General features: G+C 46.4%; 4 protein-coding genes and 1 long non-coding RNA gene across 10 annotated transcripts; 3 read left to right on the top strand and 2 right to left on the bottom strand.

Moving 5' to 3' along the window:
* Nucleotides 1-3,455: 3,455 nt before the first annotated feature.
* On the bottom strand, nucleotides 3,456-49,318 carry xirp2a (xin actin binding repeat containing 2a). Of its 2 annotated transcripts, XM_068590290.1 has the most exons (11): nucleotides 49,142-49,318; nucleotides 45,029-45,446; nucleotides 29,802-29,898; nucleotides 20,840-20,997; nucleotides 17,194-17,331; nucleotides 15,993-16,079; nucleotides 15,515-15,584; nucleotides 15,060-15,163; nucleotides 5,326-14,467; nucleotides 4,450-4,583; nucleotides 3,456-3,585 (listed from the first exon to the last, which is right to left on the bottom strand). In XM_068590290.1, exons 2-10 carry the CDS (start codon nucleotides 45,230-45,232, stop codon nucleotides 4,489-4,491), a joined length of 10,095 nt encoding a protein of 3,364 aa, XP_068446391.1. In that variant the 5' UTR covers nucleotides 45,233-45,446; nucleotides 49,142-49,318; the 3' UTR covers nucleotides 3,456-3,585; nucleotides 4,450-4,488. The 2 variants fall into 2 exon arrangements, with proteins under 2 accessions (XP_068446391.1, XP_068446392.1); XM_068590291.1 differs by lacking the exons at nucleotides 29,802-29,898; nucleotides 45,029-45,446; nucleotides 49,142-49,318 and adding an exon at nucleotides 24,611-24,692.
* A 7,441-nt stretch (nucleotides 49,319-56,759) lies between these two features.
* LOC137794329 (cysteine/serine-rich nuclear protein 3-like) lies at nucleotides 56,760-63,461 on the top strand. Of its 3 annotated transcripts, none has more exons than XM_068591087.1 (5): nucleotides 56,760-57,177; nucleotides 58,722-58,892; nucleotides 59,297-59,553; nucleotides 59,740-60,036; nucleotides 60,696-63,461. In XM_068591087.1, exons 2-5 carry the CDS (start codon nucleotides 58,745-58,747, stop codon nucleotides 61,713-61,715), a joined length of 1,722 nt encoding a protein of 573 aa, XP_068447188.1. In that variant the 5' UTR covers nucleotides 56,760-57,177; nucleotides 58,722-58,744; the 3' UTR covers nucleotides 61,716-63,461. The 3 variants fall into 3 exon arrangements, with proteins under 3 accessions (XP_068447188.1, XP_068447186.1, XP_068447187.1); XM_068591085.1 differs by having other exon boundaries at nucleotides 59,740-60,051; XM_068591086.1 differs by lacking the exon at nucleotides 56,760-57,177 and adding an exon at nucleotides 57,723-57,805 and having other exon boundaries at nucleotides 59,740-60,051.
* Nucleotides 63,462-65,164: 1,703 nt separating this feature from the next.
* Nucleotides 65,165-94,637, bottom strand: LOC137793886 (sodium channel protein type 2 subunit alpha-like). Of its 3 annotated transcripts, XM_068590297.1 has the most exons (28): nucleotides 94,562-94,637; nucleotides 93,832-94,118; nucleotides 89,323-89,642; nucleotides 88,780-88,897; nucleotides 88,427-88,517; nucleotides 87,821-87,949; nucleotides 86,313-86,404; nucleotides 84,522-84,824; nucleotides 83,829-83,892; nucleotides 83,095-83,236; nucleotides 82,769-82,975; nucleotides 81,113-81,394; nucleotides 79,855-80,196; nucleotides 79,635-79,767; nucleotides 79,285-79,523; nucleotides 79,028-79,201; nucleotides 78,518-78,874; nucleotides 77,869-78,399; nucleotides 74,053-74,188; nucleotides 73,434-73,588; nucleotides 73,106-73,279; nucleotides 72,524-72,646; nucleotides 71,413-71,688; nucleotides 70,298-70,351; nucleotides 70,064-70,201; nucleotides 68,539-68,643; nucleotides 68,188-68,458; nucleotides 65,165-68,097 (listed from the first exon to the last, which is right to left on the bottom strand). In XM_068590297.1, the coding sequence occupies exons 3-28, from the start codon at nucleotides 89,587-89,589 to the stop codon at nucleotides 66,929-66,931; spliced, it is 6,072 nt and encodes a 2,023-aa protein (XP_068446398.1). In that variant the 5' UTR covers nucleotides 89,590-89,642; nucleotides 93,832-94,118; nucleotides 94,562-94,637; the 3' UTR covers nucleotides 65,165-66,928. The 3 variants fall into 3 exon arrangements, with proteins under 3 accessions (XP_068446398.1, XP_068446399.1, XP_068446400.1); XM_068590298.1 differs by lacking the exons at nucleotides 93,832-94,118; nucleotides 94,562-94,637 and adding an exon at nucleotides 92,664-93,059; XM_068590299.1 differs by lacking the exons at nucleotides 86,313-86,404; nucleotides 88,427-88,517; nucleotides 88,780-88,897; ... (1 more) ...; nucleotides 93,832-94,118; nucleotides 94,562-94,637.
* LOC137793887 (uncharacterized) lies at nucleotides 92,129-94,524 on the top strand. Its single transcript, XR_011078262.1, has 3 exons — nucleotides 92,129-92,341; nucleotides 92,829-94,221; nucleotides 94,472-94,524. It is a non-coding gene; the product is annotated as an uncharacterized lncRNA (long non-coding RNA).
* Nucleotides 94,638-97,863: 3,226 nt separating the features above from the next.
* Nucleotides 97,864-104,391, top strand: LOC137794129 (cordon-bleu protein-like 1). Its single transcript, XM_068590760.1, has 10 exons — nucleotides 97,864-98,074; nucleotides 98,455-98,624; nucleotides 99,063-99,264; nucleotides 99,345-99,603; nucleotides 99,815-99,856; nucleotides 99,932-100,014; nucleotides 100,106-100,261; nucleotides 100,359-100,458; nucleotides 102,432-103,574; nucleotides 103,690-104,391. Exons 2-10 carry the CDS (start codon nucleotides 98,533-98,535, stop codon nucleotides 103,695-103,697), a joined length of 2,085 nt encoding a protein of 694 aa, XP_068446861.1. The 5' UTR covers nucleotides 97,864-98,074; nucleotides 98,455-98,532; the 3' UTR covers nucleotides 103,698-104,391.
* The last annotated feature ends 11,947 nt before the right edge of the window (nucleotides 104,392-116,338 follow it).

Raw genomic sequence — 116,338 nt, 5'->3', positions numbered from 1 at the left:
AAGGTTCGTATTTATTAATGTAACACTCACAATTAGTCGGTACATTGATGAGTTGATCAATCTCAGATTAATTGACACATTGATGAAGATTCATTTGCTTTTTTTTTTAGTTTTAAACTATGATGAAGTGACTTCCCTTCATGCATTTGATCATTCAGCCACAAGCAGCACTGAAAAGTGAACTGTGTGATGCAACTTTGTTGGATTTTGTAAAAGTCCAACGATGACTACAACATATATATATATATATATATATATATATATATGTATATATATATATGTATGTATATATATATATATATATATATATATATATATATATATATATATATATATATATATACATATATATGTATATATATATATACATATACATATATAATAGACCTTGTGATGCATTTACTATATATATATATACCTTGCATTATACCTTGTAAATGCATCACAAGGTCTGTGTTTTTCATGGCACGGTGCCCCTCAGCGCACTGCAAATTCATACACCTTTACCCGTTTGACAACATGCTGATGACTATTCAGCTCTTAAAGTTCTCTTTTTAAATTGTGTTTTTAGTTCGGTGCCTGAAACAGGGTCAGTAAACACAAGCTAAAGAGATTTATGCAATGTAAATTGCATCAGCAAAAAGGCTCATTAAGGGGGCTGAACCGCTTTGAAAGCCTTGTTGTGTGTCTGAAAGTCTCTTAAAAAGATTGTTTAAGTGGCTAAAGACACCACGGTGACCTGGAGCTTCATGGCGGTGAAGACAGTGTTGTAGTTTAACTGTCCGCAAGAATCCTAAATACATATTTTCTCTCTCTATTCATCAAGGTTGTTCTGCGAGAGTTGCTCAGCGTTTGAGGACACCTGCCATGGAGACGTCGGCCTTCTTCTCCAATGTGACGGGACCACATGTCACTCATCAAATAATAATAAAAGCGACAGCACCATGGTTACTCAGGTTAACCCACAAACTGTGTTATGAGAACAAGTTCAGGGGGAAGTGTCCCTTTAAGCACCAGGATGCCTCTGCTCCATAGCTCACTGCTTATGGATGCATCTGCAGTTTTCATTGCAAAATTGAGCATCGATTTGAGTGTCTTCACCAGCTGTACACGGGTACTTTTTATTATTGTTGCCTCTCCTATCTGAACGGGTGGGCAGTCGTCTGGGTTTCTAACTGTTTGGCACTTGGATAAAACAATTAAACGGCATCTACTTTTGGATCGTCGATGAAAACGTTCCGGAGAGGAGAATAGCCCAATTAAAATTTTTTAAAAAAAAAAGATGCCGAGCTGCATTTCGGGAGAGGATGCTGAATTCTTGAGGCAGCAACAGTGCTTCTCCAACTTAAAGACGCTGTCAGCACAATGCAGCACCGCGACCCACGCTGAACCCCGAAAGACATCACTTTTTCTGACACTGAAGTAGTTTTTGCCGGTGTAATTAACAGTGCAGTATATTCTCATTGCATCCAATTACCCCGTGTGTGCAAGCTGTAACCAAGAAGAGCGGGAGGAGGAGGAGGAGGAGGAGGGGGCCTGTCAAAGGTGACAAAAGCCACCTAATGGAAAAATCTGTAACTCCAACAGCAGCCCTGCTCTATCAGTGAAAATCAATACGCCTTTTTGCCAAAGAGATCACAGCTGGACAGTGTCTCCGAGGTAATATATATCAAGCCAGCCACACAAAGACACAGCTCACTATTGCAGTCCGTGATTAAAAACTCATATTGTCGCATTTATTTCAACTAGGACACATGACAGAAATGACAGAAATGACCCAAAAGGGAAAAACCTTTTTATTCAGACACAAAAAGAAAGCTGTCGGACGTTCATACAGAGAAAAACACCTGTGACGAACGCACTTATTTGAAAATATAGCTTTTGTTTGGATCAGTCGGCAAAAAAATATAGATATGCAGATAACATGAGAGGAGAACACACACTCTCTGCACACCAGGTGCATCAAACAAAGCTAGATATCGAACAAAAGAGCAGAAGTGTCGTCTTAAAACGCAGTACAAAAACACTCAATGGGAGCAGTTCATCTCTCCATGGACATGAGATGTGAAATAACTTGTGGTCAACGCTGTGTGATTAGTAGCTGAAATGAGCCGACGGCTTCAAGAGTCGTCGCCGTCGTCGTCGTCGTCGTCGTCGTCGTCGTCGTAGTATCTGTTCCTCTTGATCTGCTCCTCGACTGTCAGGGCCTCTTCATCCCCGCCGGCGCTGACGTCCAGGGCGAAGCCGTCGCTGCTCTCATCCTTCCGCCTCACATCTCCGGTGTCATCCGCTTCCTCCCTCGCCTCCGTCCCGAAATCCAAAAGGTCATCAAGCGCCGACGGCGGTGTCGTCGTCGTCGTCGTCTCTCCGGCGGATCCACCGAAGACATCGGATCTGAAATCAGAGCTCAGGCCGGCGAAGATGTCCTCGAGGAAGCTGGACGTGCTCGCCTTTGGCTCGCCGGCGAACGCTCCCTCGGCCGTGGATTCGGCACCCGCCGGCACGAAGGCGTCGTCCCTCTGCGTCCATCGGGATTCCTCGCCGCGATCGGATCGGAAGAAATCTGTCGCATCCGGCGGAAAGAGCGGCCGGGTTTCCTCTCCCCCGGCATCGCTCGACCATCGAAACAGGACGCCGTGATCCGGCGGCGTCTGGCCGTAACGATTGTTATTGTTGGAGTTTGCATTCGCCGCCGCCGCTGCCACCTCCTCATCTATTAAGGTGACCTTTACCGCCTCCCCGTTGTTCATGCCGTCAGTATTTCCTTTATCCCTCTCCCCCTGGCTCTCCCTCTCACCCGCTGCACTTTCCACCTGCCCATCATGTCCATTCACTATCACTTCCTCTACCCTTTCTGCGCCCTCCTCGCCACTCCCCCGCGGTACTTTCAGGCCTTTCACAGCTCCGCCGCCGCTCCCCGGGCTTTGTTCCTCCTCTTCCACTCCATGACGCACTTCAGCGTCCGTCTGGGAGCCGCTGTTTGACTCCGCAGTTTCCCGAGTGCGAGTAACACTCGCCGGGTTCTCGGCGGACGCTGCCGTGGCGGCCGGAGCCGTGGACTGAGCCGGCGTCTCTTCGGGCTTTCTCACGTTCTCTTGCACCTCGTCGTTTTCCTTGGGTCCATTTAGTACTTTCTCAGCGGGGCCGTCCGTCTCCTTTAATGACGGCTTAGTCAGGTGTTCGTTTTCCTGAGCCGAGCCCTCCTTCGGGGGCCATGACGGCTTAACCAACTTCAACTCCTCCTCGATGGCGAAGGATTTTTTGGGAGAATCTGCCTGAGGAGGCCACACCACAGACATCTTAGTGGTGAGCTTTTTGCTTTCGTCTTCTGGTGATCTCACGTCATCCTCCCGAGCTGCTGATGCGCTCTGAGCGGCGGGACTTTTTGAATCCATGACTTTCTTTTCAGGTGATGGCGATTTGACTTTGGTCTTTTCAGCGGGAGTTTCCTGGATCTTATTATTCCAGAGTTCTTTGTGTGGTTTCTGTCCGAATCCCTCGTCGTAATTTCCTTTGGATTTGAACAGTTGCTTGTAGTGTGGCTTGCAGTACATTCGTCCATGGAGAGAGGCGTAGTTACCAAGGCTGCAGAGGAGGAGGAAGAAAAGAAGAAGTTAAAGCAGCGCAAAGCAGAGGCGTCTGTAGGATTTTGACACATCCGGGGCTTAGCCTGGAAAATTATAGCTTATGCACGCGCCAAAATCTTTAGGCGTAGAAACACTCTTCACATACCCTACAGGTACCCGCTCTTCTGCACTGAATTGAGGCATTTCATGCAAAAGAAAATAAACAAGATGGTTGGCCGTTATATCCTCACATTAACTTCAGCGTCTTTCCCCTCGAGAAGAAGCCCAACTTCATTATTTTTAGGTACACAATTCTCACACACTACAATTGCATTTGCAGACAGATGCTAATATTAACAGAAAGTTTTTTCCCATGTAATACCAACTAGCAGCTACTTCCCTCTCGTAGTTCCAGCTGCAACACTCTACATTTAAAATAATTTCTATTCCCATTACCTCTTTAATTCCTGACCACCTTTGGGGGGAAAACATCTAAAAAATGTTTGTGACATCTTGTTGTGCTGCTAGCCAAAGACAGCAGCCTGCTGTTGTGCAGAGCGCCTGCTGCCTGACGCTGTTTTGGGTGAACGACGTCTCGTGTGACCTGAAGGTGTTAGTGCCAAAGCCAAAGTAGTGGCTTTTAAAATATATTTATATTTATAATTGTTACTCAAACCTGTCCAAAAACACCGTGGAAGCATCCACGTGAGATAACCGTAATTTAAGGATGTGATCTTTAAAAAATAAATATATATATATATATTTTAATGAATATTCGGGGCTAATTAAAAGACATCCGGGGCTTTAGCCCCGAATGTTTTAGCCGAGCGACGCCAGGTGCAAAGGGATGACAGAAGGATGCGCTCGCTCTGTGAAACATCACCTTAGCTTGCCGCTGCAGTGCTCACAGCGAAAGCAGCTCCTATGGAAGGTTTGTTTGTCCGCGAGCAGCGCCTCCATCGGGTACACCCTCTTCCGACAAACCCGACACAGTTCGGACTCTGGAACTCGAATTTTCTGCGAAGAAATAAAGTGAGAATGAAGAGACTGGCTCCGTATTCGTCATTATAAAAGCATTTCTTACACAACGATCAAATCACAGAGCTCTTTCCAGGAAGGTTAGTCACAAAAAACCTTTGTTAGAGCGGGTGACAGCCAACTAAATAAAACTGTCACTGAGTGTCTGGTACGCGCCGCTGTAAGCAGCATCGGCATTAGAATAGCTATTAATAGTCTAAAATGGTTTGTGTTTGAAGGACTTAGAGTGCTTTTCATAATTAATGCAAAAACTTTGAAAATGTAATTAATTCCATGTTTGAAAAAGTGAGTTTGTTTGAGAATTCATGGACTTCACGAACATGGAAATATGGAAAAAAAGGTGAATCTCCAACTGAAGAATAAAAATAAACAGATTGTTTTCTTCCTGCTTGAGACGTTTCGAGCACTTCTCTGCATCACACACGCGGGCATGAGAAACATCCGTTTAATATGTTGCCAGCTTCATGCATCAGAGGCAAAAATAAAGAGGACAAAGTGTAACCTGTGAAGATAAAAAAACCTGACGGCGGCAGCTTCGGTGTGAACAGTTCAAATCCAAGAAAAGCACATCAAAGGAAACCACGGCATGTAAATAACACGCGTCAAACCAATGTTAATGCTCCTGTTCTTCACACACGATGCAGTTCAACGTCTCACACACACACACACAAACACACACACCGCCACGCCGGTTTAGTGTCCTCATGCCCGCTCGGTTTACCCGTCACGACGGTTTCCTGCTGGCGCGTAACGATCTGCGAGGTCCTCTGCTCCGTGACACTGAAACCCAGGTTCTGGAAAACGCCCTGGCTCTCGGCCCACGACTGCTGGAAGTTCCTCAGCAGTTCCTCGGTGGAGGCCTCGGGGGGCACGGCCACCACCGGCACCGCGCCCCGCACCACGTCGGCGTAGGACGGAGGGTTGCCGCGGGCCAGCGAGCCCGCGGAGTCGTCGATGCTGCAGAATTGCTCGGTGACCACCGTCGTCTCCGAGCGACCCGCCGCCTCGCAGCGCGCCGCCTCGGGTTCCCTCCTCTCGATTTGTTCTCTGAGCTCTCGGGCGGCTCGGGAGCCGTGCTCGCCCGTCTCGAACACGTTCTTTATGGCTTTCACGTTGAACGAGGGGACGTCGTCGCCCCTCGGCGGCTCGGCCTCGGCGTCCTCCGTGTCGCTGCCCAGCCGCTCCGTGATGACGATGGGCTCTTTTCTGGCGTAGACTTTGGGTCGCGGCGACTCGAACCGGTCCACCAGCCTGGAGAGATCGACCTTCGGGAGGTCCTCCTTCAGGAGCTCCATCAGCGCGGCCTCGCCGCCGTCCTCGGCGTCGGGCCCCAAGCGCTCGGGGATGTCGATGGGGTCCTTCCGCGTGTACATCCTGCTCACCTCCGCCTTCTGCGCGTCCTCGAAGAAAGACTTCTTATCCCTCACCGTGGTCATCGAGTCCGCCATTTCGGCCACGCCCCCCAGCTCTCGCTGGTGCCCCTCCGTCAAAACCTCCCCGTCGCCGAACGGGGACGACCGCTCTCGTTCCTCTGCGAAACACTCCGGCAGCATGGCGTGCAGCGGCGGCGTCACGCCGCGGGACAGCTTGGAGGTGGCGTCCCTGAGCTTCATCAGCTTCTCGGAGCGGCTCAGGGTGGGCGACGGCGTGGCCCTGCCGAACGCAGACGTGGGCGTGTACGACCTGCGCGGGGGCGGCGGCGGCGTGCCGACCGACTTGTAGGGCGGCGGGGAAGGCGTGACCCTGAGCGGCGAGTCGATCCTCCTCGACTCGATGCTTATAAACGTCGGCGACGGCGTGCGGATGCTCGCCAAAGGCGAGGACACCCTCTGGTCGGCCGCCTCCCTCAGCTCCTGATGCGTTTTTATCTCTTGCAGGGACTTTTTCTCTTCCACCAGCTTCTTCTCACTTCTGGACGAGCCGATGGAGATCTTCGATATCTTCGTGGTCGCTGCAGTCAGAGCGCTCTTGTCTGGTTTCGGCGGCGGCGGCGGCGGCGCTTCTTTTTCTTTTTCGCGGCCCTGCTTTTCCGAGCTCTCTTTCACAAACGTGACAAACTTTGCTTGACAATTATTCCTCACATACAGCATCATCTCTTTCAGCTTTTTCTTACTCTGCTGTTGAGCAATTTCACTGAAATTCTTTCTCTCATCCGAACCCATCGCCCAGTCAGGGAGTTGGCTTATAATCATCCTGACAGCGTTGGAGTCTATTTTGCTCGGTGTGCCTTCAAGCTCTTTCATTTCAGCGAGCAGCTTCTGCATCACATCACATTTCTCCAAAACTGTGATTTCCTCTGAACGAGACTCGTCTTTGTGGGCTATTTTGCCCGTCGCTCGCGCAGACACGCCCTCGGGCTCACCTTTTGACTCACCCGTCTTTATCTGCATTGTGTGGGCCTCCGCTGCCTGTACCTTTGCTTGCTGTTGCAGGTGAACCCCCTCTTGTCGGTGACAGCGCTGCTGCACCGCGCTCTCCGTCACCACCACCTCCTCGCGATGCTGAACGTGCTCCGCCTTCATGCTCTGCTGACTGCGGGAGACCGATACATGGCCTCGTCCTTGATGAGTCGCTGCAGATGTTATCTTGGCCACCTTCGGCATTAAAACAGTAACTGATGGTGACAGCTTTATATCAGACTCATTCTTTTGCAGCTGCTCTCCCTTTTTAACGTGAACCTCCACTTCCACTTCCTTCACAGGTGCGGGCATGCTTTTCTTCTCCTTCACGTTGATTTCTCTCCTCATCTCCGTCCTTGTGGATGTCAGCTGGTCGCTCTTGTGACTCCCTTTTGTTTCGCCGCTCTGCGACGCATCGCTTTTCTCTTGCTGTGAATGCATCTCACTTTTCTCCTCTTTCCTCTCTGTCGGCATCTTGAAGGTTTTCACCTTGAAACTCGGAGTTACCTTTGGAATTTTAGTGGGCTGAGAGGGACTCATTTTCCCCTCCTGTGTCGGAGGAGCATTACTATTCTTCACATCTTCTGCTTTCAATGTGACCGCAGCCTGGCTTTGGAGATTTACATTTTCCTGGACGGCGCTCTGTGTGGCAGTGACGGACCTGGAGCTGGATTTCTTAATAAACTGCTGCTGCTGCGTGACTGAAGAAGTCACCACATTCGAGCATGATTGGTTTTCAATATTGGAGGCCTGAGATTCAGAGATAACAGTCTGCTGCTTGTGTGAAGGTGGACTCTTGTTAACAACCTCAGTGGAGGCCATTTTTCCTGAGTGCTCGCTGGCAACGTGTTTTTTATCCACTGATACGTTTGAAGATCCAGACGCTGATTTCTTATTTAAAACTGAGATCAAGGGTTTGCTCAAAGGGATTTGGGAAGGGCTTTTCTTGGCAGGCAATACTCCTTCATTGGAAACAATCTTGGCTTCTTTGCATTTTGCTTTTGTGGCCTCTTCCGTCTCTGTGCTTCCAGCCGCCCGGAGCTCAGGACTTGCAGCAAAAGAGGGGATCATAGTCGGTGGAGAAGTGGGAGTGGTGACGTTACTCCTCTCCATTTCTTCCTTCTCCATTTGCAGGCGGTACTTTTCCTCTGCGAGCATGAGAGGGGTTTTAAATTTGCGAGCGAAAGGCCGAGCCTTCGCAGCTGCAGCGGGTTCAGGAGGCGGAGGCAGTTTGATAGGAGGGACAAAGCTTTTTCTCGGTGGCTTCGGGCTCTCTTTTGGCGTTGGTTTCACATGTGGGACGCTCGGGATTTTTGTCGTGGACGCCGCTGCTAATTCGGACTGAATCTGCTTGCTGGTTTTAATCTGTTGGGTACTTTCCTTTTTCATCTCCTGAACTTCAACTCTTTCTTGGCGCTCCGTGGCTTGTTCGGGAGGGAGCTGTGGCGGTGGTGGTGGAGGAGGAGGAGGAGGAGGCGGAGGAGGAGTTGGCTGCTTTTTCTGCCATTTGGGTTTAACGTGCGCGGGCTGCTTCTGCGCTTCTGCTTGCTTGGGCACTTTGAATAAAGGCTTGCCGATCGGTTTGCCCGGCTTCGCAGGGGGAGGCGTCGCGTACAGCTCTCGCTGTGAGGGAGGCGACGGGAGGAAGTCTTGGCCCGCAGAGGGTGGAGGCGGAGGAGGCGGAGGAGGAGGGAAGAAGTCAGCCTCGCACTTGCATTCCATGGGAGGCGGAGGAGGTGGAGGCGGGAGGTCGCTGTCCTGCCTCATGATGGAAGAGGGGGACGCCGGGCCCTCCAGCACCGGCGGCGGCGGCGGAGGGAGGGAGAGCTCCGACTCCGAGGGCGGAGGAGGCGACGAGGGAGGCGGCGGGAAGTGGATCTCCGGCTTCGCCTTTTTCACCACGCCTTTCCCTCCTCTCACGTCCAGGTTTCGGTGATCGCTCTTCGTGTTTTTCACGCTTTTCTGTGCGAGCGCCTTCGTCTCCGTCTGCGTTTGAGACGCTTGCTCCGACGACGCGTGCTGCTGACGGACGACGGTCCTCTCCGTCACCGTGGTCTGCACCTGTTTGATCGACTTCGTTTCGCACACTTGCTTGCTTGAAACATTGGTCTGCGATACGTTTCGCACCTCTTTCATCACACTCGCTTCAGCCGCTTTGGTCCCCGTTTGATCATTATTAGTAATTTGTTTATTCTTTATCATAACGGGCTTAGGAGCTTGTATTTTCTGTGGAGGCGGCGCTTGCTGCTTCTGTTCCTTCATGCTCTTCTGTTGAGAGGCCCCAGTGGTATTATCTGTTTTGGCTGCTGTAACAGAGTGGGCCTCTTGGGTTATTACCTGTGTTTTCACTGATTTGCTTTCGTTGTGCCTCTGTGTGTGCTCCTGTGACTCACCGCTCTGAGAGAGCTTTTTCACAGCGGGGGCTGCATTGACTGCTTCGCTCTCACTCTTGGCGTCATGCGAGCGTTCACGCTCCGCTTGCTTCGCAGTTAATGGATTCTTCGCGGGCGCTTTCGCTTTCTTCGGGGGATGCGTGCGCTTCGGATTTGAATATTGTTTTCTTTGCATTAGATTCTTTATTGCTCCTTGAACGTCCCCTTTTACGACTTCCTCCTTTTCCACCTGCGTTGCCTCCTGTCCTTCATAGAGGCATTTTATTGATGTTTTCACGTCTCCTTCGATGCTCCCCCTGCGCTGCAGTCTGGAGGAAGCTGTCGGCTCCAGTAAGAGCTGAATGGTGCCTTTAACGTCCCCTTGTTCGCTTACTTGATGCTGGAAAGTCTTTTTCTCACTCGTCGCCTCGTGTAAGCTTTGCATGGCGGTGTGGATATCCCCTTTGAGGATCTCCTCCCTTTCAACCTCTTTCACAGCTTGCTTGGCCTCCTCCAGGGACCTCAGGGTCCCTTTGATATCACCCGGCACCAGATCTTCAACCGTCGCTTCCGCATTGGTGGTTGCAGATTTCTCCAGTGACTCGAGAGCACCTCTGATATCCCCCCTGACAATTTCAGGCTTTTCCATTTCTTTGGCTTGACGCTGGGCCTCCTCCAGAGACCTCAGCGTCGTGGGTATGTCACCCTTCACCACCTCCTCTTTCTCTATTAAAACTTTCTGATTGATGGCTTGAGTCAGTGAATCCAGGGCCGCGTTGAGGTCACCTTTGACAATATCTTTCTTCTCCAGGTTTCTGTAGGTGACGGCAGGCTCCGTCATGAAGACTTTCACATTGCTGTGAACGTCTCCGGGAACTATATCGTCTTCTGCAACCGTGCGACCGATCTGCTGCTGATTCTTCCGCAGCAAGAATTTTGTCTCCTGGATGTCGCCGCCGACGATATTCTCCTTTCTCACTTCCTCCTGAGCTTCTCCGGGTTCGCACTGGAGCTGCTTCAGATAATCCAAGGCGCCCGACTCAATGCACGTGGAGTAAAAGCTGACGTTGCCTCTCTCCGTGTCTCCGACCCGTATCTTTTTAGAGTCTTCTGCTCCCGAGTTGGAGAGAAGACGATGAAGGGTTCTGCTCACGTTCCCTTGAACGATGTCCTCCTTCTCCATGCTGGCCCTCTCCTCTTTGTTCAAGAGGGAGTAGATCGTCAACCTCACGTCTCCTTTCTCGTCCTCTTGAATCAGGATGCCTCGCTTGGAGGAGCCCTCGTTCCTGAGCAGATTGTTTACGGCCTCTTGAATGTCTCCGCGGACTATTTCCTCTTTCTCCACACTGTTTTCCCTTTCCTGGCTGTACAGCTGCTTCACCGTGGTGTTGATGTTGCCCCGCTCCTCCCTGTCGATCGTTATCCCCCTTTCAGTGATCTCCCTGCGGTTGAGGAGGTTCATCATTATGTTGCTCAGATCGCCTCTGATAATCTCTTCTCTTTGGATTTCTGGAGCCTCCTGGTTCATCAGTTTGTACTTTGCCATGCGGACGTCGCCAATCTCATCCGTCTCGATGAGAACACCTTGGGAATCCACAATTTTCTGAGAATACAGCTCCTCAAGTGTGTCTTTGATGCTCTTACCCATTATTTCTGTCTTCTTCATGCCGCTGTCGTTGAACTCGTGGAACGGAGTGGTTTCAAACAGCCATGTTGTCGTCTTCACATCGGCTTGTGGGATTTCCTCCTTTGTGACAACGAGCTCTGCGCCGTCGGTCTCTTTGATACTGTCGAGTGGCTGCTTCTCAAAGAGCCACACAGACTGCTTGACGTCCCCTTTCATGACTTCCTCCTTTGTCACCCTCTCCATGCCGTCGTACTCGGCGCCTTCGCCGCGAATCTCGTCAATCGTGCGCGTTTCAAACATCCACGTCGCGGATCTGACGTCGCCTTTTTGAAGTTCGCTCACGCTGACGGTCCTGATGTACCTTTGAGACATCTCGTCGGTCTCAAATCGCTGCTTATTCGTCTTCACGTCGCCGCCTTGGATATCCGCGACTGTTTTCGACCTGACTTTTATCTCCTCCGTAATTTCATCCAGAGGTTGCGTTTCAAACCTCCACCTCGCAGTGTTGACGTCTCCTTTGTTGATGCCTTCCTCAGTCACAGCTTTGATGACGTAGACCTCCTCTGAATCTCTAATTGAATCCAGGGGCTTTGTCTCGAACTGCCATCGAGCCCCCACTACGTCTCCTCTGATGATTTCCTCCTTGGTTACTGTAGTAACTTCATGATAATGGCCCTCTTTGTCACAGATTGCATACAGCGGCTGAGTTTCAAACATCATGGTGTAATTCTTCACATCCCCCCTCTCTCCTTCATCTCTGAAGATACTAGTGATTTTAGTCATATCAGTCTCAGTGGACTCCTCTTTAATTTGATCCAGAGAGTAAGTCTCGAAAATGAAGCGCCCCTTATCGACGTCGCCACCCTGGACGTCGATCACGGTGCGACTTTCCTTTCCCGCCGCTGAGTCATCGCGGATGGCATCAATTGGATGATGCTCAAACATCCAGGTGCAGTTGCCCACATCTCCCTTCTGGATTTCCTCGGCCTGCTGCGTCTTCAGCCTCTGCATCGTTTCCTCGGAGGTGGAGCTCATAATGTCGGAGGAGCGATTCTCAAAGATGTACTTCATCCTAGAAACGTCACCCGACTGGATGTCGATTTCCGTGACCCTCCGAAAAGAACCAACGTCCTCACCCGTGATGTTTTCCAGGTTCTCGGTTTCAAAGAGGAAGCGGGCCAGCCGCACGTCTTTCCCGTGGACGTCGTCTTGCTTCACATTGCAGGTTTTCAGAATGGTCTCAGACTCCGTATGGTCGCGTATGTTGTCGAGTGTCTGGGTCTCAAAAAGCCAAGTGCACGTTTTGACGTCGCCTTTTTGAACTTCCTCGACGTCCGCCTCGCTCTTTTCCACCTTTTCATACAGAGCATCCATCGGTTGAGTCTCAAAAAGCCACCTGCAAGTCTTGACGTCCCCTCTCTCGATTTCAATACCTTCCTTAGACGTATGTTCTTCTTCGTCGAAATGAGATTTGATGGAATCGAGCGCTTGAGTTTCAAACAACCACTTGGCTGTTTTGACGTCCCCTGACTCGACCTCCTGCTTGGAGATACCCTTTATGATCTGAAACTTATTGATGCTTTCATCAAACTCATCAATCGGACGGGTTTCAAACATCCATCTGCAACTGCGCACGTCTCCCTTCACAATCTCCTCGCGCCTCACGGTCCTCACCTCGTGGTAATTGCCCGAGCTGTCTTGCATCGCGTACATCGGCGTGGATTCAAAAAGAACTCTGTTGGATCGGACGGATCCACTCGTGACGCCTTCAATTTGGATTTTCTGCGTTCCTTCACACTTACTTAAATCCATACTTTCAAACCTTTCTTTGTAATTCGTCACGTCTATTTTGTCGAGAGTGTCGACGTTCACCGTTCTTGTAATCTCCTTCTTCTCCTCCCTTATATTCTCCAGCGGCTGGCTCTCAAAGACCCACCTCTGATGTCTCACGTCGCCCTTTTCTTCCTCCGATGCCACCATCTTCTGAAGTTTTCCCACTTCGAGCAGTTCTTTCAGATTTTCCATGGGGACGGTTTCAAACAGATGTTTGGCTGATTGAACATCTCCTCCTACGATCTCCTCTGAAGGTAAAGGTCTAGCATTGGCGTTGTCCTTCAGAGTATCCATCGACTGAGTCTCAAACACCAGACAGTGCTTCCTCACATCAGCACCAATCACGTCTTCCTTCTGCTTCCTGGAACTCTCCCATTCCTCATCCTTAATGGTGTCAAGGGTCTTTGTCTCAAAAAGCCACATACCTTTGTTCACACCACCTTGGACGTTCTCCTCCATGGATATGCCACATATCAGCTTCACCATCGCGGGGTCTTTGTTAATGATATCCAGCGGCTGGGTTTCAAACATCCAGCGTGACGTCTTGACGTCTCCTTTCTCAGTCTCCTCCCTGCGGATGGTGGTAATCTCCAGCATCTCTCCCGAATCCCCCCTGATGACACACATGGGCTGGGTTTCAAACATGCGAGTGGTTGTCTTCACATCCCCTTTGATTTCCTCCAGCTCTGACTTCAGGTTCAGGAAGTGGCTCTCTTCGATCGTTTCCGTTTTACCCAGGGAGTCCAGATGCTGCGTCTCGAAGAGATACCTGGCGGTCTTCACATCCCCGCCGGTGATGCTTTTGGCGACGGCGACGTCCGTCTCGTGCTCGTCTTCCTGGTAGATCTTATTCAGGTAATCCAGTGGCTGCGTCTCAAAAAGCCAGGTGGCGGTGCGGACGTCGCCTCTCGCGAGATCAGTCATTTTCTGCGACTGCTCGGTTGAATCGGTCGCCTCCGTCCCCAGAACGTCGATGGGCTGGGTCTCGAACATCCACGCCGTGTGTCGGACATCTTTGCCGGCAATGATTTCCTGCTGGGCGATATTCCCCACCTCGTCTTCGTCCGGGTTGTCGTCTTTGATTGTGTCCAGCGGCTTGTTTTCGAACATCCAGCGCATGGACTGCACTTCGCCTTTGAGGATCTCGTCCCATTCCTGGGACTCTCTGTCAGGGCTCGAGCATTGACTCGAGCCGTTGCCGTCGTGTTCAAACATATAGCACGCCTGCTGGACTTCTCCCACCATTTCCTCGCTTTCCAAGTCCTTTTTTTCGGCTTCGGTGAGCTCGCTCAAGAAGTCCTCTTCGAGGTTCTTGCGGACTTCTGGATTGATGTGCTTGTAGAGGCGCTTGAGTTCAGCTGTACTCTTGTGTTTGAAGTACTGCTCCTTATTAACGACGGGCTTGTGTTGGCCGGCCGGCTTTTGAGGCTGGGAAGAGACATCGTCAGGTTCCTGCAACAGGTTCGAGGGCGGAGGAGGAAAGTGATCCGTCGGCTCATAAGCCAATGACGAGGCAGACGCTGCTGATGAGGCAGTCTTGAAGGTGGAAGAGGCGTCATAGCTCGTCATGGTTGAAGCTTTAGAGGACTTATTCACTGGTGCCCATTGAAACTGGTTGAAATCCACATCAACCTACGGTTTGTTAGTGGTTTTGGTTAAGGAGAGAGCGAAAGTGAAGGTTGTGTTGAAGAAAGGAGTTTCTAAAAGTTGTTATGTCATAAATAGCACAGGAAAGGATAGCTTTGAAGTACAGAGTCATAGAGGAAATAAAGTTTCAAAATAAAATGATCATCCTTAAAAATGGTATTTCTATCATTTGTGCAGGTGAGTCGAACATATTTTCCATGTTGTGTTCATGTAGAAGCACCAAATAATGCACTTTATTTCAATGTCAATGAACAAATACAGACACAACCAGTCCGTTAAACCCAGACATATTCAGTTATATGTTCGTAATTACTGGCTTGAGCATCACTTTAACTGCAGACAGTATTGAGAGTTCTTGTTTGAGTTTTTCTCTTTTTACGCTGGAAAAAAAACAACATGGCTGTGTAATAACATTAGGCTGTTTAGCCAATCCAATTTATTCTCCATCAACTGATAGCATGAGCAATTTCTGATTGATTATTTCATGATGTGGCCTCATCCCCATACTGGTATACCATGACAAAATGCCAAACTATCTTCTATTTAGATAAAAAAAATAAAAAGACAGCATCATTACCTTAATTTCCTTGGCGGGTGCGGCTTCCTCAATGGTTTTTTCATACTGCTGCTTCAAAGACTGAGTGGAAACCTTTGGTAGGTCCTCTCCTCCAATGAGCATAACTGAATTAGACAGAAGAAGAAGGCTGTCTCATTAAGTCATTCGCACTGAGGGAGCTCAGGGGGATTGGAAAGAGAAATAAATCATTTCATTAAAAACCTGAGTAGTTTTCATTTTCTGAAACCATGCAGCTGTGATTGCCCAATTTCCACTATCCAATATTTTACCTTCCTGACTTCGCCCTGATTAGATTTGCTGCTATGCACTGAATAGAAAATCATCTGCACTCCAACTCATTTTCATAGCTCATCCCTTATTCAGCTGTAGTGGGAACAGTCATTAACACACAGGACACAAGCGGCGCTGTGAGAAAAACGTGCAAATTACAATTGGAAAGCCACGAGCGGAATAACCTGTTTCATTGTAATGGTTCCCGTAACTGGCGGCCACGTTGTTCTGGTGCACTCGTTCATCTCGGATCACCTGTGGGAAGATGAATCATTAGTGAAACACGCAACTGCCCCGCAAACCCCAACTGTTTTCAATCAGAGAGGAGTTAAAGGCTTCGCATGAGGCTAATGTCCTATATGGCGCGCGACAGAAAGTTCACTTTAGAAATAATCAAAGAGCTGTGTTTATTAGCAGCCTGTCAGCGGTGAGATGCCACATATAGCTGGTGACAAATGGTGATAACAGCAAGTCCCTCTTTACAATCATGCTTTTTATTACCAGTGAAGAAAATGACTACCTGAACCAGAACAAATAGAGTAACGTGTACATATAATAACAGGTATAATGTGTATTGACAAACAAAACAGAGAAACACAAGGGAGAAATATAAATGTTTGAAGTAATTCAGGTTAAGCTGAGACATCCTGATGTGTCTGATACCTCTTGTTGATCGTGAAAGACGGTTGTGGAGGGGACGACCTCTTTGCCACAGCTTCTCACCGTCACCTCTGAGGAGCTTGACGTCTCCTGTCAAACACAAAGAGGTGGAGAGTGTGAAATCCTCCCCCAGATACACAATCCGCGGCACGAATGGACAGACACACAAGCGCCAACGAGCTGCGAGAAGCAGCATGCAGCTAGTTGTCTTTATATCGGGGAATAAGCCGAACAATCTCCTCTGTGGACGGCAACAAATTGCTTCCCATCAAGGGAGAGAGAACCTCTTGGTATTAAACTCCACAAAAGGAGGATTTCAGTGCGACAAAAACAGGAAACTACATCTGGCATTTTCCTCCTGAGAGATTCATGCAATTTGAAGGAGGTGAAATCAAAATAAAACATGTGTGCTAGTGCAGGGTGGGTGTGCTCTGTACTTCTGAAACCACTTATGTCAGAATAATAACATCTCCCTCCGATGTGCGATCAGTTTTATAAAACCGGAGCTCTGATATTACACCTGTGAGGGAAACTTGAGGCGGAAAGTGGTTTGCCGTTGTGGCGCAGAGGCAATAACTCGATCAAACAGACGCTTCCCCTCACGAACCCCTCTGTCAAATTTAGCATTGGGCGATGTCCGCGATGAATCCGCTCTGCTTCAGCAGATGGAGGATGCACGGAGCCCCTCCCCCCTCCACCATCAGAGGCCGCTAACGCGTTCATGCATTTCCCTCACGCGCTCGATGACGGCCGCGCATATTTCGAGTAAAGTTCAAGGTGCCCTCTTTGATTTGACCTACGAGAAACGCCTCGCAGCCACAGCCAAAGTGTGTTTTTTTTCCTCCAATAAAGCGTTTCGCGCTAGAATGTAAATCATCCGATAGCATTTATACGTTTCTCCGGTGAACAGAAGCGACAGCGGCGCTCTGTCTTCCGAGTTGTGTGGACTTTAAATAAGGAGGGGGGATGAAGACGATGGCGCTTTCTCGTGTTGTCGTAGCTCATCTCTCATAGTTATCTACGGAGAGGTTTCATGTTCAGTACCTGACGTTATCGTCACTTCATGCTCATTGCAGGAGGTTTTTCTTTTTTAAAAAAGGTACCTTTCATCTTCCCTCCAGCAACCTCTAGCAGCCGGGTGTCGGCGTACCGATCACAAGCAGTAGGAATGCATAAAAAAAGCCGATCCTCTCGCCATTCTCACCTGGAAAGATCTTTGCTCGAAGTGAAACTGGGCGACGCTGGACTGAGAGGAGGACGAGGCGAACTCCTGGCTCTCGAACTGTTTCTTCACGCTGGCCAGGCCGCCGGGCAGCGAGCAGGCCTCCGACTCGCTCATCACCTATCAAGCAGAGGACAGACGGCAGAGAGAAACACACCCGGTGATCAATCTGCAACGTGTTATAGATTAAACACACTGTAAACCGCCATTATGTGAGATGCAGAAGATTGGAATTGACCCGAGGTGAACCGTTCTCTGCACTCATTGATTGTGAATATGCTATACGTTCGCTTATGCTAATGCACGGGCATTATGCTAATAGATGGAGAGGTGTTAGCGGCGTTGGTGTTCTTTTAAACGTGACATGAATGCTGCGATAGAAAATATGGTTTCTTTACAATCCGTATAAAAGGCAGAGGACAACGCACTGTGATGCGAAATACTCTGAGAGACAAAGAAGAACGCGACAGCAAGCAGGACAAAGGGAACTTAAAAGCAATAAAACCGTGTTTACTTTTGAAATTTCCAAAATGGCAAAGATGGCAGACACCCAAATTGATGTATTTTTTATACCTAACCTGCAGCAGAGAGTTGAACATGAGTGTTTTTCAGTCGCTCAGTTTAATATAGCAAAAAAAGGCTTTTCGATATTTTTATTGAGCGACAGTCTGAATCATTCCTTGAAAATGAAAAGTACAAAAGCTGGTTTCCTCTGCGAGGAGGAGACCTTCTGCTCCTCATCAGTATGGAGGACGAGGCCCTCACGCCACCAAATCCAGGCAAGGAGGCACACCGACTATTTGATGCAATAATCTCCTTTTCAAATTGTCAATTACGTTCTTAATAAAACATTTATACGTAGGCCTCTGCATACAGCCTCTGGGAAGCTACAATATATATGTGAAGCTCGCCACTCGATGTGTGTGTGTGTTGATGTTGAACACACACTCACACACACACACAGATAGCACCCTTCCTTTTCAATGCAAATGAGGAGTACAGTGCAATTTGCAAGTTATTGCAGAGGAGTTGAGGTCAGCAACATTTTATGGCAGGGCACCACGTTATCAATATTTGACTATACTTCTGGTACAATAGCAGTCGACGCAACCTAAAATCCACATTTCTCATTTAAAGACACCTCACAGGCTTGATGTCCACCGGGCATGCATTCTTCAGACGGGTTTCGGCGGGGAAGCGACCCAATATTTTCCGGTGCAAATAAGTATGGAGTGTTTTTGTGCAGATATTAGTGTGAGAGCAACACATTCTCACTCCCAAGCAGTCAAACACCACCTTTGGTCAGCAGCCTTCAAACTATGGCGCTCTTAACCCTGCAGTGTCTGAGACAGCGTGCTCCCGCTCCCTAAATGCTAAATAAACCTCTGTGTCCACAGGAAACATGCAGTTTGCTCTCACTGCATGCACATTTGTGCAGAAATAGTGTTTTTTTGCTGGGTGAAACTCCTGTTTTTGTTGGACCAATCCATCCAGCATGACCTCCTATTTAGCTCTATGTAACAGTTGCTCTGAGTGTCTTACAGTGAAGCGGCATGCTTCACATTGGAGTTAGCGTGAAGCCCGGCGCGTCCGTCACACACTAGAAGGCCGCATTGCATCAGACGCCAGGTTGCACTGACCAGGCGTCAGTGTTTGACGAGTCGGGGTGAGGAGACAGACTGAACGCCGGCCATCAGGAGGCCCGCTATCTTTAAACCACTTGTCACTTTTGTGTGGACGAGCAGACAACAGCTGCAAAGGTATCGGGGAAAACAAGACACACACACACACACACACACACACACTCAGCTGTCAGTAGGCGCAAGGTTGGGCGGTTGCCACACCATTAGCGTGTAATCTTCTTAGCTTTTGCTTTTAATAAACAAAAAGATATCGAGGGGTTATTGAGTTTTCTTGATGGTTGTTATTTAAAGCCTCATTACGAGCCATGAAAAGCAACAGGCCACTTGATGCGAGTGCAGCTAGAAAAGCGCTCTTTCTTTCTTCCTTTCTTCCTTTCTTTCTTCTGCTAACAGCTCTCATCTGTTCCCAAATAGCCGTGTAACTTGTCCTCGAGCGGCTTGTTACTATGCCGACCTGTGACCAGCTGACGGTTAATGCTCTCGTAAAATCTAATCACGCCGCAAAGGGACGACTTTCTTTTATTACGATTATTAGTCTCAATGAGTTTTTCAATGTTTAAATCCCTTATCTTAAGATGTTTTATTTCGCTTTAATTCCATTGGAGTCATTTTCCTTATCACGGCTGCTGGCTCCCGTCATGCTCAAAGTCCCCAGAAGGTGGCAGGTCGCCCTCTGCGAGCGCCGCAGCGTGGCCTCGTGGACATTGATTATTCATCGCCTGACGGACCAACAGGCTCCCGAGGTTTGGATCGCTGCATCTCACCTGCGCAACACCTCCATGGCTTTGTTTTAGACCCGAGCGGAGCTGCCGCTGCTGCAGCCGACTGACTGCTCACAGGTAAATCATCGGCTTCACAAAGTGCACGCGGGCTCAAAGCTGCTGAGTTGTGTTCAGTGACTCACACGGGCTTTTGTGTTTAATTTAAGAGCAAAGACCCGCTGAATCCTTCTCCTCTTTCTGCAGATGGTGATTGATGCTCGTGTGTGTGTGTAGCTCTCCTTGTATGCTTATACATACCTGCTAAGCCAGAGCATTGTCAACAGTTATGACACAAATAATCAGTTCATATTGAATCATATAGAAAAGAGATGTAACAGCGTCAGCTCCGCGTCAGAAAAGAGACTTAAAGCGGCTTTAGACAGAACGTGGGATCAGTGGAAAAACATGAAGTGTAGAAGCCAAAAAGAATCAATATCACATTAAGTGTGCTCTTTAAATAGACACATTGCCGTGCCGATCTTCTCCAGACTTCATGTATGTACTGTGTGTGTACGTGTGTGTGTATTATCATTCAGAAAAGGTCCCGTGTTTTAGAAATACTTGGGAAAATTTGACGTTAAAACATATGTAATGTCAATGTTTGTGTTTGAATACCTGAGGAACAACGTTGGGAAACCTTCAACACTAATGCATCTGTGCATATACATATATATATATATATATATATTATATTCCAACTGCTACACAAATTCACATTAATTTTCTGCTTTTGATGAAATATGAGATGATTCTACTCGAAGTGAGCCTGAACTCGGTTTACACTCGTACATGTAATTCTACTTTTAAAGGACATATTGGGAGAAATTGTTTTATATTGTTTGACTTTTAGTTGCGAGCTGAGAGATGTAGCCTGCTGAAGCAGCAGTCCTCTATGAAATGACTGTTGCAGGACTCGCCCTGGCTCCCATTTACACTCCAGAGGATTGTTGTTCCCGTCCAGCACTCAGCCACATGACACTTTGACAAATACTGCTTCCATCCCACCAGATGCCCCGTGGCCCCGATGTCCTTTTCAACTAAGTAGCCCACGAGGGAGCCGGCGCTCAGTGACAGCACATTTCTACTTCATGAAGAACCAAATGATCGTAAAACATCAGCGATGCCACATTTTCAACGTATTAATTGCATCCCGACATGTCTGCGTCCGGCGCCGTCTCCCCGGCTGACTCCTCTCCTTCCGCCCACGTGGAAGTGTCGTCTTACCGCGGCAGAGGAGGAACCGCCGCTTTCCTTCTTGGACACGGCGGCCTGATACATCGCCAGCCGCTCTTTCACCGACACCGGCTCGCCCTCCTGGTCCTCGGCGCTCGGGGTCCCGACCTCCGGACGTCCTGCTGTGGATCTACCGTCGCCGCCTGCAGCTGCGACAAAGAAAAAAGGACCTCGCCTTACACAAACATCACACTGACATCGACAGTCAGCACATTCATGCACTCAATCGAGGTGGAAAGAAGCTTTTACTGCAGATGTTTTAACCTAATGTGGTTAGAGGCGAAATCACAAAGCGCCGTACGATGCTTCATATTGCACATCCCTGCGGATCGCCAATTAGAGAAGTCCAGTGATTTTACATTTGACTTCTCTGTGCTACAAAGCATCATTAGGCAGCATGGAAAGCTCCATCAATGCGCAGCAGACGCCCACACCGGACCTTTTGGCTCTTGGTATGTTCTTTCATACAGCAGCGTCGCCGGGGGACGAGAGCAGACCCTAAATAGAAACGATTCTCTCTCCTCATATGCTCTCGCTGTAACCTTTTGACATTTTGAAGAGCCTCCTCCTTGTTGTGGTTTCCCACTACTTTATTACATCTTTCTCTCCACATGCTCAGAGTGGAGGTTCAGCGTGAGTTCCACTTCAAAAGGTTGGACGGCGGCTGCTTCTTAAATGCATATGGATCGAGTGAAGCCCTCTTGTTGCTGCGGCAGGAAAGAGATTAGCAGCAGATTCTGTGCTTAGCGGTGTTAGCGCATACTGTTCAAACGGTCTTAACGCTCCTCTTGGCCCACTTATGTGACGACGCCGGCTGGATATAGCTCTCTCCTGGTAGCCGGGTCATCGAAAAGAAGAAGTCAACCGCCCTTCTGCGACATCGACCAAAAAAAGATGTGCAACAGTCGGAGCTGTGGCTTTTCAAAATAATGTGACTCTCCTGGACTATGAACTCATCCTGTAGATTCATGTTGCGGCGACCAGTGTGAGAAATCACATCTTTTCCATCAGTCAGCCGTGTTAGATGGCTCAAAATACTACAATACCCATGAGCCCCAGCCGCCATTGATGAGGAGAAAAAGATAAGTCACAAGGAACCTGAGGCCAAATCCAAAAGTAGATTGCAAAATCGATTTTCTCAACAGCATAATCTTAAGCTTCCACCTGCTGTTACTGGAATAGGTTTTTAGCTCCGGATTGGATGCTGTTTTGCCAAAATGCATCTTGGGAGTCGTAGTTAATTAGTGTCCTGAGGGAGCAGAGAGAGAAAGAGGGCAAAGAGGAGGAACCGATCGCATCTTATTGATGAATCATCTGATTGTATTTAACCTGCAGGAGAGGAATGGATTACTGAGTGTTGCCAGACAGCAGTTCATGCTCCTGAAATGTCTTCTGGATGAACTGTGTGAGCTTCCTGTTCCATCAGCAACAAGCTAACGATCGTGTCAACCGTCAGTTAGCTACTTATTAGAGCTGTGGCGCCTCTTCAAGATCTCTCTAGTGAATGAAGTGTTGTCCAAAACCCCGAGAACCGAATGCCATCGTGAGTGACGAGCGTGAGAATGTTCCTGAGGGGACAAAGTGTTCGCGGTGAGCTCACCAACCAGACATACCTTCGAGGCAACTCAGAGGTTGGAATTTTCCCAGATGAAATTTCCAACTTCTGACCTCCAAGGTGTACGTGGAAGTGGGAAAAAACATGGCCGACAGTGACAGAGCGATGTTTCTTTGGCATGTGTACGCCGAAGCCGCTTCTCAGTAGGCCTGCCCTCCACATTTCTTTGTGAATTTTTTCTGGCTTACCGAAAAACCAGCTACCTGATAACATGGCGACCTATTTGGATGTCGTTGCATGCATGTATCATTTAAATGAATCGCACCATTGACAGGACACAGAGATGTCATGTGTTCAGATTGTAAAGCCCTCCGAGGAAAATGTGAAATTACAAAATAAACTTCATTGAATTGACAGTGTGCGCTTCCTAGTTGTGTATCGTCACACAGCTGCTTCACACTTTAAGTTTTTCATCAGTCAGAGCCACCGAGCTCCTATAAAGCATATTTTGGAACAAAGCGTGGATTAATTGTGACACTTTTTGACCTTAATTCAGACGCTGACGACTCTCCTCATCCCACCACTTTTAGCTTCGCGCTACGTCCGGCATGTTAGTGTAACCGAGAACCCGTCAGAAAATAGGCTGCGTCTGAAAATAAACAGGGGCGACGTCCTATAAATACGGGTCAGAAATCCAACACCGGAGGCTGACGTGGCCCCTAATTCCAGCCTGATGACAGAATCACAAGAATAATGCTCTCGTTTGTCACCCGGGACAAATGTCTGCGTCACGGTCTGCAGCCGTCAGAGACGAGAGGCTTCTGGTGACAACAGGATATCTCTGGCTTCTGGGAAAGGGATGCTGTATGCAGTTGAGGTAACCGGTGGGGGGTATAGGGGTATAAATACACCGGCCTTTTTATAAGCAGGCTCCGTCTGCAGCGTCATGTTCCCCCTGTGAGGTTTGTGAAGTGGAAGTATGCGCGAGGGAGACAAAGAAAACGTCAGGAAACAAAGTAAAGGCGAAATTGAAAAGAACTTCTAATGAGATTTTCCAACACTTGAAAGTCACCATCTCTCTACGCTTCCTCTAATTATTACTGGCACCAGCGGATGTTTTAATTAGCATTGGTAATAGCTTCCTCGTTGCTTAAGATGCCCCACTATAATGTCGCCTGTTTATTGATATCAGAGAAGAATTAATGAATTTCTGCTCTTCACGGACAAGCTGACAGGCACATTTACGTCCACGCTCACGATTATACTCGTGTGATGGCACCCGGATGAGGGTGGGGGGGTGTTATGGAGAGCGAGAGTGGCCGGGAAAAGTCAACAGGGGGGGGGAGGGTCATGCTGCTGCCGGCGAGCGCGACTCAGCGGCTATATCGAGCCGAGCCGGGGGAGATTGACCTCCCCCGGCTCGGCCCTTCTGGCCTGCAGGAGACCGATCAGAGGGGAGGCGGTGCGGCGCCGCCGGCTGGACGAGAGCGGGCGAAGGGAAAGGCAGCGTGGCTTCGCGGCTCAGCGCTGGATCAGGGTCCATAGATCTGTGTCACGCTGAGGCCGTCCCCTAACCACAGCGGTGTCAGCCTCCCCTCTGGCCTCCCCTCGCAACCAGAACCCTTAAACAACCCAATTTTACGTACAGTACTTACCGGCCGGAGCGTGCGGCTGGTGAGGTTTTTTCGCGAGGAGGGCCAAATCGAGCTACACTAATTGAAATGTCAGCCGCGGCGGGCGATTTCTTCTCCACCGACGGAAGCAAAACAGGCACAATAATTGAGCTGTCAAATCTATCAAAATAACTTCTTTACATGGAAGCCGGATCGCCCTCGGGCGCTTCCCCTATGCTAGGCTAAGCACTTTGTCTCCGATTTGCAACGCTTTAAGAATATTCAGGATCGGATCGCTGCCGGTTATGTCGAGTGGAAGGAAACAGGAAGGGCCCATGCATGTTTTATGATGTGGATAAAACCTCACGGAAACCTGGAAACGCACCTCTATATCATTCTGTAGAGGCACTGCAGCAACAAAAACAACCCCCTCCTCTTCATCTGACGTCAAACCCAATTCATTATCATCTGAAAGGCCATCGACCATTTTCAATTTGTCTCCTACCACTTGTGCGTTGGTGAAAAATCCTCTTTAAAAAGGGACTCGGCAGACAGTGGCCTTGAAATACTGATAGATGACCGTAAATAACTTACCTTCTTTAACCGTGTAGTCTGCTCTGTGGGTCAAAACAACAATAAAATCCAACAGATAACAGCCTGGATCTCTAGTTAGTCGGCGTTGACTCAACACGGAGAGCAAATCCCAGGCAGAGACGGACGGCGAGGCTTGGAGACCAGCTCCAGCAGAGTGCTCCTAGCTCAGTGACAGCTGATTTTATTTTAGAAGTCCCCTTTGTAAATAAATAGGAGTGACTAGGAGAGAGGAGGGGGGGGCTGGCCTTTTTTTAGACTTGAGTATCGAGGTACCCAGCATGCCCTGAGCCCTATGTCACAGTGGTCTTATGGACACGGACGTCCCACGTCTCGGTACATCCTTCATCTTCACAGCGTAGACCACAGAGACATTTGGCATTTGAAATCACTGCTCGTTAGCGTGCTAAATATCATGGCATTTGGTGATTCAGGACACACGGTGGAGATAGATGTCACACACGATGCTTTATAGGCAACATAGACACAGACACACACACACACACACACACACACACACGCAGGAAGGCGCTTCAAATACGTATTTTTTAAAGTTGGAGAGAGCTGTTTCCCCCTGCTCTTATGCTAAGCTAACCAGCTGCTAGCTTTGGCTTCCTATCGAGCAAACAGACGTGAGTAGTATCTGTGTTTTCATCTCGATCCAAGCAGGGGAAAAAATAAGTATCTTATAACTTTGAATCTCATAATAATGAATTTTCTTGAAATAGTGACTAAAAAGAAAAAGAAACTTTCTCAAAAGAAAGAAAAGAAATATTGACTTAGTATATCAAATATACGACTTAGCACCTTTAAATGACGGGGTTATTTTTAAATAATGAGAAACATTTTCTAAAAATGACTTTTGAATATGTATTTGATGATCTTTACAAGCAGAAAGCTTCTCATTATGCTGCATTACTAAATCATTATTTTTAGAGAGTGAATCATGACTTGATTAAAAAGTGTGCAATTGCAATAACTTCACAGCTTTTTTTCATCAAAAGCCTAAATTTAGTCTTATTTTTTTATTTGACTGGCAGAAATGGGTTTTGCCAGTAAATATGTTTGACATATAAAAGATAAAAATATTGACTTTTTTTCCAATATGGTGAATGATTTAAAACATTCTGCCAAGTGGAGTTGAGCGGACCTTTCTGGGTGAAGCATTCGCTCCCTCTCAAAACCCATCTGTGCACCATACGCCTTCCAACAAGACGCCTTTGAACCTTTTTTTGTTCAAAGACGGCTCCTCGGATGGACGGCGAGGCAACCGATGCAGAGCGAGGCACTTCAGTGCACCGCCTGTCGCGCTGTGGCCCGAGAGGATTGAGCAAGAAACCTTTAACTGGTGAAGCGCAGGTAGGTAATTAGCTTGAAGATGAGAGGGAGACCTTCCTCCTTGGACATATGTTGCCCTAAAGCAATGGCGAAGGTGTTCTTTTAAACTAGTGACTTCATGTTCACTCTTTTCCAACCGGGCAGTGAGACTCCAGCTCATGCAACCCCATGGGGATCATGTATTGCCTCCATATTATGTGCTGTGATTAGGGCTGTCGGCTGACCTTGTATATGAAACACAAGGTGTTGTCGGCGGCCCGCCCCCCTGGAGAACAGCGCGGTTATCGGGCTTGTGGGGAGGCTGCGCTCTGCTGATAATCCCACTGAAATTGCTCATGGATTTCCTGTTGTTAACGTGGAAAATAAACACACTCCTGTAGAATACCTAATGAACGGGCTTTAGAATATCCCCCTGAAGTGAAGTCCAGAGAGAGTGCACATTAAAGCGAGTATCAAACTAAAATATCTCTCAGAAAATAAAGTGCTGAACGCGAGCGGTATGTTTAATTTGCAAGTGTAAATTGCCAATACAGAGATTTAGCGTTCCATGGTTTAATCCAATGAGTCTAAACGGGATGTGTGTTGGATGGGGACGTGCTAATCAGTGCTAATGAGTCATGGCGTATTTCACCTGGTGTTTTTGTCTCTGGGAACACAACGCCAATATGTTAGCAATCCCCGGCAATTTCCTTTTTCGGTTCTTTGGGGTTAGAGAGCATTGCATTATGGGTGTCTGTAGCCGCAACAATGCTAAGCTAGCGAGTTGGAAGGCGCCAGACGAGACTGATTCAATTTGTTGTTGCTGTTCTTCTTCCTCATCTTAAACGCCACATTCAAAAGGAGTTCATTTTATAACATAGGTCGTGGTATATTCAGGCCAATACGGTGTTTCCGCTCCGGGTCTCTGTGGGAGTTGTGTCAAATCCAGTTTATCCGTTTGGCCTTTCAAGGATTCAGTCATTAAAGCATTCGCAAAGGCTAATTTATAAACCCTAACTAAATGACATGTGACCTTTAAAGGAGAACAAGGAAAGAAAAAATACAAACAATCATTCACAGACGGGGACTTCCCCTCCGACGGGTGGGTTAGCCCACCGGGTGTTACTGATTGTAGATTTCCTCCTGCCCATGTGCATGATTCACACCATGTTTTCTCCACAAGTAGCACGACAATGTGCCTTCATACTATGAGCGCAAAAGTCCTTTTGTGAGGAATGTTGTGTGTCTATAGCTTGCTAACTAAAACAATAGATTATCATAAACTACTACTCGTACTACACCAGTAAAACCTTTATTAAATAAGTTAAGCACAGGTTTTATTACTCATAAATTCAATGTTTTATTTGTGAGATGAAGACTGTTGACTGTTTTTTCCTTTTAAAAAGTTATTTAGTCTCAATTTAGTGTCAGTAACAGCCTTCAGAAATACATTTTAATGGCCAGTAAACAACTCATGACTGCAGCAATCCCGCTTGGTGCCTTTCACACACACACACACACACACACACACAATTATGTTCAGGCTCGGCTGCAGCACTCAAATCTTGCAAATTGTTTGTTCACATTTTAATTGCAATCATCTAATTTTGTTAAATTATATTGTTCGTGGCCATTTTGTTTGCATATTTGACACGTACACACACACACACACACCCACACATGCTTGTAACAGAGCCCTCAATCCAAAAGTCTAAATTTAACAAACAGTTGTTCAATGTTTTGATCAAAAAACAAAAGTCTCCACTTTAAATAGACCTATGTCTCATTATCATTAAAATATTCTAATCAAAAAGTTGGTTAATAATAGATCACAACAGATCCTGTCCGTCCAGATGACGCGTGATTGATGGTGGAATCATAAGCATTTACTGAATATAACAGCTTCTGCAGCGTAAAGTCATTTTAACAGCCTCACATTGATATATAATACAGTCAAATTTTAAATTTTCTAAACATCAATCATGTCTTTGTGCTAATTTGTGTCCCGTAATAGCCACTAAAGGGATCAAACCTGCCACTGACAGGAAGACATTCTTTGTTTTTCCTCAGGATAAAATTATAAAGACATCATCATTTGGCAGGCGACTCTAGGAGGAGATTAATTAAAACACAAAAAAGCCTCTTTTGGCAAATCCAGCTCCAATTGGCAGCATTTACACACTTTGAGGAATTCTCTTGGGCCGAGTGCATCTGACAAGTTGGATCTGCCACAGACTGATATGGATGTATATACACTTTTAAACGGTATTAAAAAAAAAGAGCATTCCTGTTTAACTCCTCGCTCTGGCGTGCGCCACAAAGCCAGCCGCAGTGACGCCGCTGTAACACGAGAGGAAACAAGTAAACAAGCATGAAGATTTAGAGGCGAGCTTTGCATCTGTTTAAAGCTCAGTTGTTTCATCGCTGAGGCTTTGCGGGGGAACGGCTCCTGTCGCTTGACCCCGGCAGATTGAGCGCCGCCGTCGCTGACAACTTGTCAGGACAACGGGATTGTCGAGAAGCTCCAATTTTAGACACGGCGAGGAGATTTAGGGACTTGCGGGGGCGACACGGAGGCCTGACAGATCTCAGGTAGAGATGGAGAGGCTCTGAGTCTGCAGATACATATCGAGTGTGAGCATGCACGGCTGACTTTACGAGTGTGTGTGTGTGTGTTAACACCTCGGTACCTCTTTGAGTGCTGTCATCTCCATCGCTTTAGACTCTCCGTCTCTCACCACCACTCTCGTTGTCTCTTTTAGATTTACATTTGCATTGTCATGACATAGCGTCTCTGCATAGCAAATCGTGGGTTGCTGATTTATAAAAGCTCTGAATATCTATCAATAAGATTTGATTTACCGACGAAGCAATCTTTGTTTTCTCCTTGCTCATCTCTCTTTACGTACTGAACAAAAAACTCATTTTATTCTAGAATGAGAATAACACAAAAAAACTGCACTTTTCACACACAGACACACACACACACATTATTCCAGCGGCACACAATCTGTACTTACATGCCAGAAGTGTCAAAGTCAGACGCTGTGCGAATGCGACCTCAGTCCCCAGCTGGAGGACTGTCGACTTTGATAAACTATTTTCATCATAAAAATAAGGAACATTTTTTAAAATGTGTGTATTAAACTGTAGAAACGTCGAAGAAACACTTTCCCAAAAGGCTGCAGTTAAAAATGGGCTATAAAACGCTCTCTTACACAAAGCGTGTCTCTCTCTATTTCTCCTATTTTAGCACCGCTAAAGCTAGCATTTAGCACCGCTAAAGCACGACCCCACAGAGCTAGCATTGCTGTGTACTAGTTTAATTCAGACATGTAGAGAGACATTACTGTGCTATACATGATATGCTGTATTTTTACCTCCTTTTTTAAATGTTTAGCGTAATTAAAGGGGGTTTTATGCATACTTTTTGAATAATCCACCAAAGTAACGCTGAACATGTGTTGGCGCTCGCTCCCTTTGGTTTGTTTGTGATCCTCACAGAGTTAAAATGGACTGTACCTTGCACTGTAAGCTCCATCTGTGTGTGCACTAGTGTGTCGGTGGAAAACAAGGTAGCCACCTCAGAGTCGCTATCACAGTAATGGAAGCTCGGTATCTCGCGAGCCCACGGCTTCCCATTAAAAAAGCTGCCAGGGAGGCTGCCTTATCTAACAATGAACAATCTAGTTCTCAAAAGCGGCTTTCTGCCAAATGTTTATCTCGTAGAACAAATGCGACACCGCGTTGCATTAACCATGCGGTTGTTTGCTTGACAGGCGAGAGGAGAAGTGATGCAATCAGAGCGCTGTGGGCCTCCTGTCATCCGCCATAACACAGAGCCTTCTGAAAGTTAAAATAACAAGGAGCTACTCACAAAGCGCGGCCATGGTCTGATCTGTAGATGGGTCAGCCGGTGTGAGACTGCCGGACGTCACTCGACTGGGCGAGGAGGCGTGGACGGCTGTCACTTCCTGGAGAGAGAGAGAGAGAGTGAGAGATTAAAGAAAACACCTGTGTTGTTCTCAGCAAGGCGATGGAGAGGTGATGACCAGCTGGGCTGTGACCATGAGGCACACACCAGGATCTACACACACAGGTGCACACGTGCTGCCACACAGACCTAAAGTATGAAAAACGACACAGCCAAAACATCGAATTGGGAACATTGAAGCTCTGGGTTCAAGTGAAACTTTGCGTCCGCCCCCCCCAAACACACACACAGAGTGTAAAGAGAGTCGACCTTGAACACATTGCGAGCGGCGGCCGTTGACTGGAAAGTTAGTGCAGCACTTGGTTACGTTTTAATAGAGCCACTCCAGCAGTAACTGGAGGTGCTTCCATTGATAAAAGGTGCATCAGTGGTAAATGCTGTGTCCTTGGTGCGTACAGGCTTGTTGTTCCCCAGGAAGCATTTTGTCAGCCCGAGCAACACGCCTATTCACTTGCAAATCATCCATGCGGGAGACAAACACACCTGTGTGTGTGTGTGTGTTTGTGTGTGTGTGTGCGCGGGTCTGTTTGTGCGGGTGCGTTTTCATTTGCAAATCAAATGTATTCCCTGTAGCGTTTTTCCGACAGCGGCTTGCCGGGGTGATCACCGTGGAGTGTCAACAAACACGCATTCACTCTGCATAACCACACACACACACACACACACAAACAGACACACACACACACAAACCTGTACCTGTCTAGTTTTGTCTCCCTCTCTCTAAAGGAAGGTGTCAACCATAATTTCAGAAATGCACCAAAGGACAAAACAATGTCCTCAAAAATCCCATTTAGCAGAATCCCCGACAGACATGCACAGCAATTTGCATACTTTCCTACAGTATTCCTATGGCGAAACAGGGAGGCGAGCATAATCTCTTCCGTTCTGTCACTGTCACTTTCTCTCTCTCTCGCTGAAGGAGCGTTCACATCTAATGAAGCTCAACTCGGTGAGCTGCGAGGAGCGAGCGCACGCCGTCCTGCTCACCACAGCTCCCCAGCATCCACTGTTTTAATGCTGATATTTAAATGCAGCATTTTGTCTCCACCCGGGTCCTTACTTTGCTCTGGGGATGATTAAGTGCACGTTGTGGGCAAGAGTGAGAGAAATGTACATGTGAGTTTGCGGTGGCTTGAGTTCATTACAGCTGGTTACAGACGTGAGCGCCGCTGAACGAAAGCCATTAAAAGGGATTGAAACATTTATCTCTCTTTGGTTGTCTGATGGGCTTGTTTACACCTCACTTAAAGCCAATGTCGGTCATAAATTATGCATCTAATACGTGAAGTGTGTGGGTGAGAGAACACAGTCGGAAAGATTTTCTCAGCGTTTAAAATGTGTGGACATTTTGGACAGATGTAGATGTAAACTACAACTTAACCGGTTGTACAACATCAAGGCGGTCATGCTAGTTTTCACTATTTGAATATGCTTAAAATGATGTGCTTGTCTGATGTTGGCAATCTGACAAACTCCCTCCCCTCACACAGTGACTAGTGGAAAAGTCTGCAGGGTTTGAACTTCCCCATCAAATGAAACACCAGCAATGCCCTTGACTTGATCTCAACCTGCTCCATGAACTATGGAGGCTATCCGATGCACCTTAGGTTTAAAGGAAGCATACAACAAAACAGAACGGGACCCAGGACGGCACCCTGGGGCACGCCACAAAAATAGTTTATGACCATAACTCCCTCAAACAGTCTCAACCCATCCAGAAAGTGTGCAAGTGTGACCAACTCAAGATTGTCACCTCTCAATAAAGATATTGCTGTATTTAATGCATAATGAGCTCACGAATATACCGAAATACATAATATCTGGCATCCGTCAACTACCTCAGAGCTGCACTTGGCACTGAAGCAAGACTGACATAAGAATTGAAGTTGCAATTTGAGCAAGCTTTACAAAGCTATATGAGGTTGGAAGCTATTCATGTTGCTGGCATAAAGATTGTGTTGTTGTTTTTTCCAGAAAGATGTCATCCAAAGGCAATGTTCAAAAGCCAGGAGATATGTGCTGACATCAAACAATGAACCTTGTTACAGCGCCGGTCAAGGGCACGGAGAGAGCTTTCGAGATCACAGTCCTCAATCTAAGGAAACATCAGCCATTGCACATTACGTTTATGAAACGCAGTAACCGGATGAACAGCACCGGTGTCACGGTCCAGCGTCTCATGCAACGGTCAGCAACTGCTACCGAGCTTTGAGTCCACGCCATATGTTCTCTTTGGCGCACAAAGGAATGAGGAAGGGAGGAAAGGAGGAAAGGAGGGGGTGGGGTGTCTCTGAGGATCTCCTACAGACTGACAGAGTTAATAAGAGACAGTGCTTTGTGAAATGTGTAAGAAAAAAAAAAATCCCCCCAAAAAAATCACTGCATCCTATTTAAAAAAAAAAAAGCTCAGCTAATGAAATCGATGCTCGCCATCTGGGACCGTTTCACACGTGACAGACGCCCACGAAGAGGCCAGTCGGACCGGTGATGGGGAAACCATGGGAACAGAAAATTGTACACCGCCAGCCTGGGGAGGTGACACCATGACACCGTCACAGCGGTGCCTATTAGGTGGAGACATCACCGGAGCATCGACCGATCCGGGGAAAAGTGCCGTCGCGCGTGCGGAGACTTTGCAATTTTTACGCTGATTGTTTCGTGTCAGCTGTTGACATTTTCGTCCTCTAACAAGCTGCGGCGAGTCTCGTCGTACTTTAATGACGTGGAGGCTCCCCCGAGGAGAGCCGTCCTCTCTCCCACCGCTCAAATGTCCTCTCTCCGCCCTCCGACTCGCCCCCACCCGTCAGCCCTGCTTAAAAAATGTCCATCCGAATAAGTCAATCGGTCCCGAACGGAGTCAAAATGTTAGATTTTTTTTCCAGAGCACCGAGTGAGATAATGTCAGGATGCAACAGTTACGTGGGGGTTTAACTCAGTTTGTAGAAAATACAATACGTGTAGGAGTCTTCATGCTAAGCTAAGCTAAGCGGCTACTTCCTTTAGCATAATATCCCTTAGATAGATACACGAGTGCCATCACTCTTCTTTTAAACTCTCTGCAAGAAAGTGAATCTGTTTAATACTGTTCTGCGTGACAACATTTATAATTTAGCACATAAAAAATAAGTTTATTCCACCTTTTCCTGAGCTGGAAAGGTTTTTAAGGCGCTGTTGCATTCCTTGCTAAAAGTATAAAATGCTGACATGGACTGTCGGTGTGGAACATGCAGTTAAAGTGAGACTGCTCTGAGTGAACAGTTTAAGGACTCCTCAGGGTTTCGGGTTTAACTGGTGTCTGTTGATCATGTGTAGTTCTCACTTTGCCGAAACTCAGAGCTGCTCCCCATCTCTGCCGGCGCCTGACTACTTTGGACTCAAATAGCTCAGAAAATGTCTTCCAGTGTTTTCGCTGGAGTCGGCGAAGCTGCAGCAGCGCAAATCGATAAGGTCCGCTGGTTCGATATCAGGTCTGACATTTTAGAGGAGAGAGTGCGCCCACCTCAACGTGATGTATTTTTGGATCGCTGTTTCTTTTCCCTTCCATCTCTTTTCTTGTATTTCTCAACCTAGTTTCCCGTGTCCTTCTCTATCTGTATTCTAAGTCTTTCCAGCTTCGTATCCAGATTGTCTTGCAGAGGAATGGCCGGCTTTCTTTTGCTGAACCTCCTCCTGCCAATTTCCTCAGAGGGCTTCGGGGATTAGCACACCGCATGTCCTCCGTCCACTTAATGCCCGGAGGAGCACTGCAGCTCTGGCTGCAGCTTGGAGAGACCTGCCAGGAAACGTGTGACTAACTGTTTGGCTACTTTGATTTAAATCAAAGGATCCCTTGTTGCGTACGCGAGTGAATCCGAGCATGTGGACACAGACGCTGCATTTACATATACAGTTCAGCCGCGCGTCAGCTCTTGGACGCAGCGGCCGCTTCTGGCCGGGAAACGCCGCCTTATGGGTTTGCTGGCACGCCGCACGAGTGGCCGCTCTCGAACACGACCCGCGAGGCTCCGCTACACCAAATAAATCGCTGGGCCGATGGAGGCCACCGGTCGCGTTGGACTCGTTCCTCTCGACACGCCTGACCCTCTCCAATCGCTCAGAGCGCTGAGCCAAAAGGCCTCGGCGGGGCGAGCGGCACAAAATGTGTTGTTTGTGTTGGTTGCTGGTTGCGTAACGGGTCCAAATCAGTCCGGCTGTCTCAAAGGAACAGCGTGGAGCATTTGGCAGGATCCATTGGCGGAAAGGGAATGAATATTAAGAGGTATGTTTGTGTTTAATCACCTGAAATAAATATATATATGTATATATATTTATATATACATATATATATGCACAAATTGTATTATTGCGTTCCTGCTGTACACTTGCTTTATCTGTATCAACACCGCTAACTGAAAATATAAAATGAAATAAAACACAGCCCGCATCGATTGAATACAAACTGAGCTACACGCGTCCTGAGGCACTTCTGCTTTGGCTTCACCACTCGGCTGTGCTGGTTGCAGCTCCTTCATGCTGAGTAAATGAATAGATGAGAGAATGAATGAGTGAATGTCAGAGAGAGGCGCTTTTGTTCATCATGTGAAGTGTCAGGTTGAAAGAGGCCGCTATTGTGGGAAAAGGGTTGGAAATGCACAAAAAGATAGAATCGGTTTTGTCGACAGTGTCTTCACTTTCCTTTAAACGTGGCTCACATTTACCTACATCATTTTAAATGAGCTCTTTAAAATGTGCGCTCACGTTGAGGTTAATATTGCAGCGTGAAGCCAAGGTTAAAGTCAGCTGTTGCAGCATCGCACCACGAAAGATGAATAAGACAATTCGTTAATTAAGGTAACAAGGAGTATTTCTGTGAATTAATTTCCTCCGCTAAATGTCAGGTTATTGATGGTGAGACATTCAAGCATAATTAAATAATAATTCAATTTAAAAGTGCCTCTTTAAGCTCCATGTTTATTGTGATGGATTCGTTGCGGACGTTTAAGTGTTCTGTGAGTGACAGCGAATGAAACCAAAGCGTTGCACCTCCACCAATGAAACCAAAGCGTTGCACCTCCACCAATGAAACCAAAGCGTTGCACCTCCACCAATGAAACCAAAGCGTTGCACCTCCACCAATGAAACCAAAGCGTTGCACCTCCACCAAGACGAGCAGACAAACTAGACACGACATCGACCACAGAGAGGATACAACAAAAACACAGAAGCAGGCTGAAGGCTAAAGCCAGCATGCTGATGTCTACAATGATAAACATTGTAACCGTCTTGGTTTAGTGTGTTAGCATAGGCTAACTAGCATCCAGCACGCGGCACAGCCGGGGCTCATGGGAATGGCATTAGCTCTGGTCGTGAACCAAAGTTTTGGGGCGAATTTCAAACTTTGAGAAATTCGAGGACGACTAAAAAGAGGGCTTGGTGTCCGATCCATCCAGCAGATGTTGGACTATTTCGCCTGCTGGTGGCGCTAGAGAAAACCCCAGGGGTTTACTGAAATGGCCTTGTGTTTTGGTTTATGTTGGCCAAACAAAGACCTTTAAAGATCTGTACTCAAACACAAAGCCGTAATTACAGCTGAGCGCGCCTTTGTGCTCGTACGAGGAGGATGTCCTTGTCCTTCTGGAAGAACGGCTCGCATTGAAACCTTTCCACCATGAAACCATGCAAAGCAGGCGGCGAGCTGTGGTCCTCTCTTTGCCTCAGAAGTGTGCTGCCTGCTGCAGGTTACTGAGCGCCGCGTTATCATCAAGGATAATGGTGAAAGAGGGAAAGCAGCCTGAGCTGTTGGAACTGCTGAAAGGAAAAATAGTTACTTCTTTTTTGATGCGATGCCATTTTTTATCTGAAGTATACAAAGAGTAAAAACACCCACAAAGCGTCTGAATCTCTGTCACCTCCACCTGGTTGACGATACGCAACTGTTCATTTGAAGGTCATCCCTGCCTTCATGCCTCCCTCCCTCTTTCTCGACTCTTTGGCAGCTGCTTTCTTTTTCGCCAGTGTTTTTGTTTGCGCCACGAGCGTTCCCCTTTTACAGAAGAAGCATAAAAACTATTTATTTCTATATCGGCTGTCCTCATTATGACGAAACAGAGGCACATCAATATTTCAAGCACTAGTGGGCAAACAGAAAGAAAAAAAAGGATCCTGTCCAGAAACGGAGAGGGAGGAGAGAAAGGGATGAGCCAGTGCCCCAAAAAAAGGAGGAGAGGATGAATAAAAGAGACGTTGATGTTGGAGAGGTTAGAGAGAGCCACTGTGGGAGGGGCTGTCTGCGTTGTAGTAGTAATTTCATATTATGCCAGCTGGGACAGCGTGGATTAACTAAAGGCCAAACAAGCAGACAGAGTCACCGAGGAGGTGAACAGCAGCTCCATGGAGGACGAACACAGGAAAAGAAGAAAGGACCGACATCCAGAGAGCCGATCGAAGCCTGCAGGGATGTATGATTCACATGATGGATACAGATGGGATATTCTCTACCAGCAAAGGCCGCGCGTGTTGCCTCCATTTTTGTTGTGTGTGTGTTTCTGTGTTTCCCCCTCCTGCTGTGCTGGTGAACGAGGCTGCCCGGTGTTTCCTTGAGGACGTGATGCAATGTTTCGTCGGTTCCCCCTCTCCGCTGTGCTCGCGGTCCGGTCCTGTCAGAGCGCTCCTCCCCCGTGTCCGCCTGACGAACAGCGCCGCGGTTTCTCTTCAATTTTTCATTCTTTTTTTGGGGCGAAAAAAAACGCCGTTTCACAGGGCGAGGGGGAGAAATATGTATATATATATATATATATATATATATATATATATATATATATATATATATATATATATATTATGAATATCTTCACTCTGAACCGTTTGTGTTGTGACAGGCGCTGTGTTTATGTCAGCAAGCGGGACTGGGAAGCTTGCTGACTGGAGAAACTATACTCGCAGATTAATACTCAGGCTGAAATATGCTACCTAATTAACCACATTCTTAGTATTTTAAATGTCCAGCTATCTGATGATAGATACGAAACTTTCATTGCAAACGCGGCTGTCAAGCACAATGAATTAGTGGCATGGTGTGTCTTCGATGTGAAACAGCTTTCAAAATCTAACACAAACACTCAAAGTGTTATTTCGCTGACAAAGTGAGAAACCAGACGGCGCCGACGCCATCTGTACCCGCTACCTGCTCCTGCAGCAGCGGGACACTTTCCCTGTTCGCCATGTCGCCAAGCAGAGGTCATTTCACCTCAAATTTCCCAGAACAGGCATCAAAAGCCTCGCGGGAGTCAAACTACTTTACTGTGTTTCCACGACAGACTTCACCTTCACACACGGGACGCTGCGACTCGTTCACACCTTTCTGCCCAGTGCAACCATCGCTGTCTGCCGCCGGCCTCTGAGCAGCTTCTCAGTTGGAGGTTATGACTAAACCTGCTGCTATTTTTAGCAGCGCTCGCCTCGTGGGGCAGCTTTGCTGCAGGAGGATCCCGGAGGCAACAGGGGTGTGCATTTCCAATAAAGAGGATTTTAGTGAGGACACAAGAAGGAGTCGACCATTTATAGCCAACGGTTAAACACGTACCATGGACAGCTACAACGATTCTGCTGACAGAACTAACCCCATATTAACGCTTTAGACCATTACATCTTACTAAAAACAATGAAAACTAAAATATAGCGCACAAGGAGGAGGCTCAAGTATTTCACAGAGATGCTCCGATTACTTTTGCGGTGCATCTTTCTGGTGCGACGAGACCTAAACAGTAAAAACTGAATATCCGTCTGACTCACTCAACAACCAACACGACAAAGTGTCTTCTGCATTCATTTGGAGACAAACTCCCAAAACTTTCCGCCAGGGTTTGAGTGCTTCACACCTTTTCTGCAGGGTTAAGTGTGTTGCTCAGGCTTTTAGAGGAGGGACATTTAGCATGCCCAACCGGGCCCATTCATCTGCTAATGACCAAGTTGACCCAGATCTAGAGAGTCGCAGAAAAAGCAGAACTTGTCAGACGTCCAATGATTTGGAGTTTTAAAGCCTGGCAGCAAAAACTCCCAATTAACAGGCACATTAGCGGGCCATTAATGCAAGTGTGAGATTTATGCAACAAGCTCATGATATTAGGCCTTTGTGATTCACATACTCGAGAGATATATACCTCTTCTTTTTTTTTTTTTTTACAAAAGCATTGTTACTGACGTGAATGGCAATTGTAGCTTTCTGTCTATTATTACAATAACAATTGTGTAAGAACATCCATTCACTGTTCAAGTTTTTAAGCAAAATCTATGTTAAATGAATAGATGATGTGTATATTCACATTATGCTGGAGGTCTGCAAAGAGAGTGGTAATTCATAAATATTAGATCATCTCAAAGGGTGAATTAAACCAACCTGGCTGCCGGTCTTCTAGCTAGCTCGCTAGCACTAATATCCTGCTAGCTAGCTAGCTAGCGAGCTATTGTGGAATTGGTGGTTAGTATTTTTTTAATGCCCCATGGTAAAACATGCAGTGCAAGGGCGTCCTCTCCTCCTGGCTGTGAGAGCAACCGCAGCAACACGGTCGCCGTGTGCTTTACAAACAGTGTTTTTGGCAAGTAAAAGGGCGATAAAGCTGAATCACCCTTTCACTTGCAGCTAAGTTATCGCATTTCAAACAGACGTAACGCGGTGCGGACGCGCCCTATTTCAGGCAAAGAATAAGGGGAATAGATTCACATAGACTTCATGTCCGTGGCAGAGCGCCTCGTTCTGTATTCTGGGCCTTCCTCCCCTGATTATCAGTGCTCTTAACTAGGGCTGAAACCTGACAGACACGTGCTCGTCTCCAGGGATAGGAAGTTGTGGGAAAGAGCGAAAATGAGAAAAGGGTAAAAAAAAAACTGTGTTAGTGTCGGAGATTGTGCAGCCGTGAAGTGGGGCCTGATGAAGCCTATCATTACTGAAACATGAATATAATTTGTTAATCAGTCCCTGCGTTACCTGCTAAAATATGACCCTGCTTTCCATTTTAATTCTCTCTCTCTTTAACGCCCCAGATGATTCAGACTGAATCTCTGTCGCTCCCTATCCGTCTTCATCTTCCCATCCGCTCCGCCAGTGCTCTCCTTCACAATACGGCCCGATGCTCGCTGAATGTAAATCACATTTCAGTCTCTTTCATCAGGCCCCTGCCTCTCTTAATGTTCAGCGAGCGATGCCAACATCACCGGCTACTACTATTAATACACGGCGACTCTGAAGTGGCTCGGGATCCGGCTCCGTTTTCAGCCTCTCCAAATATACACCGAAACCGTGGAAGCTGACATGCGGCATGCCTCGTTGATGTTCTAGGGATTTAGGACTATAACGGTGCGAATGCGTAACGCGAGCTCGTGCATGAGGATGTTCTTCACGTCACCAGAGCACGCCGGTTCAACTGGTACTACTTTTCACCAGACCCAAGTTTCTCAATAGCCTCTGGATGGATGGCCAGCGAATGTTTTGCATTCAGGTTACAAGAGGATGAATCCTCCAGGCGTCGCTAATCCTCTGACTCATGAGGGCGAGGTTTGGGGTTTTAGGGGAAATGTGTTGGGGCTTTAGGTCTGTAATCTTCTCATGATTCCCAGTTAAGACGCAGCGATTGATTGATTGATTGATTGATTAGTTGTCCCCTATTAAGTTCATCTGCAATTATTTTAATAATCATTTAATTGGTGTGATTAATTTAAGCAAGAAAAGTCAAAGTTACAACTTCTTACATGTGAATCATTGACCGTTTCTTTCCTCCTTTATGAGCGCAAACTGAATATCATTGGGGTTTTTTTTTTGGACAACTTCAGATATTTGAGGACGTCATCGTGGCCTTTGGGAAACACCGGTTGACATTTTTCAGAATTTTCTGACATTTCATAGACCAAACAACTAATTGATTAAGCAAAAAATAATTATCAACAGATCAATCCACGATTAAATTCCCAAGGATTCTTCTGGGAAGAAGAACTTTGCAGCTTGGTACTAATTAGAAAGATAGAGACGGTGTGCAATTGAGCTTACAAATAATTAAAGTTGTTTGCTTGGATAACCTTTATTTCAGTCAGCTAAAACATATTTAAAAAAGGAAGTTTCCAATAAAACATGAATGATTGATAAATATTTACTTTACAGAGTAAACTTCCTACGAAATTAGATTTATTTTAAAAATAAAGCTGTACTAAACTTTCATTTGGTCCCAGAGGATAACACGAAACAACGTTTGCATCCCAGCTCTCCTGTGTGTTTAGTGCTAGGCTAATTAGCTAACAAACCAAACTTAGATGAAGCTACTAAACCAGCTAAACGATTAGCTTGTCAGCGTTGTTAGCATGCTCTGCTGTCTGTAAACTACGAATCAAATGTGAAACTTCTTCTGCACCCAGAAGCTTTTGTTGGCTTCATCTTTCACTTTTTCAGTGCTAACGTCGATGCTAACACACTAACAGACGTCGGCTGCGTTTGTGCAGCCTCTGTAAGAGTTAACACAGTTTCTACCGTATCCACACTGCAGAGAGGCTGACTATTCAACGTGCCAAGTTGTGCGCTGAAGGTGAACAAAGTGCTCCCGGGGAAGCTCCTCCTCAAACATTTGCACAGAGAAAAGCGCTCGTTAAACTGTAGCTCATTGTTCTCTGTGTCTGCGTGCTGTTTTTTCTCCAGTCGTAAGGTTTAATGATTGAACTTCGCTTTATGATACGCAGCCAAAGAAATTTGCATTGGAAATGTTTTCTGAAGAGCTCTTCCTCTTCCTTTCTTTTAGCCATGGCAACGATGAATGGCAGAGACGGCGGCGCTCGCCTTGGCGTTGACACGGCGCCGCGATGAATGATTGAAAAAGCACGCCTTGAGGTCTTTGGCTAATTGTTGAGCACATATGCTCTTGTGGGGCTGTGGGTGTCAAAGTACGTTAGAGAAAAGATAATCTGAGTCTCACAACAATCTGTACGGAAGAAAGCCCGCAGATATGCATTCATTACCCGGCTATGTGAGCGGATTACCATACGGAGGAATGAATATGCACATGCTTCCACAATACCTCTGGGGGAGAAAACAAAGCGGTGTAGTATTGACAGCAAGACAGAGCAGACTTGTGTGTGCGTTTTTAATTTGTGAAATCCATAAACAAAAGCAAACACGGGGTAGTTATCTGAGCGGGTGAAATGAAGCGGGGAGTTTTCAGAGTCCGGCGAACCACGTAGCCGCTATTGTTGGAGCAACAAGTCATCATCGCACAACAGACGAGCGATGCGTCACCCGCGCGGCGCCGCTGCCAGCTCCATTAAAAGATTTGAATCTGTGAAAGTGAGACGAAAGAGATGCTCGGTAAAAGTTAATGGAATTTTTACGAGCTCAATTGACTTGATGAGGACGCCGGTGTCCTCATCAAGGCTGGATCAATTTCCCGCAGACACATTGTGGCTTTTAGTTTACTTACATTTAATGAAGTGCGTTTAGGGACGGCGATGAATATTGACTGATTTGTTTGGTTGTTTGTTTGTTTTCCCCTTCGGGGGCGGGGGGAGTGGTTTATAATCAACCACGAGGCCGTCAACGTGTCATTGGACTTTCTGTCAACATGGCAACGTGACAAGTTTCTCTCTCTTTGCTAAAAGAAAACTGGAGGAAGGTGACTTTTAAAAAAGCCATTAAAGCAAAGTACCTGAAAAAAACCGTTCATTTGGTGTCTTTCAAATTGAATAAGAGCATTTTATGAAAAGCTCTTTATTCTGTCGACTAAGCCAGACATGAAACAACACGAGAGGGAGTGAGTGATTAGTGAGTTTGTGACTGTGACGTTACGAGTTGTGAAAATAAACCAAGGCAACAGACCTCGAGTGTCTGAATTCATGCAGACGCCTAACTCGGAGTCAGAGAGCACACGAGTGCAATAAAGTTCCCGTCTTTCCCTCCCGAGCGGTGTTATCCTGTTAGCAAGGTGTGACGGGCTTTAGTATGAAATCCTTTTAAATAACCAAACACATCAGATTTAGATATCCCGCCAATTATGCACACCTTCATAATCTGCCTCAGAACAAGAGAAGAGCTGGTTTGAGACACCTTCAGGCGGCAGATATGAACTCCAATTAGCGGCAGGTGATGAGTCATTGTCTCAGTCTGATAAACACCTGATGAGGAGCCCTCCATTGATCCTCCTCCTCAAAGGTTCGAAGAGGCTGTTTTTAACACTGTGGGGCTCACAGGTGCTACACTGCCACCCACTGGCCGACGGCGGCCATCGCTGCGTGTCAGGTCAAGAGTATTAGCAACATTTGTTATGGGTTACATAACTAATAATGCGTGACTTGACGTTTTAATGAGCTGCCGCAGAATAACAAAGCTTTCTAAAGAGCAACATTCTCAAAGCGTGACTTCATGTTTGTGCTTGCATGTGTGTGTGTGTGTGTGTGTGTGTTTCTGAGAACTCTGCCCTCCCCCCCTCCCCTGTATGATATGATATGACAGTGTAGCACCTCGACTGTCTCATGCATGTGCATCACTGCGTGTGCCTTCTCCCCCCGTGTGCACGGTTATGACCAGAAGGTCAGACAGATGCTGTAAACACAGGCCGGCGTCCCCAGAGGACCGGGCCCCTTTTCAGAGAAGGAAAAGCAGAAAGCACGCTCTTTGCACTCGAGATAAAGCGTTGCATCACGACACATCTGCACCGTCCTCACCCTCCCACAGCTGAGCGGCCACCTGGGAATCCATCAGTCATTGTTATGGCCGTCCGTCCAATGACATCGCAGCGTTTGAATAAACCGAATGGGGCACGGGGAGAAAAATACAGCGCATCATCAAATATTAAGCCCGGTCTTACAGACGAGTTAGAGACAAGGTTGTGTTTCATAACCAGCCGGATGCAGAGATCTGGTCCTCATCTGGGAATCTGGGAACACTGCCCGTACTCTCCATTAGCACTGACCACAGGCTCTTAGAGAGGAACATACAAGCACTGGTGACGCGGTGCCAAGACACAACATGTGTTTCCATGCCAGCATGTGACACGGTGACATTTGGACCAGCTGGACAGCTTGTTGATTTAAAAAAAGAGAAAAAGAACGAATATAAATGAATTGCGTTCTCTCCTTTGGGTAAAAACAGAGGCGGTAAGTTGGAAGTCGGAGAAAACAAATGCAAGATGTGAGGCTGATGGAAATGACTGTTAAGTTGACCAGCTGTTGCGTGTAAACAGGAAAAGGATAAAGCGGTTTATACCACAATGAATCAGTTTCCTAAATGACGGTAGTAACAGAAGGCATGCTGGGACAAAGAGACTAACTCTCATAGTCTCAAAAAAGAAGGATTCAAACAGAGAATAACACCATAAGGAAACTGCCACCAGAGTAAATGCACAACTCAGTGAATGTAGAGAGTATGAATGCACTTTGCCAGCTGTTTAGCCTAACAGCTGATTGTGGCGTTAGCTCGCAAGCTAACAGCGAGCTACGCAGACCTGCTTTCCAGTTTCCATCGCGCTTGTCTCACAAGCAGGGTGAGATGCGCTGCCAGTAAGTCCAAGTGTTACACAGAGTCCATGGGGAATATAATCCAGCTACAGCTTCTTCTTTTCGGCCTCAAGGGGGCTCCGCTAGGTTCCCCAGCTCGTGCTAACTAGCGATGCTGTTGGTTGGGACGGCTTTAGGCACCTTCTCATGCACTAAAAGCACTTTCAGCAGGCCGAGCTTTGTCAACGCAGCACGGAGAAGCTCTGATAACAACACAGAGAGCCAGAGAGACATAATTCTCGGCTCAGGTCGACATTACCCCACGATATCTTTAGATAATAGCTGTTTGCTGCTCTATTAATGCTCTCAACGTCGTATATTGCTGCTTCCAGCAAAGAAAGACTGATAACACTGAAGCCCACTAACGGCTGTGTGACTTTGTGTTCCTAATGGCGAGCCGAAGACAGACGAGTTTAATGGTCAACGGGGTACTGGAATGTGACACAGCCATAATAAAACCAAAATGGACGTCTAATCTCTCGGGACATGGACCAAACACACTGACGGTTTGGCTGAAGCACAAAAGGAAAGCCTCAAAAGACGCCATCTTTGTCCGACCTTAGTGGCGTGGATCATTAAGCACAGCAATCTGTGAAATGTTCCTTAGCAGCCAGATGTGATTCGACTCCAACACAACCACGTTTCCCCTCCCGATGCCGCAGTCTCCGGCCTGACGGAGAAGCTTCGCACCGCTTCCTGCAGCAGCCGCCATGCCAATTACACGGCTATTTTTAAAATCCTGCTTAACCAGAAAGGCCCCCAAAAATAGGTCTGGAATAACAGGGTGTCGAATATCAGACACTGCACATATGCAGCCGGTGTGTATCTCTGCCACCAGCGAGCACTGGCAACCACATTCCCCAGAATGCATTGCCTCTTGCGGATTTCGTTTTAAGAGTTTGGATACGAAGAGGCGAGAGGCTTCTGCGCACTGAGCTCGCGGTCCTTGGAACATTTCAAGGGTTAGATTTGATGTCCAACCACATTAGGCGCACAAAGTAGGTCATCTGGGTCTTTTTCCTCGCCAGACATTTGGTAAATGGGAGGTTTTCTCATAATGACCCGCTTCACTTCCAACAGACTTACATTTTCCTCTCAGAGAAGCCAGCTGAGATGGAAAAACAAAGCGGGAGAGAGAAGGCCGCCCTCCTCTCTGGCAAAGAGACGTGTGCTTTAAGCAAAATGACGGAAAAATCCCAAATTACCAGCGAGTGAATCGTATCGAAGCAAATGGGGGAGATAACATCCTGCTTTGTCTTTCCAATTATATCCCAAAATAAGTAGACAGTAGAGCTGACCAATATAGCCCTGGACAGAGGCATTACATAACGAAGAAAAGCACAGAGACATCTATCTGGTGTTCAGTTGCACCGCTCAGAAAATGTTTTGCCTGAGGCGTGACCTCACAGTCGTTCCACCGCCACTTACTTTTTCAAGTTCCTTTGAAGGGTGCAAAAGCTTTTAATAAATGTTGCATGAAACCCATCCATCATCCTGACACAATCTGGCACGGCAGTAACCGAACGCTCAATCTACCTGGACAGAAGTGGAATTTCACGGCACAAAAAAAGCCCAAAAAGTTAAACGCACAGTGCCGGTTAACTTACCGTGTTCGCGGGCTTCTCAAACATCCTCTTCAGGTTATCAAGCGGGATGTCAAACCTCTCAATCCTCTTGGCCTGCAGGTCCTCTCTGAGCACTGGATCGTCTGGCGTCTCTACCTGCGGCCCAAAGGCACTTCGGGAAACAAAGCCCGAGGTCGCCGACACTGCTCTCGCCGCCTCCTCTCCATTTCCTGATTGAATTTCCATTGTTGTAGAGAAACCGTATATCACCTCTCCTCCCCCCCACACTCCCTTTGCCTTTTCCCCTTCGGGCTGGTGCTCAAAGAGGAAGTCTATTGTGCGAGGTGATTCAGGAAGGGGGTGAGGAAGCAAGGGAGATGTGAGAGGCTGAGGAATGGAGATGGAGATGCAGGAGCTGCCGCTGTGGAGGCTCTCTGGGCTGAGCAGGCACGGCGAGTGGCTGGAGGAAAGAGGAGGCGAGAAGAAGAAAAGTTCACAGGGGAAGTTTTTCCCCTCTCTCCCCTGCCCTGTTATTAGTCGAGCATGCACAGAAGCCTGTGTAAACTCACGTGTGAGCTCGGGAAAAGCAAATTGAGATACGAGTTGTGAGAGCAGGACAAAAGGAGTGACGGGAAAGGAAAGGAGGTGGCTGCTAGAGGAAAGGAGGAGGAGAGAGAAGTTTTACAGATTCTGTAAAGTTAAGCTTCACGCTTTGTTGCCTGCTGGGTAACATTTACATTTACATACTTCTCCTCCATACAACTAATACATATTATACTTTTTATACCAACACATTCGGTGAAGGATACTTTACAGATGACTTTTTACGCACAAAGTACATGTGAAAATATGATGCATCTTCTAAATTAAACCACCAGACTGGAAGTGATTGACATAAAGTCGACTTTAACTGACTGTTAGCTTGCTTGTCAGCTCGGTTAGCCTAATTTTCCAGCGAGAGAGAGATATATTCTTAGCTGGCTTGCTAACGATAGCCATAGGTCTGCGTGAGGATGCGACTTCTTACATGACCTTAAATTAAGTTAATGGAAGTAAAATAGCTACACACTGTAAGATTCCTGCTTGTGAAAAACATCATGTCTTATTTTCTAAACAGAATAAGTGACTTGTGGGCGTTGAGGCTTTGGGGCGTTGAGGCTTTGGAGCGTTGAGGCTTTGGAGCGGTTTAAAAGCATCTTTTAACAGAGTGAGCGATGAAAGTAATGGAAGAAATTAAGTGTTACTGTTAATTGGTTAAGTAATGTTATTACGTTTGGATTAGTAATGAGTCAGAGATTAAAGTGCTAAAGTAATTTGGCCTAACACTTAATGTAAAAAATATAATAATTCTCAGCCGGTGTAATGACGGTGCTTTATGGTAATTTCTGTCTTCTGTCACATTCATTGAATGTGTAAGCCCCGTTTGGGGCAAAGGGGAGGATTACCACTTTAAGTCCTTGCTACATATTGGGTTTTATTAAGATCAAAAGAAAGAAGGAACCCAATGGAAATAAATGGTTGATTTTTGCAATTATCTTTTTTTTTTTTTTACACTTGGACTGTTGGACGCAAAAAGTGAGAAAGCAAAGCCAGCGTCCACAAAAAAAAAAGAAAGGATTAAGAGCTGACAATAATGAAATCTGCTTTTCCTTTTGACCAACTGGTCATAAAAGAACATCTGCGAGCTTTCAGGAAACAGATTAACAGCTTTTTGCCTCACCCATCCTCCCTGTAACACCCGGTCCAGGGTGGGTAAAGCTCATTATTTCTGGACAAATCAAGGAAAGCCCATAACAACTAACCCCACTGCCCTGCATCCATGGTGGAGATATTGTTCATTTTTCTCTCGCTGCACTAGGGAGTGTTTTCCTGCACTCCTACCTGGCAAGAAAAATGGAAATTAACAGGTTAACTAGGCTTCCTCTGTGACTCACAGTCCACCTACTCTCATCCTGCCATGTTTAAAGTGCGATTCTCACTGTATTGGAGAAAATAGGGGATTTTATAGCTGCAGAACAAATGTTCCTCCCCTGCCGGTTATATTCACGTGAGCTGAGAAAGGAGAGGGCAGGGGTCAAGTGATGGAGAGGGGAGTAAGAGGTGCTGACAGCGAAAGCCAAGAGAGACGGACAGCTTAGCTGCAGCGTCGTCTGGAGACAAAGACAAGCAGAGTTAAAAGCCTGAAACAGTGAGTCAGAGCCACAATAGAAACATCAATACAGAGGGAGGGAAAGGAAAGGAGTGGAGAGGCAATCCAGATAATCCAATCCTAATGAATGAACAGTCATGATATATGCATCTGATAGTACTTTGGAGGACACAGTATCACTCCAATTATACCAGCGGCAGATACATTATTCAGAGAGGACCAAAGGTATGTGTGTCACTTTCAGCTGGATCCAGTGTCCAATGAGGCCACTCAGCTTACAGCACTCACTGGTGAGGACAAACAAAACATACATATCTGATTGTTACATTCACAATTTCTAATTTTTTTCCACTGTTATTAATCAGCGACGGGGAGTAAAAATAAAAAAAAAGGTGCATTTTAAGAGAAACAGGTATCTGGATGAGTCACGTAGTGAAAACAGGCACACACTCTTGTTGTTTTTTAAGGTGCTGAGTGGAATTCAGTGTGAGAACGAACATAATGCCACCTGACACGCAGCTCCAGAGCAGCTTCCCTTTAACACAACAAGACAATATTCCTGCCCGAGAGGAGCTTCAGAGTGGCTATCATGTGAAGATCCACTAGGGTAAAAAACACTGTCTGCTTCTATTAAATAAAACACATCGCAGGTTCTGTGTTGGCGTCCATTTTGAATTCCTGGCCAAGGACTCCAGACTACTTTATTTAGAGGACAGACTGAAATATGATCCCTTGGATTACGATGGGATGGAAGTAGCTATTCTCACTTTATTTTGTCTACCCTGTCAGAAAGAAGTGCACTCAGATGTCAAATGTTCCAGTGAACCAGTAAAAGAGGCCGTCACTAAATACGTCCACTTAGTGCAACATCATATCTACTGAGAGAGCCAAAAGGTCCTAGTGGTTCTCAAGGAAAAAGTCTGGAAATATAATACAAAAATCACATGTCAACATCTCACAGTACTGATATAGGTAGCAGTGCTAGAAAAACTGTTTGTGACCCGAGCCAGGAAAATCCAGCACACATCATTCATTCTTGTTGGTTTGTTGATATTAAAAAGGAAATGCCACATTCCAGCACTCCTTTTCAGCCAAAAAATATATTCAGGCCTTTGGAAGACATCTGAGTACATCTTTACTCTTCAAGAAGTTGCCCATTTTGAGCAATAAACCATTACTTTCATGGAAACTGCACTAATCAATGTCTTTTTTATGTACCCTGGCTCAAGTCCGAGAGTTTTTAGCATCTTTCAACAAATTGTATTTTTATTTTATGGCCTTATACTGTCTAACCTCGTCCATAAAACCTGTTTCCAGAAGCAGATGTTTTAAATTAAAAAGCTCTAACCCCACTGTGCTGCTAACTGCACAGCACCAAACTACAAACAAAGCTAGCGACTAGCTTGTACGCAAAGCTAAGCATTCAGCTAGCTAGCTATACCCCAGACTAAAGCTAAAGTTAAAGCTAATGTTGCTCCATGTCCGCTGCTAACTGCTAACACACTCGCCATAATGTGAAATGTGTGAAATTAGCTCACATTAGCTAATGTTGTATAGTTGTATATATTGTATTGTATAATTGTATAGTGTTCTACCGGTGCTACACTACAGTATTAGCAGTATTACAGTATTACGGCGCTACGCTACAGTATTAGAAGTATTACAGTACTACGGCGCTACGCGACAGTATTAGCAGAACTACGGTAATGCGCTGCTATGCGACAGTATTAGCAGTATTACAGTATTACGGCGCTACGCTAGAGTATTAAAGTATTACGGTGCTACGCTATAGTATTAGCAGTATTACAGTATTACGGTGCTACGCGACAGTATTAGCAGTATTACAGTATTACGGTGCTACGCGACAGTATTAGCAGTATTACAGTATTACGGCGGTACGCTACAGTATTAGCAGTATTACTGTATTACGGTGCTACACTACAGTATTAGCAGTATTACAGTATTACGGTGCTACACTACAGTATTAGCATATCACAAATGATTACCTTGTGGTTGTATCGCAGAGGTAAAACCGGAGGAAATCACACCTGAGTACAGCGGCAGGCCGTTATCACAGCATCCATCTTGTCATGTCATAGCAGGGCAAACACAAGTGGAATTAATTAAGCAAGGTCCCGTTCCATTTAGTGTATCACAGACGTTACAGTGGGCCAGCGTTCACACGGCAGGGCCTGGCACACCTTAATGGAACAGGGCCATCATTTCTGTTATTAAGTAACACCTGTGTTAATCCGAGCTATTGCTCCTTTGGGCCACAATTCAGCAAACCTACGAGTTAAACTTTGACTGAATGAATAATCGTTAACAAGTATTTTATAGTCTCATAGTTCAGTATTAATGGTTTTCATTGTTGTTGTTTTTTTTACTCTATTTGTCTTGTCTTTACCCTGTTTACCCGGATGCTTCAGTGACCTTATTCTTCAGCAGGGATCAGTAAAGTGTCTCGTTATTATCTCATCTTAAATGAAATATCTCCCCGCAGACACTCTTACAAGGTTTATTATGAGGAGCTGCAATTTGCTTTATTGGCGTAATCATTCATCCCCAGCCCACCTCCTCTCCTCTTCAACCTCACACACTAATTTCCCTCATTTACCAAAATGCCTTTCAGCAGTTCTCAGAGAAGTGTGTGGCGATGGTTGAGTGGATATCTCTGCCCTCCCTGTATGATTTTTATGCAGCGGGGGAGTCCAACCAGGGATTAAGGGATTAAGCCCTGCAGACTCCAGCTGAAACTGAAGGTTTACACTTCCAGAATGGTGTCATTGATTGTTAAACTTGGACCCTACTTATCCAGAGGAATAAGAAAAAGTCATCACACTATCAAAGTCAAAGTCATTTTTATTATCAATTTTGTGCAATGTGCAGTGCAAACTTACAGAAGATCGAAAGTATGTTTCTCTTCTGTCCAACATGAACCTATGAACCGAGTAAAGCCAAATATATTATCAAGAGAGGTTTTTCAAGCGATGTTTAGTGTTTATGATTTTCACGAGGACTCAGATTTATGTCCTATAGTCTTTTTATGGCTGGGAAAATTGGTTGGAAATTGTAAAAAAAAAAAAAAAATGTTTGATCTACCAATCAATTCATTGACTGATTACTCGAGAAAATAAATCAGCAGATTAATTTACATGAAGATGAACATGTAAATTGTTGTGGACCCAGAAAAGATCCCTGTGGCCCTCCATTTCTAATGGCAACATGGCAACTCATTGCAGCAATGGGGCTGACAGGTTAATAAACTGATCGATTAGGCCATATCTGAAAAGCAATCAAATGTCAGCAGATGCGGATTAAACTACAGAATATTATCCACATCATCTGGAAGCCAAACTTCACCGCATTTCAAGACTAAATCATTCGTGTTCACCTCCAGAGATAATCAGTTTCACTCCCACAGGAATTCACTATAGTGTGCTTCCCACTGCACACATTATGCTACTTCCTGCTCACTTTCTAGGCACACTGGGCGACGCAGCAGTCAGTGGAGATCAGATGACAGCTCCACGACTCCAGTTACTGACGTTTTACTTCCCACCTCGCCTTCAATTTAACACGACAGGTCATCTGAGACGGGGGATAGCAATGCATGGCAGAGACTGGCGGACCGGTTGAGAAAACAGAACATTGCACGCAAAGGTGTCATTTAAGGTGACGCCGTTTTTAAGACGTGCAAAATAAAACGTTAAGTCTTTGTTCAAAGCTGGAGCTAATCCCCTAACGGGTGAGCTAATCTTATGCTAAGTAACAACCACTTAATGCTCTTCTCTCTACTGTGAGAAAGATCAAAATAACAAATCAGTTAATTCCAGGAAAAGCAGCGAGAGTGGGTTACAGTGCACGGTGCACCGATTCGTAACTCAGACACGGATTAAATCTTGATGCCCGCAGGATGGAAGGCAAGAGTGGAAGCTGTGAGATCATCCCGGGTCTGCGTCGTTGGCTTGTTTGACTTGGGGCTTCGCCCGCGGTGCTCTTTAAACAGAGCAGACAGACGGGGCTGCCATCTGCTCTCCTGTCCGGTTCACCCTCCCTCCACTCTCTTCTGAGGAGGAAAAAATGACTGTCTCAACTTTTTCACATTCATCACAGCTGGCTGAGGCAGTAGACCCTGGTTTAAAGGGGGCAATAAAACACGGGCGAAGATGGAGCTGCTGTGTGTGTTGGAAAGCTAGCTGCTCTGCTGAGAAATTAAAGGGTTGAATGGGGGGTTTCAGTGGGCCACGAGGTCGACAGGCTTGAAAAATCTCATTTACCGTGGTTTTGTATAGAGAAAATAACCCATTCAATCCAACAAAAAAAGTCCAGTTAGTATGAATAGACTTTCCAAGTACAGTTCAGGCACCTTTGTGAGTCTCTGGGCCTTCGAGTCTCACTTTAAACAGAAGAACATAGATGTCAATCATTCTTCCATTATAGATCTGGCTCACCTAATTGCACATAACTTGTGCACAGTAAAGTGTGATTACTTGTGGCTGTGTTGTGCATTAATGTAGAAATGAGAGCCTCTGCTTCTATTCCATCGTCTACTGCGTCTCATCTGCTGTCAATGCCAAGTCTGCCATCTGGTGTTCGCTACCTGGAAACACACCGCAGAATTATTAAAGTAAGGGTGACGTCATTGTCTCAGGAAAACCAAAACCCAGGCCCATCAGATTTAGTTAAAGGCAACAATCTGCATCGCACCATTAAAACTGGCTCGAGAAGGAAACAGCAGGTTTTTCTGTGCAGCGAAGGAAAATCGGTTATAAAGTCATTTCTGACTGACAAGAGGCACTGGAGGTCTTTAATCTTTAAAAAAAAAACATTAAAAAGGAAATTAGGGGCGAAGAGGGCATTCGACTCAACGACGTTTATCCAACCCAGAGACCGAGGCATTTATCTTTCCTCCGTTTAAGGAGCATCACCTGCAGCACCAGCTGGATGCAGTCGGTGTAATTGAGGAGCTCCTGCACAGAAAAGCCCACAGAGGGTGTTTTACTGTCCATGCAGTCAGTCACCTCCTGACTGGAGCCCCTCTCCTTGTTTTGACGACCATCTCAAGGGCTGTTTCACTGCAACACATTAACCCCGAATATTTACACCTTTTCTACTGCGTGTCGACATAAATCCTCAAAACCAACTACACCGACACACAAAGCTAATAAATGTTGCATTTAACCCGACAGGCGTCCTCCTTTGTCTGGTTTCACATGTAGTTTTGGAGTCAAAATGTTCCCTGAGCGATGCCAACTCCGAGATAATGAATCTGCCGTGTGTTACTTACAGCAGAGAGGAAAGACTCGAGTGGATATGCGCATGGCACAAACCCTGAGTGAGGCGTACATACAGGTGAGGGAAATAAACTCGCCAAGAAAGTAATCTGATTTATGCACTTGGAAGAGTAAACGGATGTTCACTCCAAGTGAAGCGACGCTTACGACTCCCAAGAAGAAAAGTGTTGGGAGCTGAATCTCTCACTGTTTGTCATCAGAGAAACCTCCATTTTTTTAAATGTTGTATATATAATTTTAAGAATAGTGTATCGTCTGTAAAGAAAGGGCTAGTTTAGGCAAACTGTAAATACCTCCAGCAGATAGATTATATACAAAATGATGTCATTCAGACCACGTATGTGTTCCCCTGAGGAACAGAAACTCCCTCAACCCATCCCTTTGTCTCTCTCTCTCCCTCACACACACACACACACACACACACACACACACACACACACACACACACACACACACACACACACACACACGGGGTCTGTGGGTCACGGAGCAGCTAGACGGCTGGGCCATTTATCTGGATCCCTGGGGAAACAATTACATCCCACCAGGCTGCAGCACTGGACACGGGCTGCGAATTAATGACGGCTCATGACTCAAGCTGAGGCGGAAACTTACAGTTAGGGATGGAGTCGCTGCCCGAGAGCCCCGCCGGTTGTTGACACCGTGGTGAATTACATTAATTGCCCCCAGAATCACAAAACAATACGCGTGGTGTTCCAGCGGTACACATATTCCAGCTAAATCCTATGATGATGTCGTACAATGGAGCTCAAATTAAAGAACATATTCCAGCTGCAAAATAAAGCGTATTATCGTCCATACACGTCACAACAGGGCCCTCATGTGTACGTTTTCTCCACATGACACTCGGCAGCATGTGTGAACAGCTGATTATCAATTATTAAACGACCAATTATCAGTATGGGCCTGACTTACGCTGTCTGGTGCAACAAGCAATATCAGGATCACACATTTAATTAAGATGAAACTTTGTCCTCTTAGGAAGGAGTTTCAGTCAAAAAACTGTGTCGTTTGGTTCAAAAATGGAAAAGAAATCACGTATTTTATGTCAAAAGATTGTCTAAATGGGGCATGCTGGGACTTAAAATGGGCGCGGGAGGATTTTTAAATAGCAGTCGTCTGCCGTACTAAAGCTCTGCATCATCTTCTTTTGGTTCAATAATGCGAATCTGAACCCTTCATGTCATAACTTGTATTTGTATTAAACTGCTTACATCTTCCTGTGATGCACTTTGTAACATTCATGAGTGCGAGCAGAGCTGTCGTGCCGTATTTTCCATGTTACTCGCTTCAATCCCCGACTCATGAAGGCTGTGCGATGTGTAAATAATAAAATAAAGATTTAACTATCACAAGTTTTGGCGTCAGACCATTTTTAACAGAACGGCGTTGCTGCTTGGCAACAGCGGGTTTCTGTGTTTACTGCTTTCAGCTGATGTCTTTCACATGCTCTGCAACGAGGAACCTGTAAAAAAAAATGTTTAAAAAGGGAAATATTCCAACAAATAAACTGGGACACAACTGTGAAATGATCTACAGTAATAATAATAGTCTAAAATGATGTGAAGTTGCATAGTTTGAAGTCATCTTGTTGAAATGCAACAAACATACTTCTTTCTGAGGAAAACATAATGCATGGATGCATATTCACCTGCCAAGCAGGTAGGACCGGCTCCATCTGGACCAGGCTAATACTCATACTAATACTAATATTAATATACTATTTTCCGGTGACTTGTGCGTCGGTGTGAGGACGTTGTCGCGCAGCAGATGTCCGTGAGGTCACCGTGAACTCGTCCTTTCAGAGGCCGACAGGAGACGGACGCAGCGACAACGCCGTCTGCTCCATCCTGCGGACGCCAAACACAGAAACAACGGTACGTTTAGTTCTTCATTCACGGCGGCACGCGGCGAGGAGACGAGGAGCCTTAACGGCCCGGCGCAGCGTCACATGTGCAGATGGTTGCCGCGTCCTCTGCTGACCTCAAGCGCAGCATCAGCACCGACTCTGAGAGGACGACTGAGAGGAGCTCCACCGCTCGCTGCTCTTTCACACGCTGTTTCCGCTCTAAACAACGAGGACGATGAACACAAAACACCATCACGTGTCTGACAGACGAAGATTTTCATGTCCAACTTTCAGACCCATTGTTCAAATCTCCAACATGAGCCGTGTTCTCTCTCTCTCTCTCTCTCTCTCTCTCTCTCTCTCTCTCTCTCTCTCTCTCTGTGTGAAAAAGCAGACCTCTTCCAGCTTTCCCCTCATGCTGCCACATCCCAGCCCCCACCTCCCCACAATCCCTCTAGCTGCCTCCTCCTCCTCCTCCTCTTCCTCCTCACCAGCCCCCCCTCTCCTCCCTCCCTCCCTCCCTCTCGTGGCCCGTTGCCATGGAAGCTGATTGGAAGGATCACTCTGTCTCTCCATCCCTGCCAGGAGAAAACAAGGCAATTCAGAGCAAGGCACAAAAAATATCAAAAAATAAAGCAAGAGAAGATCAGCTATTAGTTATTGACAATAATGATAAACTGTATATTAAAAAAAAGCTGTTTTTTTTTTCGTCGTGGTGTTATTTTAGTTTCATTTTAATCAGTGCAGCAACGTCAAAGCCAACTTCCAAAACGTCTATGATCGTGTGTTGTACTGACATTCCTGCAGCGATGGGAGAATATGTATTCATATCAAACACTTGATTTATGTCCTCGTGTGTTTTGCCCTCTCGGTCAAGGACGCTTTACTCCACGCTCGGGTGGTTTTCACCCCGACAGCTTCAGTACTTTTTAATTACCATTTAACTCATAAATGAAGCTCTTTGCTGAGAGAGAGAGACAGAAAGAGAGAGAGAGAGAGAGAGAGAGAGAGAGAGAGAGAGAATAATCAGCTGTTGCAGATCTTAATGCTCCACAATACTGTTGCACCGAGGCTCACGATGGACATTTGCTGTGTGGTAACTCCCATAAACGCACCAATCACCAGAGCGATCTGATCTGATTTATTAGGTCACAAAGCTGTAAAACTAATTGAACTCAGTCCGTGTTGTTTCCTCACTTCCTCTGCAGCGCGATGGAAAAAGAAAATGTCTTCCTGACAGATGATTCACTTTAACTCTCTCTGTACAGTAGACCACAGACAACTCAAGGCTGTGGCTCTCGGTTGCTATATTTCTGATATCTTTCCACCGAGCTCAACTATAATGAGTAGATGGAGCTTTCAGGGTCTAGCTATTGCTATAGCAACTATGTTTAGGGGCTTGCGGGTGGGGGCGGGGCGGTCCATCGCATCATGTTGAACCGAATGTGGTTCATATTCATATTGTAATCTCCCAAAGCGCTGTATGTAAAATAACAAGCGTTTGTGAGCAGCGGTCCTGATGCTGTGCCGGGGTCAGTGTGAAGGTCACGGACCTGCACGCGGCGGCCTCGTGCCCGTCTCCTACGACCGAGCTGCATCCTCCTCACAACAAAACTACCTGGTGAGGTGGAATAAAACAAGGAATAAAACAAGTGGTTGGGCTCCTGCGTAAAGGGCCCGATCCCGATGTCCCCCCTGAAGCCCTGAACCAAGAACCCTCAGGGACCTAACTGACCCTCTGTTAAGTGGTGGAGTATGTATTTTATACTTTTGACTCCCCAATTTCAAAAATAAAAATATGATTTAGACAACACAACAACTGGGTTATGTTTGGCAATTAAGTTTGAGACATAAATCACAACTTAAATACTTAGAACTTAAAAAATACCACATAAAAAACTCAATATTGACTTTTGGTTTCAAGCTTTTTGAAGATGATCAAAATACAAAGTGTAATATTTGGCATGAAATAAATAGATTATGTAGGTTATTCAGCATTGTTGTTCAATATCATCTGCCCATGTCTGATTCCTCTTGTTTCTTTTTATTGATTTATCTTTCAATCTGCTCTCAATTTAAACAAAAGCTAAAATAATTGACATTTGTAATCTGATCGTAAAGCCATCCGAGGCAAACTTGTCATTTGTGATTTTGGGCTAAACAAAATAAACTGAATTGAATGAATCCAAACACCCTGAGAAGTAACACAGGAGTGTGGAAAAGAACAAGATTAACAGGTGCAGAAAGGTCCCTTATTTCACTGTATTGCTTATATCTGTGCCAATAATTGTCCTGAAAACTGTGTAAAAGAGGTGTTTCACATAATAATAATCCACACTTTTCCACCCCCACCCCCTAGCATGCACCACCACATCCCCCCCCCCCCCTCTCTCTCTCTCTCTCTCCAAGGGCTCGCTTCACCTCAGTCAAGCTCCAGCGCTCCAGCCGGCAGCAGCGTCGAGCTAACAAGTCTTTGTGAGGAGAGAGAGAGAGAGAGAGAGAGAGAGAGAGAGAGAGAGAGAGAGAGAGAGAGAGAGAGAGAGAGAGAGAGAGTCAGACAGTGAGAGACTTGACAGTGGGAGCATAGGATGAGGGTGCAGCGGGAGAGCGCATGAGACAGTGACAGAGGTGTTCAGTGTTGCACAATAGTGCCTGAGGGAGAGAGAGAGAGAGAGAGAGAGAGAGAGAGAGAGAGAGAGAGAGAGAGAGAGAGAGAGAGAGAGAGAGAGAGAGAGAGAGAGGGAGGCATCATGGCAGCGCTCGCTGCATCATCACGACACATGGGGATGTTAGAGTGCTGCTGGTGAGCCTCCGTGTGATGCGCAGGAGAGAGGAGAGGACTTCCTGGAAACCGAGCGGCACGCCGAGGAAACAGGTCAGTGGCGCCACGCAGCCTCCCGGAGGAGAGGCGCGCGCGCTGTGCCACGCGGGCGCGCGAGCGAGCGAGCGAGCGAGCGGCGCAGGTGCGGCGAGCTTTCGCCACGTCACGGGGTGATGATGATGATGGTGGCGGTGATGGTGATGATGCTGCCAATCTGCGGCTGTCAATAAGAAGTGTTGCCGGTGTTTGGAGGATCGGGGACACACGCATGGGGAGTGGGAGGTTGTTGCGCGTGCACGCGGACACGTGAGCGGGCTTGTGCACCTGCGTGTACTTTGTGTGTACTTTGTGTGCGTGTGTGTGTGTGTGTGCGTGTGTGTGTGTATAAAGAGGCATGGGCAGCACAGGAAACTCTCCTGCAAAAAAACCCTGCAACACCCTCAGTGGCATCACATGCACAGATATGTGTGTTATTGTGTGATGTGTTCAGTTGTTTCCTTCCTGGAGAGTCCAGATGGAGAGGAACAAGAAAGGGAATACAATAAGAGTGAGGATGAGGATGAGGACGAAGACTTGTGTTGCAGTGAGAGGAAGGAGACAAAGCCCGTCAGAGAGGAGAAGCTTGGCCCGGCACTCAGCTCTGCTGCATATGATGTAATCCTCCAGCAGTCAGCGCAAACGGGTTTGTGTGTGTTTTTAACACATTTGCAATCGACACATCATGAAAGATCAAAGTGCAGAGGGGCTGGCCGCGCGCGTGTGTGTGTGTGTGTGTGTGTGTGTGTGTGTGTGTCTTTGTGCATCAACACTCATTAGAAGTGTCGCCTGGCTTTCCAATTCAGCACAAAAGCAACCGATGCATAAAATATAACATCAAAACCTTCATTCGTCGTTTTTTTGCTTTTTAAGCGTCACAAAGTTTGGCAAAGTCCTCTCACGGCACTTAACGCCGCGGTGCCAAGTTTCACGTCAAACACACTCAATGCACCCAGAAGACAGGTTGGTTGAGCTCAACCTTGTTATGTTGGATTAGATTAGCAGCACGAATGCAGTTTTCCAAAACCATCAAATCAAATACTTTGTGAGTAATCTCACCTCCTTGCAGCTGCTTGGCTGCAAAGCTTTAAGAGTTCAATAAAAGATAGAAGATGATAAAGGAGTGCTTTGGAACACTGTAATAACCATAAAGCAACACAATTTTTATTCTTTCAATCCTTTGTGGGTTGTAAAGTTAACTTTTGTGGCCGTGCATAATAGATGTGAAATTTCAGCATTTCAGAAGTCTCTGATCTTCAAAATGATTTCACCTGCGATTCAGGAGGAATTGTGTTTGACAGAATAAATAAAGTAATGTGGAGTAAAGTCTTCCATGTGCGAGAGAGTTTTACTCTCGTGACTTTGAGGTGTTTCGAGGCCGCTTGGGGGCAGAAGAAACTATTTGTGAAGACAACGCTGACATACTTTTTATCTACACATCCGGTAGCATCATTATCGTTCATTTAGAGGATTCTGTCCTCCTGGAGATTGTGAGCATTGTTGCTATCATTATTCTCCAGACTCTGACTTGTGTTGCCCATGGACTCCCCCCCTGTGTGCAGGTGCGACCTGCGAGAGGAGCCACATGATGAGTGGGATCCTGAAGAGGAAGCTGGAGGAGGGCCCGCCCCCGTACCGGACGCTGCAGGGCTCTGACGACGACGTCTCCTGCAGCGACAGCGGCAACAGCAGCGACAGTCTCAACCACCCCGTCCCCGCCGCGCTGCTGGACTGTAAGTCTGTGCACTGCAAACACTCGAGGGCTCATGAAAACAGCATTCAACCAGACACCGAGAGGGAGAAAGAGCTCAAAATTTGGCATAATCAACTATAATGAACATAATTAAACACATTTGTTGCCTGAACATAACTAACTATACCTTTGATAGCTGAATATAACTCAGTGCTTTTGTTTCCTAAGCACAAGAGTTTTGTACAGTTTTTTTTAACAAGTTTAGTTGTACAGGAACTTCATTTTGGTTGATTACAGAGATTTCCAGTTTAATTCCAGCTCTACGCTGATGATCCAGGACTCTACGACTCCAAAACACCCACTGACGCACCTTTCCGCTCATGTCAGGAGCTCTCCGACTCAGTTTGTGCTTTTCTCCTGCATGTTCCCTCCCATCCGTCTCAGCGTCTCTGCAGCAGCAGGCGAAGCGGCTGCGGGGCCGCAACGTGCACTTCGAGAGCGTGACGGTCTACTACTTCAACCGCCGGCAGGGCTTCACCAGCGTGCCCACGCAGGGCGGCAGCACCCTGGGGATGTCCCCGCGCCACAGCGGGGTGAAGCGCTTCACGCTCAGGGAGTTCGCCGTGGAGCAGAAACGGAGCCACCGGAACATGTTGAGGGATCACCTGAAAGAGGAAAAACTCAACGCCATCAAACTCAAAGTCAGTGCGACGCCTCAGTGAAGCCTCGTTCATGAAATGAATGGCACTCGTCTGTTTTTGAGGAAGTGAGGGCAGTGATTCTGAACCCTCCGCTGAAAGTGTTTTCTCATGTCTGTGTATCCTGAGGGTCTGGATGTACGTGTAGGCGTACATGTGTATTCCAAACTTACTTTTCCTGTCCTCCAGCTGACTAAGAACGGCACCGTGCCATCCGTGGAGGCGGACACCCTGACGCTGGATGACATCTCCGAGGACGACCTGGACGTGGACAACACCGAGGTGGACGACTACTTCTTCCTCCAGCCTCTGACCACCAGGAGGCGGCGGGCCCTCCTGCGCACCTCGGGGGTCCGTCGCCTCGACGTGGAGGAGAAGCACGAGCTGCGCTCGCTCCGAGTGTCCCGAGAGGAGTGCGGGTGCCGCTGCCGGGGGATATGCGACCCGGAGACCTGCGCCTGCAGCCTGGCCGGCATTAAGTGCCAGGTAAATGGAACTGTGGTGAGGCCCGTCTATAATACTACAGTGTGTTCATGGCTAACTGAGCAAATATATCTGTACATACGTCTATTTATATCTATAGTTTAATTAGTTTAGTAGCTTAATTCGTCCTCAGTTATTTACAAAGTTGGTTCTTTTTGGGGAACATTTTATTTACCAGAATTAGTTTATTTATTGTCATGATACTGTATTTCTATACACAAAAAGTCTGTTTTATTTAAACTTAAATTAATCTCTAAAGCTTTTAAGAACGCAGTGCTTAGAGGTGTCTCACGTTTCCCCCCTTGAGTCGTCCCTCGCTTCTGAAAATGTTCTAGAAATGTTTAAAAAAGGCTCGTGCCTCGTCTTAGCGGCCTTGTTTTCAGGCGCGCATTAGTGAAAGTATTTTTCAGGGTTTTGGGGGGATTTGCATAACCGCACAGTGATGAGCCCTGAAAGTAAAGCGACCCCGTAATTGAACAGGAACCGTGGGAATCAATTAAGTTTGAGTTAACTTCGGTTCCACCGCGTTTAGGTGTGTAATTAAAACACACCCGCAGTGGATTCTGCTGCATCTCAACGTGACCCCGCCGTGATTGGCGGCCGGATGCGACCTTTTCTGTCCCTGCTGCTCGACCCTGGTGGACGCTGCTCTCTGTCCGCAGGTGGACCGCATGTCCTTCCCCTGCGGCTGCACCAAAGACGGCTGCAGCAACGACACGGGCCGGCTGGAGTTCAACCCGGTCCGGGTGCGCACCCACTTCCTGCACACCATCATGAAGCTGGAGCTGGAGAAGAGCCGCGAGGAGCAGCAGCAGCAGCATCAGCAGCAGCAGCCGGAGCAGCAGCTTGTAACCAACGGCAACGGTTACCATGGCGACTCCTCCTTGGTCCAGCAGCAGCAGCAGCAGCCGCCGCCGCCGCCGAACCTGCAGTTCCCATTGATGAGTGGCCCGCCGCACATTCCCATCATGCACCTCCAGAACACAGGCGACACGGATTCGCATCTAGACGAGGAGGAAGAGGAAGAGGAGGAGGAGGACGAGGATGAGGATGACGAGGCTTACGAGGAAGATGAGGACGGCAGCAGCGTGTGCAGCGGGCTGTCGGACTGCAGCACGCACAGCTTGGACACGCTCGACCCCGAGGAGGACGAGGAAGAAGAAGAAGAAGAAGAAGAGGACGAGGAGGACGACGACGAGGAGGAAGACGAAGACGACGACGAAGAGGAAGATTGGGATTTCTCGTTGCAGGGGAATCCTCGTCCTCCGCCCTACTCTGTTCCCCTCCCCTCTGTGCTGAGTTACTCCAACATGAGCCTCGGTAACCCCTTCCACCTCGGCCCCCCCGTGCAGCATTACCAGATAGACGCCGCCGCCCCGCCCGCCCCCCCCACGCTCCCCACAGTCGAGGCCGCATTAGAGGCTGAAATAAACCCCAAACTCCGCTGCCAAACCGAGCAGCAGAGCGCCCGCCGCCATTTCACCGCCGCCACCGAATCCCAGGCGCCCCAAACTTGCTCCCGCGACGAGCAGCCGCTCTCCATAGACCTCCAGAATAACCCGGACCGCCACGACTCACAGACTGAGGCAGCGGCCGGGTGCACGGAGCAGACGAGGCGGGAAATGACGACGCCGACGGCGATCAAACCACAGACTCGTCCCGCTCCGACGGCACCTGAGTGAAAGGCCGTCCAGCCGGGGTTGTTCATGTTTGGAAAATCTTTATTCAAGAATTGCGTCCATCAGTTTGATTTATTCTTGATAAGTGCACTTCCAAAGAGGGAATGAGTCATGCAGATTTTGAGACAGAAGGCTGAATGAGGTCGATCTAATTTAAACTCTCCTTCATAAGATTGTCGGTTACATAAAATATAAAACGTCCATTGGCGAAGCTCAATAAAACAGTGTTTCTGTACAGTGCTTGTAACTATAAGGAGCATCATTAATGCCCTCTTACCAAGTCTTTGATCAGTACAGCATGTTTCCTGGTTGTGAATGGCATCTATGACGAATCCAGATTTTGAGGTGCTTGTATTCTTTCTCTCTTTTCCACTGTGCTGGTGTCTCATCGTTGCTGCTGATGGTTCTCTAATGCCTGTCTGTATCGCATGTGTTCAGTTTACCGACGATGTTTCCACACAAACTGTGAAATGATAAATGATGTCCCTAAAACAATGGCATTCATATGAGGTACGAGCAGCGCTTGAATCTGTTTTAAAATCATAAAAAGGGTTTTTTTGTTCCGTTTTGAGCCATATCTTAAATATTTTCATAACATTGGACATCCTTAAAGTAGCTTTAAATGTGTTCCTATTATTTTAGCATTTTAGCGTCTTTTAGGTCATTGTTTTTGTTTTTGTTTGACTGTCACTGAGCTCTGAAGAACCTGCTGTACATTACCCTCCTAACAGCTAGCTAGCTTACACTGACATTAACGAGCTAGCTTGTTAAACACCGTGGAGCACTTAGCGGCTACAGAGACAGATATTCCCCTTTAAGAATGATTGAAGAGCAAAGCTTCAGCTGAAAGGAGTAGAATATTGGGCGGACTGTCATCAGAGATGTGTCTGCTGGATGTTTGCTAAAGTGTTAGCCGTCTCAAATAAAGCCGTCATGCGAGGTCAATATTGTGTTCACAGCTTGTTCCAGATGTCTCGAAGTCGCAAAATGATCTGTAATACAGGTTTTTTATTTTACTTTGTCCAACGGTTTATTTTATGGCCAAATTGAGTTCTGCAATAGTCGTCAAACCCGGACACGAGTTAGCATTTTAGCATTGCCGGTACTCCTGTCGCGACGTCGCCGATGGCTTTTCAGAATGGATTTGGTTTCGTGAAATTTGAAGCTTTGTCTCAAAAAATGTGGAGAAATGAGACGACAAACATCGTCGCGCTGAACACTCGTGAGTTTTAAGCTTTGTGGTCATGTGACCGAGCGTGTAGCTCGTCGACAGCGCGACCGTAGCTTCTCACATCTGGCGATTGTGAAAATCATTTGTGAAGATTATGTTGCTGGACCAAACGTGAGTGACATGAACTCTCTCGGTGTTGTTTAACCTTCTAGAAAGAGAAGACACATTTCAACCTGCTTATGTAAATCAAACTGTAACCGGAACATGAAAAAAAGCTGCAAACACGACATCTGCCATCAAAGTGTCCCACTTGGAATAAATAATAAAAAAACGCCAAATCATGACCATCTACTGTCGACAGCTCTGCTTCATGTAACCCGCCTATAAAGACTTTTATTCGCCTGTGCATGTTATTTATCATTTTACAGTCACGTGAACAAGTTGTCAGATAAGTTATTAAGGGTCGCCTCAAAGTAACGTCGTCTCTCAATACTGCCAAAACTGGGGGCCAAAAATATGTCATGTTCTTTTTAAAGCAACTGTACATTTCCATGAGTGTGAATAAAAAAAAACTTTGTCAAAAATGTGGTGAATTCATTGTGTTGGTTAGTTTTTAACCCACATGCACACACTGCTATTCTAGTTCTCTACCAGCAGAGGGCGTCTGTCACCCAACAACTGACTTCCTGTTGCTTTTCCCACTGACATCCTCCAACACGAAGGGGTTAAACCCTTCATTTCTTTATTTATTTCTGACGTCAGTGTATCTGTTGACTGCGTGTTCCTGCCTCAGGACAATCTGTGACATGGGGTCGGCTCGCCACATATGTCCTGTCAGACAAACACTATTTAGATTGTGTTCTTCCGGCTTTGAGGACGTTCCCTCGTCCCACCTGTGGCTCCCCGGCTGTCTGTCCCGACTGTCCCATTCCCACCAGTGCTCCCAGTCTGACACCTACTGCAGCTCGCGGCCTCTAGACGGCACTGCGGAGTCACCAAACGCTGTTGTGTTCTCGCCCCATTGGCCGGCCTATTCATGTATAGAACTACTGTCATGGCTCGTTGCTTAACCAAACAACTGCAGCAGGTGCTGCTGGGAACAATGGAGGCTAAATGTACAACAAGTGTGCAGAACCGGCCGCTCATTGGATACCACCATGCCGCCGCTGCACCGCTCCCTTCCTCACATAATCAAACCGGTAAGGTGCGTGTCCAGTGGCTTTTGGCAGAGCTGGGTGTGGGGTGGTGGGGGGTCGGGGGGGGGCATTATTTTATAGTCCGGCAAGGGATTGTGGGTAAGCAAGCTCAGAGAAAGAAGCTGCTGATCAATCACAGGCAGGGAGATGTAATGTGTGGTTGCCAGGAAACAGGAGGAGAGAAGCAGGGCGAAGCGTTGGAAAAGGATGGAGGGGGAGGGGGGTTCTCAGCCCTTCACCTCCGTCTCCTTCACACACACACACACACTTTTGTTCTCAGAGATCAGTCACTCTTGTTTGTCAAGTTCAGTTTTTAGCTATTTTTAGATAATCATGTATATAAATATGGACTTATAAAGAACATGAGATGTGGATGAAAGCCCAAGAAGAAACCTAACCCTCTGAAAGAAAATGAGTGAGCAGACCTTGAGTCTCTCGAGGACACTTTGATTGGACCGCCAATCTTTGTGGTTAAAGGACGGCCCACTCACTAAGTCCCACCTTCACGCCAACATGTTGTATGTTCATGTTTGATAACACACTGAAAGATGTGTAGATGTGTGTAATCTTGTATGACATACCCTTCATACTCCATCATTCCGTTTCCGCCTCGTACTTGAAGTATTTTGGTCTTCAGTTTCTGTGTGAACTCGTTTCCTGTCCCCGGGCGGCGGTCTGTCTGCCAGGAGCAGAGGGGGCGCTAGAGGGCTGCAAGGTTCCTCACCTGCGTCTGAGGAACCACGGGAAAGGGAGGTGAGTGGATGGAAGCAGCTGCTAGAAGAACCCAGGGTTCTCACGGAGAACCTAGCACAGTCATGGAGTTTTTTAAATGGTGATTTCAAGGTAGTAAAAGTCCTGGAAATGCATTAGTTATAAAAAATACAACCTCGGTGTTAAACACATGGTTTGCATGTTTCAGCATGCATACTTCCAGGTGCACTTTACATAAAATTCATAATATTCTAGTCCAATTGGTTTAATTATAACACGATAATTCCATGGAGCCGTGTGGCTCGGCTTCACCTCCTGGCCGGTTTTCTCCTGGGAATCTGGCCCGAAGGAAACGAAGGAAATAAAAGAGGCGCTTTACAAAAAATATGTCCTTTATTCTTTTGGCTTTGAAATGATATGACCATATGAGCGGACAGTAGTCACTTCCTGCATGCGGTTCACTAAAACACTACAAGCGCAATGAGAGATGGCTACTGATTGCTTCATAGTTTCTATCTACAGATATGGGGACCATACACGTGTGCCGTCATGTGTTACAGTGCAGAAAGAAAATAAATAGTTTTAAAAAAAAATATGTCAATCAAATGCGAAGACTGGAAAATGCACTCATATCTACAATATAAATGTTATCTATAATCGGTGCAACATAAGCAACCCGCGGACCCCCAGTTGCACACAAACACACACATAAAGATAGGATGCTTACATTCTCCCTGACACGTGGACATCTCACACACACACACACACACACACACACACACACTTACATGTAGGACAACACGAGGTGTTACATAGCAGTGGGGATAAAAAGTGCTCTTACATTAAATGTAAGTGTGATGCATACTGTGGGCCCAGATAGCTAGATTATGTACAAACCACTACATTAAAACAGGAATGTCGTACAAACGTTTGAGATATCCCAAAGCGCGATATATTGTCGTGTTGGAGCTTGAGGGCAGTTAGAAAGGTTTTCTTCATATATTCAGTATTTCTTTACAAGATCTCTGGTCGGATAAGAGGGGCAGAGCGTCAAGAGGAGGGATGAACGTGTAGATATGAGCGCCACATTCAAAGGAATGCTTTTGACCTTTTAACGGGAAGAGGCTTCTCCGCTTTCTAGTCTGTCCAAACAGCTAGTTAGCTTATCAGCTAGCCTGGTTCACTAGCAAGAGAAAGACCTGCGCGGCTTTTCCGGCACGACAAAAAGCTTAAATAACTTCAATTAAGAATGTAAAAAAAGAATTATTTCCTAATATGTCTTTTGAATTTAAAAAGATGACCAATTGGTTTTTAAGTGAGAGTCCCAGCGTTAAGGAGTCCCATCTTCAGGGGAAGGTTAAGCTAACGGGACAATTTTTTGGCCGAAGAGCGACTATGAATGTTTCCCACATTGTCCCCAAACGGGTTCTTTAAACGCCTCATTCCTTGCATACATTCAGCTTCCCTGTCATCAATGTTTTCCATTGAAATGGGGAGGAGGCAGAAGCACAAAACAGATTTCAACAATCACTGAACGTGTTGGTCCGTCGCTCCTCAGCGTTTGGTTTCAGGTACACGGCTGCGCTCCCGTTGAAGCGCCCAGCTGTGACTCGGTCCTCCCGTGATGATTTCACAACAGTAAAAGCAGCGGACGCACCTGATAAAAACACAAAGAAAGTATAAAACATTCTTTCTCGTAAAAAAAAAGAAACCTTGCCACCAAAAAAAAAGGAGCAAACCCCCCTCAAAGAAACGCAGAGTACTTGTTTAGTGATACAGCGATTGCTCAATTCAAGACACTGGATTTATAGTATTAGCAGCACTAGCTACAGACAACTTAACAGTACACTCAAGTGTGTCAGATAACAACAACCAAGAGGAAAATCACAAGCGTGTTGTGCAGAGAGGCTTTCCCGTGTTCCAGTCCGTCTCTGGCAGTGTCTGCTGGACCTCCTCGTATTCACATGTGACATCAGCACGTCAGCCACCCGGCACTGCCTCCTCACGTCGTGACAATCAACACCCGAGCGTACGTCTATCCACCCCCTTGAGAAGCTGTAAACAAATTTCCCTTGCGTCTCCGATGCGTTATTTATTTATTTTTGTTCTTTTTTTGTTCTTTTTTTTTTTTTAAAAGTCTATTTCTTTCGGTCTTTCTCTTTGTTTTCTCTCTCGTACTTGTCCTTGTCCGATTTCGTCACGCTGTTGTAGGACGGCGGCGAGGCCGTGGAGGGCGTCATGTCCGTTTTGTCCGAGGTGGAGTTCTCCGTGAACTTGCAGATGACCATCACGTCCTTGTCGGGGTCGCGGACGCCGTCCTTCATCCGCTCCTTGTAGAGGGTGGAGGCCTTCTTCATGGCCAGGCACAGCATGTAGCGGCGGAAGGCTCTCTGGATGATCACGGCCGCCATGTCCTCCTGTTTGCGGCGCAGGGTGGTGGTGATGGGCTCGTAGGACACCTTGGAGGGGTTGGAGGCCATGAAGCGCTCCTCCATCTGTCCGCGCAGCACGTCCATCTCGCCGCTCTCGCCCAGCACCCGCTTGGTGAAGGCGAACAGGATGTCCAGGCAGTGGATGCGCTCGCCGCTCACCATTGGCAGATCCATGGAGATGAGCTGCAGCATGTTAGGCTTCTGCATGCGCAGCGGCGGATCCAGAGCGTCCGCGAAGTCCGAGAGCTTGCTGTACTCCATGAACTGCGTGGCGTCGGGGTCAAAGCGCTCCCACACCTCGTAGAACATCTCAAAGTCGTCCTCGCTCAGCGGCTCGCCGCTCTCCTCCGTGGCCACGCTGAAGTTTTCCAGGATGACGGCGATGTACATGTTGACCACGATGAGGAAGCAGATGATGATGTAGCTGACGAAGAAGAAGATGGCCACGGACGGGTTGCCGCAGTTGCCCTTGTAGGAGTTGCCCGGGTGCTCCATCTGGCTGTCGCAGTCGGGCTCCCGCTTGTTCAGGATGGGCGCCAGCAGGCCGTCCCACCCGGCCGACGTGGTGATCTGGAACAGGCAGATCATGCTGTTCCCGAACGTCTCGAAGTTGAACATGTCGTCGATGCCCGCCTCGCGCTTGACGTAGGCGAAGTTGGACATGCCGAAGATGGCGTAGATGAACATGACGAGGAAGAGGAGGAGGCCGATGTTGAACAGAGCGGGGAGCGACATCATCAGGGCAAAGAGGAGCGTCCGGATGCCCTTAGCACCTTTGATGAGGCGGAGGATACGGCCGATCCGGGCCAGACGGATCACTCGGAACAGCGTCGGAGACACAAAGTACTTCTCGATCACTTCGGATAGAAACATACCTGCGAAAGACAAAAAAAACCCATCAAATTCGGCACACCGCTTACCCATAATCCACTGGGAAGGCCGAGGCACCTGAAGCGTCGCCTCACCTACGATGGACAGGATCACCACCACAAAGTCGAATATATTCCAACCGATGGTGAAGTAATAGTGACGCAGGGAGATCATCTTGAGCACGCACTCCCCGGTGAAGAGCACGATGAAGACCAGGTTGATCCGGTACAGGATTTTGTCCATGTCCGGCGTCTGGTCGTCCGTCTCCACCATCATGGTCACCATGTTAAGGCAGATGAGGATCATGATCACGATGTCGAAGGCCTGCTTTGTGATGCAGTCGAACACGCAGCCTTGGAATGCATTCTGAGGGAACGAGGAGAGAAGAGTCACACCGAGCACTTCCTTCATTAAGGACCGAGCGGTCTGAACACACAGAGTCTCACCGCAGGCCGAGGTATTGGTTTTTGTGGTTTCTTGGAGCCCAGCTTCTTCATGGCGTTGTAGTATTTCTTCTGCTCTTCTGTCATGAAGATGTCCTGACCTCCAAAGTAAAGGGAGCACAACAAAGCTTGGTTACAACCACAGAGGGGAATCTCTTTCGCTTGCGTCGAGGGCAGAATAAAAGGAAATTTAGTGCTTTTGATTACAAAACCAATTTGCAACCAGTTGGGTGAAATCATTCTTGAAGCAAAATATTGAAATGTTCAATATAATCTGATGACTGAACAGTTTTCTTTGACTAAAACTATTTTAAAATAGTTACATTTTGTATTACTTTCAACATCCTGTTTTACTGTTAAAATAATAAAAGTTTTTAATGACAAAATAAAGAAGGGATTTGATCTTTTATTGTATATTTTATTTTATTTGTATGGGAATGAAATCTGTTCATTAGCTCTGTTAGCAGCTATTCTTTAATGTCTACAAAGTCTACAAATACTGCAGAGAGGAAGAGTGAGCAGCGAACATAACGGGGGACTTTTAGTGAGACGGTTTTATACAAAACAGCGTAAAATATAATAAAATAGTTATGGACCGCTATGCTGAGAGAGGACTAAAACCCCCGGACCTGTCGTCGACTAAAAGAGCACGGGGTTTAATAAATAAGGACATTTGACACTGCACTAAATAAAGACTAAATACAAATAGATATCTGACAAAATGATCACTAGTTCCAGCTCTAATTACTACACAGAGGCACATGTCCAATCTAATTTACAGAGGAGGCAGAGCTCCATGTGAGCCGCCGAGGAAGGAAGACACAAAGTGGAGGCGTCTCTCAGGAGCAACGTGTGCTCTTCTGGGATTCTGGTGCTTTTGTGGACGCAAAATCCTGTTTGTTGAGATCGTCTGAAGGTAACATGAGTTAGTTTCTTGATTTTTTTGGGGTGAAAACACTAAACATGTTTGGTGCCTGAGACGGAGAACACTGTGTGCCTCACATTGGGACGTTTCTGTTATGTTAATTGGATATTGTTGATTTATCAGCGCCCGCTACTCCTTCAGAAACCACCAAACCAATCACACGGTCCGTTTGGTGAGAGGGACACAGGTGAGCTTCTTAGCGGGGCTTCCTGCCCCAAGAAAAACATGCTCAGAGGAACAAGGCTCCCTCCAGGGAACAAAGACAGCAACAGATTCCCCTCGTGTGTTCTTCCTTTGGGCGAATTGATTTGCAATTGACAGGCTGACAAATCGGCGATGAAGCGAGGAGGAAAAACAATTGTCACGATTACAAACTCCTCGGTTTAAATCTAGAGGCACGCGTCACACTGAGTGCTGCTCGCTGAGTGTATGATGCGTGTCTGGAGGGGAGGACTGGTGTCCACACTGAACAACCATCTGTGTGACGCCGTGGGCTTCTGAACACACCAACTGATACTCAGCCAGTCCGTCAAGTCAAGTGAGACATATATGTACATATAGAGAGAGAGAGAGAGAGAAAGACTGTCGCTACATGCTACTTATCTTCTTCTTCTGCTGGTTGAAGTTGTCGATAATGACGCCAATGAACAGGTTGAGGGTGAAGAAGGAGCCGAAGATGATGAAGATGACAAAGTAGAGGTACATGTACAAGTTCACTTCGTACTGAGGCTGGTCCTCCACCTGGAGAGAGCGAGATTACACGTGTTACAGGCGGCCATGACTGGCGTGTGTTATCAAAAATCTCGAATCCCTCCGTTGGGGCGCCGAGAGACTTACATCTCGAGAGTCCACGGCCGCGTACATGATGTCCATCCAGCCCTTAAATGTAGCCTGAGAGCAGATGAGAGAAGAGTGGGTCTGGATGGTGGGGGTGGGAGATCATCTCATACGTCATCTGATTCTCAAGCTCTGCTGCCTGGCTGTCATTTAGAGCACTGAAGGTTTTACTTTGCTGAAACCAAACCATTATTATTAACTCAACTTTCACTCAACTACGCTAAGTCTTTTCCATTGTATTTTACAAAACTGGGTGACATCACTCACGTCATTTCCCTCACTTGTGCATGGCTCATAAGATAACAGTGAGCGTGGCTAAAATTAGATTTGGACAGTGGAGAGAGACCACAGCCCAGTGAGGGGTTTCAACATCACCACTGTGTGCATGGCTGGATATGAGCCAACGGGCTCCTGGCCACAGACATGCAAAAGGGCTCTTTTAAAAAAAAATAAGAGCAAGAAACTCAGACTTTATGGTCGTTCAGCTTCTTTTTGTTGTCGTTTTGTGTCTCTTTGTACCACTTTGTAGTTATTTTTGTCCTTAAGTTTTAACTTTAACCCTGACCTCTAACCCTGTAGCTATTTTGTGTCTCTTTGTTGTCAATTTGAATCTCTTCGTGGTTATTGCGTGTCTCTTTGGAGCCAATTTGCTTCTCTTTGTAGTTGTCTCTTTGTGGCCATTGTGTGCATCTTTGTTGTCTCTTTGCAGCTGTTTTGCATCTCTTTGTAGTTTATATTGGTCTCTCTGTTGTAGTTTTACTGGTTGGTCCATTTCTCTTTAAGTGTCATTTTGTCGGCGAAGGACAATTTTACAGTAATATAATAATATATTGTCATACGAAAAAGTACAAAACTGACAAAACTAACTAGTTTAACTTCTATATTTATGTTCAGTGGTAAATTGATAATTCTTATGAGATTGCATGATATTTTAGCATGCACGTCAGTTCCCATAATGTGTGCAAACAGCTCTCTGAGGATGTGTTTTTTCCGGGAGGTTATGTCCTTGCACAATTCCTCACAGGGTTTCTGAGACACTCAAGTCCCTGGTACCATGTTCCATCCCTTTATGATGATGATAAGGTTTTTTGCTGATGTGTTATGACCAAACCCACCACTTGCAGCAGAGCCAGGTAGCCGGCCCCGACGTTGTCGAAGTTGATCTTGACGTTCTTCCAGCGGGCGCTGTCGTTGACCAAGTTCAGGCAGTCGGTCTTGTTGTTCACAACGTCGATGGGGAAGACCACGTCCGTGGTGGTGTTGACGCAGTAATAGTACTTCCCTGCAAACAGGTTGACGCCCATGATGCTGAAGATGAGCCAGAAGATGAGGCAGACCAACAGCACGTTCATGATGGAGGGGATGGCCCCCAGCAGCGCGTTCACCACAACCTGAAGAGGTCCAAGCACACACGCAAACTCAGCACTCTCCTGAGCGCGGAAAGAGAAAAGGGCAGTTTGATTTGAGATAAGTGGCCATTACAATCATCTAATCACTTAACTGTTCTTAAATAAAACATGTGGACACCTGATTGGATTGAGCTGTAAAGCTAATGCTACGGTTTTCAGAACAAAAGCACGAGACTGATTTAAAAATAGCACTCCTACGTTACTAAAAGCTGCATTTAAAATGTACTATCTGCACAAATGAAGCTCCTAACAACAGCTACAAGCGAAGCTAACAACGTGACGAAGAAGAAGAAGGCGGATAGGTGAAAGAGTTAACATTTGATAGGTAAAAAAGCAAAACAGAAAAAAACCTTAGAGAGGCGGGATGAAGTCACAACATTTTGTTTGACTGTAAATGAAAAAAGACACACAACAAAGAAAAGAATTACAGGTCAAAGGCACCACACAAGCAACGTCAGAGAACAATGCCTGAGAACAGCAATATACAGTAATCCATTGACACAATGTGAAGAAAGTCATGCGGAAAGAAGAAGTACAGCGTTGAATTGCAAGGAAAAGATAACTCTATCAGTTGTAATACGCATGCAGAAATACATTAGAAGCTAAAACCACTTAACACACACTAAAAGTTCTAAAAATGGAAATAAGAATTATACTGTGGCATTTTCCTTCAGCACCCATAAACAGAAGCAGATAGATCTACAGACACATGTAACAAATACATAAAAAGGTTCTTGAAAACCATTAACAGTATATGAAGTGTGGACAACAAGTTAACGATCTGCTCCGTGTCGTCGTTGTTCCAAGATGTCCTTACCCTCATGCCCTCAAACCGAGACAGGGCCCTCAGGGGCCGGAGGGCTCGCAGTGTCCTCAGGGATTTGATGGCGGTTAGCTCAGAGTAGCCCATAGCATTAGCTACCAGGCTGACCAGGGACACCTGAGAGACGACGATGACGGACACAGGTAGAGAGAACGTTGACAAGGAATACAAGATGGTTGATGAGATATTAGTGATTAACGAGTCTGCATACATTCAAAGAGATGATAAAGAATGTAAAGTATTTTAAAATGAATAAAAGAAGTATCTGCAAAAAGCTCTCCTGGACTCGTTAGCTTAGCTTAGCATGAAAACGAGAAACAGCTCGCCTAGTTCTGTTCAAAGTAGGACTTGGAAAGGAGTTGGCAGAATGTTGTGAAAAATAACTCCAAAAACCAAGATGGCAGCCGCCAAAACCAAGACTGCAAAGCTAAAAAGCTTAACTTGAGGCTTCAAAACCTGCTTTAAGTCTTGGTAGCTAACTCGGAGCCAGAAAGCATGCATGTTATTTCCCAAAATGCCAAACTATTTTCTTAAAGTCTTGGAAGCTTGACTTCAATATGGAGTCGATATACATACGTCTACAATGAGGAAGTCCAGCCAGCACCAGGCGTTGGTAAAATACTTGGCGAAGCCGTACGCCACCCACTTTAACAGCATTTCCAGGATGAAGACGTAAGTGAAGACCTTGTCTGCGAACTCTAGCACTGTTTTGATGGTCCGCCGCTGCTCGATGTACACGTCCTCAAACGCCTGTACAGAAAGGAATAAATGGTAAAGACTGCTGGCGTGTGATCAGGCCTGAGATTCAACCACAGGACATTCTTACAGTAATGTGTCATATCATTCTTGATTTGGGGTAACACAAGACGCTAAACACACAAAACATACAAAAGCGCCCACTTACCAGTGCTCCACTGCTTAGCAGGATCATGAATATGATGAAGGATTCAAACCAGTTGTGCTCCACTATGATGAAGCAGGTTTTCCTGAGTGTCCACCAGTTCTTAAAATCCTCGTCCTCCTCATTGATCTGGCAGCACTGGAACCTGCTCACGCAGCCTGCAGGAATGGGGGAAACGTGAGGAGAAAATGGCATCCATGTTGACTGATGATCAAAACTAAAAACATCTTTTCTCCCTCAGTCAGTCGTTATTACTTCTTGACTTTTCTACAGCCACGTTTCAATTCAAATCCAGTGCAAAATGAACACACTTCTCCTGTAATATGGCACAAGTAATGCAGAAAAATCATAATTTTCTGTTCTCATGAAAGACTGAGGAGGTACTTTCAGATTCAGAACTGCTGTGGAAGTGTGTCAGACTAAATGTCAGGTTGCATTACAACCCGGGACAATCCCACAGACAACTTTTCTTTCCGTCCTGCTGAGCATTCATATTCACTGCCACTCAGCGGCGGGTATGCACATGCGATTCACGCTGCGACTTCAAAGTGTGCCGTGAGAGCACACTTTGCACACTTTCCCTCCTACCCATCGTCCTCCCTGCCCATCACATCCTTCTCACCCTCCGTGAAGCAGGCCTCTGGTTCCAGTGACTCCTCCGGCTCCATCTCCACTGAATCCACCCCGTCTCCTGGGGGGCGGATATCCACTGTGCTCCCCTCCGATGAGCTTAGAATCCGGGGCTCTACGTCGAGCTTCTGCGTGGGCGAGGAGGAAGGCGAGGGCACAAAGTTACATCGCAGTGCCACAGAGGTTCAGCGGACTTCGGAGCCAACCTTCTGAGCTGGTTATCTTTGTGATTCTCCATTCACATGTACTCCAGTGCCACAACTATATACACCTTAGTGTGGAGACTAGGCACTGTAATAGCTCACAGAGTTGGGCTCGTAAAAGTCATTGTAGTATCATCATCACATGCAGCATCGATCAAATGTACCTACAGGCTTTGATATGAGTTTGGCTGAAAATCAGATTATGTGGCAACACATGGCATGTGGAGGTTGGCGTTACAGAAATGCACTGTGGGTACGTTTGATGTGACCTCAGATTGAGGAAGAGTGCATGCAGTATTCCAGTGCATTATCAATCCAAGCCTGAAATAGTACCAAGCAGAACGTGTGCTGAAGTATTTTCATGTCCACTGAAAAATGACTCCAAAATCAATCTGCCTATAATTTATCCCATTTCCTTAATTGCTTCTGCAAATATTAATTCCCCACCCTCAAAACTAGAATCCACCCACAGAAGGACTGCTGAACATTTTCCCGAGTGACATGAAAACACGTTATTTCCATTCCTTGAAAGCAGTGTACAAGCTTCTTCTGATTGTGTTGAAGTAGACGGATAACCACATTAGCTTACCAGCAAAAACCAGCACTGTGCACTGTTTATAAGACAGCATGTGGTCTGGCGTTTGTTTCTATTTGTTCCCATGTTGAATTAGCACCCATGCATACCCAGAAAACATACAGGACTAAAGTCTGGTAATATGCAACGCATGTAAGCACAAGTGTTGCAGCTGTTATGCTTGCTAACTCTGGATTTATAACCCTAGCAACGCTCCTCTGAAACCCTGAAATGCAGTGATCTTTGTTTATTGCGTTAATGTACATTATCATCTGCATATAGTGGGACGTGTTGGTGTTGTGGGGCTTCCTGTCTGTTTTTCTTTGGGCAAACATGGTGTTATGTGGCCTCATGTCTGATCTGTCTGGCGTGTGAAGTACAAGAACATGTCATCCTAGACAGTGCAGCAGCTCTGATTGCCGTGGGACACCAGCTAATACGGCTTTGGAATGATGGAAGCATGCTGCTCACAAGTGCATCGCTTTCTGGATGTGTGTTTCCCTCCGCTTCCTCCTTCTCTCCTTCAGCAAGAGACCCATTTTAGCTCTACTGGGCGTCGATTATATTAGGATTTTACTCTTCACCTAACATGCTTTTTATTTAGCAGATTTTGTTGGATGGTTTTACTGTCTTTGTACAAGTTGTGTGACGAGATAGTTGCAGTGGAACGAAAGTGATAACACAAGCGTCGAAGAACACACTAATTGTTTACATGTACTAGCCGTGTTTCCATTCATTTTTATGCGTAAATTTAAAGTATTGCATTAAAATAGCTGTTTGAAAACAGAAGAAGTTGATAAAACTTCCTCAAATGCGGCACTCAATTTGTAGACTTGCTTTATCTCTGACATAGTGAACATTTACGTCATGTCACAGATCATCTGTTTTCTACGTCGGCCTCTTCTCAGACGTATAGTCAAATTGTCTTTGGCAGTCTTTAGTAATAAGTCTGACTCTGTGTGAACTGCCATGTGTTATCTGTTTTGCCACCCTGCAAAAATCTGCGTTGGGAAGAATTCTGTAAAGAATCTTTCATCACTGCACTACTGTTTGAGTATCACAGAGTACGTACAAGTATTCCATGTGGGTATGCGTGGGCTATGAACCAGACCAATGAATTTTGTCAGACTACAGCAAAATTCATTCCATCTCTCTCTCTTGTTTTTCCCTCCTCTCTTTCTTCATTCTCAAGCTCGGAGAGTTGGATGCCAATCAAGTCCCAAAACCAAGTCAAAAACCAAGCAATGAAATCAAAAGCAACGATCATGTCAGATGGGTTTATCTATCGATGGGAGAAGGTGGTATTGCTCATTCCTAATGGTTTGTAACTGCAGCCTGATGCTTGGAGATCAATTATGAAGAGGGTGTGGGGAGGAAAAGGGAGGAGGGGGGGTTAAAGGGACGAAGATTACAGCATTGAGTGTGTTGCTGTACGGGTGGTACAAAACAAAGAGGGTGGGGGAGGGGAGGGGGGCGGAGGGCAGACCAGGCAAAGAACGAAAATGGGCAATCCATTGAAGGTATGAGAAAAAATATGTAGTTTGTCTGTAAATGGCATAGGCAGTCCTCATGGTTAGTGCTATGGTACAATAAAGTGGTCTTACAATTCTCCTCTCACTGAAAACCTTGAGAGCGTCTGTGACACAGCTGCAATAACAAACGGGGGGTTAAACAAAGTAAGTCAAAGACACCAGGAAGCCAGCATACAACCTCCCGTGTGCTCCCACTGGGCGGCCACAAGGCGCAGTGGGAGCACACGTTAGCAACACAGAACAACAATTTCCCTGAAAGCATCTTCCTGAGTAGATCAAAACAGTAGGATGCGGTTTCTATACTCACAAACACACACCAAATGTCCCCTGTGTAACTTGAAAAGCGTCCATTAATATTTACCGCTCGGGATGCAAGTTTCTCTGCAGATTCCAATTTTTGCTTGAAAACTATAACTGACAGACTGTAATCTCTCCTGAAGTCAGTTTTAAATGTTATCCATACTAGTCTATACTTCTTTCTTATCATTTTAGTGGTTATTTGCATAAAAACACACAATTTAAATAACTAGCAAACTGATATCACGGTCGCATGTCGGAGAATGTTGTATGTCTACAGATTATAAAGCCCTGAGAGGCAAATGTGTGATTTTGGGCTACACAAAGTAAATGTGATTGCATTATAATGCAACTCATTGCACCCTTCGTTAAAGTTAGCCGTTAGCTCACGCAGAGTAACGTCAACACTGACATGTTGTGTATCTGGTGTTTAATCAACACTATTTACCGTGGTGGTTTTGTGTGGTCTTTAATAAACATGTCTTAGTGGTGGAGGACAGCATTGCCTCGTCCTTATGTGGCACATGTGGCGCCGTGGCTAGAAATAGTCTCCTGGGTTGTTTTGAATCCCAGGGAGCTGGCACCACACCCACAGTGGCAGGTCGGCATCACCGGGGAGCACAGTTCCAATGCTCGCTGTCAGCCTGGCAACACTGAACAGCGATCCCACCATTTGCTTTGTTACTAGAGGCAATGACTGAGAAAAAAAGAGTCCCTGCCAATAGCGTGTTTTGCTTTGTTACAATGGCTGCTGCGAGTAACAAAGTAGTCCCTCCAGCAGGTGTGTATAATAACCAACAGCGACTGCTGGCGAGTCAACCGTGTAACACCGTGCACAAACATACTGACACATACATTCTAATGAACCTGATACAGAGTTCAAAGGCAAATTTGAGTCATTATTTGTCACGGCTCTCTCTTCCGCTGCCAGGCAGAAAGGAGCGAAGACTCCAGAAGATACCCAGCAGCACGGCATGAATCATGCGTGTACAAATGAGTCAGCAGGTGTGTTATTTTCAAACTGCTTGACTGTTGGAAACTGTTCTGAAAAGGCCATCTCTATGCAAATCTTGACATTTATGCATCGACCGGCTCGCATTGGGTGTTAGCTATTACACTTATAAAAAGGAGCTAATCAGATACAAAAGCTGCGTGACTCAAAGAGACTGACTGAGACGTCCCACCTGAATCTTCCATCTTACCTCGTTGCTGCCCTCCACGTCCGACGAGTCGCTGCTGAAATCTTCGGTGTTTAGGTTCTCAAAGTCCGACTCGCCCACCGCGATGGGCACCGTGACCGTCAGGCCGGGGTTGTGAATGAACGACATGTAGTCGCACTCCATCGGGTACTTCCCTGCGGCGTCCTCGTCGACCCCGACCCCGATCCCTACCACCAGCCCTCCTCCTGGCCGTCCGTTGCCCTCCGTCACGTACACCACGCTGGGGTCTTTGGTGATCTCCACCGTCGTGTGGTTGGAGATGCAGTTGCCCTTGCCGTTGCTGTGCAGTTCGTCCAGCGTTTTGCTCTCCACCGTCAAACTGGAGCCCTTGCCGCTGCCGCCGAAGCAGAGGCTCTGGAGAAACTGCCGCACTGTGGATTTGACGAACGCGATGCCCCGCTGGATCCGGCCCACGGCGATCTGCAGGTTGTTCATCTCGCTGTCGTCGTCGGTCGCCGCCAGGTTGTCGGCACTGAACGAGCTCAGGAGGAGAGCCAAGAACAGGTTTAAAACCTGGGGAGAAGTGGACACAAGCAGGGAAAGTGACACAATGACATTACGTTTATTACGATTTAAAGCAAACCGTATTATACAGAGTAGAGAAAGGACATGAGGAGGAAGGACCCCATACCACCAGGTTTCCAATGACCATGACCATCATGAAGACGATCAGGCACATGGACTGCCCGGCCACCTCCATGCAGTCCCACATGGTCTCGATCCACTCGCCGCACAGCACCCGGAACACGATGAGGAAGGAGTGGAAGAAGTCGTGCATGTGCCAGCGGGGCAGCTGGCAATCGTCGGAAATCTTGCACACGCACTCCTTGTAGCTCTTGCCGAACAGCTGCATGCCGACCACGGCGAAGATGAAGACGATGATGGCCAGCACCAGGGTCAAGTTCCCCAGAGCCCCCACCGAGTTGCCGATGATCTTGATCAGCATGTTCAAAGTGGGCCATGACTTGGCCAGTTTGAAGACCCTCAGCTATGAAAATGACACATTTGTATTCATTTTATTAAGTTACTTACATTCAATGCAGGACTAAATGTAGATACAATTGTATTTGGATACTGTCTCATCATGAGGAGCGGCAAAATCATGTGATGTGGCTTTTGTGAGGGGACACATCACTCTCACCAGTCTGAAGGACCGGAGCACAGACAGGCCCTCCACGTTGGCCAAGCCGAGCTCCATCAGGCTGAGGCTGACGATGATGCCGTCGAAGATATTCCAGCCCTCCTGGAAGTAGTAGTAGGGATCCAGGGCGATGATCTTGAAGCACATCTCTGCTGTGAAGATGCCCGTGAACACCTGATGACACAAGAGAATGAGACAGGGGGAATGTTTTTGATTTGATATTGTGAGAGATCCTAAGCGTGGCACGCGATACTTGCCAGGTTTCCAACTGAGAGCACGCTGTTGAATTCTTTCGTCATGGGGTAGTGCTCCATGGCCATGAACAGGGTGTTGAGGACGATGCATATTGTGATGGCCAGATCCACAAACGGGTCCATGACCACCGTGCTGACGATGTCTTTGATTTTCAGCCACGCGGGGCAGCAGTCCCAGATCAGGGAGGTGTTGGCGAACCTGTACCAGCACGGGGGGCATTTCTGCCTCGACTCTTCCAGCTCTGGGAAACAATAGATGAAAAAAATACATGTTTGCTGCAGAACTAGGAGGTTGCGGCATGAAAACAATACAAGAAAAACTCAGTGCCACAGATACGTGGTTTGATCCTGACCTTCCATGGTGTTGGTGAGGATGCTGGCCACGCTCATGGCTCTCTGCCGGCCCACCGGTTCATCTAAATAATCCATCGATGGCTTGCGAAAACCTGGCCGCCTCTTCTTGAGCTCAGTATCTGTGGTTGTACCCTGAAGAAAACACAAAAAAACACATTTAGCAGAAAAAAAAAATTAAAGTAGTCCAATCGGAAAACATGAAACAATCTGTTGCGTCACCTCGGGCAGCAGGAGACCTACTGGGGAGGCCGTGACAGAGGTCCCACCCACCAGAGACACCACGCCATTGCAGTCGACGGCGCAGTGCATCTTGCCGTTGGCGGGCAGCACGATCCGCGGCGCCCCGAGGCTGGTCTGGCTCACGGCGCTGCAGCGGCGCTCGAGGCGGCGCGGCAGGAACAGGGAGCCCCGCCGGCTGTCGCTCTCCTCGAAGGTGCTGTGCTCGTCATCGGCGAAGTCGTTCTCGGAGCCCATGTCGCGCGCCCGACCGCGGAAGCTGAACAGGCTGGCGCGGCTGTTCCTCCGGGGGGAGAACAGGGATCCTCGGATACTGAGGAGAGACTGATGGAGGGAGAGAGAAGCAACAGCAACAATGCAGATGTATATTTATCCTCTCTTGCTGAGAGTTTGATGAAAAGAGAAGATTGATGTCACTTGTTTGTTTTTTTTCACTTTTAATTTTGTGTTTCACACACCCAAGTCATCCAAATAAACAAACAAATGATCAAAACGGCAGCATTTAGTGTCGGTAGTCTAAATGCGAGTATGCACTCTAACCCTTACATACATGAGTATCCACACTAAGAGATACCTGTACACATACACAACCATCCACACACATACACACACAGCGAGCTCGTATGCTTCCTCCTTCATGTACACACTTCCACGTACACACTCAACGAGGAGGGAGGGGATGGCCGAACCTGGTGCAATATCCATTACATTTAAGTATGTTTAAGTACTTTTATACAAACAAATGTTTATTCCATCTGTATAGTTAATATTCTTTTACTGCTAATTTTTAATTTTGTTTTATTACCGTTCTACTGTTTTTATATTACTTGATTTTTTCATCTTATTTTCTTGTGAGCAGTGCTGCTGTAATCCTGTAATATCCCCGCTGAGGGACTAACAAAGGATTATCTTGTCTTAAATGCCGTAAATATGAAGTGAATAACAAAAGAAGAAGAAAAAAAGAAATGAAGTAAAAAATAAATAAAATAAAAGATACTGAAATAAAAAGGGAGCTGACATTCATATCAGGGCAGGATTTATTAATTCTTACACCAGCAGAAATATTAGTGGCTCTAAGGGTCCCTGCACTTCTATAATATTATTATTTTAATTCAGAGCAGCCCGAAGTTAAGCACTGTTTAATTCTAAATCTGGATTTACTCATTTTAAACCTTTGCTTACCACAGGTCCCGACCTTTAATCTTTTGCTGTGTGTCATTTACAGGGGTTGTGGGGTTACCTGGTTGGGCGAGGAGCATCTCTTCTCATAAGAGAGCCTGTTGGCGTCGATGGAGAAGCGGAAGCTGCTTCTCTTGATGCTGTCCTCGGACTCAGACTTGTGGAACTTGTCGCGGCCGCCCCTCTCCTCCTCCTCCTCCCTCTGCTTCCTCTTCTTCCGCCGGTTGCGTCGCTCCTTGGCGCTTTTGGAGCTGAGCTTCGACGTCCCCGAGGACGACGACTCGGAGGCGGGGCCCCCTCGCCCGCTGTACTCCCCGCTCTCCGTGGCTGCTGCCGCGGCAACCTGCCAGCCAATCGGAGCGCAAGAACAGTTGTCAAGGCGACCCCGGCGCCCGTCTCAGAGGCTCTCGTGGAGGAGAGAGCCTGGCAGCCGAGAGCAGCAGCAGCAGCATGCAGAGCCAAACAAGCCTCAGACACCTTCTAAAAATGGACGCCCGACTGTATTTCATGCAAAGAGTTCCTGCATTCATATAATATAAATATATATGATATATATAAAATATATATTTAGATAATCACAGAGGAAGAGATGCTGGGTTAGGGTCAATCCTTTATGTTTTATAAACCAAGTCGGACATTTTACTCCTAGAAGCATCGCTGCTTAGAGAAACAACATCACAGCCTCAGAATGTTTGCATCTTTCCTCATGAAATGTGTTTGACTTCCACGTGCATGAACAGATGCACTGCTGTCATGTCAGGCTTGTTCCACTGGAATGCATTACGCTATCTTCGTGAAATGCTTTTGGGAGGAGAGGTCGGCGATGCTGGTGCATAAAATCTGGTGCTTTGCTGTGTTTTTGTAGGCCGACTCTTCAAAAGCTAACGTGAAGCTATAAACGACCTGCACTACGGTCAGATGACTTTGTGTCTCCACATCACGCTTGTCGGTCTGATGACGCTCAGAGTCCGTCATGGCGACTGCATCACGAGCAACAACATCTGAATGTGCACAAGCCTGATAAGACCACTTTAAATCTGGCTGAATGGCCTTTTGTAGGAGGTGGAGACCTTTTAGGGTCATTCCCATCACACGAGCCCAACACCACGAGTTGTGTCCAATTCATTTTAAAGAGGATGCCGCTGTATGTTAACACAGACCTGAATTGCTTTGGTAATTTTTGTCAAGTTTGCATTCAGGCTGTACCTTTCAACCATCCAGTGAATACCTGTTGTTAACTCTCTTATTCGTCTACTTTCAGCTGATTCCCGTCAGCTGTCTCTCCATCTCTTCAGCCGTGTGTAACACAGGGAGCAGGACAGGAATAGACTGTCTGGCTTTGTCGTCACAAGCTTACCAAATAACGGGTTATTTCCATTCCCATTATCCGGCGTTGCACTTGCACTCAGTGCCCAGCTGCTAATTGTTCGACCAAGGACTTCTGACCCCCGAGGGAGCAGCAGAGGGGTGTCAGTCATCCTGGACAGTGAATCCCCCTCGGTCGCCCGGGGCAGAGCTGCTTTTGGCAGCTGAGCACTTTAAGCCCAACAGTGTCTCCCCAGTTACATACACAGAGATTCTCACAGCCACTATGCATGCCGTTAAATACTATTTTAGGTGTCGCTTTGGCAGCTTCAAACATCACTTTCTCAATGGACCCTCGTCATTCACTCTCAGGAAATGGACGGGTAGCTCCATTTTAGGATGAATGTCTTACCTGCGCCTCCTCCTGCTGTCTCTTCAGCTGCTCCAGCATGGCCTGGAACTCCTCCTCCTTCTGCTGAGCCTCCTCGATGGTGGCCTGGTTCTGCTCGTCGTAGGCCATGGCCACCACGGCCAGGATCAGGTTGACCAGGTAGAAGGAGCCCAGGAAGATCACCAGCACAAAGAAGATCATGTAGGGCTTCCCTGCCGCGCGCAAAGTCTGACGGACACAAGACAGACGGACATTTAAAAAAAAAAAACGCTTGAAAGGGAAAAGGAGGACAAAAACAAATAAAGTTATTTCATGAAAGGAACAAGCACACTTTGTGATCTACCGACCTGCTGGTAGAGGTTTTCCCAGTAGTCCTGCGTCATGAGTCGGAACAGGGAGAGGAATGCCCAGCTGAACGAGTCGAAGCTGGTGTAGTCGTAGTCTGGATTGCGGCCGGCTTTGATGCACGTGAAGCCTTCTGGACAGAGCCTGTCGGGACACAACGGCCCGTTGCATTGCAGGCACCATGAGTAGTATTCTAACGTGGAAGTATCAGTATAGTTATCTTGTTTTTGTTTTTTTGAGCAGCATCGATAAAAGCTGATTAATTTTAGTGCACCTGTGTGATCGGCAGCAATGTTTTTATTTTTTGTGAAATGTTCAAATCCATCACTGCTGCTTCCTGTTGATGCAATGCCATATCAGAACATTTAACAGAGATTGATGGCCAAAGTCCACAAATGCAGTTAATCCAAGCCAACTGGACTTTTTGGACAAAAATCGAAGGCAAGCCTGTCCTTGAATGCACCACAGCTCTTGATTACAATGAAATAAATGTGTCAGCCGTCTTAGAGAGAAACTTAAATCAATTAAACCGAAATCAAATCAACGCTTCCTGCAGGAGCATAGAAGTAGAGCGTGGACATTTGACATTTGCAAAAACACATCAAATGAAAAGCACCCGTAGTTAACCAGCAGCGTGGTTTCCCGTCAATGCCTCGGCGAGGCGTCGAGTGTCCGCGTTAATTGTGTCTGCGGTGCACCTAACGGGCCGTATGAATAAAACACGCGGAGGCCTTACCCAGCGCCACTGCCGTTCCCGCAGAGCAGAGCGTCCCGACGGCCCGGGAGGAAATAGTAGTTACCTAGAGCAGAGGAGGGGGAAGAGAGGGATGGGTCAGTCGAAGCCACGACACAGGGGTGAAGCAGAGGACGTGAGGAAACAGAGAAGATGGATGAGGGGGCGGACAGATACAGTGCAGCCTGTGGGTGTCTCTTTCCGAGTGTGGTGTGAGATTATTTATTGGCTGGGAGACGAAGAGGAAGGTGGTGTTTTGTTTTAACACCCAAACATATTAGTCATGTTTTGGTGTGTGTGTGTGTGTGTGAGTGTGTGTGTGACCGTCACTGAATCACAATCACATCAGCCTTTTTTTTTTTAGAGGCAAACATCACTGATGCAATAAAGATGCCGCACGTCATGACATCTACGACTCTGATCATCTCTGTCGTCTCTCGCTCTTCGTTCAGCTCGCCGTCTCCTCCATATCTCCCGCTGGCGGTCAGTGACTCACCCTCTTCTGGGGCGGATCGTGCCACATAGATGGGTTATGGGAGAATGACGAAATATAGCGAGGGGGGCGGTTGTTGTTTTTTTGTGCATTATCCCACCAGCCATCGATGTCACTCTCTATCCGCCATGTCATGATATCTGACTCTGACCGTCTGTCGGGGCGGAAACTAACTTGACCCTGGTTAATCCCGCTTGGCTTACGCTCGTCACTGATGTACTCCGTCCAGTTGAAGGGGCTCTCTGTGTCGTTCTGCGCGAACGTGGCGTTGATGTCCAGCAGGGTGCCGATGAAGAACGCCGCGTCGTCATCGCCGCTGGTGCCGTTGCTGCTGCTGTTGGTGGCGTTGCCGGCGAACGGCACGCGCACGCACTTTTGCCGCAGGTTGCCCATGAAGAGCTGCAGGCCGATGAGGGCGAAGACGCTGAGGCAGAAGACGGTGAGGATCATGACGTCCGACAGCTTCTTCACCGACTGGATGAGCGCGCCGACGATGGTCTTCAAGCCTGAGCAGGAGAGAGGGCGAGGGGGTGGGGGCGGGAGGAGAGGGGGAATGGCAGAGAGATAATTACAGCTACAGTCTGGTGTCGAGAAGGAGCTGCTGATAAGAGCTCACAGTAGCAACCAGCCAGTGGGATCTGCAGTGCAGGTTCCTGTATGAAGTGCTTGCTGTCATACAGGAACCAGGCTGACACGGATCACTGCCCATTGTGGATGAACCATTATGGTTCCATGAGAGAGTGATCCTTACTCAACTATGTGTTGTGATATTATAGCTCTTTTTTGCAGTGCAGTTGCAAAGACCGGCGCGCAGGATCACGTCATGTGCACAAGGTCGACGAGGACGTATCCCAGCGCACATGTTGCTTTTATCCAGCTTGAGACCGTGCCGTGCACAAGAGGGTTGAGTGAAGTGGTTAATATGCCGGAAGGTGATCGTGGTGAGGGATCGTTATCCTCTCAACTAGTCACATTGCTGGTGTGGTACCTCAATAGCTTCTTACAAAACATAAAGACCATCTACAGATCAATCCACTGAGATACATTGTGATAACACTTCAGCTTGAGAGGTGCTGGAAGATATATTTTAAAAACTTTGGACAGGGCCAGGTTAGCTGCTTCCATCTGTTTCCACTCTCTATGCGAAGCTAAGCTACTAAGCTGCTGGTTCTAGCTTCATATTCAGCGTGCAGACGCCAGAGCGGGATCAACCTCCTCCCCTGACCCTCAATAACAACGCCAATGTTTGGACGTCCGTTCGCCAAGCTACACTCTCCATCTCGCTGCACCCCGTCTGCTCTTTGCGCCGCGTGCACTGTGCTTGTGTAAAGCTCAAAGCGGCAAAGCAAAATGCGTTTCGAGGTCAGGAAAATAGCAACATGTGCTGGCACCACTTTGCACTGTCACATAAACAGAAACAGAGAGCAGAAATGTTTACTACATTATACTGAGAGCCAATGACAAGTTCTTCTGGATGGTTTTGTGTGTGACCCTCTTTGTTAGTTTGCGATGTGAATACTGTTTTGAAAACCCAAACCACCACACACACCATGTCACAAGAACAGACCACATTGAACAGGACATGCACGGGGAGAAAACAAGGTAAGGAGGAACCCTGCGCGCACGGGAGTGCTTGCCACCAGAAGATCGGCTTTTGCAATGTCTCATGCAAAAATAGGAAACAAATAAATAAAAAGTAGTGCACAAACTCTACTTGAAAGTCTCCCAAGGCAAGAATAGATTTCAACCAAAAGGAATTCTGCCTTAAAGGATGTATCTAAAAGCTCAGAATCCTGTCAATCTTTGCAGATTGGATCTAGATTCCAGCTTTTACTGGCCTTGGGACGAAGGCAGCATGAGGGACGGCGACGGGCGTCGTCAGGCTACAGTGAGATGAGCTGAGAGGGCGGGCGAGGGGGTGTGCTTGGATGTTAGCGAAACGCCAGTTAGCCGTTAGCATTTCATTACCCCAAAGGGGCCGCGATGGCTCTCACCTGGGATGACTGATATAGTTTTCAAGGCACGCAGAACCCTGAAGGTTCGCAACGCTGAGACATTGCCCAGGTCCACAAACTCTGTGACATATCTGTAGGGGAAGGGGAGGAAGGAGGGGAGGGAGGAAGGAAGGGAGGGAGGGAGGGAGGGAGGGGGGATTGCGGGAAAGGTGTGGAAAACGCACGCACATATGCCCACACGCACACAAACCAGACACCCAACACACATGGCGTGACAAGACAAAAGGTGGGTTGTGGGGAGGGCGGGGGGAGGGGGGGGGAGGAGGGAACGGCAAACGGTCACACACAGAAGACAAATGGCAGGAGTGCTGGAGGCAGGCGCGGGGCAGCCTTACCTGGTATCACTGAGATAGTTTTCAAAGCTCGCAATACTCTGAACGTGCGCAGAGCTGAAACATTGCCTAGGTGTACAAACTCTGTTACATACCTGCAGGATCAAATGCACAGTTACTACACAGCAACACACGGGAGACACATCCACCTCTCAACAGCAGCATCAACCACGCGACGCTCCGTGGGGGAAATGTTATGTTTGAGTATGCAAAAGGAGGCATTATCTTAGTCAATATGTGATAATTTGGCGACATTTGCAGAAAGCTTCAAAATTCTTGTTTCATTTTCTTTGCATATTAGAGTCAAAGGTTTTTACAAAGGGAATTTAAGACTCTTTTTATCTCTCCATAAATCATAAAATACTGTCAGGAGCCATAAAAAAACTATTTGTGTTGAATGTTGAATAAATCAGGCTATAAAGGACCTATGTACAAACCCCTTCATACATAACTTTAGAACACAGAGAGGAATTCAACTTTAGGTGGATGTAAGTGCTACTGAAGTGGAGCTCTATGGCTCAGTCTGAAACAGATTGTACAGACACTACAGGTGAATAAGGTAAAAAAAATAATAACTCTAAAATATATTGCAATCAAACTTCCCCAGTTGATTACACTTATTGAGAAAATTATGTTTTGCATTACAAATTATCTGAAAGTTTCTGTTCAAATATGACACTGAGGTATTATCCAATGATAACGTTTGATGATTTTTTTTTTTCCACTAGTCTGAAAGAAACGCCAAATTCCTCAAACTTGACCAGGGCATAAAAACAATGTTTTTACCTGTCCAGTCTTATTACATTATGCGACAAGTGAGTAACAAACACTGTACTACAATACATCGCCAGTGTAACCTAATGCTGAAGGCTGTTCAAGATAAGCAGCTGTAGTCATTGAGGCGTGGGACAAATATGGGCCAAGACGCTCCACGCTTTAGGGACTCACATCCGTTATGGCGGTACAGTTGAGATTTCTGGCCACGATTTAAAAACTAAGCCGCAGATTACTGGCCCCGTCTTCATTCTCTCGCTCCTCTCTGCCTCACATTCAGTGAGACCTAATAGGCTTTAGCATTAACAAAAGGCATTTGGCATCCTGATCCACGCCGGATCGTGTTAAGCCGACGCTAACGACGCCTGTCAGAATACTTACGCCATGAGGATAACACTAAAATCCAGCCAGTTCCACGGGTCCCGCAGGAAAGTGAACTTCCCCACGCAGAAGCCCCTGGCCAGGATCTTTATGAGGGACTCGAAGGTGTAAATCCCTGTGAATGTGTACCTGGTGAACAAGCGCAGGGAGGAGTGACCACGCTGGTTAACATCTGTGTGAGCTGGATGTTTACAGTACATGTATGACCTGCTTTACAACATACTTTGACCTACAATACTGTAGGTCAAAGTAAATACATCACGGAGTCGAGATTATACAGCCATAAAGTAGAGTTTTTAAGATAGGGATGAACTCTGAGGGAGGTGAATGTCCTGAAAGATACACGTTCATGCTCTTATATGATCAGAACACTTTAAGCGACGTGGTTCATTGAGAAAAATAAAAAAACAATATTTCTAGTATACATTTATTGTGCACAAAATCCACACACAATGCAGCTGGAACGCTCTACATATTTAACTACGTCTAATATTATATCAAGAATATATTAAGGATCCTATCACCTCTTTCTGAATCATCCTCAAAGGGGAAAGGAATGCGTATCTCATTGTTTTAAAGCGTGACATGAGTGAAAATGCAACTTACTCTACATTCTTGGCCCATTCCGGGGGGTTACTGAGGGTCATGAAAGCACAGTTGGTCAGGATGGTGAACATGATCAACATGCTGAACATCGTAGAGACAAAGTCAAGGAACACAAGAGAGCACTGGAGCAACAGCATGCCATGAATGAAAGTCAGAACTAACACTTCCCCATCCATTACAACCACAGAAAGAATACACAATGTCTTGGCAGTTAAAAGCCAGATGGATGTCTGCATAGAAAACATAAACCAATCATGACATTTAATGTTCTCCATCACTTGAATCCCTCCTTTGTCTGCCAAACCCTTTAATCCTAATAACGCTCTGTCCGTAGCAAACTCTGAAAGGATATGAGTGTACTAAAACTCTAATAGCTACCCGCCTCAGGGGGTTGAAGGGGCTTAAGATGTACAAGGCAGGAGTGGCGTTGAAACGGAAGATTGTCTTTCCGCGATTCAATACTATGAAGGTCTGAAAGAGAGGCAGAACAAAAACAGGTTAAAGTCTTTATTAGACAGTGTGTGTGTGAGTGTTTCCCCTCATCATGCCATGTGTGAACAGTCATAAGAGAACAGAGGACTAAGCTGGCTGTCATTAAAATGAAGGTAAAGGTAACAAAAGCTCAACAATCAACACAGTATATGTTGTCAGCGGAGGAAATTGCTACATCTGCCCATGAGTTCCCTTGAAATAGTTTGCTGAGAGCGTCAAGCGATTACAGACCTGCAATGTTCCACGTTCACAGCTTGAGTCGTAAGATGATTGAAAGCTAAAATCGGTACACATGATGATGATGCTTCACAGCCAGAACAGCAAAAACATGGCTTGAAAGGATCCGTTCACATGCGTTTTACATTTGCGGGATGAACTTGAAATGATTATTTTAAGTAACTGACCTTCTGATTGCTGTAGAAGGTGTCCAAGTCCTCCAGAGGGGTGGACACCAGGCGGGGAGGAGTGTCGCCGTAGATGAAGGGGAGGGATTTCCCCGCCTCCAGGTCGCTGTTGGGCCTGGGCCCATTTTCGTCGTCGTTGTCGACGCGGCGCTCCGCCCGCGGTCTCCGGGCCTCCTCTTCGACGATGCGCCTCTCGATGGCGGCCAGCGACTCGGGGCCGAAGGGGCAGAAGCTGTCAGGTCCGGGCGGTACAAGCAGCTGTGCCATCTTGTCATCCTGCTCCTTCAGAGGGCGGCGAGGGGCTCAGCTGGGGCAGGGGGCTGCGAGAGAGGAATAAGAGGGTGAGGGGGGGCTCCCGTCAAACAATCACTCGGTGTTTTATTTTTTCATGAAACACCCCTGGCTAACTATTTACTTCCTATAGATTAACACCAGGTGACACACAAGCATATGGACATTAAGGAGCTAACACACAGATGTATTAGAGCGGCTGCAGGAGTAAAATAAATGAATAAAAGAGCATATTTCACACGCAAATGGTGCCTCACTGCTTAACACAAAAGCTGTTTTATAACCGCTGACTGACGACAAAAGAATGTACACCAGAATCATCATGTGGGCTTATCCGCGAAGAGGCACACTAATGGTTTCTATTCTTTGGAGAGGAATCCAAAAAACGGTCATGCTGACCTCTGGGTAGAATGTGTCAGTCAGAGCGGGAAGAGGTGCACAGGTCAGGGGGAAGGTTTACAGAGCCGGTAAACAGAGAGCGGAGGAGGGGACGGAGGTCTGACGTTGGCGGCTCCGCCCTTTATACTGCATTTCACGTCATGGACAAAGTGGTTTCAAGTAACAGTCCTTCAATGGTGTAATTACCTAATGGATAGTCTCAAATTAAAAAAGAATGAACTGTTTTCACAATAGAAACAAATGTACTCAACAGTAATTATTGATCAGATTCCCCGTGTGTAACCATGTATCACCCTTCACGCATTTAGAGTGGAAAGGCACGCAAACAAGATCTTCCCCAAAGATGGTTTTGATGCGTTTACATTTTTCCGTGGAGTTTAAATGAAGTGTGTTTGGTAGCGATCAGCGAGGTAAAATTACCTGATTTGTGTCGCTTAGAGGAGAGCATATAACAACGGTTTCGTTACACATTAAGCTCTGTAATTCAAGTGTTTACTTTGGCCAAACCAGAGTCGGTGATTGTTGGAACAGTGGAAAGATTAACCGCGGTGGTTTTGGTGCGTTCTGCCTCATTTCTGGCGGGTTTGAACGAAGTGAGGTTGGATGATATCAGCGAGGTAAAATGGCTGTTTTTCTGACCCGAGTCTGGTGGCTTTCCGGGATAGGGTATTAATGTCTTGTACCTTAATGCCCAAATCTCTGTTGATTGTATTTATTTTTATATTTACTCGCATAGCATCTTACCAGAAAATGGTTGCCGGTTGTAACTTTTCCCGCTGACGTGGGCTTTTTGTCCAGTGGTAAAGGAGCTGTAATTTCATGTCACCAGTATGCCCTCAGCACTGATGGTAGTGGAGGGAAAACTAACACTGCTACTACCAGCACCTCTGCAGCTCACTAATCAACACGTCACATCTTGTTAGTTTCCTTCATACAGCCGTTTTCATCCAGGCTAACTATATCATGGCCAATAAATGGACAGATATAAATGTAATCAATGGAAAATGGAAACACTATCACAAGTCCTTTTGTCCTAAAAACGAACATATATTTTTAAGCCATAACACACGATAAAACATTGAATTTGAACACATTTCTTGGTGTGAAAATCTGATTTGTGTCATGACTCATAAACTGCAGCCAGCCCATCAGAGCATCCATCAAAACCATGAGTGGAGGCTCAGTAGAAAGCCATCGCAGCCGGCAAAGGTTGTGTTTCTAAGAATTCATCAGGCGTGCCGTGAACTGTGGATTCATTGTCGCTTCTCCCACAGGGGCAGCTCATGAAACACATCTGCTTGTGTCTCAACGACTGCCCCGGGACCCAGTGTTATGATGTGTGGCCTGACAGCTTGTCTGCTGCTGGGTAGGCGGTGTATGTGTGTGTGTGTGTGTGTGTGTGTGAGTGTGTGTGAGTGTGGGGGGGTTGTGAGTCCTGATGGAGCCCGTAGGCCCAACATCCACACCCGTGTCTCTGAGCTCGGCTATCAGCGCGGTCAAAAGAACCTCAGATATTCCAGAGCTTTGTTTAGACATATTAAGCATGTAGAGCTGCCAATAAACCGATCAGACGTCAACTATTAAATTAATTGGCAATTTGAGAATCGACTTCTCCAATTCCAGCTTCTTAAATGTGAATATTTTCTCGTTTCTTTCCTCTTCTATGGCAGAAAGCTAAAGTTCTTTGAGTCGTGGACACTGACTCATTTCGCCCCATCTTTTGAGACTTTATAGCTCGAACAACTAATTGATTAATGGAGAAAAAGAATCAACAGAAATGACTGCACAAAGGAAATCGCTGTTTCTCCATCTATCTATTCCTCAACTGAAGCTCCACCTGTCTGGAATCTGTACTAAACAAGTCTATGACAACACAAGGTGACACCCTCTTGATTTTGTTGTCACGTTAACTTCAGCTGGATGACAAAATGCACAACACTGGCACAGGAGTATTGTTTTTGAAATGACTAACATGTCCTTTACGATCCCTATCACAACATGTCCACATATCCAGCAGTGATCCAGACAATCACAAGCTGTTCCACTGTCCAAAACGAAGAGGGTAACCTGCCTCGGCGTAGCAGGACAACAACAACAACACTAACACCAACAACAAACACGATCTCTCCAGACTTCCGCTATCTGCTCGCGAAATCTCTTCACATTTCATTCGAATGACAGGCTACAAATGCAGCTGACACGGTGTCAACAGGACGCTGCTGTCCATGGTGCTTAGAAGAAGAAGAAGAAGAAGAAGAAGAAGAAGAAGAAGAAGAAGAAGAAGAAGAAGAAGAAAAAGAAGAAGAAGAAGAAGAAGAAGAAGGGGGAGGTAAAAAAAAAAACAACCCCTGAACAGAACAGACAAATGGAAACCTACTTGTTGAGCCCATGAGACATGTTTAATGCCGTTCACCCCGATGCACGTCTGTAATATTCCCGGTCATTAGCTTGGTGAAGCACTTTCTTTCATCTCGCGCGCTAGCCGACCTGCTAACCTAACCGTTAACCGTTAACTCTAACGGTCGTAAACTCAGGATGCTTCACAGTTAACGGCGACACGAAGAGGCCGACGTGACAGCCCGTAGTTAGCTTATAATACTTATGTAAAACATATTAATAACAATAAAACCTGGACTGGTGTCGAACGTTACCTCAATTATCTCGGTTTCGGAAGGAGCCGAGGGGGCCGCGGCGGCTGTCGCCATGTCGCTGCTGGTGTCTCTGAAAAACGTCACTTTTTTTGTTGTGCCACAAAAGAGAGTTAAGGAGCTGTCATGTCGTCTTCCTCCTCCTCTTCCACACACCCTCTCCTTCAGATACCCCACCGGCAACACGACGACACAGTCGCGGAGAGAAGAAACAACAGACACCGGTGAGCGCGAGCGACCCGACGATTGAAGCGATCGATGCCACCCAGCTGGAAACCAGCGGTGCCCAAACTGAGGTCCGGGGGCCACATGTTGGGCCCTTCACTGTGGTTAAAATGGCACCAAGCAACACCAAGAGTGCTGTGATTTACCTACTTTCCTATACGTGTTGTTTTCCTCACTTCCTGTATTTCACACACTTTAAAGGAATTTAAAAGGGAACAATTTGAGTGTTAAAATCGTATCAAATGTGAAATATATAATACTATACATGCACTGGGCCACAACAAGTCCATGAACCCTGAATATGTCTTAATGAGTCTGGGCGTGTCTTCTTTATATATAGAGAGAGAGCAACTGGTTGACTAAAAATACATCTCCCTTCACCTATTGTGGTTTAATATGTGCAACCTGTGAATGGCGTCTCTTCCTGCGTCGCTTGTTATAAACAGGAGGCATTTTCACACCATTTTCACACTGACCTGGAGCTATGAGGGCTATTCCCCCATATCCAGCACGTCGTTACATGAAGCCCATTTTGTTTGTCACATCGTGGAGGTTATTTTTCGTTCCAGTTTGTTCATTTGTAAATGAAGGGACATTTTCCATAATGGGCCATAATAAGCCAATTATAAACACCATCGATTTTTCAGCCTATGTAAAGTGCATACTAATTCATTTGTATGATATTTCATGGAGCATAAACCTCTTAAATATACCTGCAGGCACACTGGCCGTGTGAATCTGTCACGCGCGCAATTAGCTGAGACGAAATCAAAGATCACCTTGACGACAGACATGTCAAGATATAATCCTCGCTCAAACAGCGTTCGTTGTGTATGCAATTAGCATAACAAAAACACAATTACGTTTAAACTGTCAACCTGCGCATCTTCACCTGAATTTGTCAACGAAGCCCGAATTATTACATCATCGCGTTTGACATACTCACCACCATTACGGTGCCCGGCAGGTGGGGACCCTGAAGGTAGAGCCCATATCCAAAAATAATGCTCCTATACTTCAGTTTCAGGTTTTTTAAAAAGCTGGTCCCTTTTTTTTGGAAATCCCGTCCGAGGCTTGATGGATTATCAATACTCCTTTGATTTTTTTTGGATTTTTTTAGCCGCCCTTGCTTGCCATGAAGGAATCAATCCGCGCTTCCGGTTGGTTGGGCGTCGCAGGCTGAATGAATCCCCTTAAAGCTGTGGCTGTCGTAAGATAGTCCTGAATGTACGTCTGCAAAATATAAAAGTCACACGTGAAGGGGCGCAACAGCGACCTGTTGGTACGAGCCAATCACCAGTCACATGAAAACCTGCTATTATTCCCATTAATTTGGGTAAGACTTTATCATGATTTGTATTTAATTCATAGTTCAAATTTGCTTTATTTTGGTAGTTGCTTGTCATTTAATCATCATTTATTTAAGTCTATTATACTACTTATTCACCATACATAGTATATGTTTATTCAGTTTAATTAAAACAAAGTTGCCTCATGTTGAATAGGTTTTGTTTCAGAGAGTACACTGCTTCTTTTTTTTTTACGAAACTTAAGCTAAAAATGTTGTATTATTTCTTTTCCATCAGGTGGATGTTGGAAGCACAAAAAAAAAAAAAAAAAGTGAACTTTATAGACTAAACTGATTTGTCTCACATGAGGCTGCGTGTGCGTCTTACATGGAGTCCACATTGAAGGGTCCAGACATCAGTGGACGGTTTCTTCCTCTGCATTTTTATTGTGAACTTCTGCCACCTGCTGGCCGGTCGGCAACATTACAGCCAGACATGGCAACCTATTGTTCGAATAAGAGAATAATAATGTTGTGTTATCTTCTGTAGCTGTGAAACGATTGTAATCACAGGCGTTTATAGAAAGTACAAAGATGGACAGAGTGTGAGCTCCATGATGGGCACCACAGTCAGCTACGTTAACAACTACAGATATATTTTAGGAATTGATTGCATTGTTGTATATTCAAATTAGGCGGATTTAAAAAGAGGGAAAACTCCATTCGTCACAAAGTCATGGTCAGCAGATGTGGACACACCCGTAAGCTCAGCGTAGCATAACACTCACAGTTTCACTTCACCATGCGAATAGAACCGGCAGCTCCTGTAAACATTTCCTGTTTGGCCCGTGCAGAGGGAATTTATTGTTTATCTTTTATTTTTCTATCTTTGTCTGACAGCTAATGGTGTAGTTTCCACAGGGAATAGGAGGATATATATATATATATATATATATATATATATATATATATATATATATATATATATATATATATAGACACACACACACACACACACACACACACACACACACACACACATTTCACCAGTGTGAACGATGTTTCCAAAGTTCAGACATTCTTGGCAGCTCTGTGTGACTTCATTAGAGGAAAAGTGACGAATGTGGAGGGCTTGTTCAAACAATGATGTCAGAACGAGGCTTCCATTTGGCATTTGTCACCTTTATTCTGCCCTCTCCGTTTCTGGCTTTGTACCACAGTAAAGCTGAAAAAGAATTTAAAACACACACAAAAACCCTACCAGACAGAGAGGAGCGGACCACATTGTGTACACCGCCGGGCTAAAAACTTCCTGAGTTTACACAAATCTGCTCAAGAATAGAGTTTTCCCCCCGTGAATGTTAACAGTGGATGTAGAGTGAAGGACAACGCGGGGAAATGAATTCACATTGTTGCCATTTTTGATTTCCTTCGTCAAGAAGCACGAAAGCGCCAAGTGTCACGCCGTCCCACGCCGTCCCACGCCGTCCCACGCCGTCCCACGCAGCGGGTCCACGGTGTACATCAGGCTCCGGGGCCTCGGCCGAATCTATCTCTGTCCCCTCCAGTGTTTGTGCGCCGCCGAGCGACAGACTGGGTGGTGTGACATGTTAGTCATCAAGAGAAGTTCATCACCCAGACAGTCACACGGTGATCTGTTTACTGCAGAGTCTCCACTCATTATACCTCACAATGAGATGACAGCGTCACAGTAGGTGTGAACGCGTGGTCCCCGTGCTCCTTTTCATTAAAACTCCCACTCAACTGCCTGCCGCTCACTTTCCTGTATGCAGATGTATTCACTGTTTGCTTTGGCTGATACTCTGGGATTCATTCAGTGTGCTATGAATGGTTTCTGTCAGGAAGCCTTTCCAACTAACCACATTATTAGATGCACAACATCCAGGAAGCTCTGAATCAAAGCTGCACGTGAAGAAGTGTCATATAATTATTCCTTCAGTGCAAGTAAGTGCCATGAAGAAACCATAAATATATTCTGCATGAGATCTAATGGGAGGAATATGAGATTATATCTAATCGATAAATATAAGTGGGGTCGACTGAAGATTTTTACATCTTTATTTGAATGACAACTTGTTGGTGTTAGCGCTCTGAGGCTGTAAATTGCTAAAATTAGAATGCTAACATGCTTACAGTTGAAATGCTAACATGCTGACGTTTTGCAGCTAATGTTTGACTATGAACAGCATCATACTTAAGCATGTTAGCAGGCTAACCCTGGCTAATTAGCCCTAAACAACAAAATACAGCTGAGGCTGGTGTCAGATGTCCTTTGCAGATAATTGCACCAATTAAGATGTTAACATGATGACGGCTAAAAATAGAAATCAACCCCAGGTACTATACTACAAGATTAATGCACCAAAGGAGTCATTTTTTGTCGACCGCACTCCCTTAATTACGTCCACTCAATCAGTGATTTCCTACATTTCCCAGAAGACCTCAAGTGCCCCGAGAGGACTGACAGGAACATCCCAATAAGTGTGGCTTACGAGCGGAGCAGCAACGCTCCTGTGTCTGCACGCCGTGCAGGGTGATGGACGGCAGTACAGCTGATCGGCCATGATCATGTCCGATCCTGTAGAGAGGATCAGTAGCTGAGGAGGATTAGTGGCCTTTTTTGTTGTTATACCAATTGAGTGCTGGACACTTTCAACAGAGATGCAGTAAGGAAAGAGCTTTAACACTGCAGACTGGTTCACCTGGTTCACCATGCAGATGCACCACCTCCACCTTCACCACAGCATTCACACAGTCCAAAAACACGCATGTCTGCAAATGGATGTCACATGACTTGGGCCGGGCCTGTAGGTGTGGTAGCTGCTAAACAGGGATTACATGTGTGTGTGGAGGGGGGAGAGAGAAACCTCTCTGTCCCTCAACCCTCCCTCTTCTTACCACTTAATAACACAGAAGAGATAGCTAATAGAGAATGGGAAGACTCGGGGGACACAGGTGAGTGCAGAGGGCCGTGGGGGGTGCACGCGCAATCAGCGGAGTGTGTCTGAATGTGTGGAGCACGGAGGCACGCCGCCTTTTAAAAAAGCACTAATCCCTTTTACTGGAGGACCTGTAAGCTTATTTGGAACTCAGCATTACTGCTTGAACAACATGTCTGAGGACAGACATGGGCGGCTGGTCCTGTGTGAGTTAAGACACATTGTTTGTCTATGAAGAGGACTGTTTTTTAATGGATTTATTCTTTTTTCTAAGAGATAGAACTATAGAGCAGGCTCTGTTCATCCTCAAGACAACCAGCACTGTGATTATTAGTCTACTACTGAACCAATGACCCTAGTATTTGTGTAGTGTACTTTTGAAAGAAATTATTGATTTAGCTTATTTTAATACTTGTATTTAGCAGAACTAGTAGGACTATATTAGGAAGAGGGGGCATACGTATAAATAAAAGAGGCCTTAGTATAAATACATAAACAGAAAATATCTTATTTAATAATTCCTGACAAATGTCAAATATTTACATTGTAAATAAATATAGCTTCGTCCCTGTTGCACGCGACGTTGTGTGTAGTTCGTCCTGAGGGACCGCGCGTGCCACCAGTTCCTCTCGCGCGCGCGTGTTGATGAGCACATACACACAGCTGGGTGTTTTTCGTGGTCGCGCTCCAGTGAACTGTCGAGTTTAAAACACACAGAGGGGCGTTGGCTCTGATCAAGCTGCCGGACGAGCTGCTGATAGAGGAGCACACAGGTCAAAGGTGACGACGGAGAGAGAGAGGGAGGGAGAGAGAGAGAGAGGAGCGGGCTCTCTCTATCTGAACACTTTGGCTCGCGCGGGTTGTGATTCGGTTCTCGGCGGTTGGACTTCGGTCACGTCTCGCGCGCTGCGGAGGCTTTTCTGGTCACGGTCGATATTTGAGTGAGTATTCCTTCTCATTGTTTCGTCTTAAATAGTTTGAAAAGCAAATAAACAGAGACTTCTTCTTCTTCTTTTTAAATAGTTAAACTTTTTTATTTTACGACGGAAACATTTCGGCACTATTTTCTGAAGTTTTTGAGCGAAGAATGAATGAATGAATGACACACTGATGAATATGCTAATGAGCGTAGGAGCTACTGGTCGCGTTTCTTCTGTGAGTTATCTCCATTTTGGGTTTTTTGAGGGCCATGCCTTCACATCTCCTTCTTTTCTCGAGCTGCTGTAAGACATTTCACATGGCCGCCGGGTGCCAACTGTCCCAGAGGTCACGTGACGTGTGTGTGTTTCCCCACAGCAGCTGATACTGTCTCACCTTGCAGGAGGTTTACCTGACATTGTGAGGCGCATCAGATCTGGAGGAGGGGAGGAAGGGGGAGGCCTTCTTGAGCTCTGGTGAGATGGATGAGCAGGTGAATCCTTTGGAGAGAGACCACTGCCTGTCTGTGGTTCTGCCAGGGGGGCTGGAGAAGAACGCCACCGTGCATGGAAGGTGGGCCACTCTCACAAGCTTTTTTTCTTCTTCTATGGTGTGCAATCTAGATCGTATTCTCAGATTATTTAGTTGTTGTGTAGTTAAATTCACACGACTGCAAGCAGTGTGGCTTCCTATTAAATTGGATGCTTTCTTTTAACCCCTTGAACCCAACTTGGTCCTGTGCTAGGTAAGAGTGCATTATGGGAAATGTAGGATCCAGTGTTTCTTGGAGATTGACTTGTATTAAGGACAAATCTCTTAAAATGTGTCCTTTTTTTGTGTATAAGAGAGAGATATTAAAAAAGGTATTGTTTTATGTCCAGTGTTTTGGTTTATTCCATCTTTGAAAAGTTATTTCATGATGAACTTTCCTTCTCTAAATGGAATGAGAAGATCATGAATTTTAATGGTTCTCAATGTCCGCTTGTTTTCTTTTCTCCTCCCCATGAACAGCGAACCAGTGATGGACCTGCTGGTGACGCTCTGTGCCAGCCACCATCTGAACCCGTCCGACTACACCGTCGAGGTGCTCTCGCCCAACAAGAACAACATCAGCTTCAAACCCAACTCTCCCATTGGCTCGCTGGAAGCGGACACGATTGTGCTGAAGCCCAAAGGCACGGAGGAAAAGATCCGGAGGCCCTACATGCCCGAGGTAAAAGGAAGGCAGAAAGCCGCTCCGAGCAATAAATAATGGAAAAATCAATATTTTTCTGACCAAACCTCTCGTTGCAGCCGTCCGTTCGTCTGTTGATCAACTACAACAAGTCCCATAAAGCCGTGGTGCGAGTGAGTCCCAGAGTGCCCCTTGAGATGCTGCTGCCGGTGGTGTGTGACAAGTGCGAGTTTGCAGTGGAAACGACCGTCCTACTGAGAGACTCCCAGTCCGAGGAGCCGCTAGACCTGACGGAGAGCCTGAACGACCTCGGGCTGAGGGAGGTGTTCGCCAAAGACACGGCCGACCACCAGCACCGACCCGGGACCTCTGAAGCAGGTACGTTATGCCACATGAACCCTGAGGTCGCGAACACCTTATGTTGAAGAATGTTTAGAACCTGTGCTCAACCACTGGTGGGCCCTCAGAGCCCCCTAGTGGGCCGTGGAGGTACTTTCAAAAGGTTGGCTAATTATATGCAAAGCCTCCCCTCTAATCTGTTTCTTTGTACAATCTCACCTGCTAATGCTTTGTTTCCTGTCTGAAACAGCTGTCCCGCCTACAGAGGCCGTCTCACCATCTCCACCGCCAGGTAACACGTCCGTGCACATGCTCAGTTCGCGCTCTCTGCCGACACCCCGCGACTCATCTTCTTCTCGCTCCACAGAGCTGCCGAAGAAGGAGAAGAAACAGAAGGACAACACGGGATTCCTCAGCCTCTTCAGAAGACGGAAGAAAAAAGGCGAAGCGGTACGGTGTGCCGTCGGCCTGTGAAGACGAAGTGAGCCGGTACTCGACGGTGTTTGTGACCCCCAAACATTTTACATTTCCGTCTTCGCAGAGCATCCCGGCTTCTCCTGCACACATGGGAGTCGGCGCTTCCTGTTCGAACACCCTGCCGGCGGACGTGCCCAAGAAGAGACGAGCCCCTCAGCCGCCCATGAGCGCGTCCCAGAGCGTCCCCAACCTCGGAGCCTGTCATGTCGGAGGATCGCAGGTGGGTTCGGTGGGTTTGGTCGCCCTCAGAGCCTCCCAACCAATGAAGAAACGCCAAAATGCCCTGGAGGTAATTTAATGTCATTGTCTCTCCGTAGAGGTCTGTAGAATCCACCCTGAGAAGGACCAAGAGGAGGGCCCCACTCCCTCCCTGTGCAAACGCCCTGCAGGTATCGGAGGCAGACCCAGAGGTTAAAGGTAAAACCGTCATCGATGGCCGTTGACCTTTGACATTTTATTATATAGATCTTGAGCCTGCCGGCTTAATAAAATCAGTGCTGTGGCTATTTAATGGTTTAAATATGAGACAAGTGAGGATTTGAACAACTGATTTTAGTCCTATTTAGGATTTATGGTGCGCCTCAGCCTCTTGTGGCCGAAATGAGTATTGCAACTACTTGATTTTCTCAAAACATATTTTTTAATGGATCAGACGTGTATATGAATCACCAGATTTCTATCTTTCTCCCATTATTATAATATACATTTAGGGTCAGTACCATTACAGAATAATCCGTGTTGATATTTTTGCCTGCAAAGGCAGCGTCATTGAAACAGCAGTTTAAACCTGCGGGTGGCATAATCCCAATTGACCTTTTACAGTATTCCAGTGGAAATCAAATGGCTCCAGAGTGGGGTGGATTCTTGTATCTGCCAAATCCGCACGGCTCCAGCCGCCGCCTGGCGGGGTCAAGTTAAATCAAGATTAAAATGTCAAAGCGGATACCATCAAACGGGATGATTTAGCTGTGAAATCCGGCACGAAACGCCCGCTTTTATCAGTCGGAACCATTTAACCCCATTCAGGGCAATTACAGTGACCCGGAGAGCCTTGTTCATAGCACACGGCGGCTTCAGTCTGTTCCCAGATAAAGCCCTCTATTGTCCGAGCTCTCGTTCCCCTGCATTAGTCCGTCTGCTGTGCTTTCTCTTTTTATTCTTTCCCCACCTGGCTTCAGCATCCGTCTCTCTGGCGAGCTTTCAACGGACAGCGACGACCTGTGATGTCGTTAGGCAGCTGTAATTATGTGAAGAAAAAAAGAAGTGAAAGAAAAGGAAAAGTTAGGTCTAAACTCAGTGTTGTAATTATCTACTAAGTTGCCCTCGGCGGTGTCTTGCATGGCTCCCGTGTTTTCTTTACATATTATTTTAGCCGGGATGGAGCTGCTGAGTTGGTTTGAATCTCAGCTAGAGAAACAACTCCCAGCCAAGACTTGATGATCACATTCTTGATCTTGTCCTCCTACACGCTCATGAACATGTGCAGCTTTCTGCTCCCGTTGGCATCGTGGGGAGTTTCATGAAGGTGTTGTGAGTGGTTTGTCAGGCCGCTGCCCTAAAGCTTTCTCTCCTCCTGCTTCCAGGCTGTGAGCCCTGGAGGGCTGATTGAGGGCTTCTTTCCTCCTCCTCCTTCCTCCTCTCCCTCCTCCTCCTCCTGCGTCGGCCTCTTCTTCCTCCTTCCCGTCTTAGTGGCTTTTACGGATGTCTGTCACTGTTGCCTGCTGCTCTTCAAAGCTGTTTAATTGTCCTGTTTTTTTTAATTGTATTTCCTCTTGTCTTCTTCTTTGTCGGTTATTTTGTTTTTGTGGAAATTGTGTCATTTTCTTTTTTTGTTGTTGTGGGATTTCCTTTCTATGGGATGCATGTTGTGCCTTTACAAAACAAAAGCCAGAAAAATAATCATGTTTGTTAAATAATCACCTTACATTATATTTTCACTATTTTATAAGTATATTTATTATTAATTAATATCATTATTATAAATGTTTCCCCAAATCATGTTTATATGTTACATGTTCATTTATTTCTCTGCTAAATCATTTCTACCTTTTTTTATGTTTTACATATTTATGTTTTATTCTTTGGTCTTTATTCTTCTGACGACTCATCTAGAAATGTTTTTGAAAAATGTAACCTTTTACAATTTGAAATGCCTGTTTTATTCATTATTAGTATTTATATTACAATAAAAATCACGACTAATTTAACTTTACTATTTTAATTTATTATTTTTCATGTGTTTATTTCTCTGAACATTTGACAGCAACAATGTGTCTGTGATATTTAAATAATTAATATTAGTGTTTACGCTGCAGAACTTGTAAATGTCATTTCTTATAGTTCCCTTAACTTTCTCTTAACTCCCTTAACTTTCCCTTAACTCTCCCCAGGGACTCGAGCCTCCCTCAACGCTGCGGAGGAGGAGCTGAGAGAAAGCGACGAGTCCGACTCCGTGAACCTCTCGCTGCCCTCCTCTTCATCACCGTCGCGTCCCTCCTCGTCCTCCTCGCGCCCGTCGTTCGCTCGTCTCCACGAGGTCACCCTGCCTTCGTTCAGAGGGAGGGACCTGTCCGACGCGCGCTGTGCTCTCGCCAAGGTCCTGACCTCCTCCGTCTCCAAAGGAACCCTGGTCCGCCGTTTGAGGAACTCCGCCAGCTTCCCAAAGTTCTACAGCGGTTCCTCCTCTCTGACGCCGAGGGGTTCGGGTAACGGCGCCCAACTTGAGCCCGTCTGGACGTCCAAACTCCCCACGGAGCACGAGGAGCCGCCGCAGAGGAAGGGCATGACCACGTTCAAGGTGGTTCCCTCCAAGACGCCAAAGTCCCTCGATCCAGAACTCGCCCCGGCCCGGATGAACGGAGGAGACGACCCGGAGGGGGAAGCTCCTCTGGAGGCCGAGAGACCGCCAAGTGAGGCTGAGGAGGAGCCACCTTCTCCTGACGGATCAGATCCAACACCTGTACAGAGTCCAGAACCCCCTTCTCAGGAGAATCCGTCTTCTGCTCCGCCGTCGCCGGATGTAGAGGAGCAGGAGAGCCCTGGCTCGCCGGCGCCGGAGGTCGGGGACAGCGTTGACATGCAGACGGACGAGGATGAACCCGAAGGAGAATGCAGTGATGTGGAAGCTACCGGTGAGGGTCAGGAGGACCAGGCCGAGTGCCGAAGCCCCGGGGCACCGCCTGTGAGTTCGGACATGGACCGCAGTGCTCCCTGCCCTGAGGAGGCGGAGCCTCCGGAGGAAGTGGTGCAAGAAGAGGAGCAACAGGATCGCTTCCCTCCCCCTCCTCCACCTTTCTTATTTGACGAACACACGGAGGAGGAAGATGCGACATCTTCTCAGCCACCAAGCCCGACCTCCAACGGGCCGACTCGTGCGTTTGGCGCGGACCGCCGGCCCACTCAGCGACCACCGGACCAGACGGGCGCGGCCCGGTCCAGATTTGCACAGGCTGTGGCGTTGGCCGTGGAGAGGTCCCGCCTCCAGGCCGCCGGCGGTCCACTCCCCTCCCCCCCCAGGTCCACATACCAATACGGTGAGTCCCGCGGCCCAGCTGATGAGTCGTATGTGCATCAGGAGTGTTGTTTGTGGACGCGTGATGACCGTTTGCCTCCAGAGGAACGATGTGATGTGACGTCTCTCTGCTGCAGGTGCCTGACCGGCTCTTTGAGCAGAAGTCCAGGACGGAGTGGGACTTCCACAGAACTTCAGACGGACCGCCGATGAGCTCCTTCACTCGATTTCTGTGTTTATTTTTGTATTATTTATCCGTTTTCGCGAAAGACGCCTTTGTGGTCCAGTCTCGCGTCGGGACATTTTTTTCCGTTGTCAAGTCGGCCAAACCTACAGGACACGAGTTGTTGAAGGGACAACGTCCTGTTTTTTTCTTTCTACTTCCTTTTTGACTTTTCACTCAAGACGTGCCAAGGCCGGCGCCGCCGCCGAAGAGACAGCTTTTTAAAATGTTTCTGTTGGTGTGAGACAGAAGGATTAGATTCCTCCCTGCGGGTGTTTAGTTTGATGCTTTAAGGTACGACGGCTCTTTTCTTTTCAGCCACCAGGTGGCAGAAGAGCATTGTTTCTGGAAATTATAATAGGTATACATGGATGAAACCCATCTGAGAGGTTCATCCTATGAGTTCTGCTGGATGCACCATTGTGACACATTATGTATCAAACTCCAGAGAATATTGTTTTTCTAAAAACTGCAGATTATGAATGAAACATGACAATCTTTAATTCTTCTGCCGTCTGTCACGTCTATTTAAATGTTCCCAGAATAAAAACCAACATATTTAACAGCGCCATGAGAATTTCCTGCGCATCGAACAACCGCATGAAGAAAATAAACCTTGTTGGAAGCATCAGTTTAGCGCCGGGCGTCTCAACACCTTCCTGAATAAACTCAGTCTACACACACTCTCACACACACTCACACACACACACTGCTGTGTCTTTAACGGACCCGCACCTCGGGGCAACACTGCACAGCTATACTCGGGTGCCAAAAAGAATGCGCGCTGCTCTTACGTATCGATCCGGCCGCGGCCTTGGAGGAGCGGCGAGGAGCTGTGCGAGGTAGAGACCTCGCCAGAACCGCCCGTGGCGAAAGCTCCACGTTTGCCAGGCCTGGACTGAGTGGGCTTGCTTCAAGACTTTCTCTCTCTTTTCTCTCTCTCTCTCGTTGCTCGCTCCACCTGAGGAGAGAGAGAGAGAGGATGAGGAGGACGGGTTGCTGCTGCTGGATGATGGGAGGTGACCCTTGACCCTGTCGTGTTTCCACGGCGCTCTCCCCCCAGAGGCGGCGCCCGGCCCTCAAGGGCACCGCCGTGTCACACCGCCGTTGTCATGGAGAATGCCATTACCGCCCCAAAGGGAGAGAGCCATGTCTGACGTTTTCTTTCTCTCTGTTTTTTATTTTTTTTAAGTCTGTGGAAAAAGAAGCCGCTTGCTGGAGAGGAGCTCTTTTCCTGCCCAAAGCGATGATATCCACTGAAAGTGACAACTCTGGCATTATCCTGTTTTAGCAGTGAAAGGTTGAATCTCAACCCCGAGCAGCGACGCTGCAGACAAAAGGAAGCCGGATGCCTTAATGCGCCGCAACATGAAATGCTACTGTTGTCATGTGCGTTTACGCGGAGATGCGATCAGCGCAGAAGATTTCTTTCCTTTTTAAAGGGAAAAACAGACGTCCACACAAAAGAGGTTTTATTGTCTCTGGAGAGATAAATTCCTGGAGGACACTTGAGTCGCTGGTTCAGGAGGCCGAGCGGCAGATCAACATGTTCCTGGTGTCGCGTGCAGATAGGATGTGTATTTGTGAACATTAAGGGGTTTTGTGTGTTTGGTTTAATCCCCTCTGACCCCGAATAACAATGAAATGTACAACAATATGAAGAATTTACAGAAATAACATCAATAAGTACATTCATCATACATGCAAACAATGAAAATGTATCATTGTTTTATATTAAAATATTATATTAAAAAAAATCCTTATAAAACATACTTTACCCCATGCATTGTGCTTATTAATAATTTAAAAAACAAAAGGATCATTTTAGAATAGTTTCTTTTGGCAACAAGGTGTTTCTATATTAAGCAAATGAACACAAAGTAAATGAAGGAACCATCTGTGAAGAAAATGATGCAAGCCTCTGAAATATTGTAGTTCCTGAGCATCATATTTAGTTTGAATCCCTGCAAAACAGTCAAGGTCATCAGGTCACGACCGGTTTCAACAGAAGAGTAAAGAAGCCGGTTCGACTTCCTCCGTCGCACTCAGCGGCAATTCACAATGCATTCTGGGTAAATAAGACTTTTAACAAAGCTGCAAGCTCGGTCTGATTACAGGGACATTTCTACAAACAACCAAGTGCAAGTTATGATTTGTGATTATTAGTTTTTAGCGGTCTGGATCAGTTTGTGACGAGGGTGACGTCACGCGGAGGCCCGTCTCACGCCAAGATCAAAGTAGCGTGGCGTTCCTCCTCTTCTGTCATCCACGTGAACGTTTCCACAAATCCTCCACGTGTTGTGCAGCGCAAGAATAACGAGAGGACGACTGTAGTTTCCACGGAGGAAACCGGCCGCGAATCAATAACGCAAACCGCGCTAATCCACATTTCTCATTTATTTATTCCTTCATCTCCTCCTTCATCTCTAGTTAGCCGTCCATCAGATGCTCCTGGTGGAGGGGGGGGGGGATGCCCGCGAGCCGCTGGAAGTGGGAATGCGATTATAAAACAGTGAAGGGAGGCCGCGGGGCGCGTTTCGCCGCGTCTGCACACCGCTAATATATGTGTGTTTACATGGCACCTCCATGCTTGGGTAGAAAATAATCAATAGATGAATCACCCAAAGCAGTGCAGCTCACCCCGGGCAGTGTGGTGCAGCTATTCTTCTCCATTCACCTTGGGGACGGCCTCCATCGGGCCCCTTCCTCCTCCTCCTCCTCCTCTTCCCTGAAAGTGAGGCAACGGTTGCCTAAAACATCAGCATTGCTCGAGGGGGGGGGCTGCATGGAAAGTGATGCGGGGAGAGCGCGGTTGACCCCTTCACCTCCTCCATGTTGGCGCTCGCTTCCCTCCTCGCTGGCGGAGCGGCATATCACAGAGTCCCGGCCTCATTGGCGCTGTCAGGCGCTTACAGTGGTGTTTATCTGCATTGTGCTGCTGGTTAACTGGTTCAAATGTTATGGAAATGATATTTACCTCTTCTTTGATCCTGTAAACTCCAAACACGCAGGCCCTTTTCTCTGCCTCCCCTGGTTGAGGGAAGAAGGGCTTAAAGAGGCGCTATAAATACAAGCGGGGAGGAGGGGTCCGTCCAAAACTCGGCTGCGTTTAAATCAATCACGTTTCAAGGCTCTCTCTCTCTCGCTCTCTTTTTCTCTACTGCAACTGAAGCCTTTTAAATCAGCTGCTTGTACGCTTTAAAGGACGCGGGCGAAACGTTTTCTGACACCAACGCGCAAAGTCAAGCCGGGTTTGATTCATGGCGCTCGGCGGGGAGCAGAAGCAGGGGCCACGTTTGATGGCTGAGCGCCGAGCGGACGGCCCTCGGTCGCTCCGTTGATAGATAGCGGACAAGCCCCATCTCTGTGTCATTTTTCTTCATTCATCCCTTATCGCTGGATCCTGAGAGAAGGGGTGGAGGAAGGTGGAGAAGGAGGAGGAGGAAGGGGGGGACGCAGCTCCTCCACGTGATGAATGGTCGACGTCCTCGGATTCAACGCAAAGACAAACTTGACACAATCGCCGCGGTTAATTTGTCAGCGGGGAGCTGTCGCTTTGATCAACACGGACGCGGCTGCCCTCTGGTTGTGTGCAACGAGAGCAACCAGCAATTTAATGCACAACAATGCTTTTCTTTCCCCTCTCTCTTCTGATCACTCCCGCCCTCGTGAACGTCTTTCGCTCGACTCCTAATCACTCCCGTGATCGCGGCCTTCAGCGCGCTGAGAAGTTGCCGGTAATGAAGCTTTGCATGACAATGCAGTGCTGATTAACCACCAAGAGGGGGCGCAGTAATCCCTGCTTAGCATGAGAATACGTCCACTTTGATGCCGGGATTGAGATGTAAAGCCGGGACCAGGATTGATGAAGTTGTTTGGGGGGTTTTCTAGAATTAAATACAATACGCGACAATGTATAACTCAACATATGCGTTGTCGTTTCACTGATTAACACACGTGATTGCAATTTGTTGGTCAAAAAATACAATCAATGTCAGTCCAGTTCATTATGGGATTGCTGGAGCAGAGTTCACCGCTCATGAAAAGGCTTCTGAGAGGCAATCTGAGGAGGAAAACTAATCTAATAATGTCCTAATATAATCACTGGATGCAGGTGGAATGAGCTAATCTGCAGTTACAACAACAACAAGGTGTGTGGGCTGTATTTACATGGTGAAAACCAGGTGTGCAAGCTGTAATTACACAATAAAACCAGGTGTGGGCTTTAATAACAATAAAAACCAGGTGTGGGCTGTAATTAGACAGTCAGAACAAGGTCTGTGGGCTGTAATTACACAATAACAACAACGTGTGCAGCCTGTAATTACACAATAAGAAGGAGGTTTGCTGGCTGTAGTTACACAGTAAAAGAACAAGGTGTTCAGCCGGTAATTACTCAATAATAAAGATAAATGCAGACTGTAATAACAGTCAGATCAAGGTGTTGCAGGCTACTGTTACACAATAAGACAAAATGCACTAATATATAAAGTGTTCACTATTTTTCCCTGAACTTCTGTCTTGTTTCCCAGAACTATTCCCTGTATTGACACAAGTATTGACTAAAACGATGATTTATTTAGTACCAATAGGAGCCAGTAAGTATTGTGTTGGTATCCACACAACAAAAGGCTCTGGAAGTCATGAGCGATATTAATAAGCGTTAACTTTTACAGCCTCACATGCGAGCCTCTTGATGGAGCCGCAGCACTCAGCAGCAGCCCTCAAAAAACAGTTTTTTTTTTCATTCTCCTCTTTCTTTTTTTGTCTGTCATCATTAATAATTCATCTCTTTTCTCGGATGCTAAAACAACAACAAACAGAACAACAGCTCGGATAATGTATTCAGTCAAAAGCTCATTGTCTCGGGGAGGAGGAGAGGGGACAGAGGAAATGTGCACTGGAGTGAGACAAGAGAGCACCCCGACAGGGAGAGGCTCAATGTCACTCCGCCGCATGGCGGGAACCAAGAAAAACAAACGCCAGAGGGGGAAAAAAGAGAGCGAGAGAGGAAGACACAGTTTGTAAGTCATAAAAGCCCAATTAGAGGCATTAGGGTCCTCAAATGGAGGATTACAATGAATAATTTGTGACTGCAATTTTTTTTTTCTGACTGATTGTGCCATTAATGTGCGTGGAAAAAAAAAAAAAAAAAAAAGATATATTTTTTTGTGACATGCTAGTATAAAAGCTCTCAATGCTTTGAAAAAAAAACACAGTAATTCAAGGTTACATGAATACGGTGCCAAATGTGCACCCCGGCCGTCCATTGACTCAGCCGCCTTACTTTAAATCTCTCCACTCCCCCCGTCACCCCGTCATTTGGAGTAGCCTGACCTTGGATGTCTATGGTGTGAACCGGCGCCCTCGCTTTCACATCACGCCAGAAAGGATCCTGACTCATTCAATTTAAGCCCATCAAGAAAGCACAATACGAGGCAAATTAGCTGCCATTATTTAGACACATTCATGCCCCCAATTTGAGGTTATATGACAATTAGTCACGTTTGTCTCCGCGGTCGTCCTGTTCTCTTTAACATACATGTGCCGCGTCCAGAGGAGGGTTTTTTTTTTTGTTATTTATTTCTTCAATTCACAAATTAAAGAAAGCAGCCAATTTAATACTCATTGTGGCGCATAATATCCAGCGCACGCCGAACAATCGGCTCGTTATCTTGGCGGCGGCTCTGAAAATATCTTTCTCACTGGAGAGGGATTTCTGAGGATTCAAACGCGGCTTGTTCCTGAAGTCAGGCAAAGTTAAGTTATTACCGAAAAGACCTCGCTGCATCTTCAGCCGCGTCTTCAGCCGCGTCCTCCTGCGCGCTCGCTGGACTCGTGATGGACGGTTTAAAACATAGCGTGAATGCCGAGCAGCCTTTTTTTATGCAGCACTGTCTCCTTCCTCGTCGAACCCTGCGTTTCCCACAATGCATCTCGACCATCTAGCGTGTAGCAGGAGGTTTTGGGTGTGTTTTGCTCACGGCGGCGGTCTCGTGGCCTTCGAGCTTCAGGTGAAGAGCATCAAAAGGTTCGGCAAGTTTCTCTCTCGAGACACACTTTCAGTTTCCGATGTAAATCTGTTGATGTGTGCGTCAATTGTTGTCCGGTACGAGCGTTCATGTGTGGAACGTGGACTCCAGAAAGTATGAACAGGACTACCACGCGTGCGTAGCGCTTGTACGCTAACTGATTTGCTACCTTAGCTTAGCGATGCGGTTCCTACTCGGCTTCAGACGACTCTACAACCAAAAGCCAGTTTCTCTTTGCAACACAGTCAATCAGTGATGTATTGTTTCCTTTATTAAAACCAGTGAGAGAGAGAGAGAAAGTCAAGGAGACATGGGAGAGAAAGACCTGGCAGGAATCCATTTGAGGCTAACGGGCGTACAGAAGCGCTTTACTTCCGGAGAGGAAAGATAAAAGGCTATCTTTGAACGCAGTTAATGACTTTTCTCACCCGAGGTCCGTGTTGCAGACTGTTTCCTGAGTTTACCTCTCACCAGCGACTACTCAGACCCGACCTGAACCTGGTTTTACACTCCTCCTCCTCCTCCTCCTCTTCCTCCTCCTCATAAGCGCATCGTTCACAACATTCTTTCTTATCTTCCTGCATTGTTGCCGTCGCGGTGCACTCTCTCTCCATCCATCTCCGCTCTGAGTTTAAGGTGGAAGGTCCAGAGGAAAGAACGATGCCGCCGCTGCTTTTAAAATCTCATTTTGATGAGTTTCCTTGAAGGAAAAACCCGGCAGGGCCGCGCTATTAACAGGTGTTCACGCCACCTTCCAGCTTTCGCTCTTTATTAAGCCTAAAGGTAGCTTTAACCTGCGTGCCGTCTCACTTAGGGTAAACAAACATGAACCCAGCACACAGCAGGAATCTGGTATTCACAATCTGGTTGTTTTTTTTACGTGTGAGGAATCGTGATCGAGCCGAGAAGATAGTCCACGGACCGCTTTGTCTGTGTGATGCTTTTACAATTTTGTCCATTTTTCTATGTGCAACGCGCTGCGAAATGAAAAGAAACGTCTGGAAAAAACCTTGAAATGATACGGATGTCTTGTGTAAAAATAAAAGCTGCTTTTTTCTCCTTCACAAAGTGGCTGCCAGAAACAATCTGGCACAAGTTAAATCTCTATTAATTGGTGCGACTCCTGCGTAAGCTGTGTTAGTTTAAGGAGCTTTAACCATAACCTCCCTCGCCGCTCGCCTCCACCTCCCTCATCTGCGTACTCGGGGAAATGTACGATACAATGCAAAATAAAATAAGTGCTCGCTCGGAGCCGGCAACAAATTATAGGTTTTCAGCCGGTGAAGGAAAATCTTTATCGTGCGCTCTTCATTTGTCAGTGTCAGTGAAAAGAGATGTTTTCCAAGCCAATTGAGTGATATATGTTAGAACCATTGATTTGAGCAGAAAATAGCACCTGCATGTGTGTGTGTGTGTGTGTGTGTGTGTGTGTGTGTGTGTGTGAGTGAGGCAGCAGCCTTTACGCGTCCTCACCATCTATTTTCAAGGCAATAACCAAAGTTCCACATTGAAGAAGCTGCTTCGAATCTACTTTTAATTGTATGTTTTTAGGATATTGTAATGTAAAAAAAAAAAGAAAAAAAAAAAAAGGGCCGAATACCTGGCTCTCTCCGTCTGAAATGTAATATGAATTCATGGTGTGATACCTGGAGTTTATTAATTCAGGGCCACAGAGACAGCTGAATAATGAAATTTAATGAAAATTTTAGACGGACTAAAAGTCAGAGTGCTTCCATCATTAATTTTAAAAGCACATAGCATCAGTCTTCACACAGTAATGATAAATTCCTGCATGGGCTTCATGTTGTACAGTATGGCCACGACGCGCACAGAAAGGAGCTGGATTCAAGGTCCCGCTATACCAAATGCATTTCTAGAAAATGTGCACCATCGGAAAAGAGTTTAAGCAGTAGAGGCTGAAGGCAACATATTTTTGGTCGGGAAGACAACTGATTATAAAAATATGATCAAGGCTGGCGTTATTAAAACATTTCAATGAACCCTTTGTTTGACTTTAAAAGTAATATTTCAGATGATGTGTTGAATGGCTAATCAATCATAAAAGTTAGGGCGCGTACAGGATTTAAAATGTGTATTGTAAGATATATAAATATATATAATTCATAATATAATGTTATGCTGCATAATGAGAAGTTTATATATATATATATATATATATATATATATATATATATATATATATATATATATATATATATATATATATATATATATATATATATGTTACAAAGCCACAGGGGGTAATATTCTGAGAAAATATATAAATTCATAACTTTAATCCACTAAATTTTTCGTTTACATTTTTTTTTACATGTATTTCCTGAATCTGTAATTTTATTTTTGCATCATTTTGAGGCAGAAAACGTTTTTATGAAGCTCATGAAAAGTTGCCTTTTGGCAGATGCATGTTTTAAACAGGACACTAAATATATGTTAATGAGTTAACAAACAAAGAATAGTGCGGACGTCACTTTTCCTTTTTTTATGACCTCCAAATCATTGGTGTACGGTCCCTGAGCTGAACTTCTTGCAGATTGTGTTTGTCGTTACAATAAAAGCGATCACATCTTCTTCGTCGTTTCTGAATTCGTGGAGCACAAGTCTGACTGCGCTGTGACGTCACAGAGGAGGGACGGCCTGCAGGAAGTACGTAGCGCTGAAGGAGGTGAAAGGAAAGGTAGAGGAAGTCAATAAATCATAAGGCGGACACAAACTGTTCCTCAGCGCCGCTGCAGAGCTGCTGCTGCTCCTCTTTGTGAGTTCTTACGGGTTCGGCATCCTAAACCAACAACTTTACAAACTGATTCCTTCAGAGAGAACATTTCATGACCTTCCTGTGACCCTTCTTCTTCTTCTTTTGTGCCAACTAAAATTCTTCAAGGTTTTGTAGCTACAACAGCTACGTTAGCGCGAAGGCGCCGCTTCATTTAAAGTTAAAGCGTTACCACTTCATTTCCAGACAGAACAATAAACGTATACATATGAATTATGCTAAGAGTGACATCCTCTAAGGAATAGCCTTTAGTTATGAATCCACCTATTTAAATGAAATCCACATTCTTTTCACTGGCAGACTTCTTTACAATTAATTGGGTGATTAAATTCTTTTCAAATTAAGAGCAGACACAAGTTTTACTCAGTAAACATGAACCAGCAACTTCATCTTAAGAGAGCATTGTTCAGCCTGATGGCCTTCAGTTCTTTTCCTCCAACCAGGCTTCATTTTATTGACTCAACGATGGAGGGACCTCTTTTTCAATAAATAGAGGAATGAATTAAAGTGGCCTTGTTGCACGACATCTCGACGCCTGCCTTTATTTGCCGTCTCTCCCTGAGTCCCTCTTTGTGTCTGTGTTGCTCATGAGGTATTGAGCAGGCACAAAGGGTCCACTGCCAACCAAAAAGGATGCCGGCAGGAGAGTAAATCCACTCAGATCCCTGTGGTTTACTCATCCCACCTCACGTCCCGTGTACTTGCGACTCTACCTCCGGCCCAGCGTGGGCTGCATTCAGCCAGGCGTGGTGCTGCTGGACCGGCCGCGGAAAGCCCGATGTACTCTGACCCCGGAGGAGATTGGATCCTCGGTAGCGGGAGGAACTTGGCGGCGGCGGCGGCGGCGGCTGCCTCCGTGGCACCGCAGCCCGGCTCCTGATGATTTGGTAGTTGTGGACTGATAAGATTTCAGGCTGCAATAAATCAGGAGTCAATAGAAGGAAGAATGGACGATCCTCTGCACGTTAAGGTTTGAGTGCAGTAGATTTAACCGCCAGAAGTTAGTACAACACATTTAGATATATAGAAAATGACTTTAAGCGTGTAAAGTTCCTCACACCAGCTTTATTCAAACACTCGACTCTTAAACGATCAGCGAGGATGAATTTCTTGTGAACATGAACGGTTTGTTTTGCCTAAATTAAAACAGGCTTTATGCATTTTTGTTGTTGTTTTGTTTGATGATTTGAAACGGGGCGGGGCTCAGTGAAAGATGACATCGGATTATTAAAATGTATTATCAATAATGTGGTGGCGGCTGTATTATTGTTGTAATGTTAGCTGTGTTATTGTTGTAATGTTAGCTGTATTATTGTTGTAATATTAGCTGTGTTATTGTTGTAATATTAGCTGTGTTATTGTTGTAATGTTAGCTGTATTAGTATTGTAATATTAGCTGTGTTATTGTTGTAATATTAGCTGTGTTATTGTTGTTATGTTAGCTGTATTATTGTTGCCCATTAATCAAATTACAAAAAAAAAGACACTTTAAAAGAAGCATAATCCACTTTTTCCACCTCCTTCCATCCTAATAACTTCTATACGTTTCTCTACATCTACACTTTTAACTTTTTTGTTGTTGTATTACCCTTTAAATCTGCCAAACAACTAAATTGTAATGAATATGTATCCCTTCTTTTTTTTAACCAACAACGAGATCTTGCCTGTCAGTCAAACCGCATTAAGTCGCGTGTTGAAGGTTACTAAATGTAACCCCGATGTTTGAAACACACTCCAAGGCCCAACTCCGTCTCGTGAAAAAAAGCAAACAAACAAAACATTAGCCCATCAACTCGGTGTACATTTGGCAGCAGAAAGGCATCCCTATATTTTTGGAGCGGGTATACTGTCGCCTCTTTTGAAGGTGTTTGTCTACGGAGTGTCAGAGCTGTCAAACGATGTTGTCACGTAAAACATGTCAGCGCGACATCCGATATCGAGCCCCCGTCCACTCGCTGACAGAGCGACGCTTTCCTCTGTTAAATCCTCTCCTTTTTCCCGGGCACAGTAGGACTCTTCATAAACAAACAAACGGAGACAAAAGACAGCCGAAATTCTCACATGTCGAAAAAGATTCAACTCTTTGAAAGCCGGGAGGGGGAAAGGAAAAAAAAAAAAAAAAAAAAAGATGGAAGCGTAACAACCAGAAACTCTCACTTTAAGTAGCCACAGCTTTTGAATGGCATTAGAATACATGAGGACTCCGAGACGGAGAGGTGCTCTCCCCTGGTTCCTAATGTATGACTATTTCATATGGACAGGAGAGGGAGGGGGGGCTGTCGGTGGGGTGATTGACACAGGCCCGCATTAGGAGCAGCTTTTGGAAATGGGTCCGCGGAGACTCGCCGGATCTGGTCTGCAGAAGGAACGGCGTCTCCGCGAGGAGCCGTGCCTTCTTAACCCCGCTCATTGGTATGCCGATGTGCGGGTAGCGAGCCACAGCCTTCCAGACTGCGCCCCCCCTCCAACACACCGCTACGCAGACACAATCCCACCGAGGACCCGTGACGATATGCAGCGTGGAATACTGAATCAAATCCCAATTAATAATCACATAGTTAGTTCTTTTTTCCCCCCTGCACTATGTGCTCGAAGCTTATCCTTCCAGAAGTTTCAGCACGGGGGAAAAAGTTTGGTGTAAATATTGTCGACATGCCGCACACACACACACACACACATGCGAGGCGTCAAACATGTCAGCTTGGAAATAAGAAAGCCGGGCCCTTGAGTCTGTCCCTGCTATCCCGCCCGCATGTGACAAAACACAGGCAAAATAAAATGTTTAAATTTGGTTTCAGATCTCGCTGCTTGGTCTCTGGAATGAGAGAAAATAACATGTCAGCATTGAGACATACTCTGCTGTCAGGTAGGAAGACAGAATATCATTTTACCCTATTGTGACTTTGAACTGTGTGACGGTAAGCAGACAGATTGTTTTTGTCACAGAACTAACTGACCTTGAACCCGCGCGTTCTCGTTTCAAACTCTTCCTCCGTACATCTAAAAATATTCCCATCAGAAGCGAACTGATAGGATTTACAAGACCTAATGTCATTGCAAAGAAATATTACCACAAACATACAGTACATATTTTTGTCTTTATCATTCGAAGGGAGTTATCATTTAGCAAGCTTTGAGGTCCAAGGTGAGACAGGAATATTTGAGTCTGCCTAATGAAAGGCAATATAAAAGGTGCCTCTTGTGTTGTTTGAAATCAGCTTGTTTTGTTTTTTGGCTATGTTACATGTGCTGGCACTAATTATACAAGCGAGGTAGTCCTCGCACATTCAAAAAAGAAAACTCGACCATTTTTGACATGTTCATTTAAAGTTACTAATCAGATGTAAATATGCAAAGCAGGTCCCGATGGGATTTCTTTGATATGCAAATTGAAAGTGCAAACAAAGGTGGGGGGACATGAAGGTTTTTTTTTTTCTTCTTCCTTTTCAAAAAAAAAAAAAAAAAGAAGAGGAATAAAAAAAAAAAATCTCAGCGATGGTATTGTCGTGACATTCTGTTGGAAAAGAATTATGTGATATACCACCTTCAATGGCGTTTTGTAAGACCAAGGCCGGGGGCCGCTGGTGGCGTTGCTGCAAAAATGTTTGTGATAAAACGTGATAAAAGTAAAACAGTTCCACCGCGGACACATTTTTGACTCTTCTTCATACATCAAAGGCAGAGTCCGATATGAATCGTGTCCTGTTTGCTATTCGCCTGCATCACAACATGTAAAC

This window comes from Clinocottus analis, unplaced genomic scaffold (genome assembly GCF_023055335.1).
Source record: "Clinocottus analis isolate CAN_PGR_092001 unplaced genomic scaffold, fCliAna1.0.p SCAF_24, whole genome shotgun sequence".
NCBI lineage: Eukaryota > Metazoa > Chordata > Actinopteri > Perciformes > Cottidae > Clinocottus > Clinocottus analis.
This window is presented reverse-complemented; position numbering and strand designations above follow the sequence as displayed.

What these genes read in the sequence shown, in the direction of transcription:
- xirp2a (XM_068590290.1), bottom strand. Translation starts at nt 45,232, where the DNA reads ATGGAAATTCAATCAGGAAATGGAGAGGAGGCGGCGAGAGCAGTGTCG. An exon ending in TTGAGAAGCCCGCGAACACG is followed by an intron (nt 29,899 to 45,028) that starts GTAAGTTAACCG and finishes CTCTCTCTCCAG; the next exon opens with GAAGTGACAGCCGTCCACGC. An exon ending in TCGAGCAAAGATCTTTCCAG is followed by an intron (nt 16,080 to 17,193) that starts GTGAGAATGGCG and finishes TGTGTTTGACAG; the next exon opens with GAGACGTCAAGCTCCTCAGA.
- LOC137793886 (XM_068590297.1), bottom strand. Translation starts at nt 89,589, where the DNA reads ATGGCACAGCTGCTTGTACCGCCCGGACCTGACAGCTTCTGCCCCTTC. An exon ending in GGAGTACATCAGTGACGAGC is followed by an intron (nt 83,893 to 84,521) that starts GTAAGCCAAGCG and finishes CCTCTGCTCTAG; the next exon opens with GTAACTACTATTTCCTCCCG. An exon ending in TGGACTTCCTCATTGTAGAC is followed by an intron (nt 72,647 to 73,105) that starts GTATGTATATCG and finishes GTCGTCTCTCAG; the next exon opens with GTGTCCCTGGTCAGCCTGGT.
- LOC137794129 (XM_068590760.1), top strand. Translation starts at nt 98,533, where the DNA reads ATGGATGAGCAGGTGAATCCTTTGGAGAGAGACCACTGCCTGTCTGTG. An exon ending in CTCACCATCTCCACCGCCAG is followed by an intron (nt 99,857 to 99,931) that starts GTAACACGTCCG and finishes CTCGCTCCACAG; the next exon opens with AGCTGCCGAAGAAGGAGAAG. An exon ending in GGAAGAAAAAAGGCGAAGCG is followed by an intron (nt 100,015 to 100,105) that starts GTACGGTGTGCC and finishes CCGTCTTCGCAG; the next exon opens with AGCATCCCGGCTTCTCCTGC.
- LOC137794329 (XM_068591085.1), top strand. Translation starts at nt 58,745, where the DNA reads ATGATGAGTGGGATCCTGAAGAGGAAGCTGGAGGAGGGCCCGCCCCCG. An exon ending in TCAACGCCATCAAACTCAAA is followed by an intron (nt 59,554 to 59,739) that starts GTCAGTGCGACG and finishes CCTGTCCTCCAG; the next exon opens with CTGACTAAGAACGGCACCGT. An exon ending in GCCAGGTAAATGGAACTGTG is followed by an intron (nt 60,052 to 60,695) that starts GTGAGGCCCGTC and finishes CTCTGTCCGCAG; the next exon opens with GTGGACCGCATGTCCTTCCC.